This window comes from Balaenoptera musculus, chromosome 5 (assembly GCF_009873245.2).
Source record: "Balaenoptera musculus isolate JJ_BM4_2016_0621 chromosome 5, mBalMus1.pri.v3, whole genome shotgun sequence".
Lineage (NCBI taxonomy): Eukaryota > Metazoa > Chordata > Mammalia > Artiodactyla > Balaenopteridae > Balaenoptera > Balaenoptera musculus.
The window spans coordinates 86,270,869-86,415,047 of record NC_045789.1 but is presented as its reverse complement, the minus strand read 5'-3'; positions in this window follow the sequence as shown (position 1 = coordinate 86,415,047).

The following is a 144,179-nucleotide window of genomic DNA, read 5'->3' as shown; positions in this document are numbered from 1 at the left end:
TTCTAAGAACTAAGTAAGTGAAATCAAGGAATCTTCTGGACACTTATTACTCCTAAATTTCACTAAGGGGATGTCAGTGTGGGCTGATGCCAAATTAATAAGATTGTTCCTTCTGAATACTTGTCTTCATGTGCTACCTATAGGAATTAATCCTTACTCTCCAACTCTCTACCTGATCAGAGCTAGCCACAGTTGTTGGCTTTCCTGAGAGCACCTTTATAATTTATTAAACATGTTTTAATTTCTATTTGTCAATACTCACACAAATTTGTTTAAAATAAAGCATTTAAAATAGCTGCTCTCTATGATTTCTACCAGTTTTTCTGGTGAGGTTTTTATTATCATTGCCATTCTTCAGTACTGCTGTATTTTAATTAATCACTCGTTATTTTCACCTTCTAAGATTTATTCCTTTCTATAATGAGCTAATGCTTTTCTCTACTTCCTATAGTGTTGACAGCAGCAGTGCTTACCCAGTGGTTCTTCAGTGAATGTTTAGTGAATTGAAATGGATGCAAACATTGATTTTCATATATTTTTCATGTATTACCAGTTTGTAATAGTATTGTATGATTTAAATTAAGTTCAGTTGCATATAGTCAAAAGAAAAAAATAAAAGTGAATGCACATCTTTGTTCTCTTTTCTAAAAGATGGCAGGGGAAGGCAGTCCAGGGTTGCTTTGGGAGTATGACAAATGTTTCCAGGTCTTAGGCCATTTTCTTCTTTCTATTCCATTGTTCCTAATATGTGGCTCTTGTTCCTGTGTTTTCTTCTTTTTTCTTTTTTTTTGGCAGTAAATTCTTTTACTTATTTATTTTTTAATAGAAGCATAGTTGATTTACAATGTTGTGCTAATTTCTGCTGTACAGCAAAGTGAATCAGTTATGCACATACATGCATTCTTTTTTTATATTCTTTTCCATTATGGTTTTTCCCAGGAGATTGTGCTATACAGTAGGACCTTGTTTATCTATTCTAAATGTAATAGTTTGCATCTACCAACCCCAAACTCCCAGACCATCCCTCTCCCTCCCCACACCCTCCTTGGCAAGAACAAGTCTTCTCTACATCTCTGAGTCTGCTGTTTTGTAGATAGGTTCATTTGTGCCGTATTTCATATTCCACATATAAGTGATATCATGTGGTATTTGTCTTTCTCTTTCTGACTTGTTCCAGTGTTTTAAGATGGTTGGTGGAATGTCAGCCATCACATCTGCATTCCAGGTACCAACGTGGAGGAAGATACAAAGGAAAAATAGGTAAAGAACTCACACAAACTCTCTTTTGAGGTTGTCCAGAAAAGGCCACACACTTTCTACCTACATCTTCCTAGAATAAGCATATTTACAAAGTAACACCTAATTCCAAGAGAGTTTGGAATATGTAGTGTTATTTTGGAAGGTCAGTGCTGGGTAAAAATGTGGGGTTTTGTAGCTGTGGAAGGAAGTTTTGAACAGATATAAATCTAGGGAACCTTCAATCTTCACCAGAATCAGAAGTGGAAAAGCCAGAATCCTGGAGTAAAGAATGAGGTTCAGAGTAGTCATTTATGATCACTGGCTTGGAAGTCAGGATGATGTAGATTTGAAGTCAGGCTTGACTGGTTTTTAGCTGTGTGGACTTGAATAATTAACTCTTGCTTAAGCTTCAGTTTTCATATATGTATAGTGAGCATATTATTTCTCCTTTAATTTTTTGTGCGTTTGTGAGGTTTTAATGAGATTATTTAAGGTGTAACAGGTTCAACTAAATTTTCTTCTCAGTATCTTTGTTGTTTTCTTATTTTTTCCGGCAATTGCTTTATTTAGTAGAAAAAAAATGGATTTCTAGTTGGAAGACATGGTGAGATTCCAGCATATACCAATCATATAACCTTCCTGAGGATCAGTGTTCTTATCTGTAAAATAGGTCTACCAACCCTGTTATAGCTGTGTTGAGAATTAAATAGAATATTGTATATGAGGTTTTCCTCTACAGGATATGATAGAGAATACAGGCTTAGAAAATGTTGATTCAGTATTTTTCCCTTATTTGAAATAATGTATTTTACCCTTTTATGTAAATATCGATAGATTTAAATAGATTTATTGAATTCTCAAAAACTAGAAATAGATTTATTGACTCCCCAAAACCCAGAATATGCTGAGACATTGGTGATGGCTGCTGATCTGAGTGGCATGCAAATATTTAGAGTATAGATTAGGTCTATCAAAAATATACTGTTCTATTGGGGTTTTCCTATGAAATTCAATAGCATGAGTTTTAGAATAGAGTCTGAGTCACTTCTTATCTTTACTTTGTAATAATTGCTGATTAGAGATCAAGAAATGACCTTTATTGTACTAAATTAATATAAATGTACAAACATATGCAAAGAAAAATGCCTGGTGTGGCACATAGTAGGGACTCGATAAATATTTGATGAGTGAATTAATGAATGCTAGGGTTGGATGAATGCGTATTTTTATGTCCTCTTCCTAGCTTCATTCCATGGGTCTTTTCTACCAAGACATTTTCAAGAACTGATGAGCTGGCCTCTGCATGGCTGCAGTTATGTTTCTTGTGTTTATTAGATTCTAAGTCATACTGGCAGCTCTCCTCTTTACTGTTAGGTTTGGTGAATGTTACAGATTCGACTAAATGAACCATAGCAAATGTAAAATAAATCTTTGCCAAGGGGATGGTATGAATTGAGGCAATTATTTCTTAGCCGCATCAGTTTCTCAGTAAAAACCACATAGCATTGGCGAACAGCATTGCAATAAAAAGGCATGTTTTCCTGAAGACTGTCAAAGTAACTTGGCAATCATTAGATTGTTGGTTAAATTGACTTGAGAAATCTATATCATATTTTTCAGTTCAATGAGTTATTAATGATTTTTCTAACTAAATTCTGCTTCATGATATTAAGTAGACAGACTAACTTCTACGTTCTAGTTTCTCATCTTTAAATGAGAGGAGCATGAGTGTATTATCCAAGGTTTCTTTCATCTCTAACATTCTCTCATTCTGTGATTCTAAAAATTTGCTTGGGTAACCCCACAGGAGCCCCCAAATCCAATCTTCCTCTTCTACAGAGCAGCGCCCCCCCTTTTTAAAGTCTTTGCCAGAGGGCCATGCAGTTTTAGCTTGAGAAATCTCCTGCATTATAGAATGCCTTTTGGGTAAGACAACTCCACTGTCAGATTCTTCTAATTATGAGACAGGTCTTCATTTTGAGACACAGTTTCTTTCTAGGTAATTTCTACCCATTTGTTACTTTTCCTCAAGGAAGCAAAACTTATAATAGCTCTTTGCTCTGACTTTCTATCAAATGTCCACAGCTGTCACGTCTACCCTAGGCTTCTTTGAGCCAAGCTCATTCCATTTCTGTAGTCATAACCTAGCGTGACAAGATTTCCAGTCCTCTGTAACAATCTCTTCTAAATCCAGAATTAATGAGCTTCAATAGATTTACCACAAATCTGTGCCCCCTCAAACAAACAGAATCACTAAAACATGGCTCCATGGCATGGACAATAAAAATGGATTATTTATATATTTAGTCCTTTTATTTTGCCAAGAAAATATATTGTGATTTTGAAGTTAAAAAACTAGCTCTTAATTTCACTTTATAAAATATTGCTTGTAAACTTTTCCAAGTCACTTAAGCTTTCTGAGAATGCTTTCTCAACTGTAAGATCATTGTCATCATCATTATCATTGTCATGTGTATCATATCTGTTATTCTGCTATAATGTAAAATGCTCTGAAAATTTAAAGTGTTATACATCTGCAACTGTATAGCTTTAGCAACCATTTTTGTATTTGTGCATAATATCATTGCCACATAATTTTCTTTTAAAAACACATTTAAAGATAGTAGAAATAGAAAGTATCAGATCAAGGAATGTTCCTAAGAAGAGAGAGAATTTAAGCTGTATATATATACACAAACATAACATACACATATACTTCAAAGTTTTAATAATTATTTTGTTTAGATGTAATTGCTAATCATGTTAAATTACAAACATGAAAATTAAGTGGTCATAAAAACAGCAGTGTTTATATTTACTTTTGAAAATTATAATGATGACTACCTTGAAGCCATTAAAATAAACTCTAGAATATACAATAAATGATTTTTTTTGTGCAAATTGAAAAGTTCAGAAAATTAGGCAGGTGACATTTTAAATACACTGAAGGAAAAGTTTACAAATCCTGTGTGTGTGAATTCTTGTGGAATGCTAAACTGTAGCCTGTATTCTGTGCATAAGCACCATTAAGAGGATTGCACACTATTACTCCTCTCAAGTTTAATTGGCATCTTACTGTTCTTTATATGACTTGGCAGTTCATAGGTCAGGGAGGGAATAAAAAAAAAAAAACTCTTTATTCCAAATTTATCCCTTTTTTCTCTAATAAAATTACATATATAGCTTTTAAAGGAGAGAAATTTAGTCCCTTTAATACCAAATCATCATAGAAAATAACAGATAATGATAAGAATATTGCAATGCATGCAGTAAACACATTTACTGAGATTTCAGCTTTGACTGCAAAATTCTAATGGAATATATTTCATAATAATTATTCTTTGTGCAAATTTGTTTTTAATTTGTTTGTTTTTTGATGTATAAGAAATCATTTAGATAAAAAAGAAAAGTCGTGTCCTGTGTGTTTGTGTGTGTATGTATGTATGTGTGTATATGTGTATATATATAATTGTACTGAAGCCATCACCTGGGCTTTAAATGAGCTGACCAGGTTGCTTTAATGCTCCAAATAAACTCCACCACACATAGTTTTAGAGTAGTTTTGCTGTTTTGCAGTCTGGTCAGTATAAGAGTTTGCTCTACTAAGAGCAACAAAAGAATCCCTCTCTTCCAGGCAAAAAATGAGTAAGTTCTGTGAGAAGAGTTGAAAAGAAAGTTGGGACAGCAACTGATCCATTAATTCAAATAGTTAAGTTTTCCTTCAGAAAATGGGAACTCCATTATCATTTTAAGGCAATCAGCCTTTTTTAAGATCTTAGCAACTGACATTTAGTACATTGTAAATCCATACTCTTGTTCATCTTTTATCAAATGACATCAAGCAATCATCTTCCAGCAAACTTTGGTACCTAACACCATTTCATCTCAACTTCTGGCCACAGAAAGCGTTTTTTCTTTCCTTCTCCCAGGAGTCCACAAGCTGTAGTATGTCTGGCTTGGAGATATCGTCTGACTGTTTTACAGAAGCTTAACAATCCCAGTGCTGTATGGTTTTTCTCTTGGGATAACTGGAGAAAGTTTATGCTGCTGGTCACTGACATTGATGTGTATACCATCTTGCCAGGTGTGAAGGAGGTATGAAAGTGGGTCCATATATTAGGATCCACTGGTCGTATTGCGTAATGCACCATCTAAGAGGTGCCAGTCTGATACGATTTTAGAATGGCCTGTTAAAGCCACTGTAGCAGATCAGAAGAAATATTCTGTGAATAGGATGCAGTATACACACTGAACAGCGACCTTTAAATGATTGTGTTCCCCAAACAGATGACATAGGTCCAGAAGCCAAGAAAGGGACCTAGCAGTAGCCTCCGTCACCATTACTCCAGTGACATTCTTGAGGTCTTCATGCTTCTTGTCCACAGGTCTGGGCTCTGCAGCGGAGCACTGTAGCCAGTTTCCACAGCACAAGGGTCTCATTGTAATGCAAGCTCCTTACTCTCTTTGGTTCTTACTAAATAAGAAACTAACTCTTTCTACCTGAGTTTGTTGTGAAGATTAAAGTAGATCAAGTATGTAAGTGATATAAGATACAGGTAGCTGCTCAATAAATATTGGTTTTTCATATTTTATTTGAAATTATATTTAATAAAAAATCTTTTGGAAACATACTATTGAGACCTTTTGATTTTATTGTAATTAAAATCTATTATTTGGATTGTAACCCAGAAATGTTTACAAGAGAGAAATTTGAACTCATTCTCTTTTGTCTTAATGTTTTACAATGACATCTTGAGTAGAGTATAAAATTTGGGAATTCAGGATTGACTTTTCTAGCCCTGCTGTAAAAAAAATGTCTATTGTATAAAGGTGATTCTTTTCAAGTTACTGAAGACCATAAATAATCCATGTTCTCATATATATGTGTGTGTGTGTGTGTATATATATATATATATATATATATATATATATACACACACACACACACATGACATTTGTATTTAACTGCAAAATGCCACTAAGATATTATGCATATATTAGGTTCTGATTCAGCTTAGAAAAGCTGAATGACTGTGTGTTTATTTCTACTATTTTACTTTATACTGTCTTTTGTCATAATCATAAAAAATAAGAACTTCTTTCTCATTTTTCTGGGGAAAATCATTAGAGCAGGAAAAATGAAAGAAATCTAGAGTTTGAGTGAAAGAGGAGCTATTTAGCATTACTACTAAATTTGCATAACCTTAAACAACCTTTTCTTTCTTCCTGGACACCAATATCTGTAGTAGACATCGGTCCATTCCAGTACAGTGTTTCCTTTGGGGTACTATAACCTCCTCCACTCCCCCTTTTCTTTTGAATTTAGCAAATAATAAATGTGTTGTATGCCTACAAGGACAAAACACTGAAAGCTCTGTATGAGGTTATAAAGATGTGTAGGCGATGAGCCCTGCCTTCAAAGCGTTTACAATCTGAGCAATTGGTCACACGATTAAATTGTGGCATATTGCTTCAGGTGACTTAAGCAGCATTCATTAAAATGTTCACATCCTTTGAGTACTTCTTTTTTCAAATTTATAAAGAATCTTTTCAATAGGAAAGCCTAAGCAGTGGGAAAAAAGACCTTTTATTGGAATAAATTGGTGGCCTTGGCTTTGCTTATGAGCATCTTTCTGTTGCTGTAACTTTCTCTCTTACAACATTTTCAGCATCATTACTAACCAGAACTTTGTTTGGAGAGAATCTCCATGTTTCCTGAGCCTTCACAGGGGTTTCTTGGTTCCTTGTGAATGGCTCAGTTGCACTTTGGTCTTGGAATGAATTGCAGTGATTTTTTCCTTCAACAAATCAATATTTTGATTTTAGTTGATGCTAGAATGATATACTTTGCAATATGTGATTTTTAGGGTGGGAGTGAGATTCAATAGAAAGGAATACAGGGAAGACTTTTTCCTTGTTCTAAGCATTTATTAGTATACTTACACATTATATTCTATAAAGATATAGTGCAAGTTATAAAATTCTCCTTATTTTTAAAGTTAGAGTGTATTCATGTAAAGTGTATGCACAGTAGAAAAAAGAAAATCTTGAAGTACAAAACTCAAAAGAATAATTAGGTATAAATACAAGTGTGTGTGTGTATAGACATATGTATGTATGTAATTTTAAGACTTTATTTTTTTTGTTTGTTTTTAAAATTTATTTATTTATTTTTATTTTTGGCTGTGTTGGGTCTTCGTTTCTGTGCGAGGGCTTTCTCTGGTTGCGGCAAGCGGTGGCCACTCTTCATCGCGGTGCGCGGGCCTCTCACTATCGCGGCCTCTCTTGTTGTGGAGCACAGACTCCAGGTGTGCAGGCTCAGTAGTTGTGGCGCACGGGCCTAGTTGCTCCGCGGCATGTGGGATCTTCCCAGACCAGGGCTCGAACCCGTGTCGCCTGCATTGGCAGGCAGATTCTCAACCACTGCGCCACCAGGGAAGTCCAAGACTTTATTTTTTAGAGCAGTTTTAGGTTCACAGCAAAATTAAGAGACAGGTACGAAGATTTCCCATGTACCCCCTGGTCCCACATATGCATAGCCTCCAAATAGTTCAATCCAATTCAATTAGTATAAGTCCTGATACTTTAACTGGAATAGTAATAAAAAGTACTCCCTCCTTGGGGGTTGTTTAAACAATTAAAATAATACAGTGTACACAGGAAGTTGTCAGATTGGCCACCACTGGAGAAGAAAGTGCCTTAAGTTAAAGAATAGAACATTGCATCATTACATCATCGTGTTCCATCACATCACAGCTAAGATATGGAGAAAAACAGAGTACTGACCATATCATCTGAACACTCGTATCAAATCATGCTTGACACCGTCACTGTATGGGAACATTCTAGTAACAGGGGTCAAAACTACATTCAAATTTAAGCTAGTTTGAGTGGTTGTCTTGGTGATTTGCAACTAAAATTATCCCAAATTCTAGCATGTTTACATGTATAAAAACAAGATTTGGCTATTTCATTGTTAAGTTTCCTTTTCACGCTAAAAGTATACACGTTTCTTTTGCATGGTTGCATGTAGTACATAAAATATATGGGAAGCTACTGAAGTACTTTGAGTCATAAGCTCATTCCCTATGACCAGGCTCATATTTCTCAAGGACATTAAACTTGAAGTAAGAAGACAAATCGCAAAACATAAGGCAGTTTGAAAAAATTATCAGGGACCATATAAATAAATATATGAAATGAGTAGACAATGTGGATATTAAATAAGGCAGAATGGATTATAGACTAAATAGATAAAACACACACACATTTTAATTAAGAGGTTATTTGCAACTAGCCTTTGAGGAGTATCATCACTCAAGCCAGTAGGTAGTTATTGTGCTTTAAAAAGTGTTTTAAAAAGGTTGCATTCCTATATACTAATGATGAAAAATCTGAAAGTGAAATTAAGAAAACACTCCCGTTTACCATTGCAACAAAAAGAATAAAATATCTAGGAATAAACCTACCTAAGGAGACAAAAGACCTGTATGCAGAAAATTATAGGACACTGATGAAAGAAATTAAAGATGATACAAATAGATGGAGAGATATACCATGTTCTTAGATTGGAAGAATCAACATTGTGAAAATGACTCTACTACCCAAAACAATCTACAGATTCAATGCAATCCCTATCAAACTACCAATGGCGTTTTTCATAGAACTAGAACAAAAAATTTCACAATTTGTATGGAGACACAAAAGACCCCGAATAGCCAAAGCAATCTTGAGAATGAAAAATGGAGCTGGAGGAATCAGGTTTCCTGACTTCAGACTATATTACAAAGCTACAGTAATCAAGACAGTTTGGTACTGGCACAAAAACAGAAATATAGATCAATGGAACAGGATAGAAAGCCCAGAGATAAACCCACGCACATATGGTCACCTTATTTTCGATAAAGGAGGCAAGCATATACAGTGGAGAAAAGACAGCCTCTTCAATAAGTGGTGCTGGGAAAATTGGACAGGTACATGTAAAAGTATGAAATTAGAACACTCCCTGACACCATACACAAAAATAAACTCAAAATGGATTAAAGACCTAAGTGTAAAGCCAGACACTATCAAACTCTTAGAGGAAAACATAGGCAGAACACTCTATGACATAAATCACAGCAAGATCCTTTTTGACCCAGCCCCTAGAGAAATGGAAATAAAAACACAAATAAACAAATGGGACCTAATGAAACTTAAAAGCTTTTGCACAGCAAAGAAAACCATAAACAAGACCAAAAGACAACCCTCAGAATGGGAGAAAATATTTGCAAATGAAGCAACTGACAAAGGATTAATCTCCAAGATTTACAAGCAGCGCATGCAGCTCAGTAACAAAAAAACAAACAACCCAATCCAAAAATGGGCAGAAGACCTAAATAGACATTTCTCCAAAGAAGATATACAGATGGTTAACAGACACATGAAAGAATGCTCAACATCATTAATCATTAGAGAAATGCAAATCAAAACTACAATGAGGTATCATCTCACACCGGTCAGAATGGCCATCATCAAAAAATCTAGAAACAATAAATGCTGGAGAGGGTGTGGAGAAAAGGGAACACTCTTGCACTGTTGGTGGGAATGTAAATTGATACAGCCACTATGGAGAACAGTATGGAGGTTCCTTAAAAAACTACAAATAGAACTACCATATGACCCAGCAATCCCGCTACTGGGCATATACCCTGAGAAAACCATAGTTCAAAAAGAGTCATGTACCAAAATGTTCATTGCAGCTCTATTTACAATAGCCAGGACATGGAAGCAACCTAAGTGTCCATCATCGGATGAATGGATAAAGAAGCTGTGGCACATATATACAATGGAATATTACTCAGCCATAAAAAGAAATGAAATGGAGTTATTTGTAATGAGGTGGATGGAGTTAGAGTCTGTCATACAGAGTGAAGTAAGTCAGAAAGAGAAACAAATACAGTATGCTAACACATATATATGGAATCTAAGGAAAAAAGAAAAGGCCATGAAGAACCTAGTGGCAAGATGGGAATAAAGACACAGACCTACTAGAGAATGGACTTGAGGATATGGGGAGGGGGTGGGGTGACATGTGACAGGGTAAGAGAGTGTCATGGACATATATACACTACCAAATGTAAAATAGATAGCTAGTGAGAAGCAGCCGCATAGCACAGGGAGATCAGCTCGGTGCTTTGTGACCACCTGGAGGGGTGAGATAGGGAGGGTGGGAGGGAGGGAGAGGCAAAAGGGAAGAGATATGGGAACATATGTATATGTATAACTGATTCACTTTGTTATAAAGCAGAAACTAACACACCATTGTAAAGCAATTATACTCCAATAAAGATGTTTAAAAAAAAAAAGTGTTTTAAAAAGGACTCATTTCTGTGGGAAAGAAAATATGCAAATGAATGTTTTCTGCACTCAAGCTACTTGGAGTCTAGAAGGGAAAGTAAGATACATAAGGTAACATGGCTTAATAGTTTTTGCCTGCACATATTTGCATTACATGGCTTTGAGTCAGGTTTATTTGCCATTTAATCCTAGTTTGCCAATTCAGTGGGTATGTGTCATTACACCAATTACTTAACCCTCCTCAGCTTGTGCTTTCATTTATAAAAATAGCAATAACATTTTTTCGTTCTTCAAAGTATTTTTGTAGAGATAGAATAATATATACAAAGTGTTGCTTTCCTTTAAATGTTAGTACTCAGGCTGCTATGTCTTGTATCTTAAGAGTTATGTCGGAATTAAATGATGAAACAGTTCTATACGTTGTTGCAAGATAGCAGAAATCTTTAAAAAAAATTTTTTTTTATTGGAGTATAGTTGATTTACAATGTTGTGTTAGTTTCTGCTGTACAGCAAAGTGAGTCAGTTATACATATACATATATCCACTCTGTTTTAGATTCTGTTCCCCTATGGGTCATTACAGAGTTTTGAATAGGGTTCCCTGTACTATTCAGTGGGTTCTTATTAGTTCTCTATTCTATATATATAGTTGTGTGTATATGTCAATACCAATCTCCCAATTTATCCCTCCCTTTCCCTTCCCTTCCCACCCCCCACTGTCTGGTGACCACAAGTTTATTTTCTATATCTGTGACTCACTTCTGTTTTGTAAATAGGTTTATTTGTAGTATTTCTTTTGATTCCACATATAAGCAATATCATATGATATTTGTCTTTCTCTGTCTGACTTACTTCACTCAGTGTGACAATCTCTGGGTCCAACCATGTCACCTCAAATGGCATTATTTTGTTCTTTTTTATGGCTGAGTAATATTCCATTGTATATTTGTACCACATCTTTGTACATTCCTCCATTTAGGTTTAGCAACGTTTAGGTTGCTTCCATGTCCTGGCTATTGTAAATAGTGCAGATCTTTAAGAATGATCATCAGATGAGGGTTTAAGCCAAGGCAAATGAACTCAATTTGCATATGGAATAATATTTGAAAAATTAAGTAACCCTAATATCAGTATGAATAACATAAATATCAATTGAGTAAATAAATTGCAATTTAACCAAATTAATACCAATTAATTAATGCTACAATTGATATATTTGCATGTAAACATATATATGGTATATACAATGATAAAGAAAATCAGATAAATAAGTGAGACATAAAATATATTGTAATTCATGTATTCTTTTTCTTTGGATTACTCATTTTTGTATCTCAGGACCTGGCTGTCAAACACAGCCACAGAATATTTTGAGGATTCTGGGTCAATGATCCTGTTTTCCACATGAATATAAGTCAGAAAATGTAACGTTCTTCCTTATAAAGTTATCATTCTCAACATAGAGCAGGAAAAGGGTGATGGTTGGAGTGAGGAGAGCATAGTCATATATCCTGATAAATATCTAAAACGGCAGAACTATTTTATAAGGTTTGTTAAAATAAGGGCCATCATCTGTTCACGTGTTTCTGATCTCTCGCTTATTAAATAGCTCTTGGGTTCAACAGAGAGTAGCAGCTCCGAGTGCTTTCCTTTAGTCTCTTAAAAATATCCTAGGTTAACTCTGTGTTGGTTCACAACCTCTGGAATTCCTCTATGGAGGGCAAAGAGAGACAGAGAGGCAGCCGCTCCAGATTGGTGGTACCAGATTCAATAAGCAATGGAACTTACATACGAGGCTTGTCATGGGTGGCACAAGATGAGTAGACCTCCATGCCTTCTGGCTAGAATCTTAAAAGTTTATATAGAGGCCTTAATGGGGTTCAGTCACGTATATTGTACAGATGGTCTCAACAACACATTCCTCTTTCAAGGCTGCATCCTTGAAAGAACTCCAGCTGTGGGAACAGTGGACCTCTTGTAAATTCCAAGGACAAGGGAGGGGCGTGAGGAGTCTCCAATTGTCTGGGTCCAGCTCAAGGGTCAACCAGCAAACACGTCCTCTCCGGGACCAAGTCATCATTATTTTGGGTATAATGGTGACAGTATTGTTTTAAATAATTCTTAAAAGAAACAAGAGAATCTTGCTCAAAATCCTGAAGTATTATAGCAAGAAAACACTTTTATTTATATAAACATTTATATTTATATTCATATATTTAGTAAATATATTTATTCTAAGGGATCACTTGGAATTGCTTCATTGAGCTTCTTTTACTGTGCTTAGAATTAGTGGTAATGATTTGCTCAGGTAGGTTCCAGGAGCAATGTAAAGACTATCACCCTCAGTTAGCTATTTTCCAACTCATGTACTTAATGAATTTTTTTTAAAAAGCAGACTCTTTTTTAACTCCCAGTGTGAATAGGAATAGTTTTGTATGGAGAGTGCCAGGGATTAATAAATAAGTATAATTCAATAATCAAATCTTTTATAAAAGAATACCTATGCCTACACGCTGCTTGAAAAATTTGAGTTCCGATTCATTATATAGTTGACGCTTTAACAACATGGTGGTTAGGAGTGCTGACCCTGCGCACGATCCAAAGTCCGCACATAATTTATAGTCTGCCCTACACATCCTCAATTCCTCTGCATCTGTGGATTCCACCAACATGGACCCTGTAGGGCTATAATATTTACTATTGAAAAATATCTGCATATAAGTGTACCTGCATAGTTCAAACCCGTTTATTCAAGGTTCAGCTGTACATAGTAACACTCTTCAAGTCTCCTTTCCTTTCCTCTTTAATTCTCTTGTGGCATAAAATTGTTCCAGGGCACCTCCTTTATCAAGTCTTTTAAATTTTCCCAGTAACTAATTCAGGAAGCTTTTCAACAACTCTTCCTCAGTTCAGATTTCCCATCTCTTTTACTCCTAGCTTTTTATCGTGTAGATAAATCAGTCTTCTCCACCTAAATATGTTCTTCTGTCCTTCACTTGTTCTGCCCTGTCTCTATCTGAGTAAATGCAATTCTAATGAGATGGAAATATGGGGAAGGGATCAGAGCAGGGAAAGACAAAAGTCAGTAGAAAGGAGTACTCAGACATAAATAAATTGTGTCCTGATCAGATGTATTTTAAATAGTTTTAAAACAAGAAATGTTCAAGATGAATAGAAATAATGTCAAGGAAGCTAAATTTTTCCCAATAAAATTGATGTTTTATTTCTTATAAGATGTTCTACACCATCAATATAAAAATGCACTTAAAGCAAAATAAAGATATCCTTGGTGATTTTTTTTTGTATGTAAAAAAAAAATCACAGCAGAATGTCTACGGTAGTTTTGCTTTGAAAATTCAAGAATCAAACCTTAATGAGTGTCAAAATGAGAAGCATCTCTTTGAAGCACCATGAGTCTTTTAATGTCTCTGTTAGACTATTTTTCAGTGGTAATCGGTATCTATAACAAGAAGCTCATTTCAAAGTCTCTGCCTGGGCCAGGTACATTTCACCTCCTCTGCAGGATATGGTTTTTTTGTTTAACATCTTTATTGGAGTATAATTGCTTTACAATGGTGTGTTTGTTTCTCTGCAGGATATTGTTGCACTCAGTTGGTAAAAGGTCAATCTTAAACATAGTAGTTGTATATTTTTCTCCTTTTTTGTCAATTTGAGTTTAATTTATTTGAAATTAGCACACTTTTTCTTTTCTATCAATAAGGGACTTTATAAGGATGATAATCCCAGCAGTGAAGAAAAAATAAAGTCTGAAATATTACAGTATTTATTACATGCTTTTATTTTTCAAGGCAATGATCCCTAGTTGCAGGAGTATGAAATAAATTATCCATTCTTAGCAAGGAGAACTTCTTGAAAATACGTTCCAAATTCCAAAGGACAGATTAGGATGGTTAAAATATCAGGAGGAATAGTGTGTAATAGTCAAAAACTATGTGTTTTGGAGTCAGGAACACATTAGTTTAGTTGGAATTATAGCTCATATAGTAATATTTTTTATTGTACAGTTACTGGGATATACATGGTCCTTTTGTGCATTAAATCATTTAATATGTATATCAATTTTATGAATTTGCTGTTACTGTTTTTCCAAGTATAAAATTGGTGACTGAGTCTTAGAGAGGTAAAGGTTAGTAAACCATAAGTATATACTAAAGGAATGGAAAAGAAAGGGTTCAAGCACAAGTTGAAATTCTGAAGCCCATGCTTCTAATTATTAGAATATACTGCCACTTTATTCTTGTGACTTAAATATCAGCTGCAGGATATAGAATGCTCTCTACTTCATTTAAGCAGAAGAACCATTGGATAAAGTGTATTGGGAAGCTCACAGAATCTCCAGAAGGGACAGAGAGTCAGGCTTGGAGGCTGCTCTTCAAGGACAAGCTAACCACACTGTGGGGAAGTCCAGGGAGGATCCACCACAGTATCTGTCGGGCACAGATACTGAGGGTCACATCCCTCACTTCTTCACTGCCACTGCTGCCACTCCAAGGCATAGATTCTCTGTGTGCTACTTCTTCACATTGTTCTGTCTGATTAAATCCCCACTCAAGTGTCTGAGGGAGTCTAGCTGCAAGGGAGACTGGGAAAGAAAGTTCAGAGTAAACCCTTCCCAAGGCCTCCTCAGTAGCATTCTTTTCCTTTGTCCCCTAGGGTTCTTTGTGTATTTGTAACTGAGCCAGAACCCTGTGGAGCCTTCCTGGGACAGACACCCCCCCACCCTACCCCGACCATGTCCTCCACTTGCCTCTTTTCTGTAAAAAAAACTTTAGCCAAAGATAAATTTAATCAGAGAAGTGAGAAAATGCAGAAACAAAACAGTCAAGCAAGACAAAATAATAAGTTTAGCCATTAAGCAAAGTCAAGGACCTCTAGTTCCTCCTCAAGGGCTATAGATAATATTCTGAGCCATATCCTTTGAGCTGTTTTGCAGATACTGAAACCCCCACCAGGTAGAAGAAGTTAACTACATGATGACCAGACTGTAGCCATGACATAAGCTTCTCCGTCTTACACAATTCTAAGAGCTGGCCTCAAGGAAATGGGAACAAACCAACCCTGCAGTTAAAGATTAACTGTACTTAAAACAATCAAGATGACGCTGATCAGACCACCACATGACCAATTTCAAGATGACTGCTGGTGTTAACTGTGCTGTTCTGCACGTAACTCCCTTCCCCACCTCCTGCCATGCCTATGCACCCCTGAAACTCTGTTTTAAAAGCTCTTTTTCCCCTGATCAGCAGTGGGGAATTGGTTCTTTGGGACATGAGTCCACCTTCTCCTCAGGATCACTGGCATCCTCAATAAAGTTATCTTTCCTTTTATCCAACACTTTTCTCTCAGTACTGGATTTTTGAGTGACAAACAGCCGAACCTGAGTTCAGTAGCATTTTGTGTTCAAAATATTTGCTTTGTATTATACCTAACCTTGTGTGTATTCGCATTTGCCAGTATATTATGAAATCTTTAGTTCAGGACTAGGTCTAACCATCTTTGCCTCTCCCAGGGATCCTAGCACAGTACCTGACATATAATTTATTTATCATCATTTCTTTCAGTGGATTGAACTGAATGCCTCTCCTGTTCCAGAATGCTTTAATCATGCAATACTAAATTATTCTACTTAGATACAGTTTCCTCTACATTCCTATTCATAGGCAGAACTTACCTCTTAAGATTTGTAGCAGTATCCTTCTAATTATGTGGTTAGAGAAATGTGTACATTGTCTTTACTCATAGTCATTGAAAGTAATGATAGGAGAATTTCATTTGATACACTTCAAAAAAATAAAATTATAGGCTCTTCAGGCTAAGGGCTAAAAACCATTTATTATAATGTTTCTTATTTAGAAAATTGGAGAAAAAAAAGAAAGGCTAAGCCAAGAGATTATGAAATGACCTCTGCCTCCAATACTGAATTAAGTTGGGATGCTGTGGGTTCCTATTGTACTTTGTACTTACAGCATAAAAGCCCTTTCTGCTGTCCATTGCATTTATTTATCTGGTTAGTAATTGTAACATGCACTAGACTCAGAATTTAATTAATTAAATCAATTAATTCTGTTTTGAGGGATTTTTTATTTTTATACGATTTTAAATGTTATTTTCTATTTACAGTTATTACAAAATATTGTCTTATATTCCCCATGTTGTATAGTACATCCTTTAGCATACCTTGGGAGGTACAAATTATTGGGTGTAAGATAGTCTCAGGACTTTTTGAGATCAAGGACTGTGTAATGTTTATGGCTAGAGACCCATCACCTAGGATCATTCTTAACTCATAGTAGTTACTTAGTAAATCAACGTTAATTATGGGTGAAAACAAACCTCTTTTATTATGATGTTCTTTAGGGGCTTAGGACAGATACCCATTATCTGTCCCTTATTTGGAAATAATTCAAATCTCATAAGGCACCAAAGTGTAAGAGATTTGATCTTAAAGATAATTTCATAGTCTTAGACATTCTTGCTCTGGATGAAATTACTCAAGCTAAAAGACCTCTCCCAAATCTTATAAGGTAACAGCAGGAAGACCTTTTTGGTTATAGTTATAAATATAAGGGTAATTCAAACCAAGCTCATTGCAGCAGCAGTGGTGAGAAGTTTGGGATTCTGAATATATTCTGAGACTAAAGCTAATTGCATTTCCTGATGAATTGATGAAGATTATGAGAAAAAAAGAGGAATCAAGGATGACTTCAAGGTTTTCGGTCTGAGTCACTAGAAACAAGAACGTGAAAACTTCTTGAGCTGGTGAAAACTGCAGAGGGGATAAGACTTGATGAGAAGATTGGGAGTTCAGCATCAAACATGCTAAGTTTTCTCATGTTAATCTGTCTTTGTCAGTTTCATTTTAGACCCAGCCAGGGACCGTAAGAGGGTAAAGGAAATTGTTTTCCTCCCCTACAACACTGTTTAGTTATGGAAACACTGGTAGGTAGTGGATGTGGGAGCTAACTTGGAAGTTGTGTTAATCTTTGCAGAGAAGTAGGTTTGGAATTTTGAGGAAAGAGAAAAAGATATGATGCAGTTATGTAGGAGAGATGAGTGGGTTAGGAAAATAGTCAGATTCTGAGGAAGAATGAGGATCCAATTGAACTTACGGTTGTGAATTTAGTGAAACCAGTCATGATGGGCATACAGCCATGTTTAGCGGCATGAGAACAGTCCGTTCAGAGGTAGACAAGTGGATTTTACTGCAGTATGATTTTTGCCAAAGAAATACAGTGAAGCTAAAGAGAAGCATGTGTTTGGACAGTTTAGGCAGATGAGTAATTATAATAATAGACAACGTAATTAAACTGCCTAAAGTGGGGGATGAGGCCATTAATGGAGGTGATATACACAATTATTTAATAGAGGTATCCATTCAGGTACAGAATCTGGTGTGGTGGAGTGCTTAGGAATTTTGGTGTTAAATCAAAAGAATATAAAACAAGAGAAATTTGCTACAACTTTTAAAGACTAACTTGGTCCAAAAGCAAGCAAAACACACACACACACACACACACACACACATACACTCTTAACATTATTATAGCATCTTTTTTTCACTCAGTCTCGAGATATTTGTTTGGAAGATTGAAATTGTGGGTAGCCCTACTCATGGAGAATATCTCACATCTGTTTTAATGAGAAAGAATGATGAGACACACTGCTATTACCACATCAAGATGGACTGTGTGGTGGAATATGATTGCCAACAAAGAAAAGGTACAAATAAACAAACATATCCTTGCAAAAAAAAAAAAAGTCCAGAGAATCAAATGTTCAGTGCTGCAGTTGTTACATTCCTTTCATTTATCATTTCAAGCTGCGTTATTTTGATGGCTTTTCAGCTGTGCGACTACTGGTGCTGATGCAGAGATAATGAAATACTGAAAGCCCCAAACACCAGAAATGTCTGTAACTGGTAATGGGCATCCTCCTTCAGTTTATTAACTCCAGCTGTGCTGTTTGACTGTTTTTGTGAAGAGGTACCACATGAGGTGAATATTGGATGGGAAATAAAGGATCGGATGTCAGAAGCAATGGATCACATGAAGCCTGTATTACAAGATAGACAGGTTGAGGAAATTGCCCCTGCCACTCCCCACTTGAAATACAGCTCTATGTTCGTCAAGATAAAATGTGACCAGTGTAAGTTTCTTTCTGCCTCAATGTTCACAATGGCACTTAATAATAAACCTACTGATTATATACCCAGACAGTACTCTGCGTAATATCGCAGAATAGTCAAGGTATCAATGTATGACTGAATATTTTCTCATATCAAGGTCTCCTGATAGAATAAAACTTAAATAATTTCACTTAGAATAAAACTGAGAATGCTTGCTACCTTATTCTTCACCTTTCTCTTTAAATTGATTCTTAACATTCTGATGTCATGGGCCATTTTAATTACATAAAAAGAATAAAAACTAAAAAGCGAGAAGTAACTTAGGGAATGGAAAGAGTGTTACTCTCAAAATTACAATAAAATAACTGAACAAAGAGCAAGTTTACAACTTTTCTTGACCTTTCAGAGAGCTGAGGTTGCAGGATAACCAACTGGCTCAAAATCTAAGGAGAGTAAGGAGCCAGCGGGGAGAGACAAGACATGAACTTGGCTTACCTGGGCAAAATGCAGCAGGATGCTGGTGAGACGAGTTCCACCAAGGTGATTGGCAACTGTTGGGAGGTCGACCAAGTAGACAGTATAGAAAGAGAATCCTGAGAAAATCTCTCTTGGGAAAGGGGGCACCAGCCAGTGCAGGAAGGATTTAAATCTCCCCTGGGACCCTCCTCCCATTAATCTGTGGGAAGAAGTGCTGCAAACACTGTCACCTTCAAGGCACTAGGAGAGGGGAATAGTAAAAAAAATAAATAAATAAAACCACCTCTTTACTCCTGGGACAGAGTCATGAATACATGCTGGGCTCAGACCTAAATGAGGTGGGGAGGGTTGAGAGCATCAAGAACACACCTTGAAACCCAATGACCTGGTGCCCACCTCTGTCTAAGAATTCATCAGAATAACAGATCCTGTCCTCCCTCGCACATGTACACACGCTTCACATGTAATCCCCTGTCAGGCTATGAAGAATTGAGCCATTAGTAATTAGTAAGATAGAATCCCTCTCTGAAGTTTAGCTCAAAGGGAAAACCTAAAGGTAAGTATAGGTCCAAAATAGAACACACAAACACACACACACACACACACACATTTACACAACATAAAAATAAAAAAACAGAAACCTTTGACACACCAGCCTCTCCTCTCTCCCTTAAAAAAGAAAAATATTAAAGAGCATTCTTTAGGCAAAAAGAATATAATACCATTCAGAACCTTGTATCTACATAAAGAAATGAAGACAAAGATAATGGAATAAATGAAGGTAAAATAAAATTATTTTTGTCTTAGTTTTTTATTGATATATAACAAATTACCACAGATTTTGTGGCTTAAAATGTCACCCATTTATTATCGCACAGTTCTGTAGGTCGCAAGTCTGGGAATGACAAGATTGAGTTCTCTGCTTGGGGTCTTCTGAGGCTGGCAATGAGATCTCATCTGAGGCTCAGGATCCTCTTCCAGACTCACCCATTATTGCCCGAATTCAGTGTCCTGAAGTTGAAGCATTTAAGTCCCTGTTTTCTTGCTGGTTGTCAACCAGGGTCTGCTCTCAGCTGTTAGAGGCCAATGTCAGATTCTCATCATGTGGTCCCTCCATGTGTAGTTCACAACATGTCTGTTGCTGCTTGCAGGCCAGTAGGAGGCTCTTGCAGAAACTTCACCCTCTTTCAATAACCTAGTCATTAGGTTACGTCCACCCAGAATAATTCCCTTTTGATTAACACAAAGTCAAATGATTAGGAAAATTATTTACATCTGAAAAATATTTTCTGTTATATAGTATAACACAATCTTGGGAATGACCTCTTCATGTACGTAGGTCTTCCCCAACTCAAGAGGTGTGGATTGTACAGTGCATATATATCAGGGGACTAGATTCTTAGAGGTCATTTTAGAATTCTGCCCACCTTAATTTTTATTCTATTTTTAATTGCTCTAAAAGGTAACTGATTATCTGAAGCAAAAATGGTAGTGATATATTTTGTGTTTGTAGCCTGTAGAAAAATAAGATGAATGACAGTAGCAGCACAAAGGATGGAAAAGAAGAATTGGCATTTCACAAGTTTCTTACATTATACATGGAATAGCGTAATATTATCTGCATGTAAATATGAACACTGAAAACTCTTGGGAACAACTATAAAAGTAAAAAACAAAAATAGGTAGGGCTTCCCTGGTGGCGCAGTGGTTGAGAGTCTGCCTGCCAATGCGGGGGACACGGGTTCGAGCCCTGGTCTGGGAGGAGTTCGAGCCCTGGTCTGGGAGGATCCCACGTGCCGCGGAGCGGCTGGGCCCGTGAGCCACAACTACTGAGCCTGCGCGTCTGGAGCCTGTGCTCCGCAACAGGAGAGGCCGCGATGGTGAGAGGCCCGCGCACCGTGATGAAGAGTGGCCCCCGCTTGCCACAGCTAGAGAAGGCCCTCGCACAGAAACGAAGACCCAACATGGCCAAAAATAAAAAAAAAAAAAAAATAGGTATAAATCATAAGACAATAGAAGAAGTGAGGTGGAAAGGTATAAAAAATGCTCAACTCAAGAGGAGGCAGTAAAACATAACCCAAACAGATGAAAAAAATATAAAACATATAGCAACTTGGTAGATTTTAATTTAAAAGCATCAATAATTATATGTAAATGCTTTAAAATCCCATTTAAAAGACTGAAATTGTAAAGTTGGTTGAAAATGTAAGACATTGCTATATGCTGTCTGCAAGAAACCTGCTTTACATTTAAAGACAGAGAGATGAAAGTTAAGGGATGGTGAAAGATACACCACACAAACACTAAACAAACTACAGCTGGAGTATATACAAAAAATAAGGCAAAGTAGTCTTCAGAATAAGGATTATTACTAGGGGCTAAAAAAGACATTACACAATGAGAAAAAGTTGTTGTTGCTGTTGTTGCTGTTGTTGTTTTTCTCCAAGACATAGCAACCTAAATGTGTATGTATCTAAGAATATTTCTTCAAATATATGTAGGAAAACTGACAAAACTCAAGGAAGAAATAAGGAAATCCAAAAGTTTAGTTAGAGACTTTAACACTCCTCTTTCAGTAATTGATAAAGAAGTAGGTAGTAAATCAGTGAGTATACAGATGACCTGAACAGTACTATGAACCAGCTAGACCTAGTTGATGTAGACTCTTTTACACCAAAACAGTGGAATATACATTCTTCTCAAGGGCATGTAGAAAATTAACAAAGATAACAATATACTGCATCATAAAACAAATAGTAATACATTTAATAAAAGAACACAAATCAAACAAAAATTATTTCTGTGCCATAACAGAACCAAACTGGAAGTCAATAACAAAAAGATATCCAGAAAAATCCTCAAATATTTGGAAGTTTAAAAATATAAATAACCTATGAATAAAAGAGGTCTCAAGAAAAATTTAAAAATATTTTGAACCCAATGAAATTAAAGGATAACATAAATTTGTAAGATGTAGCTAAAGTTGACAAGGAAATTTATAGCAATAAATACTTATAATTTAAAGGAAGAAAGAGTTCAAATTAGTAACCTCAGAGCCCATCCTATGAAACTAAAGAAGGAGAAATTATACTGGAAGCAGCAGAGTGAAGGAAATAATAAAGAGCAGAAGACAATGATACAGAGAGTAGAAAAACAAGAAAATAAATAAAACTAAATTCTGGTTCTTTGAAAAAGAAAATCATTGGAATTAATAAACTATTATTAAATCTGGCCAGAATGAAAGAGAAGGAACAAACCCTAATTAATATCAGAAGTGAGAAACATCACTACAGACCACACAGGCATTAAAGAATAATGAGGGAATACTATAAACAAATTTATGCCCATTACTTGGAAAAAAACAGACCACTTCTTTGAAGTTCACAAACTACTAAAATCAAGGTGAAAAAAAAGAAAATTACTATGTATGTTGAAAAAAATTGAACTTGCAGTTGTAATCTTCCAACAGAGAAAACTTCAAGTCCAGATTTTTTCACTGCCAAATATTTTTTAAAAAATACACATTTTACACAAATTCTTCCAGAAAATAGAAGAGGGGAAACACTTCGCAAATCATTTTATGAGCCTAGCATTTATGCCAGAAATGAAAGGCTGGTTTAATATTTGAAAATCAATCAATGCATTGTAATAACAGATCAAAGAAGGAAACTCACTTGTTCATGTCAATAGATATAGAAAAAGCATTAGAAAAAAATATCCATTTATAAAAACAATTCTCAGTGAATTAGTAATAGAGGGGAACTTCATAATCTGATAAAGAGTATCTATTAGAAGCTTACAACTAACATTAGTTTTAATAATGAAAACCCGAATTTTTTTTGAAGATCAGTAACACATCAAGGAAGCCTTCTTTCACTATTCCTGTTATCATCATATTGAAAATCCCAGTGTTTTATTAGCCTCTTCTTCACACTATTGGTGAGGGAGAGATTCCTATCCTAAAATTTGGGGGATAGCGATATAGAGGACACCAGACTTTGGGCAGATGAAAGAGACTGTATTTATTAGTGATATAAATTACAGCCCAGGGGCAGGAGGACACTGCATGTTATGCAGGGCCCCAGGGGTTGCACTTGGGACATAAATAATTAAACAGAGGTTGTAAGAGGCAGATTTTGTATTAACAAGAGGATGTAGTGACCACTGATTTTTTGTGGAAGAATGTGATTGTTTTGTTTGAATAATATCACAAGCTGGCAGGGAACTAGAACCCATTACTCAAGGATAAGTAGGTGCAATGCCTGATCCCCATGATAAGGAGTGTGGTTTGGCTAGGGGACCTTATCCACAGGAAAAGAGGCAGAGGGGAATTTGTGGTCAGGTTATTTGAGGATCTCCCAATTTTATCAGATATTATGGATTGAATTGTATTCTCCCACAAAAAATATATTGACATCCTAATCACAGTATCTCAGAATGTGAACTTACTTGGAAATAGGGCCGTTTTAGATGTAATTAGTTAAAATAAGTTTGTACTAGAATAGTACTTAATCCAATATGGCTGAAGTCCTAATAAGAAGAGGAGAAAATACACACAGAGATATATAAGGAGAAGATAGTTATTTGACAGGGGAGACAGAGATTGGAGTAATGCATCTATAAGCCAAAGGATGCCAGGGATTTCCAACAAACACCAGAAACTAGAATAGGCAAGGAAAGCTTCTTCCCTAAAAATTTTGTAGGTAGCATGGCTGTGCCAACACCTACATTTTAGGTTTCTAGCCTCCAGAACTGTGAGACAGTAAATTTCTGTTGTTTTAAGCCACCTAGTTGGTAAATACTTTTTTATGGCAGCCCTCAGAGCTAATACATCAGATGACAAGGTAGCACTTAATATTGAATCTTAAATTCAGACCTCACACCACACATAGCCAGTGCAATATAGCAAGAATAAGAAATAAATAAAATACAAATTGGAAAAAATGACATAAAATTGTCTGTATTCACAGATGCTTTTTTTTTTTTTTTTTGGAAATACCAAAAGAGTCTACCAAAAAATATTCTAGAACTAGCAAGTGCATTTAATGAGCTTGCAGGATACAAAGATAAATGTAGAAAATAAACATTCCCTATTAAAATTCCAAAGGTATTTTTCACAGAAATAGAAAAAGAAAACAATCATAAAATCCTTATGGAACCACAAAAGACCCTGAATAGCTAAAACAATCTTGAGCAGGAAGAACAAGGCTGGAGGCATCATACTTCCTGATTTCAAATTATATTACAAAGTTTTAGTAATCAAAACAGTATGGTATGGGCATAAAGACAAACACATAGGCCAATGTAACAGAACAGAGAACCCAGAAATAAACCCACACATATGTAGTCAAATAGTTTTCAACAACATGGATGAACTGGGAGGAAATTAGATTAAGTGAAATAAGCCAGAGAAAGATAAATATTCCATAATCTTTCTTGTATATGAAATCTAAAGAAGTCAAACACATATCAACAGAGAGCAGAATGGTGATTACCAGGGTTTGCGGGAGTAGAGGAAATGGGATGTTAGTTAAAAGGTACAAACTTCCAGGTATAAGGTGGATAATGTACAACATGGTCACTATAGTTAATAATAATGTGTACTTTAAATTTGCTAAGAGATTAGATCTCAAATTTTCACACTACACACACATAGAGAAGTAAAGAGATGAGGTGATGGAAATGTTAATTAGCTTGATTGTGAATAATTTCACAATGTATACATATATCAAAACATGTTGCACATCTTAAATATTTACAATTTCTATTTGTCAATCATACTTCAATGAAGCTGGAAAAATTAAAATAAACCTTATTTCTATATACTAAAGATGAAAAATTGAAACAAAATTTTTCAATAGAACTAAAAATGAAATACTTAGCAATAATACACTCATGTATGTTTAGGATTTCCACCTGTATATTGAAAATTATAAAACACTTTCAAAATAAATCAATGAGCCTAAATGAATGGAGCAAAATACCATGTCCTTGGATTAGAAGACTCAATATTCTTATGAAGTCAGTCTCCCCTCTTTAATCTATAAATTTAATGCAATCCCAATAAAAATCCCAGACTTTCTTTAGATAGCAGCAAGATGATTTTAAAATTTGTATGAAAAAGGCAAAGGAACTGGAATATACAAAACAATTTTAAAAAATAAAAATAAAATGGGAAAGATTCATACTATCTAATATCAAGACTTACTATAAATCTACAAGTTGGTTTGGAATTTTTGCTAGTATAGATAAAAATCAAGTTGGTTTGGAATTTTTGCTAGTATAGATAAAAAGATCAGTGGAATACGATAGAGTCCCCAGAAATATACCCATTCATATACAGATTACTTATAAAAAGGCAATCCCAAATATAACCAGAATTTGAACAGGACAGTTGAATAGTCACTTGGGAGGAACGTAGAACCCAGCTAACACCAGTGAGTAATAATACTCTCCCTACCTGCCACTTTGCAATGTATGTGAGAATTAGTTCAACTATGGAGCTCCTCTGTACTCTGTGAATGGGAGATACCTACTTTAAACCCTCCAAAAACATTACTTGAACAAGAGTCCTGAAGTTTCCTAAATCACCCGCATGCCATTGGAAATTCTCTGAAATGACTGATATATATTTGATCACCACAGTCATTTGAGAGAAAGTATGGAAGATTTTCTGAGGGCTTTCAAGTCATGTCAACATAATTCTTTTTCTGTGCTAGGCTTCTGCCTAGCTTTCTAAGACCCATATTTAATAGAAAAAAAAAAGCTACCTTGGGATTGCAACTGATATCCTTAGCAATATTTACAACTACAGCTACATTTTTTTCTTTACAAGTGTTACTTATCCAGAGTTGTTTTCTGAATGTGGGAGGTGAAAGATAGGGCATATTTTAGTTCCTTTTTCTATGAAGAGGCTTAATAGTTCCATTTTCCATTTTTTATCTCCCCACACTAAAACATATTTTACTTTGCATGTATCTGGAATCTTTTGACTTCATTTTCAGTATATCCAACACTCCACATAAATGTAACTTCCTCCACTAAACCTTTTTGCCACAATGGGCAATTTTATCTTTCAACTGGTGTGTATTCTCTTCTTTGTGTTATAGGTATTTATATACACAAATCATGATTCCGTATTAGATTATAAATTCCTTAGTTGTAATTGTCCATAGTATGTGCAACACAGCACCATATATGATGCCTTGAGTATTGTTATAGGTCAGAAGATTTTTTACTGAAAATAATGAAAGAAATATACCAGATATAGGTCTCTTCATTTTTTATTTTTTTAATTGATTGATTGATTGCTATGTTGGGTCTTCGTTTCTGTGCTAGGGCTTTCTCTAGTTGCAGCAAGCGGAGGCCACTCTTGATCGCGGTGCACGGGCCTCTCACTATTGTGGGCTCTAGTTGCGGAGCACAGGCTCCAGACGCGCAGGCTCAGTAGTTGTGGCTCATGGGCCTAGTTGCTCCACGGCATGTGGGATCTTCCCAGACCAGGCCTTGAACCCGTGTCCCCTGCATTAGCAGGGAGATTCTCAACTACTGCGCCACCAGGGAAGCCCTAGGTCTCTTCTTAATAAAAATCCTTCAATAAAGAGGGGATACCTTGGAGGATCCAAGATGGCGGAGTAGAAGGATGTGCTCTCACTCCCTCTTGTGAGAACACCAGAATCACAACTAGCTGCTGGACAGTCATTGGCAGGAAGACACTGGAACTCACCAAAAAAGATACCCCACATCCAAAGACAAAGGAGAAGCCACAATGAGACAGTAGGAGGGGCGCAATCACATTAAAATCAAATCCCATAACTGCTGGGTGGGTGACTCACAGACTGGAGAACACTTACACCACAGAAGTCCACCCACTGGAGTGAAGGTTCTGAGCCCCATGTCAGGCTTCCCAACGTGGGGGTCTGGCAACGGGAGGAGGAATTCCTAGAGAATCAGACTTTGAAGCCTAGTGGGGTTTGATTGCAGGACTTTGACAGAACTGCGGGAAACAGAGCCTCCACTCTTGGAAGGCACACACAAAGTGGTGTGTGCATCGGGACCCAGGGGAAGGAGCAGTGACCCTAGGGGAGACTGAACCAGACCTACCTGCTAGTGTTGGAGGGCCTCCTGCAGAGGTGGGGGGTGGCTGTGGCTCACCGTGGGGACAAAGACACTGGCAGCAGAAGTCCTGGGAAGTACTCCTTGGCATGAGCCCTCCCAGAGTCTGTCATTAACCCCACCAAAGAGCCCAGGTAGGCTCCAGTGTTAGGTTGCCTGAGGCCAAACAACAAACAGGGAGGGAACCCAGCCCCACCCATCAGCAGTCAAGAGGACTAAAGTTTTACTGAGCTCTCCCCACCAGAGCAACAGTCAGATCTACCCACCACCAGTCCCTCCCGTCAGGAAACTTGCATAAGCCTCTTAGCCTCATCCACCAGAGGGCAGACAGCAGAAGCAAGAAAAACTACAATCCTGCAGCCTGTGGAACAAAAACCACATTCACAGAAAGATAGGCAAGATAAAAAGGCAGAGGGCTATGTACCAGATGAAGATACAAGATAAAACCCCAGAAAAACAACTAAATGAAGTGGAGATAAGCAACATTCCAGAAAAAGAATTCAGAATAATGATAGTAAAGATGATCCAGGACCTCGGAAAAAGAATGGAGGCAAAGATCGAGAAGATGCAAGAAATGTTTAACAAATATCTAGAAGAATTAAAGAACAAACAAACAGAGATGAACAATACAATAACTGAAATGAAAACTACACTAGAAGGAATCAATAGCAGAATAACTGAGGCAGAAGAACGCATAAGTGATCTGGAAGACAGAATGGTGGAATTCACTGCTGCGGAACAGAATAAAGAAAAAAGAATGAAAAGAAATGAAGACAGCCTAAGAGATCTCTGGGACAACATTAAACACAACATTCGCATTATAGGGGTCCCAGAAGGAGAAGAGAGAGAGAAAGGACCCAAGAAAATATTTAAATAGATTATTGTCGAAAAATTCCCTAACATGGGAAGGGAAATAGCCACCCAAGCCCAGGAAGTGCAGCGAGTCCCATACAGGATAAACCCAAGGAGAAGCACGCCGAGACACATAGTAATCAAATTGGCAAAAATTAAAGCCAAAGAAAAATTGTTCAAAGCAGCAAGGGAAAAAAACCAAATAACCTACACGGTAACTCCCATAAGGTTAACAGCTGATTTCCCAGCAGAAACTCTACAAGCCAGAAGGGAGTGGCATGATATACTTAAAGTGATGAAAGAGAAGAACCTACAACCAAGATTACTCTACCCAGCAAGGATCTCATTCAGATTTGATGGAGAAATCAAAAGCTTTACAGACAAACAAAAGCTAAGAGAATTCAGCACCACCAAACCAGCTCTACAACAAATGCTAAAGGAACTTCTCTAAGTGGGAAACGCAAGAGAAGAAAATGACCTACAAAAACAAAAACAAAACAATTAAGAAAATGGTCATAGGAACATACATATCAATAATTACCTTAAACGTGAATGGATTAAATGTTTCAACCAAAAGACACAGGCTTGCTGAATGGATAGAAAAACAAGACCCATATGTATGCTGTCTACAAGAGACCGACTTCAGACTTAGGGACACATACAGACTGAAAGTGAGGGGATGGAAAAAGATATTCCATGCAAAGGGAAATCAGAAGAAAGCTGGAGTAGCAATACTCATATCAGATAAAATAGACTTTAAAATAAAGAATGTTACAAGAGACAAGGAAGGACACTACATAATGATCAAGGGATCAATCCAAGAAGAAGACATAACAATTATAAATATATATGCATCCAACATAGGAGCACCTCAATACATAAGGCAACTGCTAACAGCTATAAAAGAGGAAATTGACAGTAACACAATAATAGTGGGGGACTTTAACACCTCACTTACACCAATGGACAGATCATCCAAAATGAAAACAAATAAGGAAAGAGAAGCTTTAAATGACACAATAGACCAGATAGATTTAATTGACATTTATAGGACATTCCATCCAAAAACAGCAGATTACGCTTTCTTCTCAAGTGCGCACGGAACACTCTCCAGGATAGATCACATCTTGGGTCACAAATCAAGCCTCAGTAAATTTAAGAAAATTGAAATCATATCAAGCATCTTTTCTGACCAACGCTATGAGATTAGAAATGAATTACAGGGAAAAAAACGTAAAAAAGACAAACACATGGAGGCTAAACAATACGTTGCTAAATAACCAAGAGATCACTGAAGAAATCAAAGAGGAAATCAAAAAATACCCAGAGACAAATGACAATGAAAACACAACAACCCAAAACTTATGGGATGCAGCAAAAGCAGTTCTAAGAGGGAAGTTTATAGCTATACAAGCCTACCTCAAGAAACAAGAAAAATCTCAAATAAACAATCTAACCTTACACCTAAAGGAACTAGAGAAAGAAGAACAAGCAAAACCCAAATTTAGCAGAAGGAAAGAAATCATAAAGATCAGAGCAGAAATAAGTAAAATAGAAACAGAGAAAACAATAGCAAAGATCAATAAAACTAAAAGCTGGTTCCTTCAGAAGATAAACAAAATTGATAAGACATTAGCCAGACTCATCAAGAAAAAGAGGGAGAGGACTCAAATCAATAAAATTAGAAATTTTATTGAAATTAGAAATTAGAAAAAGGAGAAGTTACAACAGACACCACAGAAATGTAAAGCATCCTAAGAGACTACTACAAGCAACTGTATGCCAATAAAATGGACAACCTGGAAGAAATGGACAAACTCTTAGAAAGGTATAACCTTCAGAGACTGAACCAGGAAGAAATAGAAAATATGAACAGACCAATCACAAGTAATGAAATTGAAACTGTCATTAAAAATCTTCCAACAAACAAAAGTCCAGGACCATATGGCTTCACAGGTGAATTCTATCAAATATTTAGAGAAGAGCTAACACCCATACTTCTCAAACTCTTCCAAAAAATTGCAGAGGAAGGAACACTGCCAAACTCATTCTGTGAGGCCACCATCACCCTGATACCAAAACCAGACAAAGATACTACAAAAAAAAAATTACAGACCAATATCACTGATGAATATAGATGCAAAAATCCTCAACAAAATAGTAGCAAACAGAATCCAACAACACATTAAAAGGATCACACACCATGATCAAGTGCGATTTATCCCAGGGATGTAAGGATTCTTCAATATATGCAAATTAATCAGTGTGGTACACCATATTAACAAATTGAAGAATAAAAACCATATGATCATCTCAAGAGATGCAGAAAAAGCTTTTGACAAAATTCAACACCCATTTATGATAAAAACTCTCCAGAAAGTGGGCATAGAGGGAACCTACCTCAACATAATAAAGGCCATATACGACAAACCACAGTAAACATCATTCTCAATGGTGAAAAACTGAAAGCATTTCCTCTAAGATCAGGAACAAGACAAGGATGTCCACTCTCACCACTATTATTCAACATAGTTTTGGAAGTCCTAGCCACAGCAATCAGAGAAGAAAAAGAAATAAAAGAAATACAAACTGGAAAAGAAGAAGTAAAACTGTCACTGTTTGCAGATGACATGATACTATACATAGAGAATCCTAAAGATGCCACCAGAAAACTACTAGAGCTATTAAATGAATTTGGTAAAGTTGCTGGATACAAAATTAATGCACAGAAATCTCTTGCATTCCTATACACTAATGATGAAAAATCTGAAAGAGAAATTATGGAAACACTCCCATTTACCATTGCAACAAAAAGAATAAAATACCTAGGAATAAACCTACCTAGGGAGACAAAAGACCTGTATGCAGAAAACTATAAGACAATGATGAAAGAAATTAAAGATGATACCAACAGGTGGAGAGATATACCATGTTCTTGGATTGGAAGAATCAACATTGTGAAAATGACTCTACTACCCAAAGCAATCTACAGATTCAGTGCAATCCCTATCAAATTAACAATGGCATTTTTTACAGAACTAGAACAAAAAATGTTTAAATTTGTATCGAGACACAAAAGACCCTGAATAGCCAAAGCAGTCTTGAGGGAAAAAAACTGAGTGGGAGGAATCAGACTCCCTGACTTCCGACTATACTACAAAGCTGTAGTAATCAAGACAATATGGTACTGGTACAAAAACAAGAACATAGATCAATGGAACAAGTTAGAAAGCCCAGAGATAAACCCACACACCTATGGTCAACTAATCTATGACAAAGGAGGCAAGGATATACAGTGGAGAAAAGACAGTCTCTTCAATAAGTGGTGCTGGGAAAACTGGACAGCTACATGTAAAAGAATGAAATTAGAATACTCCCTAACACCATACACAAAAATAAACTCAAAATGGATTCGAGACCTAAATTTAAGACCGGACACTATAAAACTCTTAGAGGAAAACATAGGAAGAACACTCTTTGACATAAATCACAGCAAGATCTTTTTTGATCCACCTCCTAGAGTAATGGAAATAAAAACAAAAATAAACAAATGGGACCTAATGAAACTTCAAAGATTTTGCACAACAAAGGAAACCATAAACAAGACCAAAAGACAACCCTCAGAATGGCAGAAAATATTTGCCAAGAAATCAACCGACAAAGGATGAATCTCCAAAATATAGAAACAGCTCATGCAGCTCAAAATTATAAAAACAAACAACTCAATCCAAAAATGGTCAGAAGACCTAAATAGACATTTCTCCAAAGAAGACATACAGATTGCCAAGAAGCACGTGAAAAGCTGCTCAACATCACTAATTATTAGAGAAATGCAAATCAAAACTACAATGAGGTATCACCTCACACCAGTTAGAATGGGCATCATCAGAAAATCTACAAACAACAAATGCTGGAGAGGGTGTGGAGAAAAGGGAACCCTCTTGCACTGTTGGTGGGAATGTAAATTGATACAGCTACTATGGAGAACAGTATGGAGGTTCCTTAAAAAACTAAAAATAGAATTGCCATATGATCCAGCAATTCCACTACTGCACATATACCCAGAGAAAACCATAATTCAAAAAGACACATGCACTCCAATGTTCATTGCAACACTATTTACAATAGCCAGGTCATGGAAGCAACCTAAATGCCCATCGACAGACGAATGGATAAAGAAGTTATGGTACATATATATACAATGGAATATTACTCAGCCATAAAAAGGAACGAAATTGGGTCATTTGTTGAGATGTGGATGGATCTAGAGACTGTCATACAGAGTGAAGTAAGTCAGAAAGAGGAAAACAAAAATCGTGTATTAACACATGTATGTTGAACCTAGAAAAATGATACAGATGAACTAGTTTGCAGGGCAGAAGTTGAGACACAGATATAGAGAACAAACGTATGGACACTAAGGGGGGAAAGCCGCGGGGGGGTGGGGATTGTGGTGTGATGAATTGGGCGATTGGGATTGACATGTATACACTGATGTGTATAAAATTGATGACTAATAAGAACCTGCTGTTTAAAAATATAAATAAAATTCAAAAATTAAAAAAAAAAACTATCATGTGTAGAATGGATAAACAACAAAGTCCTACTGTATAGCACAGGGAACTTTATTCAGTATGCTGTGATAAACCATAACGGAAAAGAATACAAAGAAGAATGTGTATATATATATATAACCGAATCACTTTGTTGTACAAATTAACACAACATTGTAAATGAAGTATACTTCAAAAAAGCAACTGTTTTAAAAAAGTAAAAAAAAAAAAAAAAAGAGGGTATACCTTTTTTTCTTTTTCTTTTGGCAATAGTTGCTACAATCTCCCACCCCTTGCTCTATATTTATACCTTTTGCAAATGTGGCCTTACACTTCTCTCACCAAGAGGTAGCCTATATTTTTCTACCCCTGGAATCTGAACTGATCTCGTGATATACTTTAAAGTATAAAATTCAGTGGAGGTGATATTGTTCCAGTTCTTAGACCATAAGAGGACTTGTGCTCCTCCACTTTCTCTCTCTTGGAACCCTTCTGCTACCTTCTGAACAAACCGTGGCTAGCCTGCTGGAGGAGAAGAGACCATGTGCATCAAGAAATGCCAAGCCAGCTGAGGCAATCCTAAACTAGTTAGCACCTACCAACTCCCTGGCTGACTGTAGATGCATGAAGTCAGCCAGCCTAGATCTGCCAAGCCCAGCTGAGGTAACTGGATTTTCCCAATTGGCTAACTGATAAGGAGCAAACACAAATACTGTTGTGTACCACTGAGGTTTGGTGGTTGTTTGTTATATAGCATTATTGTGGTAATAGATAATAAATACAGATATAGAAGCTGTTACTAATTTTAGGTTAAATACTGTATTTCATATTATACCTCCTAATTAGTGGCTTTAATTTAATAGCTGCCTTCCCTCTTAAACACTCTTCTTGTTATAATTCCCCAGTCAGTGAGTCACTACCATATACTAGAACTATCATCATGCCTTACTCAAAATGGAAAACAAATATTTTTAAAAGTTCCCACTTCAAGGTTTGTTTTGGCACCAAAGTTTGCATGTAATACATTCAATTCTCAGAATCCCCCCTTTTTTACTCTGTTTTCTCCAGGGTCCTTAGCTAAATTGTCAATCCCATGTGTTTTTAGCACACCATGGACTAAAAGATGATGATGACACAAATGTAAATTTCTTTACCCAAAGGTCATACCAAAAGTCATGGTAAATGATTAGGTGGCATCTGCTGGCTCAGTGGTACAAGATTGCTTTCATTCATACCCTGCAGGTTTATGTCACCAGCTTTCCCAGCAAGGCACTTCACTGAAAATTCATTTGAGATTCTTCACCTGACTACAGCCTGTCAAGTGGAGTCAGATAACCCTAGCCTAGTTTTAAAGAAGAATAAAAAATCTGACAAAGATGAGGACACAGGGAAATTGCTCGGAAGGAACATTGAGAAAGTATTGCTCATTGTGCCACTTAGAAAGAACTATGTTTGGTTGGAGAGCAAAGCTATTAGGTAGAGATGTACAATATTGAAAGTGATTTAATAAGGTAAATGACAGTTTTCCTTCTGTCTTTTCCCTGTATGGCTGTCAAGATTCAGATAGTGCTATTTCACCTTGTTTTGTCAAGTATCCAGATGATTTAGTAAGATTAGATTATTAATGACTCTAGCCCTAGAACAAGGAGAGAATATTATTCACTAGTCCATCTGTACAGAACTGTTATGTGTATAAAGTATGTGAACAGCCTTATATCAGAGGTTACAAAGGCCTAGGCATTGTTGTAATTTTAAGAAGTGTTGGCATGGACTAACATTTTATAGTTGTCATTTTTTTCCCCAGCACTGTTGTCTTCCTCGGTTCACAGAGAAATCTGATGAGATAGGAGGTCAAGGAATAAGATGAGGGACATAAGATGTGGTTAAATTTGTTGCATGGGTCCCCTCCCATGTCTCTGTCCTCTGAGCATTGCAGTCTGATCAGTGTGAGCTGCTTGACCCACCTGGAGACTGAGGTAAAATGGAACTAGTCCATCAAGACCTGAATCTGTCTTATAGGCATCTAAGTTTTATTAAGGACCTAGTATGCACCAGATAACATATTGGACACTTTCATATTCCATCTTGACAATAACTCTGCAAATTTGGTATTATTAGCAGTATATGAGTAAACAGATTGAAAGTAAACATTTTTAAACAAATTAAATGCTAAGCAATAGATTAATAGTATAGTAACTTTACTTTTCCTATTAAACTCATGAAGATATTGAGAGTACCAAATATTAAATAATTTGGCCAGTGTTAAATTAGTTTTCCCTTGTTTTATGTAGACTGGCCAAAGTCTTTAAGTTACATATTATCTCCCCTTGGAACTAGATGAACTCTAAACGGGACTCTAATATGTAGTGACTGAGATGTGGGCTATATTGTCATTTACCCCATTCTGTATAATTGCTTGATGACTATTTTCAATTAGAGTTGACCAGAAAAAACAAAAACAAAAACAAACTTGTTTGAGTATTTGATACATCAGAACCTTTACCCTTGGAGGAAGCAAGCACACTGACCATGACTCTGTGACTAAAGATACCTACTAGGGGACACCACCAAACATTTCTAAAAACCCACCCCTCTTACTCTGATGTGATGTCCAACATTCAAATCTTCTCCCTTGTTCCTACCTAAATTCCTCTATATTTGTTCCCATTCTAAGTTTTCTATATATTGGTGTCTCAACATATCTCTGAACTTTTGCTTATATTATTTTTTTATTCTTTTAATGCTCTTCAGCCCTACAGCTAGCACACAGCCTCCCTCAAGTACATCAGCTCTTGCCAGGAGCCCATTCTCAGCACTCTGATAGTACTTTCTCATACTTTCGTGGCACCTAGCCATATGCTACCTGGTGCCATTTTTAAAATTTTGTGCCTGATTTGTGTTGACATGTTGTGTCTTGATATAAAAATAAAACTCACATTCATTGAGTCTCTGGCATATAATGAAAACTCTATAAATAGTATTTAACTACTACTGTTGCTAAACATATTATGTATATTATTTCATTTAATCCCAGAAGGTTTAAATTATTCCCAATTTAAATAGGAGAAGCAGAATATCAGAAAGATTAAATGACTTACCCAAGATACCACAGCTGATGGCTAAAGGCTAAATATTAAAAATCAAATTTATTTAATTTCAAACTATCTTTCTAGCTATCTTATTATACTTCCTCAAATGTAGACAGAGTGCCTTATAAGTTTTTGAGTACACACTGGCTGACATAGTAATCCACACTTAATCAGTACTCAATAATTATAAAAAATTTAAATAAGTATTTTGTTTATTCCACTGACAAAAGGAAGTTTTACTATGTTCAATATCTCATTTTCTCAACACCAGAATATTTAAGAAAGAAACATAATATGGTGGGAAAAAATGAGTGAATTAATAGCTGTGTAAGCATACCCAGGAATTTCTCATTTTGTAATCTATTCCAAAAAACCAATCCTAATTAAGAAAAAAAAAATTATAGTGAAAAAAAAAGTGTTCATCATAGCACTATTTAACTTTAAAATCTGAAAATATTCCATTTAATAGATTAGCTTCTAAGTATTAAAATTCCACTTACAAAATGGAGGAAACAACCTGAAAAATAGGATAATTCTGGTGCCTTTACCACTGAGAAAATATATTTTAAAGATTCAGTAGTAAGTTAAAACTAAACCCTTCCAAGTCTGTCACCAACTTCCAATACAAATGTTTTGTCATGAGCCCTAGTACCATTCATGTTTATCTATCGACACTGAGGTTCATCAACTACCAAGGACCCGACTCCTGGGCTTCCCTACATTAGGCTACACATTCACAACCAATGTACTTCCTTCTCTAGACACTAAAAGCTAAGCTATGCTCCTTACTTTGGTAATGCCATTTAGTTGGCAGCATGACATATATTATCTCATTGATCCCTCCCGATGACCCTATAAGGGTCTATGCAAAAGGAACTTCCAATTTCCCTCTGGGCACCCAGGAAATCTGCATTTCTAAGCCTTCTATGCAATTAGGTGGAACAATGTGATTGCATTTTAGCCAATGGAAGGTAGTGAGGAGTGATGTATGTCACTTCTTAATTTGGCAATAAAACACCTTCTGCAGTCTTCTATGCTATCTTTCCTCCAGCCAAGGAGGCTGAAATCAAAGGACTCCAAGAAAGCATAGTCACAAGAGAAAGGAGGGCGAATACCTGGAAGCATCACTTAGAGGAGAGCCACGTAGGAGAGCTGTCCCATGAAGATAGCTGAATCGACTTTTGTGTGAAATGAAGGTAATACTCAAAGTTTTAAAATTTCAAAGTTTACTCTGCCATATCATAGTCTAGCCTTCCATATCCAATGCATGATCATTGCCTACATGCTTCATGTGAAGAAACTAAGGTGTAGAGATGTGAAGAACTTGTGCAAGGACACGTAGCAAAAGTAAAGCTAGAATAAGTACAGAATCAGTGTGACATCAAAGCTTGTGTCTTCCATTATAAAAATCAGTACTGTCACTTTAATTACAAAAATGTACATATTATTATCTATAATAATGACTTGGTAAAAATTAAAAGCTTAGTTAATGGGGTAATGTGGAATGTATATTGTTATAACTAAAAAATAACATTGCAGGAAACTGAAAATCAGGTTTTAAAGAATATTTTGTAAAAATAATGTTCATAGGAAAAAAGGAAAACACAATTACGTATATATATGTGTGTATATATATGTGTGTGTGTGTGCGTGTGCATGTTCTGAGTTCAACTTGAATATATGTGACATAGAAAATGACTTGAAATCAAATCTATTAATGTGTTGATAGGGGTTTTCTCTAAAAAGTAGGAGCATGGAACAATTTTACTTTTTTCCTTTATTATGTATTCTTCAATTTGCCTGAAGTAATTATGCATTGTTTTTTTTTTGGATGACCACAACAAAAGCAACAATGATTGCAATTACCAAACACTAAATATGCATTAATTTTTAATCAAAAAATTATGTATTAGATGGAAGACATAGACAATATATACTCCTTTGACCTCGAGGCAGCACTTTAATCACAGGTCCATTCATAATCCTGTGTGTTTCAGAAACACCTGAGCATGTGAACAAGAGCCCCTTTTGTTGTCCCCAGCAGCCATGTTTGCAGGTGGTGATATTCTTCTGTAAAGAATCCATAATATTTTTTCTGTACTGAGACACCTTTCTAAGTGGTTCGTGATGTGTGTCATGAATATCTTTTATTGCTGTGTCTTCACTGAGCCAAAATGGATTGCTATTAGTTTAATGTAGTCAATATGTACATTTTTTTTTTTTTTTGGCTAAATGATTGTGACTATCAGCATATAAATTATTTGGGTATTTTTGATTTTCAGTACTGTATGGAATGTTATATAACCCTTCTGCAAACTCTTGAGGTGATTTAATTCCTGTATAAAACATGGTGGGCAACTTTAGTGCTGACAAACTATCCCAGCCCAAATCAACAGCAAATCAGTCAAAACTAATCCAAGGTTCATTAATCACTTAATATGCAGAACGAGCATTCCCATTACTGCATTCTACAGAAGACAGTTAAAATGACAGTTCTGCTGTTCTCAGTGCCTGATTCTTGAAACTAAGGAAGAATACAATGTTTCTCAAATCAGTTTGCAGGCAAAAGACAAAACCAAAAAAAATGTTATTTAGAAAGGATTATTCTATTTTCTCTTAATCATATTAATATTCTGATGATCTAAGTTAATTTCTTTTTAATAATACAAAGCTAATCTTTGTTTTTATTTTATTGTCTTCAGAACTTTTTGCTTTTGAAAACAGAGAGGCAGCAGTAAATGTCAAAACTGAAATTTTATCCTCAAAAGATCTCTCTGGAGGCATGGGTGTGTTTATGAATTAAAGTCAACTGAGACCAATTTTAGGACTTTTAGAGAGCATTCGTTAATCCTTTGAGTGAAATGCTGGACACATACTGAAAAATTAGAGACCTAAACCAAAAGTATAGAACCACCATTCTATTCTTCATTCTAATTCTATTAGCATTCTATATCTATTAATTTATTAGTTCTATGTTTGGCAGTTGATGCTTTACGCATAAATTATTTCTTCAACTGATTTTTTTTGTCAGCCTGATATAATTTTTTAAAGTTACTAATCAGACATGTTATTTTCATCTCAGTGAGAATTTTGGAAAAGTATCAAGTTTTGACTTCATTAATTGAATTAGAAATAGGTAGTGTAGAGGAGACAAAAATTTTCTTTTACCCTCTTAGGGTCTTTGAGTGGGTCTGAGAATTAAATTGACATAAGACATTAACAGGAGAAAAACATACACATTTATTTAATATGTTTTACATGACATGGAGCCTTTATAAGGAAATGAATACCTGGAAGAGTAACAAAACCTAAATGTTTCTATATGAGGTAGAACAAAGGAGACAGTTGTGGAAAAGTAACTAAAATATATGAGGAAGCTAAAGGATAAGAGGTATTTTAACTCTGTTTGTACAGAATTCTCTTGGCCTCAAGTCTTCATCTCTGCTATTGAGAACGTTTTTTTTCCTCCTGGAATGTGGAGGGCATCTTACGCATGGGAGTTTTATCTTCTGCTTTCAGGAAGAAAAGGGGAGGTCAAAATGTTCTTCTTGCACCTGCTATTTTTTAAAAGTGCCTTTAGCTCAAAATAACTCCTGTGCCAAAGTGTGATATTTTGAGGTGGCATATTCTGCCACCCTTCAGTAGTGAGCCCAATGCTTTGATACTGTGAGGTTGTCTTTTCTTGTCTCTTTTTTTCTCCCTTAATATATTTTCAAGATTTGCCCTTATTCATAATCTTTGTGTGCTCGCAATTAATTGCTTCTTTACTTTTTACAGGCAGATTCCTTTCCTGTCCATATGTTAAAATCATGTGCATGGAGATAGTTTTTGGTCCCTTTCACTAGAAGCCAGCCTTGTTTTGACTAGTGGAAAACTACTCATAAAATGATGGCCAGCCATGGAACACAAGGGTCTAGGGGTCCAGACTTTAGAATATGAAAAACCATGCTATGTCTTGCCCATAGCATATTATAACAAAAGGGGACCTAGTGGTTTTTTAACTTATCAGTTTCTTTATTTATAAGCTGGGGATGATAAAAATGCCCATGTTATGACATTAGAAATCTTACGAATCACTGACATAAAAAATACAGTAATGCGTAGAAAGTGCTTCTTTGCCACATTTATACTACTCTGATATACACAAACTAATTTTTTAGTGTTTTCTTCTGGTTCTTCCATGAGCATGCCACTTCATACACCATAGCAAACACACCTTTGTCAGTTCCTCCTCTGAATCCTACATTCTTTTGACTATACCAGTAGAACTGCTAGAAATTTGAGAATTCATAAGTGATACCTTGTAGAGTTATCATGACTGTGCATAGTGAATTTGCCAATGTGATATAATTAATAGAGATTTGAGGTTGATGAATTTCAAGTTGACTGGATTTTGCTGCACTAATAATCCTACTAAATTCCATTCCTGAGACCAGGTATGCAGCCCAGGATATATTGTTTCAGACAAAGCATGAGGAGGATTAAATTCAATTAAAAACTTTACCACATGATATCTTAGGTGAATAAAACAGCTTACCTGTCTTCCCTCTGTATTAATTAATCTCTTCTAGGAAGGGGAATACCAGGGTTTCCTCACATTAGCAATAAACAAAAAAGGAAAAAAAATACTAATTCTGCAGGAATAAGTATTTCACCAAATAGAGTACTGTTAAAAAGTAAGTGTGAGACCTGCTGGTTAAAAAAAAAAAAAGTTGATTAGAATTTTGTTTTAACCATAGGGCTGTTCAACATCTTTAATTTATTAAATTGAATCGTGACTTGAATTATGGGTTGATCATTCACCTTTTGCAAATTTCTACTTTATATCTTCCAGGAATAGTGTTTGTGGGAAGCACTTCGCAATATCTGGGTTTATTCAGTCATTGAAAATATGTATTGAAGTCTTTCTGTGTGTAATATGCTGTTTTCAGTGCTGTGATTTCAGTGATGAGCAAGAAAGAGAAGATTTCTGCTCACAAAAACTTACAAACTAGTGAGGAAGAAAGGCAATTAACCTATATTACAACAATCGAACAAAATCAGTCAGAATAGTACTGAGTTCTGGGAAGTAAATGTAATGGTAAAATGGAATCTGAAGTGACTGGAGTCAGGCAGCCTTGCATTGATTGATTAGAGAAGAATGTAATATTTTAGGCTGAACCTAAGTGGGTTCAGTGGGGAAAAAAAGTCTATCATGTTATGATCTACGTGAGAAGTATTCCAGGCAGAAACGTTTAACGAATTCAAAGGTTTTGATGCTTTAGTTTATTATAAGGATATACAAGGTAGCTAGAAAGCATGGGGATTTTTCTTGCTAGCAATACAGCCACTCTCAGCTTATAGTAAAATCACTTATCTTTGGAACTGTTCCTCATTGGTAGGTCCTTATAAAATTATGTACCTTGAGAGCAATTTTTATACTCTTTGGTCCTAGTTGATTATACACGTAATAAACACCTGGCCAAAATGGACTTTTCAAGTATGGATTTTACATTTTATTTCCATTGGAAGACCAAGAACTCTAGGTAGATGGTAGTAGCCCCGTGAACCAAAAGGCTAGGTATGGGCAGCACATGTGGCACCATTTGTCTTCCAGATGACAACCAGCTATTCTTCCAGTTCTTTATGAAGATTAGTGAACACTTAAGGCCTGAAGCACTGAAACTCTTAAGTGAAAGATCTTTAAATTTTCAATTGCAATAGACAGTTGGATCTAATTTAAGAGATCTCAACATAGATACCTAACAAGTTTCACAGAAATCTAGAAATTGAACTGCAACAGTCCTGAAAAACAGAAATTCAACATGAAAAGATGTCTCAAGCTTTCATAAAACATAGGGTTTTCAGCAAATCTCATGTCCTGTAGGAGACATATATGGATGTATATAGTTCTGGTGATCTTGATCAGACCTTCTGACACATAGAATTAGGGATCCATTACTGCCAACTAATCTTTGCCATATTTTCTTTATGCACATGATTTAAAAAAAATTATTGTATAAAGAACACTTAATGAGGGGCTTCCCTGGTGGTGCGGTGGTTGGGAGTCTGCCTGCCAATGCAGGGGACACGGGTTCGGGCCCTGGTCTGGGAGGATCCCACATGCCGCGGAGCGGCTGGGCCCGTGAGCCACGGCTGCTGAGCCTGCGCGTCTGGAGCCTGTGCTCCGCAGCAGGAGGGGCCGCGATGGTGAGAGGCCCACGCACCGCGATGAGGAGTGGCCCCCGCTTGCCGCAACTGGAGAAAGCCCTTGCACAGAAACAAAGACCCAACACAGCCATAAATTAATTAAAAAAAAAAAAAAAAAAAAAAGAACACTTAATGAGATCTGCCCTGTCAACAAATTTTTAAGTGTGTAATGTATTATCATTGACTATAGGTGCAACCACCATTCTACTCTGAGTCAAATTTATAGAATCAAAGAGTGAGATGGTGCTTGCACATGAATTTTATATACCCTTTCTAATATAAAGGGTAGCTCTTGGGTGATACCTTAAGCCGAGTTACACAGAGATGACCTCTCTTATGCCTGTCCTATCCCTATTTGCCTTTTGGCTCATGCACCCATCCCTGGGACAGGAGGTTTTGTTAGCATGTCAAAATCATATTGAAGAAGGCAAAACCTTTTAGGAGGAGGCCTGAGCCCTCCTTTTCAGGAAAGAATGTGAATTTGATAGGCCCTTTATATCTCAGGGATACTTCATTATTGCATACCTCCACAGTGTGATTGGGGAATGTACTAGATATCCAGACAATAGAAACCAAAACTAATTTTCATTAATCATACAGCTTAGACCAAACAGTGCTTTTCCAATTTAGAATATCTAATAAACTAACTCGGTTCTTCACTTTGCCTGGTGTGTATAAGCATTTATCCAATGCCTTATCTTTAAACTTCGAATAAGAACTTCATTGACTTTCTCTCTCAGGATATTTTAAAAATAGATGACAGGATATAAAAATACGTATTTCTTTTTTCTATTTGGACAAGTTTTTACATATTCAAACATAGAGGCATATCTCATCTGGCTGAATAGAAATGTTTCAGCATAGTTGCCTATAAATCAAATTCCTGTGTATTAAAATTGATTTTCTTATTGGCTTTTAGTAAACTTAGATATACCTGGAGAGATACTCCTCTAAAGAATTAAAAATAAACTGGCTTTAATGTAAATGAGTGACATCTAAAACTGCCGCAAAAATGTTAAGACTCAGACATTTAAAAGAAACAATATCACTTTTTAATTTTAATATTATTTAAAATAATAGCCCAAAGAGAAATCTTACTTATTGTATAATTTCTGATATTCCATATCTTAAAAGTTGGAAGGTAAAAATAAGATAAGCTACCTTGGAAAAATATGAAATAAAAAATCCCTTCCATCTTTTGCCAGCCTTCCTCTTCTTTGTTTTATGATCAGAAAGGAAAGTGCAAGCAATTTGATTCCAGAAACTCCGTACAAACTAGTAAAGTTTGTTGAGCTGGAATAAATGGAGACTCAGAAGGAGTCCATTCAAAGTGCAGCAATAAGCGAACAACAGAAACACATTCAGGATGATGCATAATTACTGTCAAATGTTGTTGGACAACTTTTGTCTTGGCAAGAGTGAGGAGCCCACAATGCAAATGCCAGTCACTGCAACTAGTTCCTAATTGTTGGTAAATCAAAGGGATTCCTTCACTGGACCTTGGTATCTTGTCATTGAAGACAGAGTTTGGGGGTTAGGGAAGGAAAATAGGTGGGGGAGGGAGAAGGAGTAACAACTATATGAAAAACAGAGTTAGAAACTTTACAAATTTTATTTCACATAACTCTCACCACAGACCCGTTAGGGAGTTATGATTTCCCCATTTATCGTTGAGAAAACCAAAGCCATCTGGGCAAGATCAAGTAGCCAGGATATAAATTCAATACTGTTAGACTGCATATTCTATATTCTTTCCATAATAGAGAATACTTCCAATATGCAAGTTGCCAGGCTAAGTATTAAGCAGACATGAGGTCCATAGACCTTTACATTGTGAGGAAACTGAGACTAGGGAGGGTAACTAAATGTTTGTATGACAACAAACCTGGATAGTTGAAAAATATCTCTCTGGTGTGCAGTCCTGTGTTAGGTACAGGATTTTTTTTCAACAGCCCCTGTACATTTATTTCAATGCGATAGGCAAAGACTAAAGAGAAATAACCTGTCCTCACCGGAAAGATTGACTTGGCTTCTGATCTTGTATCATGATTGATATGCTAACTTAGTATACATGTTTTATTTCTTTCATCTAAAAATGGAATCCTTGAGGAATTAGATTACATGGCATGGGTTTGTGGAAAAACTAAAGCAACCAAAAACAACAAAACCAAACGTCAAAAAAACCTCAGTATTCCTACTAAGTAAACTGGTCTTTTTTCTGCTACACCTTGGTACCACAGAGGTATTTCTTACTTTACCTTCTATTTCCCTCTTCCTTTTGGGGGAGAAACGTACACTGTCATCATTATACATTTTAGAAGTCTTGAGAAATAGATTATTTGACATCATTTGAGATTATTCTCCTTATTCTAACAACGTACATATTAGAAATGGGAAATGTAAGATTTAAATTTTATGTTATTTCCAAAATAAGTATTTTTCTTTCAGTAGTAATAGTGCAGAATCATACAAGTTTAAGATGGCACAATTAGTTGGAGCACCTTAGTAATAAAACCAAAAATGTATGTGTTACAAGAATAAACAGTTGATACCTTGGCTAAAATGTCAGAGAGACATTTTACCTTGCCCTGTATGTTTTAATAGCATGGTGTGGCAAGGAAACCAGAAGTCCCTCCAGATCAAAACAGCTAATATTCTGAGTAATTAAAAAAGTAATAAAAATGTGTCCCTGAACTGGCATGGAATTCAGAATTAAAGAAAAGGTGAAACTAGACATTTTATGAGATAGCTAGTGCTAAGATGATTTTACCACTGAAAGTGTCTGCCAGATCTTGAGTCAAAGAATGTACACCCTGAATTTAGGATTTGTAAATGAGAGACAAAATCTTTATATGCAACCAATATGAAGAATTTCATAGAAAATTCACAGTCTCCAGCTGTAATGTAAAGGGTGGTAAATAAATAAATCCTGCTGGGAAGAATGCAACACTAAGAGACTTTCCTATCTCGAAGTTGGCACTAGAGGAGGAGGAGAAGTTGTGTATTTTCACTGAGAATTCATAACCATGGGCATCCCATGCCTTTGCAATAAAATTCAAGCTTCTCCTATTTTCAAGAATCCCCAAAAAGGATATTTTAATTTAAAGCAATGCCAATGTGGTGCAGCCCACTGGCAGAATCCAACATACATTTCTCTGAAAAAATTCTTTTTTAATAATGTTTCTCTACTTTCTTATATTTTTGGAGTAATCAAATATTTGTTTTAGACCTTATCTTTTATATTAACTAATTAGTTGTTAGCTTTCTCTATTATTTCAATTAATACCCAGGGCTTTGCTATGCATTATGATAGCCACTAGCTACACAGGTCTGATTAAAATTTAATTTGTCAAAATAAAAAAAAAATTAGGGGCTTCCCTGGTGGCGCAGTGGTTGAGAATCTGCCTGTCAATGCAGGGGACACGGGTTCGAGCCCTAGTCTGGGAAGATCCCACGTGCCGCGGAGCAACTAGGCCCGTGAGCCACAATTACTGAGCCTGCGCGTCTGGAGCCTGTGCTCCACAACAAGAGAGGCCGCGATGAAGAGTGGCCCCCACTTGCCGCAACTAGAAAAAGCCCTCGCACAGAAACGAACACCCAACACAGCCATAAATAAATAAATAAATAAATAAAGATACATGAAATTGCTTAAAAAAAAAAAAAAAGGCTGAAGAAAGTCCTGCTGGAGCGCTCTGCTCTTTAAAAAAAAAAAAAAAATTAAAAATTGACACACAGGCCACATTTTAAGTGCTTACTGAGGCCAGCCAACAGCATTGAATAGTGCCAATATATAACATCAGCATCATCACAAAACGTTATATTGTGGAGTACCACTCTAGAGATTCAGTCATGTATCATTGTCATATTACAAATTATTTCTCTTTGCATTCCTCTGGGCATGACAGAGAATTAGATATATTTAACTCCAGTATGTTTTCTGTATTTTGCATGATTTTTTTCATGCTTTTTAAAATTCTGCATATACTTTAACTGCATAAGTCAACACCAGTACTATTTTGTATAGTGAATATTCATATCTACTCTTTCTCAAACTCTTCTTTCCTTCCTCTATTTCTCTGGTTATATCTGGGATCATTTTCCTTCTGCCTTTGATCTTCTTTGAGGATATGTTGATGAGTAATCTGTTTCTGTTTGTCATCACTATTGAATAGCTGTTAGCTGGGCATGTAAAATAAACTTTACAAGGTAGACACTAAACAAAGCTGGAAGGAATGCATTAATATAAGAAAAAAACCAGAGATTAAAGCAATTATTAGTGAAGATAATACATAACCTAGGACCTACTATTCTATTCCTAAGTATATAAAACATTTCTTATAAGCATTCATAGCAGTACAAATACGTAAAAAATACTAATGTTTATCTGTTAGATAATGGAGTAAAAGCTCTGAGGTTTATTTATATAATGGAATAAATACTTCACCATTTTGAAAATAGATCAGCTATGGCTATGGCTAGCACATCGAGTTGTATGCATTAAAGTGTATTTAAATATAATTATGAAGAAAAGAAAAATGCAGAATACACACAGTGTGATTCAATTTTTATAAATTTTATAACAGGCAAATATAATATATATATATTAGAAGGTGATATAATCAGGTCAGGAGAGTGAGCTGTTCTAGAAGAACTATTCAAAATACTGGGAAAATCTTACTTTATTATTTGAGTGGCATTTCTGTTCTGTTGTCCATTTTATTGCTAATCTGATTTTCTGTATACATGATGTTTTGGTATATTCATTTTAAGATGTATTTCCTGATTAAAATATACAAATATATCAATTGATATGTTTTCTGCCTTTTCCTTAAAAGGCAAGCAAGAATCTTATCTTTCCATCTAAGTAGATAACTCTGAAGGTTTCTCTGAACAGTGCATCAGTACAGTGTTTTCTGGTTTGGATCATTCCCCCTTATAGGATTTGCTTCTCAACAGGAGCTGAGAGTGGGGTCCTGTACAGTAATTGTGTCCAGTAAATGCTGCTTGGGAAATTACATCAATAGTTCTGACTTCATTAAAGTCAAACCTGAGGATGGAAATTGTCTCCAGGGTTTGAGGCTTCAATAGGTGTGTCCTGTGTTTTTCTTATTACATACTTTTTAAGGTTTTTAATTGATAACTAATAATTATTTCCTTTTCAAATTTCTACAAAATTTTATTTAACCTCATATAAGAACATACACTGGAAACTTTTATAACCTTTCTTTTGGAAAAAATAATCTCTCCAAATATTGCTTTAACATCTTCAGTCTCTGCATATGATTGTCTTACCATGTTGTGTACACTTTTGTATGGTTTCATTCAAAATTAGAGTAACAGCTCAATAGGAGAACTGTGGGACAAAAAAATTACATGAATTTAGAATTATACTAATTAGCAGTAAAAAAAAATCAAGATTCAAAAGATCATTTTTATATGACAGACAATATTTTCTGACTAGAATTTAAGCCTGAGATCCAGAACCTTGTCTGTCTTATTTATTGTCATTTTCATGGCATATTACAAGCCATTTGTAGGTGATGTCTAAATCCATATCGATATCTATATATAGGTATATAGCTTATCTATTATTAATGACATTTTTATAATACATTCAACCAGTTTAAAATCCAAACAATAGACAAAGAAACACATAGAAAAGTCTTGTTCTATCTCTGTTTTTATCCATCCCCAGTAATTCTTTTTTATTTTCTTCCATTTTAAATTGATAATATCTCCTAGAAATATTTTTATATCCATGGAAGGATCATCCCAATCCCATTGTATGCCATTGTGTGGGTATACCCATTTATTTAGCCTAGTCACATGTGTTTGTTTTCAGCCTTTCTGATTTTAACCACTACTCCAATGAGCAGCATTATGCACACAATATTTTGTATGTATGCAAGAAGACCAATAGGATAGAGCCCCAGAAATGAAATTGTTGGATCAAAAGTAAATTTATTTGTAATCTTAACAGATATTAGATTGCCCTCCCTAGAAGTTACTACATTTTTGCACTTCCAGGAGCAATGTAAAAGAGGGCCTATTTTCTGATAGCCTCTGTAACAGAAGCATGCAGTGAATTTTAGATTTTGGCTCCTCTGAGCTTATAAAGTGTATCTCAAAGCACTTTAAATTTGTATGCCTCTTATTATGAATGATACTAAATGTTTTGTATATTTGTAATAATTATACTTCTCACATTTAAGAATGTTTGTATTTTTGTTATAGTGGATACCTTTATACAAAACTTCTATGTAATATACTCCATCTTCATTTTTAGACAAATTCTAATGGCTCTCTGACATGAGCAGGAAGGAACACAATAAATAAGTTTGTGTCCTCTTTTCCTAAATTTAGTTAATAGGATTAACTTTCTTAATATTTACCATTTGACATAAACATGGTTAAATATCTTTTGACATGTCTGCTACTGTAATTATCTCTTAGTCTTTGCACCTTTTGTTCTTTCTTCTGAAATGTCTTTTCTCTAACTTGTCGAAATGAAACTCCCTGGGGAGGAAATTACACCCATATATTGACTTTGGTTGTATGAATCTTTCAGAACTTATTTCAGTGTATTGTTATTTGAATTTTTGAACCTGGATGTGGGTATTTGGGTAGGTGTAGTTGAATGATAGTAAAAGGGTTGAACTGCTCCTATTCATTGCTCGCAGTATTATTGTTCAAAGGATAGAATTTGCATCTGTACATTTGGGAAATGATATGTACTCTTTCTACATCATGGCGCCAATGGTAGAATAACATGAGAAAATAAATACATAATCACATCAAAGGTAAGGATAATGCTAACATAATAGAGCGTTTTGATCATGCTGAGCAAGGAGCTAATATGCAGATTGGTATCAAACGTATTTTATAACAGTTTAAAAAATTAGCTATATTAGCTCTAACTGGACAGTGCTTAGGGACAGAATTCTGTTCTAGGCATTTATGACATATTCTATCAGGTCTAAGCCTGACAGGAAAGATCATTTTCAATGCATATTTAATGTGAGTCAGATCTTCTTGGCCAAAAAAGCATTTTTATGAAGCCTAATAATACTTTCTTTGGTGAACAGACTTTTTATCTACAGCATGTGTCATAAACCTGAAAGTTTCTTCACATTAGAAAGAGGCCAATGCATAAGAAAATAGAATCAATCCTAGGGAACATCAAATATTAGCTTTATGAAAAAAATAATATCATAGGAAGAAATTAAGCTATATTAGTTCCAAGGTAGAGCTAAATTCCACTGAACTTTATTTTTTATTATTAATTATAAAGGCCAAATCCATTATTGGGTAATACAAATATCATTAAAACTATATAACAGAAACTCATTACTTCTGCTTTTAAATACACCTGTGCTAATATGGCCTTTTCACCAAGCTTTTCATTTTTCTTCCCCAAATCCAATACATTAAAAGATTTTTCTTTCACATTTTAGAGTGACTCAAATCTATAACTTTTTATCATAATGAATACTCTAATTCTGAGTAAATTTAATTTTGAATAAACTAAGACTATTGGTCTTCTAATTCAAACACGGGGCACACATTCAGCCCTATCTCCAGCCATCCTCCTCTTCCAGAGCATAGTTCTTAACACAGGTATCACTTCAGTTATCACTGTCTTAAAGAGATCAGAGAAATTCTACCTGCCCAACCTGAATTCAGGCTCTATCAGCACAGTTCCCATAGAAGGTGTTTATCCTGTATTTCATCTTTCTTCTCCTATAAATTTGAGAGATATGTTGAGATAGTTTTACAAGTAGTTAAAACTCAAAGCAGAAATATTTTTAGCTAAAAGTGTAGTTGTGGGCTGAAATACAATGCCAGATTGTCACATTAGATGTTGCAACTTAGTTTAAATTAACCATAGCATTGCGAATTAGATCCCAAGATTAGTTGATATGCAAAAGCATTTCCTCCATCTTCATTTTAATCAATAATAATAAAATAAAACATTTTTTCAGGTGGTGTACAGTAGAAGACCTCTCATTCTACTTTATCTGGACTAATAACTAGTTAGTCAAATAGTAACTAAATAAAAGAATCATAAAAATTAATACGTATATACCTTACATATTTTTATTTGAAACATATTAAAATGGAATGAAATCAGTCTTAACTGAAAAAAAATAGACATGAATATCTTAAACACTTTAACTTAAAACATATCATAACGTACAGAATCTCTCTTAACTGATCTCATAATTTACTCACCAGTGTTCTAAGTCCTTTTTCTAAAACATGATGGTACAGTCATCATGGCTACGTAAGATACTGTTGAATATGCCCATGTTTCCACCAGACAAGTTAAATATTTAATGAGTCATTTGTGTTTATTTTCATATCTGTTTTTGAGCACTTGACTTTTATATTGTAATTAGGTAATAAGACTAACTCAGGGCTGCCATGTAGTAAGACTCCAGAGAGATAATCACATTGTGTTGAAGTCCCGAATACTGGTAAAATATGAGAAAAGCAGAGATAATATACTTTGAAAATACCTGATAAAGTCAGGTAGCTTAAGAAATTTTGCCAAATTAAGGTTAGGTGAAAAAATTATAAAAGTTCAGAAACTATTTAGAAGGTAGTATTATCTTTCCGCTTGAAAGAAACTGAAATGAAAGTTCCAGTCCATTGTGAATGCAAGTTTTCTAATAGAATTAACTCCAAACTGGTAATGTGATACATGTAGTTCTACTATTTCTTCAAGAACAGATGGAAATGGAATTATTTTAGATTTAAAGGGGCGTTATTTCTCCAAGTGACTCTCAGAAGTTTCAAAAAATTTATGTGCCTGTGTGTGAATGAGAGAGCGAGAGAGAGAGTGAGAGAGAGAAAAAATGTTGGAGTAATTGGGGCAAAATGGAAAACAGTGTCTTCATGCCATGTGCTCTGCCTAGACATCTTATTCTCTTTGTCTTGCTAACTCCTATGCATTCTGCAGAACCAAGATTAAAAGTTAGCTTCCATTATTGGGACTAACCCCATGGTTTGAGGAAGATCTGTAAATTGATAATTTTTTAAATTATTAGTCTATTATCTTTCTGTTTGCTAGATAGATGGTAAGCTCTATGAAAAGAGAGTTCATGGCTTTTAATTATTTCTCTATCCGTAAAACCTAATGCATTGTCAGTGCATGATGAGTCCTTAACAAATTGGATTAAATAAGTTAATGAAGATGGTCAATAGCTCTTTCTCATTCTTTGTAACATCTCAGGCTCAGGAATTTGATAGGCTATCCTATCAAAGGATAAAATGCCTTCCTTAACCTTCTGTATTCCTCCATCTTAAAACATATATAAACCTGTGTCTCTCCATTAAATATTCAAAAAGTGTTATTAACAAAAGGTGAAGCTGATGGCTAACCCATTTTTTTGGGTTACCCCATGAGCAAAGTTACATGGTCGAGATTGAGCATACCTTCTATGCGGGGCTAGATTGTTGGATGACACAGCTGGGTTTGAGTGTTTTGTTCACAGAGAATGAATATAGTGGAGCCAGGTCTTACTGATGAAGGAATGGAGATGATTGAGAAGAAGGAAAAACAGAAGGCAAGACATATTTTCCTGCTGTGATACAAGACAGAAGTTGAAAATTGTTTGACCGTATAACTGATTTGTTTGGGCTGCTTAGTGATTTAAAAATAATTAGATTTGTTGTCAACGTTTTGTAGTCAAGAAGGTTAACTTAAAAATCACGTACTTTGTCTTTTCTTAAAAAAGCTAATCTAAAATACTGGATTTATGTTTGTGCTCAGTAACAATTAGTAGAGCTAAGGAGCTGCCTCTCATTTTTTAAAAGAATCTACTCTCCGGTTTGCCAGGTTCCCAGCCCTGCTGCTTTTACTCATTTTACTTGCCTGGCCCCTGTTGACATTTGAGTCTGTAAATCCCACTATAAAGGAATTTTAAAGAGCCATGAAAATAGGAATATTTTTTGAAGTTAAATTTAAGTTGATCAACTTAATATTTCACTGTTATAGATTTTGGAAATAGTCTACATTTTTTCATTTTATATATAATTACATTTTAAAAAAATGTGTTTATTTATTTTTGGCTGCGCTGGGTCCTAGTTGCTGCGTGCGGGCCCACTCCAGCTGCAGCAAGCAGCGGGGGCCACTCCTCGCCGCGGCACTCGGGCCTCTCACTGCGGTGGCCTCTTCCGCTGCGGCGCACAGGCTCTAGGCGCATAGGCTTCAGTAGTTGTGATGCACAGCCTCAGTAGTTGTGGCATGCAGGCTCAGCAATTGTGGCACACGGGCTTAGCCGCTCCGAGGCACGTGGATCCTCCCGGACCAGGGCCCGAACCCGGGTTCCCCGCACTGGCAGGCGGACTCCCAACCACTGTGACTCCAGGGAAGCCCGATTTTACATATAATTACATTTTAAAGTAATCATCTATGTTTACTGATCAGTGATACTTGTAATTAAAAACAGCTCCTTTCTTTCTTTCTCTCCTTCTTCCTCTATTCCCTCCCTTCCTTCCTCCCTCTCTCTTTCTCTTTTTCTTTCTTTCTTTCTTTCTTTCTTTCTTTCTTTCTTTCTTTCTTTCTTTCTTTCTTTCTTTCTTTCTTTCTTTCTTTCCTCCCTTCCTCCCTTCCTCCTTTCCTCCTTTCCTCCTTTCCTTCTTTCTTTCTTTTCCTTTCCCTTCCTTCCTCTCTCTTCCTTCCTTCCTCCCTCTCTCTTTCTCTTTCTTTCTTTCTCTCTCTTTCTTTCTTTCTTTCCTTTTTCTTTCTTCCTTCCTTCCTTCCTTCCTTCCTTCCTTCCTTCCTTCCTTTCTTTCTTTCTTTCTTTCTTTCTTTCTTTCTTCCTTCCTTCCTTTCTTTCTTTCTTTCTTTCTTTCTTTCTTTCTTTCTTTCTTTCTTTCTTTCTTTCTTTCTTTCTTTCTTTCTTTCTTTCTTTCCTCCCTTCCTCCCTTCCTCCTTTCCTCTTTTCCTTCTTTCTTTCTTTTCTTTTCCCTTCCTTCCTACAAGCTTTACATCTGTCTTCAGTTTGAAACCTATATAAATATATACATTTAATCCTGATAAAGTATTCTGGGATTTAGAATGTTCACATTTATTCACCTTGCTAAAAATGAACTATTGATTATAGAGTATTACTACAGTTCATTTTGTTTTGTTTGGGGATTCAGGGAAATTTTATATCACCTTGAGAAAAGATGTAATTAAAATTTGGTTGCTGACTGCATTATTAAATAAATTATTGTCTCTTTGGGAAGCACAGTTCTGGAACTATATCAGAAGCAGATATCTATAGGGAAATAGACATTTGAACATTTTAATAACAATCTTTGGTCTTAATTTAAGTTAATTAATAATTCCTTATATTTTAATTGACGTTCATATCTTTCAAAGTGTTTTCAGGTTTATGATAACATTTGATCCTTTCAACACCTTGGGTGTGTTATAAAAGAACTTATTGTTATTATCAATTCACAGGTAGAGAAAGAAGCCCAGCAAAGTTAAACAGTATGTCTCAGGATGCAAGAGAATATATTTGTGGAGCCAAGAATAGAATCCAGTTATGTCTAATACCCTTTTCAACCAAAATGGATCGTCTTTGCCATTTATATGTCTAATACCTTTTTCAACCAAAATGGATCGTCTTTGCCATTTATATGGAGTCAAGCTTTAAAATGTCCAGTAAGAATTACATATAAGCCACATCTCAAAACATTATAAATTTAATAAAACAGGGTACTTGAAAATTAAGAAAACACTAGTAGGAGAAAAACAGATGTATCAGAATGTTTTGATTATCATAAATGAATAATATATTTGGTTTTGATATTCATAACAACCAAGGTAAAAAGAAGAAAAATATAGGTTATATAATTCTTACTTTCATTTAAAAGAAAGAATATAATATCACCCAGAGAGACAATAATTTTTTCTGGAAATTGAACGCTAAATGGAGTTAATGTATGAATGGTCTGTATACTCTGTAATCTGTCTATGTAATGCATAATTTCATACAAAATATAACTTGTATAAACAAAATATAGTTTTGTTTATACAAAATATAAGCATTTCAACGTGTTTAAAATGCTATTAAAATGTTATTCTTTTTTTAGCATCAAATGAAATTGTATGGCAGTTTCTAATAGCAATGTTAGCATTTATTGAATGTTTGCTATCTAGTTTTGTTCAAAGTACTTTACATGCACTAAATCACTTGCTCTTCATTACAATCTGTGATATATGTACTATATTTTATGTTTTACAGAAGGAGAAACTAAAGTGCAAATGTTAAGTAACTTTCCCAAGGTCACAGAAGTAGTGTATTAGTTGTATATAATGCAGTATAACAAACAACTCAAATGTATGAGTGGTTTACATTCACAATGACTTCATGCTCAGGACTGTGTAGTTTGGCTGCAGTTCATGTGAGTTTTGCTCCACTAAACTTAGCCAGCTCTGCACCAAGCTTTGGATTTGGTTCAGATCTGCTCCACATGTTTCTCACTTGGGGACCCAGTGAAAAGGGGCACTGGCTCGAGCGAGCATGCTGTTCTCTTGCTGGAGGGCTGGTCCGCTTAGGATTGATGGTACCAACCTGCCATACCTCTAAAAGCCTCAGCTTATAACTGGCATCTGCATTCCATGGGCAAACTAAGCCACCTGTCCAAGCTCAGTGTCAGAGGAGCAAGTGAGTATGTGCTCCTAAGGTAAGACTATGAAACACTTAGTGAGGAAAAAGTGAATTTTGAACAATATGGCAAAGCAAGGATACAAATCCAGGTAACCTGGTTTCAGAGCCAATACACTTTCCACTGCATTCTGTTGTTTTTCTATTATATTCTACTAATGTTAATAGATTGATTTATATTTAACTATCCCTAAGTTTATGAATTAAATAATAAGTAATATTTTGTATTTTACTTTTAATATATTGCTGAATTCTATGCTAATACTTTCATACTTCTATATTTATATTCATAAGAGAGATTGGCCTATGGTTCTGTTTTCTCTGTTGTTTTAAATTAGATTTTAGTATCATGAGAGTCATGTTTGCTGTGTAGAATAAATTAGATGGCTCCACATCTTTTTTTACTATTCTAGAAAAAACAAAAATTATACGATTGCATGAGAGAGAAAATGTATGTGAAAGTGTTATGTAAATTGTGCATGGCAATAATCATTAAAATAACATTTAATGTGTAAGCGGTTTAAGATTATGTTAGATATGGAATACACTCTCATCGTTTCCTCCTTTCTAACTTAAATAATTCTTCTCTTTTAGTTATCTTCCTTCTTCAATTAATTTATAACTTTATTCTTATAAATTACCTTTTATATTCTAATTCCTGATAAGTTCTCTTAAGGTATCTGTAATTATATTTTGCTTGTTTTCCTTTTCTGTCTATAAAATTGAACAGTTGAGTGATTAAAAATTGAGCATCGTCATAGCCAACATATATACTTCCTTTCAACTTCATCAGTTTTGTATGATGACCAGCCTTCTCAAATATTAATACATAAACTACAGTTAGCTATAATAAGAATATTTTCCTCAAGAGTTTTGGAAAAAGACATTAAGGAAAAAATGATCAAATTCACCGAATATTTTTACTTTTTAAAAAAAGGCAGAATTGGTGTGCTGGAGCTGGGTCATACCAACTATTAAGAGACTCTTCATACATCAGTTCCTAACACTATACCTAGTAACATTCATTGTGTTGGTAGCTTGAAACTGGCCATGGTGGGAGTATTTACGTGATAAAAATTGCAGACACTGTAAGTTGATGGACCTCTTGGCCCTCTTTGAGCTGCACTTCTCTGTGTCTGCATGCATATTTATGTATCTATGAGTTGTGTAGTATTTTCGTACCTCCGTATGGTGTTACCAAATTAGATTATACAATCTCTTAAGGGAGCTCTATTCTGACTGGCTTAGAGATAAATAAATATTTATACTAATTGAATATTACTGAAATTCCCCCAAATTCAGAGAATTAAATTTCTAATACTTTCAGTGTGAAAAATGTATTCCTTTAGAAACTTAAGTGGTTTAAGAATTCAGCTTCACATAATTTGGGGAACTCTTTGGCAAACAAGACTTTTTAAATATTGTTGGTATAATATAAACAGTTGTCTTCTGACTTATCACTGTCAATAAAAAATAAACATACATTTTATTCCACTTAGGTATGTTATTTCTAAACTTATGGAGCTTTACTCCCTGAATAAGCTAGATTTGAAAAATGTAAATTTATGCTTAACCAAATTAAAGCATTCTGCAAATTTCTTTCAACCATCATATTTTTTAGTATGTCAGCTTGAAGATAGTTTCCAAGATCTTTGGGTAATTTAGAATCTCAAACTTAAGCTAATTTAAGTAAATTAATAAGTATTCATTAGCTATCTAGATGATTTGTAAGTAAGAGAAAATACTGAAATATTAAATACCAAGCATAATTTTAAATTTGTATACTTTTGCCTCTTATTTTTAAATCTTACAGAGAGAGACTTTATATACATCTGGGTCTATTAATGAATGTGCTCAGTTTTGCCACCTTGAGAAGTTTCACTGTAAAAGATGTATATGGCTGTAAAAAGATCTGAGATGCATATCCATATGTATGATGGTCTGCTACAAAATGCTGGTATATGACAAACAGTTCACAGTCATGCAACTTTTAGTTTTCTCTATGAAGTAAAAGTTACTGTGGTTAAAATTTATAATCAATACACGTGAGTAAGAGTGTCGTAGGAACAGTAATACAGAGTGGAACAACTTTGTGTGCAAAGTATGAAGGGTGCATTAAGGAAAAAGAAAGTAGTATTGTCCTAAAATAAAATAAACTGTTGTTCTAGAATGACAAAGAAGAAAGTGTAAGATAAAACCTGAATGCCTATAGAAAGTTGTAGAAAGTTTGAGGAAAAGGGATTTTATTTGTCTTTGCCAATACTGACCATGGTTTGATGGCTTTAGCTTTAGTACCAAACATTATACTGATGTTAAACTGAATTTAGTTTTTTCTCTGTTAAAATAACAAAAATTTCTTGGATATTTTTGGCCTGCTCTTAATGAAAGATAGCAAAATATTTTTCTTTATCTTCTGAGTAATCTGTCTATAGGCAAGGGTTCTATATCTTCTCAGAAGAATATCAGATGAGGGCCCTCTGTTCTCTTATCCGCTAGAGATGAGAGAATCGAAAGAGTTAAAATTATTTACAAACATGGTACCTCCTATAAGTTTGCTTTTAAAATATTTTACTTCCACTTTAATTAAATAGGTAGTCAAGTATGTTTTTTCTCAGTAACCCGTGATTCTATTAAATTAAGTGTTCAAACTTCCTGAAAACTTCTGTTATTTTGCCATCCCCAAATCAAATCATAAATGAGGAGAGGGCTTCTGGAAAATCACAAATGATTTGTTTTCATTGTTTGAAGAGACATGGTAAAATAATCAAATTTTTTTGATATATTACTATTAATGATTTGAATTGGAAGCATTATCAAATCAGAAAAAAAATAGCCTTCCCTAGGTTAAAGTTCTGTGGGTAAATGCTATTTTTATATATATATCTCAGAAATGGTTTGAAGTTTTTAGTGAACTGTCATTGCCCTTGCTGCCAATGACATCTTTCTGTTTATGAGTCCTGATAATGCTTTGTGAGAAATTAAACAACAGTATAATGTTATCCTAATTTCAGTTTTTTTTTAATGTTAACTGGATTGCAACTTTGTTTCTTTAATTTGAATCTAGTATATTCTAGGCCAGTGATTTTTGATTGTGGATTCATATCATTTGCCTATAAAGTTTTATTAATATACATATGTTTAGGACCTATTCTATGCTTACTGAATATTTTTAACTGATACTTTTGATATACTCTTGGTACATTCTAACTATGTGCTGGGTATATTCATAGTATATAATGCCTCAAGTCAGACAAGCACCAAAGCCAGATCTCTTTCTCCAATATCAAATGAGTTTCATTCCGCTCCCCAAATCTCATGGGTTCAAATATATTGTAACCATAGTCCACATGTTTTCAGGGTGGCTAGAAGCTTTTCCTTGAAAACAGTCTATTGCCACCACTATAACTAAGATTCACTACTTAGGGCATTCCTTTTTTTTTCTTCTCTTACAATACAGGCATTCACTTCACTGGTAAGGTTATTCAGGATATTCAACAAGTATTTCCATTTTCACAAAAACTAGTGTCCTTACCACAATCATTTGTTTTTTTTTGAAAAATAGAATGGGCCAATAGCACTCTTAAAGTCAAAACTACCCAAAATGTCTGAGGCATTTAACCTTTGTTGGCCCAAAGTCTTGCCTTTAGCTCTGATTACCCTTTGATTCCCTGATCCCCTCCACTCCGGACTATGCAGATAATCCCTTATAAAATATTACAAAAAGGCCCTCTTGGACCTTCGGAGATCTAATCTTATCCAATTGGATATCCTTGAATAATGCCAAGGTTTTATTAAATACCCTCACTCTTAATATGCCAATTATACCTTTTCTCCATATATCCCACATAGCCCTTACATGATCTTCAGTTTGGAGATCTAGTTTTCTGACACCACAGAAAGACCAGTCTTAAGTCCAAGTGGAAGGGACCTAATGCTGTCTCCTAACCTTCAATAATTCTGCAAAACTACAAGGGTTGCAACTTTGGGTTCATGCTTCACGTTCAAAACATACAAGTCTAACTCTGGAAGTTCTCCACAACAGGAAACTTTAAACAAAGGTCCTTTTGAGATTCCCTGGAACCAGAAGACAATGTGAAATAGACTGTTTTTCTAAGACCCATAAAACAAGCAGATGGTACCATGGAGTTATCAGCTTCCACCCCAGAAGCTGGAACAAGATTCCCCCGGACTCCCCTACTCCTTTACTGCCATCTTCCCTCTTTGTCTACTCTTTGTCACATTTCTTCTTTTTCATCAACCTCTAACCCAGACCGCCCCTTATTATACAGTATCCCAAGATGATTTTTTCCCTCACTGTCTCTTTACCTCCCCACCAAACAGGAAACAAAACTCCCTCATTGAACTTTCGCAAACCATTGCTCCCACTCTCAATCTCACTGATATGTCACCCCAGCATGACCCCCAGGAACAACGTTTAGTGGCCTTCCTCTCAGCACATGCCAGAGAGATTTTCCTTTTGATGGTCCATATCAGTATATAAACTACCCCCATATCTTCAACCTTAACTTCTTGCCAGGTAATAGCTAGACCTTAACTCTTCACATAAAGGATGCTTCTCTCGAAATCTCCAAACTCCACATCTCTTCTTCCCCAGGATCAGGTACTGAAAAAAAACCATAGAGGTACTTTCATTTCTGAATGAAATTTTTTTCTTCACCACTTTTCAATCAGACTTACAGCCTTTGTTCAGTTCTATGCAAAGACTCTGGCCTCCTGAGGTTAATCTCAAACATTATAAATGATACCTATACACCAATCATTGCCTGTGGCCCCCTAGGATACTTCTTTTTTTGGGGTCAACAAACATATATCTGCCTTTTCCTACACCATTCTTTCCTGTGTCTTTGGAATCCTTGTTCAGTATTTCCAAATATTCAACCACCATACCTATTGACCTATTAATAGGTTTATTAATAAACCTATTAATAAACGTGTCCCTCTGGAGACTTAACTGATCACTTCAAAAGGAAACAACAATAGGGTAATTGGGAGAAATCCCTGAGGGGAATCACTGACTCTCTTTTTATGTGCACCTTAAGAGCCATTATACCATTATGAAAATTACGTTACTGAACCAAAGTTGGGTCCGCTTGCCCACACTCAGTAAAGCCAATCTACTGACATCAGGTTGTGGTGAAGGAAAGTTCAGTGTTTATTGCAGGGCACCAAGCAAGGAGTCCAGGGCAGCTAGTGTTTAAAAGAACCAAACTCCTCGAAGGTTTTCAGAGAAAGGTTTTTAAAGACCGGGTGAAGGAGGTGGGTTGTGGAGTACGTGGTCAGCTCATGGACATTCTCCTGATTGGTTGGTGGTGAGGCAGTTGGGAGTCAACAACATCAACCTTCTGGTTCCAACAGGTCTGGGGTCTAGGTGCTTATGGGCAGCATACAATTAACTTCTTCCACCTGGTGGGGATTCCAGTATTTGCAAAACAGCTCAAAGGACATGGCTCAGAATATTATCTATAGTCCTTGAGGAGGAACTAAAGGTTCTTGACTGTGTTTAATGGCTAAACTATTATTATTTTGTCTTGCTTGACTGTTTTCCTTTCTTCTGCATTTTCTCACTTTTCTGATTAAATTTATTCTTTGACTAAAGTTTTTCTACAGACAAAAGGCAAGGCAGAGGACATGGGGCAGGGAGTCCTGTTCTGGGAAGGCCCCATAGGGTCCTGCCCAGTTACAATTAGATGATTAGAAAATGTGGTTAAAAACCTCCTTACCTGTTTGGTTTGAGCCTTTGACTCTGCCAAAGTATGGTGATACTTTGTCTTCCCATTAAAGAATTGAACCTGACCCAGGAATGAAGCTTTTATCATACTTTATTAATAAACGAATAAAAACAAATACTTTACTCAGATCAAATCAAATTACTCTGTTAGAATAGTACTCTGGGGCAATATTTCTTTCGGAAGAAACGGGATCCACTTTCTGGATGTCCAAATACAAGGTTTTTTGGACAAGTAAGAGTATCTCACAAGAGTATGACCTTCTGAGAGCAGTTTTCATACCGTTTAGGATTAATTTTATTATTAATATTCAGTTGTCCTAAATTACAGCAGTTTGAATGTAAAGCTTATCTCTAAAATTTCATTATTGTAATTGGATACTGCTTTTTCAGAAGTGAAATTGGGCTTGCTGACCCAAGATGAAAACTACTCATGACAACATTTCTTGAATTTTATTAAGCAAACATCTGCTTGATAAAGAATAGAATTATTTCTTTATTTCTGTTTTGTATAACAAGTGTATATTAAATTTATGTTTATAAACATGGCACAGAGAACATCTTCAACAAACAATAAAACCTTGAGAAGCAGCATTATATAGTTTTGAGGACCTTAGTCACAATAGACAGTGCTTAATCTGGTTTCTTTCCATTTTTGAGAGTTTACCTGCTTATAGTTCAGCAGAGGTTAGAACATTTTTTCGGTATTTCTATATATGTTGTAAAACCTTAACCCATTTACCCTTTAATGTAGATGTTTATAAAATCTTTCAAGCAGAATTGAAGTACCTATAACATCAACTTCCTTTCTTCTACTATTTAGGAACAGTGGGAATTCAAGGGAAGCCAGTTTTGTTTTAACACACAACTGAGGGCTTGAAATTTAATATCCATTTGTAAATTGAAACAGAGAACTTAAGGATATTTTTTATCAAGCATCTTTGTGAATCCTGTGCAACTAGTCAAGTTATAAGCGTTTTGCACACTGAGAAACTTGAAGCTTTATAAGAATGTGTAGACTCTGTTTTCCAGCACCTGCCACCCCCTCTTCATCGTCCTATGGTCTTTCTCATTCTCTCTCTCTCTGCCACACACTCACACCCACACACTTGTAAATTTCTGTTCTCTTTTTCTCTTTTTTCTTCCTTCTTTAACTTCTTTCTCTCTTTTTCAATAGTTTCTACTCAGGTTTTTATTGATATATTAGATAAAATTTTCTTTTAGGAAAATAAAAGCATTCAACATATTATCATGATTGATGGAACAATGTGACATAAAAATTAAGAACAAAGCAAAATAACTTATTTTTACCAGTTACAGCTTCCAGATTTCTACCGTCATATGACCACCTGCACCAAAATCTATGTACTAAGGGCAGTACATTTGGGGCCTATTTGTTCGTTAGCTTCTAGTGTAAGTTCAAGTCTTCCCAATATATACACATCCATGCTCACCTGCTGGATAAGGGGAGATACAGGCTCAGGCAGCATCATTGCCCCAGCCAATAGTCAGCCATCTAGCCGTTGATTCAGCATTTGACCCAGGATATATTAGTAAGCTCAGCTCAGACCAACTGAGCATACCAGAGCAGCTGAACTTCCCAGTTGACCCATAGACTCACAATTAATAAGACATGTTTGTTGTTTTAAGCAGCTAAGTGTTGAGGTGGGTTTAATTCTGCAATAAATTACTGATATAATATGGTAAAAATTAATTAGTATTATTTATCAACATTTTGTTTTGTGCCTTGCACAATTTGTTTATTTTGAAAAAAAAAATTTGTTTTGCTATCTCAATAAAATGTCATAAAGCATTTATGTTTTCTAAAAGTTTTGTCATGTGCCTTTCTCATATAAGGTTTAAATTAACTGGAATTGATTATTCATGTAAGATGTGACGTAGGTCACCAGTTTAATTTTTCTAATATGGAGAGTTAATTGTCCCAGGAAAATTTATTGAGGATTTCTTTGCTCATGTATATCGCTACCTCTTTTATATATTAAATCTCTGTGTAAGTTTTGGGCTTTTTTGGCCTCTTCATTATGTTCTATTTATCCTTTATTTTCCTGTCCCTGTGCCAATAGCACCACCCACCACCACCCTATTGTTCTTGCCTATTTTGAGCCATTTTAATTTATACATAAATATAGAATTTATCAAGTTCTTCAAACAATCCTGGTGTCATTTTAATTGAAAATGAGTCACACTGAATATGAATCACACTGAATATCAATATGTTGATATTGTTCCAACTACTCTTTAGCTTATAGAAACATAATATATGTTTGATATTTGTTTCTGGATCAATTTTTAAAAATTTTTTTCTTATCTGTATTTCATGTGTGCTTAAAATAAATTATATACAAAACACTTTTTTATTTACCACTCATCTTACTGATCCTGACTTTTTCTTTTTATTTATTTATTTATTTACGGCTGTGTTAGGTCTTCGTTCCTGTGCGAGGGCTTTCTCTAGTTGCGGCAAGTGGGGGCCACTCTTCATCACGGTGCGTGGGCCTCTCACTATCGCGGCCTCTCTTGTTGTGGAGCACAGGCTCCAGATGCGCAGGCTCAGTAATTGTGGCTCACAGGCCTAGCCGCTCCGCGGCATGTGGGATCTTCCCAGACCAGGGCTCAAACCCGTGTCCCCTGCATTGGCAGGCAGATTCTCAACCACTGCCCCACCAGGGAAGCCCCTGACTTTTTCTTAAAAATACAATTCATCACATATTTCAAGAAGCGTTTTTGGTCATCTACTTTATTATTTCCATATCCTCTACTTAAAGCTCCTGACACTAGAAATTTGCCTGCTTCTTTTCGTATTCATTCTTAATTTCTCCATGCCTCTCATCTGCACTTTAGAGAACGACATTTCAAAGGATAAATTTAGTTGGCTTCCAAGAAGGTCAAGCCAATGAGAAGAGAAAGAAGCAGGATATATTTTTCTTCTCTTCTTCTATCTCAGCTGTTTCATCTCTACTTCTGATGTGGGCTCTCACTCTTGCCTCTGTAACTCTAGTTATCTTTCTCCAGTCTCTCAAATCCCATCAGGTCACTCTCTCTCTCCCCAAATGTGGTCTAGATCTTCCCTGTTGGACCTGGTTTCTGGGATCTAGTAACACCATCTCCCTCCATTATCTTTTTAGCCCTCTTATGGATGTGGCTTTGTGATGCTTTTAATAACAAGGCTATCTTACTGAAACTCTTGGTTAATCAATGTAGTAACCAACTGATTGTATTAAAATCTCTCCGTTTGAAAGACGTAAAGATTTCTGTTTTTTCTGACCTCTCATCGCACTTTGGGTATACCTCTCACATCTTTTTCTAATAAATGGCTCACAATTTTTTCCTCTCACTAGACTATCTCTGCTTAATAGAAAGAACCTCATCTTGATAATTTTTTGAAAACAATACTTAGCAAAAATATTTTGCTGTTCAAAATTACTGTGTAAATTAGAGGAATATTCGAAATTACTTACACAGTCTGCAAATTTCATTTAAAGTGTATCACACGTTACTTTCGAGGCTCTGTTCCTTACCCCCTCAAATCTACTCAAAACTTATAATCCAGTTATGCCACCTTCTTTCTGTTTTCCCGAATAACTCTTCATGCTCTAGTTCTCCTGAACCTTTGTTCCCATTTTTCCTTCCGAGTGGACTTTTTCCTTTATCGACTGATTACATTTCATCCTCAATTAGTGATACCCTTTGTCCTTAATTAGACTTCTCACCTGGGAGTCTATACTAATAATTATGTAGCCAGTCCAATGGTGTTCTTATAATATTTGCCAAGAAGTTATTTTCTCTCTTACTTTCAGTTATTCTGTGTACTAATAGTTTAGTTTTTCTTTTGAAAATAACATTTGGCTAGATTTTATTAAATTTTAATAACATGCAAACTTACCCCTTACTTTTTGCTATTTACCATGCATTTTCTTTACTCTTGTATGATTTCTATTGTATTCATCAAGGTGTCTTTATTTTCTAATCACCATAAGGAAATTATGCATTTTATTTTTATTATTGTTGAAAGTTTTCTTGATATTTAACCTATACACATGACTTTTAGTATATGATAGTTAACTTTATCTCTCTTTTTATGCTTGAAGCATATATATGTAAATGTGCTGATGAATCACTTTCTCTGCAAATACTTGCCTAATATTCAGTTGGCAGGTAAGTGTTGATATAAAACCAGTGCCTGAAAATATCTGACCTGTAAATAATTAAAACCTAATCCTGAGCTTACTATGATTAGCAATAATTTGCATAACAGAGCTTATCTGCCATATTACTAAATAATTTTTTTCTTCTTCTTCAAAGGCCACGTTTCCTTAGGTAGCATAAGTTCCATTACTTTTATGCACAGAGATTAGCTCTTTAATGTGTGTGGTTTCCTGGATAGCCATCTTCTATAAAAAAGGCCTTATTATGGGTTAAAAAAAGGAGGAAGAACAGTATAATGTAAAGCAATAAAGAACAAATGATATTTCATGCTGTTTTCTCTGAAGAATAACTTTGTTGATTGTTTTAAAGACAGTGTTTAAACCACAGGGTTTAAATGATCTGAGATTTTAAATATTATAGTAAAAGTGCTTCTGACAAGGCACCACGCATTTTGATCATTTATCATGACTATTGATTTGTTAGCTTGATGCATCATTCAGATATTTGCAGCAGGCTGAGAAATTATTTAGTCTTTCATCAGCCAAGAGTAAATTCATGGGAGCCTCTCCATTCAGTGCAAAAACCTTGCAATAGTACACCCATCAAATATTTTTTCATAGTAACCAAATGAATTTGTTGTTCATAGTAACCTTTGAATTTGTTGTAAAGAGAGCCTGGTCTACCTCAGTGCCATCATATAGCACCCTTGACTTCTAACTAAGATTGTAATGTCTCAGGAGTTTTGTAATTGTGTAGAAAGCTATGCTAAGAACTGGAATGTTAATTGAAAAAAACTAAATGTAGACAATAGTAAATTGTTTTTGAATACCATGGTTGTAAAGTGTTTGAGTAAAGCATCAAGGACTGAATCTTATTATTTTAGTGGGCCTGTGTTCCTGGGCTCTGCCTTTAACAAGTATTCTTAGCTGCTTTTTTTGATGAGGCTACCACCACAAGGGTAAAGAAACAAAGGATTTTGTGGTGGTTCAGAAGCTTGAAATGTAGCAGCTAGTAGGGGCAGCTGGAACCCCACAGGGAGGTGGAGTTGAATGTAGCTGGTAGCGTACAGGCTACCTGAGTCTTCAGAGGATGGGAAATCATCTTGAAAAGAATCAGACTATCTATGTAAGGAGAACAAAACTGGGGGACCTCAGTAATTGATTTGAAGACAAAGATGCCCAAGAACACTACACTTTCAGCTCTGACTATACCATGTCTTTCGTTGGTTCCCTGTTAATTTATCATTCCTTTCAACCTTAATGCTTCATAGACTTTCAGTCTCAGTCATCTTCTTGTCTCCCTCTACACACTATATTGACATCTCACTTGCTCCCATTGTTTTCACTACTTCCAAATGCTAATAACTCCCCCAAATTGTGCCTTGACTTAAAATCCCATTGTCAAATCTTGGATGTCCTGCAAGAACCTCAAAATTAATATGTTCAAAACTGAGGTCTTATGTTTTTATCTTAACCTGATATTCCTCTCAAACTCAATTACATCCCTCTTCTGTATGTCCATTCTCTTTTCTCACTGCTTTTGCTGAGGTTTGAGGCACATTATTTTCCCTTTAGGTTAGTCTTCTAGTCTCCTAACCTCCATTTTGTTGACCTTGAAAGCTATCTTTCGTTTTGTTTGACTAATCTTTCTATATCCTCATTCTGATTAGGCTGCTCTATTAGATACCATGTTTTTGTGACTTTTCGTTGTGCCAGTAAGGCTGCAGCTTTACTGATGCCTTATCTTTAGATTTTCATCAGTACTCTTATCACCAACCATATTAAAATATTTAAATTTCTCTGAGAACAATTGTTTTTATATATCCATATTTTTGTACATGTTCTGTCATCAGTCACATTTTTTTTTCCCTTGTCATTTACCTAATTGCAGCTTGTCCAGGAAGATACATTTTAATCACATCTTCAAGGAAGGGTTTTCGATCTGTATGTTATTATTTACATATCCACTACTTTATGCCCCTGGTGCTGGTTATTTTCCTGCAGACTTTCATTTTATAAGTGTTGTTTTTTATTTTTCCCTGGCTCTGATTAGTATTCTGGGAGACCACGTATCTCTCCCTATTGTCTGTCATCGAGATATCTCTGGCATTGATTTCCTTGGTAGCTCTGATTCCAGCTAAATTATTCCACCTTCAATGGTTTCAAATTCCATAATTCCACCTCCCACTTTGGTACTGACTCCCACCAGATGGTCCTGGAGTCTGGGCTCTGAAATCACCATGGCTTCCCCTTATCCCTTCAGCTGTATTTTGGTAGTGGCTTCTGTGCTTTAATATCTGTTTGGCTTCTTAGCACTTTATTCACTGGCATAAGCAATTACTCATATTAAACTCCCCCTATTTCAATGACATAAATTGTGTTCTGTTTTTCTAAATGCTTGCATAGACCTTTAGATATACCTCTCACATTCTGTACTACAATAGCTTGTTCACTAGTTTGTCTTCCTCTCTAGGCTGTCAGCTTTATGATGGAGAGGATTCATTTTTCTATCTCAAGTCTAGCTAATCCACCATGCCTACCAAAACTTTTGATTTTAAAAATTCTATAGGTATTATCTAAGGTTTTACTCATGGACAAGTTCTAAATTTTTAAATTATTTTTTTCAAACTACAGCACCAGTCAAATTTGTACACACAATTTCCTATCTCTACTACTCCCTATCCCCACTTCCCATAAAAGTTTATGGCTCCGCCATGCTACTTTATTCCATTATTCTAGCTCACACTTTGTAGTCCAGTACCTGTGACCTTTGCTCCTGATGATTCATCTAGAATTTCTCTTTTTTTTTAGGCTGATGAAATTCTCCTCCCTTCACCCAAATAAGATGTCACATTTTCTCTAAAACTTCCCTAGAATAAGTTTGTTCCTCCTTCTGTGTTGAGGTACCATTGTATAATTATAGAACTAATCAGAATATGTGACTATCAGTCATATACCTAAGTCACTATAGAACATCAACAAGACAATACACTTTGTTCATGAACAAGTAATTTTGAAAATTATAAATATAAGTTGGTTTTGGCATTTTCACGTTCTGTTTCTTATGAGATTCTATTCTCTTAAATGTAAGGATCACCTATTGTCCTTCATTAGATTTGTCCACAGTGTTTAGCAGTATTTTGCTATCCTTATTTGTTTAATAAATATTTATTGATATATTTGACCACCTATTGGATAAGTGCACTGGGCTAAATACAGGTCAAAAAATGCTAAGTGGTAAATGAATTATATCTTTAAGAACCTGAGCATATATCTGGCAAGGCAATATTTTATAATATCATAATGATACATTCTTATACATGCAACATGTTCTGCAAATGTAACACAATTTAAAACAAGAAATTTATATGTGAAAGAGAGCACCCATGACTCTAACGGTCTTTTGGTGTGAAGAAGTGATGTGCAGCCCTCATGATGGCAAAAGATGACTTCAAGTTAAAAGAGAGAAGGAATTTTTCCATCATTTACTCATCTATTTACTCATTCAACAACACTAAACGCTCCTTGTATGTCAAGGATTTATGTAGGCAATTATTAAAATAAGCAAAATAAGGAGTAAAGAGAACCTAAATTAAGGATGACCCTTAAAGAATTGTTATGCTTTAAGAATTACTTATGTTCAAATTATGATCCATGTGGCATGTATAAAGCATGTCTAAATACAACTCATACTTATTAACAAGAAAGACAATTTGTTTATTTTCTTCAGTACTTTTTTTTGCCCAAAGTTACCTTTTTTTTTTTAAAGTATTTATGCTGCTGCTCTCATTATGCCATGAATTTTGTCAGTAATGTTCATTCATGTATTAAGAGACAAATTTCACCAGTGTTGGTCATTTTAAAAGCACCAGCCCATTCCAGGGCATGTTTTATGTTTTATTATTGTTCCTTGTGGAGCTCTGGAAAGCACTTTGCCTTCAGCCTTAGTGAGATTGGGCCCATTGTATTGTAATACGCACCCTGAAGGGAATTATATTGCAGTTAACTCTTGACCTTCTTTAGCACATAGAATAGGCTAGCATATAAAAATGAGGGAACCAAGGAGCTTACCACAGGAACTTAAACTTTGTATTCTAAGTGGTGTACATTTGACTCCAAAGCTATGCATTCAATCACTGGAACTGATTCAATTCAGATTTCTGCCATCTTAACCTAATTACCCAACCATTCCATAGCCAGATAATTTCTTCAAATTGATTGTGATTAAAAATTAATCAATTTCAAAATGATTGTATTATCTGAAGGAAACAAGAATTTCTTGCTATCAGAAGAAGCTATGGCTAAATTATTTAGCTGAATTTTGGATCTTTTAATACAACTTCTGAAAAGCTATGTAGCATCAGAGAAAGTATGTCGAGCCAAGAGGAAAGAAATAGTAGCTTGGCTTTTGGAAAGGTGCCTGAGAGTAGATATACATAATAAGATTCCAAAGGAGTTTCAATCGATAAAGCAGACTGATATGCTCTTCTAATGTTCCACAGTTAGCTTGACATTTTTCTCTAGTCTTTTATTGGAGTGACATAGTTTGGGCAAGGGAGAAGTCCTCCATATTTAAAATGTACCTACAATCTCTTCCCTTCCTTCCTTCTCTCTTTCACTTATTGAAAGATAATTTATTGAAATATTAGGATATGAAATCAAATAAAATAACATTTTCGTTGATAAGCCTACAATGTAGAATAGGAGAAATGCATAATGAAATGAGTGTAATTGTAGAAGTAAGTACAGGATGCCATGAAGCTCACTGCTCAGTATAAAGGCTGAAAATGCCAGACATCTACTTTCCCAGCCTTCTCTGGTTTTATGGCATAGTCATATTAACCACGCTGGCCAATGGTACTGGAGGAAATGGCTATTGAGGGACTATTGAAAATATTTTTCTCTCAAACAAGCAAAAAACAAAACAAAACATAATAACTTATGTAATGTTATAAACCAATGTTAGCTCAATATATAAGTCAATAAATAACAAAACAGCAAATGCTCCTCTTCTTTGCCCAGATATTGTACAATCTATGTAAAATACCAGAAGCTGTGACAACCATCATATATCCTGATGGATCACATCTAAGAACTAAGGCAAAATACTACTAAGTATAGTTGAAGGATAAGATGGAAAGAGCCAGGTCATTAATTACAGTTACTGAGTGCTTGAACCAACCCAGGGAAACCTGCCCTAGGGTTCTTATTGTGTGATAAAATGCATTTTAGCCATTTCAAGTCAATTTTAGTTGGGTAACTGATTATTGCAGGTAAAACCATCTGAACTGGTGCATTTTCCCTGTCTTCATGAAGTTCCAAATTCCTATCATCTATGGTGTGTTTCCTCTTAATATGTAACTGTTTATAGAAGGAACCTTAAGATATAAATTACAATGTAACAATATGATTTTTCCTTAAATTCCTTAAATTTTAAATTCTTTAAATTTCCATAAATTCTTTAAATGTCCTTAAATTTTAAAATATTAGAGATTGAAAATGATTCTGTTCTATTTACACACTAAATTGTCCTTTTACTATACACTGAGAAAATCATGTGCTTTCATGTTATAACTATTAACTTAAAATTTAATTTTCACTAATAGGCCTGAAGCAGATAGAGCACAAAATTAAGTTCCTGATTTCCTTTCAGATTCTATAGCTCATTGAATATTGCAGTAAATGCTATTATATTTATTGTATTGGATGGAAATTAGTCTTGTTCTTATGGGATGAAGCACACAGGGTTCTGGTCCCAATTTTTATTACTAATTATCCCCTTATTTATGATGATAAATTTCAAGAAGTTTGTACTATGAGTCTGAGTCCCAGTTAATCCACTTCTAAATATTTTTAAATATTCTAGTTTTTTTAATTGATGTGGTTGACAACCTATGAGCCTGATTTATCTGAATTTTAGTCACAGGCTTCATGTTAATTTAATGTGTGGCTCTGAGTAGGCTTCTAGATGTCTTCATTTTCATCTGTAAGTTTAAGCAATAAAAGCACCTACAGAGAATGAGGTACTTGTTATCCTAAATACTTGGCCTATAAAAATGTAGAAGATATAGTCCCTTCCCTCACATAATTTACCACATTGGCTATAGATCATCAAGGAACCAAAATATGATGAATTAAAATACAGTGTGGTAAGTTAATTTGATGAAGCACATGAGAAAAAAAATCATTCCTTCTGGAGTAATTGAAGGGTTAAAAGGTAGTATATATTTGAGCTCATCCTTGAAGAGTAAATGATTTTGCTGGGCATAGCAGTTATAGCTAGAGAAACAGTATATGTAGATGCATATGTAAGTGACAGGACTGAGCATTTTAAGAAAAAATATGATTTTATTATGATAGAGTTTAGGGTACTTGAGAAAATATTGGAAAGATAAATTCAGGACACATTAAGGAGAACTGGCCTGTCAAGGAGTTTGATCTTCATTCTGAAAGCAATCAGGACCATTTAGAAAAATGATTCTTTAGAGTTGGGGAGAGGGTTTCGGTGATGATTATATCTATATTTTAGAAAACAAGTTAGGCAAAGTATCCAAATGTGATCCACTGACATATTCCAAGCAGGAGAAAATAAGGGATTTAATTGCAGCAGGATTGTTTCATTGGATGAAACAAAACAGGAGATTCAAAACTAAGATTGTAATAGTGAAAAATTTTTAAAGTCTTATTCCAGACCAATCAAGGGGCTAAAATTGGCAAGATATATTAAAGAAACTTAGGTGTTGCGTTATTCAGGCAAAGTTTAAGCTGCTGTAACAAAGAGACTCCAAAATATAGTGGAGTAAATAAGTTTATTTCACAGACCTGTTATATTCAGGCTAGACCATGTTAGCAGAATGGCTTTGTTCTATGGAGTCTGGTGGACTCAGGTTTCTTCCATCTTGTTGTTCCATTATTCTCTATAGGTAATTGTCATCATTTGCATATTTGATGCTGAGTTGCTCACATGTCTGCATTCTACCCTGTAGGAAGGGTAAAGAAAAAATGTATAAGGCAGCACAACTTTATGAAAGTGAGGCAGATATCACTGTATCTATCACTGATATTATACATATCACTTACTGCTCAAATTCCAGTGGTTAGAACTTTGTCCCCTGGGCAGTGACTAGTTGCAAAGAAGGCTGAGAAGCCTTCTCCAGCTGGGTGGTCAGAATTTTAGCTATAACTGTAATACTCTGAAAGGGCGAGAGAACAGATTTTAGGGGCAACTATCTGTCTGCAACATATGAGTCAAGCATGTATTCTAGGTTTATGATCTGGGAAGTTGAGTAGATGGGGATGTCATTCCTCGAGACTGAAATATTTTAGGGGAAGTAGATATGGCAGTTGTGAGGAGTCATGAAAGTTAAAGATGAAAGGTAATATTTTGAACTCATTGAATTAGAAGAAACTGTGGGGCCTCCAGGTTAAGATATCCAGAATAAATTTCTGATATATAGATATAGATATCAATATATTTGAATTATCAGTGAATCCAGGAGAGTTAAAGCCATGGGAATAGATGCATTGATTGCAGGAGTGTGGATAGGGTTTGAAGAGAAAAGAATTGAGTATGTAATTCAAGTCTCTGTGACTGAGAAAGCTCTGTCCAAGAGGTTAATGTGACTACATGAGGAGGGAAAGCGATTACTGTAGTGTAATGACATAAGCTTTGTAGGACGATGGGTTTGTATGCAAGGTGAATGAATATTGGTCTTGGTGAAGCACTAGGGAATCAAGGAGAATGTCAGCTGTATCTTGCATTTCTCTGATTAAAGAGTATTGAATATTGCTGTACCTCTAGTTAGGATGGGTGCAGAGAAAGAGAACGCTCCAGTGTGAGCTACTCTTTTTAGTTAAAGTGAGCAAATAGACGATGTGTTCCTTAATTAGTTGGAGTGTGTCTTTCAAAGAGGGATACGGAAAGGAAGAGGAAAGCTGCAAGCAGACGGTTAGGCCAAGAAGCAGGTCCTAAGACTATGTGAAAAGGAATACAGGAAAAAAAAAGATAACCAGAGGGAATTATTTTTTTTGTGGAAAAGCCTGAATGGTGAAGGCATAATATAATGGGCATGATACCATTCCTCAGCAGGTGAAGATAGCTTCAAATACTTTGTGTCACAAATCTAGTTAATAGTAATTTGAAGACTGGGGTCCAAGTCCTCTGACTCTATATCTGGAGCTTTTAATATATTTACAGCTTCTAATAAAAACTACTCTTCACATGTGTAGGCTATGGATAATTTGTCCCCATTAAAATCAAATCTGGAGACCCAGAAATGATACTGCTCAGGAGAGTTTAAAGATGTTTGAATAGAGTTGCCTCAGTTCTGAGCTGCCTGTCACTTCAGATATGGTCATATGACCATAGGACCAGATCCCTGAAGGATATGAAGGCCGTAAAGGATCTCTGATCCATGATTAGGCCCAAGCCATAATATGCTCTTTGCCTTTCTCCTTTACTCCTCCTGTCTGGGTACTTTCAAACTTAATTTTTTCCCTCCCTCCCCCCTTCCTTCCCTCCCTCCCCTCTTCTTCCCTCCTTCCTTCCTTTTAAGCAGATAGGTTTTGCTGAGTGCACATTAGGAAGGAATCTATTTCATAAGAGTATGGAGGCTGGAGAACTAGCTGTTGCAGGGAGGAGCATATTTGCAAACAGAGGAGGAAAGTGAGTGTGTGTTAGATGTTTTTAAGAGAGTATTTCTCTTGTGCTTGCATTAAATATGCACATACAATAAATAATCTCGCATATGTTTTTTAATAATATATTGTGATAATTAAGTAAAATTATAGTTACAGAGACATTCATCTTCTCACTGGATGTTGACACTAGAAATGGCCCTACCTCAGAGACATTTCCAGGAAACCATGAATTGTGACCAGTGTAGCTTTCAGTTTCTGGAAGATGACCCTCCTGCTAAGATACTATCCTTGACTTTTCCCATCTTCAACATTTGGAGCATTCTCTGTCTCCACCCACTGCCTTCACGTCTCATGACATTTTGTTCTTCCTGATTTATAGCTAAATTTAGCAATTCTTATTTATTATGCTCTACTCCTCTGCCTAACATTTTTATCTTTTCATTGGACTCAGTTGTTTGACAGATTCATTTGTTTGCATTTACAGGTCTAGTATCTCTTTACAGAGCAGCGAAAATACTTTAGAATTAAGAAAAATTTGTTATAAACAAAGTGATCTGACTTTAAACATATAGTCATGTGTCTATTTTGATCTCCATTTACTCCAATCCCACTGACATTGTGATAATAATTTACTCTAAGAAAAGTTGACTATAGGCAAAGAAGGGCAAATATCTGACCAGCATTCTGGTGCTTCCTACTTCAGAACTTAAGCAGGCCTAGCAAATTTATCATTGTCCTACTTTCTTTGGGGCTCTAAGTGAAGCCTAAAATGAATTTTAGTATACCTCCAGTGGAACAATTGATTGAAATTGTTGGTGAGCTATAATCTCTTTGATATCTTTTGTATCTAAGTTCTGCTTTTATGTAAAAGTTATCAATAACCTATTTTATGACTTGTATATTACAAACCAGCTAATTTTGTCTGTATTGATATATGATATCTCAAACGATCTCTGTCTTTCTATTCCAGTGTCCTAAAACATTTGTGGTTTTTTTTTTTAACTTATTTATTTATTTATGGCTGTGTTGGGTCTTCGTTTCTGTGCGAGGGCTTTCTCTAGTTGTGACAAGCGGGGGCCACTCTTCATCGCGGTGCGCGGGCCTCTCACTATCGTGGCCTCTCTTGCTGCGGAGCACAGGCTCCAGACGCGCAGGCTCAGTAATTGTGGCTCACGGGCCCAGCTGCTCCGCGGCACGTGGGATCCTCCCAAACCAGGGCTTGAACCCGTGTCCCCTGCATTGGCAGGCAGATTCTCAACCACTGCGCCACCAGGGAAGCCCTGTGTTTTTTATATTTGTGCAAAAATGCTAATTCCATTGACTTGTGTGTGGTTTGATAGGTTTTTGTCAGCATTTAGTCTGAGACTGAGAGTGCATTCGGTGTCTTTTCTAGTTTTTTTACTGTATGGGCTAATATTTTCCTTATAGCCGTGTACATACACCTTTCATGCTCTGTCCTCTTGTTCTTCCAACAGTGTCAGTGCAGAATTTAGCTTGTACAAAGGTAGTTTAGGATCCTTTCAAGTATACACAAGTTTGAAATCAAAACCTAATTTTTAATTACAACTGGTCATTTCAAAACTTCAGATTTTTTTTTTTTTAAGAAATTCACGTTCTTTTATTTATTTATTTATTTATTTATTTATTTATTTATTTATGACTGTGTTGGGTCTTCGTTTCTGTGTGAGGGCTTTCTCCAGTTGCGGCAAGTGGGGACCACTCTTCATCGCGGTGCGCGGGCCTCTCACTAAAGCGGCCTCTCTTGTTGCGGAGCACAGGCTCCAGACGCGCAGGCTCAGTAATTGTGGCTCACGGGCCCAGTTGCTCCGCGGCATGTGGGATCTTCCCAGACCAGGGCCCGAACCCGTGTCCCCTGCATTGGCAGGCAGACTCTCAACCACTGCGCCACCAGGGAAGCCCCAGAGTTTTTTGAATAAGCTTCATTTCCTTTCTTTTGAGGCAGAGAATTATAAATAGTCTTACATTATTGAATTAATGGGTGAATTGAAGTGAGTGAGAAATTGGATATAAAGTCTAGATTAGAGAAATACTGATTACTGATAAATACAGGCAAAAGAAAATAGACTCCTCTTAGTGCCAATATTCCTACACAGATAAGAAAAAAAACACATTTAGAACCATGCTAAACTATATATAAGTTATAAGTTATGCTGCATTTTCTTAATCAATAGGCAAACACTTAACAAATATTGTACCCAACACACACACATTAGGTGAATATGAATTCACCTAATGAAATGGCCAGTGATTTGATGAAATTGGTGTCCCAGTTATTGCATTATAAACTTAGGTACAATAAACTGTATTTATCAAGCCAGTTGGATGATAAAACCTTTTTCAGATTAGTAATCTTTCTGGAATTAAATACCACAACTTCAAAAGAAGACAATATTTAGAGTTTTCACACGTGAATATTTTGAGTAATGTAAACCACAAGTTATAGTAAAATTAAACAGTTTGAAAGTGCGTATGTCTTACCTTTTAGGTAAAGCTGCACACCTTTAAGGATGGTTATCATTTAAAAAAATGGAAAATAACTAGTGTTGGCCAGGATGTGGAGAAATTGGAAATCTTGTGCATTATTGGTGGGAATGTAGAATAGTGCAGCTGCTGAGAAAAACAGTTTGTTTGTTACTCAAAAAATTAAAAATAGAATTACCATACAATCCAGTAATTCTGTTTTTATCTGTATATTTGCAAAATAATTGAAAGTAGAGACTCAAACAGATACTTGTACACCAGTGTTTATAGCAGCATTATTCACACTAGTCAAAAGGTGAAAATAACCCAAATGTCCATCAACAGATGGGTGGATAAACAAGATGTGGTGTATACATACAAGAGGATATCATTCAGCCTTATCAAGGAATGGTATTCTGACTCATGCTACAACATGGCTGAACGTTGAAAACATACTAAGTGAAATAAGCCAATTACAAAAGGACAAATATTATATGATTCAATTTGCAAGAGGTACCTAGAATAGGCAAATTCATAGACCCAGAAAGTATAATGAAATTTACCAGGGACTGCAGGAAAGCGAAATGAGGAGTTATTTTGTAATGGCAACAGAGTTTCCATTTGGGATGATTAAAAAAAAATATCTGAAAATGGATAGTAGTGATGGTTGTACAACATTGTGAATGTGCATAACACCACTGAATTGTACACCTAAAAATACTTAAAATGAAAAGTCATATGTATATTTTGCCATAATAAAAAATAAACAGTGCATATATCATATATCTCTTTAAAAGGGATATTTACTATAAGATGCAAATAAAATGAAGAATACAGTAATCTGTCATCATTATAAATCAGTTAAAATATCTGAATGGTACCTGTCATAAAGTTACTTAAAATTCTCCATATTTAATGATAAAACACATTTATACATTTTATTTATTGGTCCTTGCACTAAAAATTAGGGTTTAAATGCATACTCATTTTCTTAGAACTGTCCAAATATGAAATTTACCTATGGTATTCTTCAAGAAATATTTATTGATTTTGATGAGACAAAAACATTTTTTCAAGATATTTTAATACTTTGTTATACTTATTTTCAAATTTTGCTCATGGCCTTTAGTGTTTCCTTCTCAGTATTAATTATTTTAGTTTACTGAAATGTTGAAGATTTTAACATTATGAAATAGCTTCCAGTAGAGTCCTTGTGAAACATTTTTGTGATTTGCATCATGTTGTCCATTCTGGGTTACATCATCAACTGGTCATCCAGTGCCTGGAAGAATACATCATCACCACAATTGTATTATCTGGATGGTTCTGGGGATTGCTGTGCCAAATAAACCATTTTCTGCTTTTGAGTGCTGTCCTCATAAAGGGTGGTAATCACAGGGAGGAACAAACATGATGAAGTACTCTAACTGAAGGGCTTTTGGAGGGGAGTCCTGAGGTGGTTTGTTATCAGGATCATTTAGAGTAATAAGTGATGTACAAAACTAGAGCAGAAAAACTATTGGCGAAGAAATGTCATAAGGCAGAAAAATGTACCAATCAGGACACCTGACTAGAAATCTGTAGCAGGAAGAAATCAGAGCTGTCAGAAGTGGTCATCAGTCAATTGTCAGTACACATTTAGTAGCAGTGATAATGATGTGAGGATAGATCAAGTGATGGTTTACCTCTCTTCTCAAGACCAGGTCAGTGATAGATCCTCTTTTGACCTATTAAGTTCACTCTGCTGGTGGTAGAGCCAGATTCAGCCACTACAGAGAGCAATATGGCTACAAATAGCAAGAGTCATACATTTAGGTCTAGGGATACTATGCTAGGGAATTTATTCTGGGAAAATAATATGAGACAGGGAAAATCAAATCTTTGTTTAAAATTATGTTCATGTCAGAATCATTAATAAGAGGGCAGAAAAATGAAAAACAAGAAAATATTTTAGTAAATTTTGGAACTTCAACAAAATTGGGATATTATTTTGGAAATAAAGGCATCATTATGGAAACCATGTAGAAACACAGAAAATTTTTGAGGTCATATTAAGTGAATAAAAGTGTATGAAAATGACATTTTTTGTCATTTAACACATATACTGGTATGTTGCTAAGAACTGGATTTTATTATATGAAACTAAAAAATTAAAAGGTATCTGGAAGTGGTGGGATATCTTTACAAATATCTTTGATGACTCTGAATATATGTGTGCATATATGTGTATAAGTATGTGTGTGTGTGTATAATCACCAAAATTATTTTGTTATAAAGTTCACACTCACAAGTACAATGGAAACCTTTTTATGTGATTTAGAATTAGGATACCTTACTTTTAAAATTTCCATACCTACCATAAACAATCAACCTAATTAATTGCAATGAAAAGGAATTTGTTAAAAATAGATGAGTAGTTTTCAGCAATTATTGCTGAAATGGTACAGATGGAACAGACCATGTTATGGCCTTGGATCAAACAATAGGAGAATAGATTCCTCTCGGTTATAGCCAGGCCCTATCTAATATGTTCTAGACAATTTTTCCTCCCTATGACTGGGAGCATCTGAGGAACAAAGACATCTCCAGTATTTAGTGATCAGACTTCCAAAGAGCTTCTCAAGTAAAATAGAAAGTGTGCAGCTAAGTTGCTAACATCACCAGGAAATGTCACTTTTAATTGGATAGGAATTAAGCAGCCAGGTGTGACAAGGAGGAAGGGGTTTTCACGAGCTAATAATTGACAGAAATGCGGCCTCGTGCTTCTAATCCCTCCAGAGTGTTATCTCATGATTACCCAATACCCTGCTTAGATATGCCTTATTAGTTTCTCCTTTGGATATCTTCATTCTTAGGAAAACCATACTTCTGTGTGCCAGAATATGATGATGTTAGCGGTTTAAAATATGAGCAGCTGTTTCAGCTGAACTGGTGGTTCACAAAAATTAATCTACCCTTTACATTAATCTGTGCACCAATCAGAATGCTTCTTTAATCCAAGGAGCTTTATAATGCAGTCTAAATCACTCTGGTCCAGGTGCCTTGTACTGCTTAAAGTAACGAGAAAATTTAATCTGAAGATTATTAAGTATTTTAGGCTAGTGCTGGCTGGTATCACCTAGCAACTATAGAATGTACTGAGCAAATCTAACAAATAACAACTGATCCTTTCTGTCACCACAGATCAAATAATTAGGAGAGAGTTAAGTATGCTTGCTGATGGCAATAAGGAAGATCATGATAAGACCCAAGAATTTTAAGAAGACAAAAAGTGGTTTGAGATAATAGCTTGTGGCCACTGCCATTATTAAGATGATGATTAGCTGAGTAGCATTCATGAAATCAGTTCATAAGGTGACTTGGAGGTTTTACAGGTACACAGTTACAGAAACTGAAGGAACAAGGCATAGGCCAGAAACAAATGAACTCAGTTAATCTATTGGCAAGGAATTGTTATTAGTCATGTTTACAGAGAAAAAAATCAAAGGGGTTAAAATTTCACCAGCTAGAATGTGGACCAGAAGTGTTTCTGCTTCCTGCTATTTTTTCCCTTATGGGTTTATGTTTATTATTTCTCTGATTTATTTTGTTCAGATTTCAGGTTGAAGTGGAATTAACTATGAGGGTTCAGTCTGCCAATTGTAACCAAAGGCTCCAACCACTCCTCCTTTTTTTATTGAAGTATAGTTGATTTACAATGTTATGTTAGTTTCTCGTGTACAGCAGAGTGATTATATATATATATTGTTTTTCATATTCTTTTCCATTATGGTTTATTACAGGATATTGAATTCCATTATGGTTTATTACAGGATATTGAATACTGTGCTCTACAGTACGACCTTGTTGTTTATCTATTTTATATGTAGTAGTTTTTACCTGCTAATCCCAAACTCCTAATTTCTCCCTCCCCAACTCCCTTTCCCCTTTGGTAACCATAAGTTTGTTTTCTATGTCTGTGAGTCTGTTTTTTAAATAAGTTCATTTTTGTCACATTTTATACTCCATGCATGAGTGATATCAAATATATTTGTCTTTCTCTTTCTGACTTACTTCACTTAGTATGATAATCTCTAGTTTCATCCATATTGCTGCAAATGGCATTATTTCATTCTTTTTTATGGCTGAGCAGTATTCCATTGTGAATATATACCATATCTTCTTTATCCATTAATCTGTCAATGGACATTTAGGTTGTTTCTATGTCTTGGCTATTGTAAATAATGATGCCGTGAACATTGGGGTGCATATATCTTTTCAACGGAGAGTTTTCTTCAGATATATGCCCAGGAATGGGATTGCTGGATCATATGTCAACTATAATTTTAGTTTTTTAAGGGATCTCCATACTGTTCTCCATAGTGGCTGCACCAATTTACGTTCCTACCAACAGTGTCACTTTGGTGGGACACACACTCTCCAGCACTTGTCATTTGTAGACTTTTTAATGATGGCCATTATGACAGGCTTGAGGTGATACCTCATTGTAGTTTTGATTTGCATTTGTCTAATAATTAGAGATTCCAACCACTCTTCTTTGTCATCACCACCTAAACTGCTTGATTAGGACATTGTGAACTATCCAGCGGAAAGCAAGCCTGTTCCAGTGTAAAGCTACAGAGGATTCTGACACCCTTTTTTATCTTTTCTGCGTTTTAAACTAAATATTAAATGTCTATTAATAGCTTAGGCATTCAGATTTTTCACACTACTCGAGATTTCACCAGTCATAAAGGAAAGCAGCATGAACTGTTATAAGAAGATGCCAGTATTAATTTAATTTTGCATACTTTCATCTAGAAAACATGTTTGAAGCACCACATATGCAGGTCGTATTGTGTTCAATTCTTAGAACACTAAGCATAGCAATAATAATGATGATGATTATAATAATAATGACAGTAACAACAACAACTATAAAAAAGACATGTTCACGGCCCATACAAAATGTAGCCTAGTAAGGGATATGGAAATAAAAGCTATTTCAAGTCAATATAGCATGAGCTATTATAAACAGCTGATCTAGGGAGTAGATTTACCTGCGATAATCATATAAGGCCTCATATTGAGGGATAAATAGAGTTTTGACACTCAGAACATGAAGGGTGCTCCTGCCAAAAGACAAATAATATGCATACAAAGAATCAAGTTAGTCTCAAAGAATTAGGACATAAAGTTCCACCGCTGTTCAGCTGTGTGACATCTGGTAAGTTATTTTGCTTCTTCAAGCTCTATTTTTTCATCTGTCAGATGAAGATAATATTAATACTTTCTTCATAGATTTACTCCAATGATTATTTGAAATGATGCACTTGACATTTAACAATTTCTGGCACATAGTAAATGCTCAGCAAAATGTAATAGTAACGTTATTATAAATATCCATTTCTTTGTAAAGAGGGAGTAATGTTTTAGCCAAAAGAATAAATCTATGATAATATTTCAAACACAGTGCTAGCTGTTGATAAGAAATATTTTGGAAAGGAATGACCTTCTAATCATCCTTCAAATTACAGGATATAGACAATTAATTACTTTTCCCCAACAGCTATGAATGGGTCTGATAAAGGATGATTCAAAACTGGACTTTCTTGGTTTAGAATCAGGATCACCTGAATTCATGTTCATCCAAATTATTTTCACAATTTTCTTAAAATTCAAAATCTAGCTACTTACAATTTATATCTATTTTTCCTAGACAATCTTATCTAGCAATTTGGGTAGCTTTACCTGAAGGATATATAGATCAATATATTTTCCCTAGCTGCTACTACAACTGATGTTTTCTTTCATTTTGCTTGGTTTTTATTCTGAGAGGAAAACACTTAGCAATATCATACAGAATTGGTTGTTAAAGAAACATTGCAACATTTATTGATCTAAGTAGATCTAGATTAAAAAATTATGTGACATAATTTGGTACACTGTTGATTTAAATTTTTTCATATTCGATCACATTACCCTTTTACAAAAACAGACATTGTGACTGGAGATCTGGCATATTTCTAGAGTTTAGATTAGTGTGTTGTTTTGAACTATGATATTCCAAGTTAATAAAGACAGCGAGTGGTTCTATTTTGGTCTCTTTAATACTCTATTGGAAGCATGCACAAGTGATTTTTCAGGACCTACAGAAGCAATCAGCAGGCTTGCATGATTGGAGTGTTTCTATTTTTTCACTTTGGGTGTCCATTTCTTATATAAGCTCAAATTACGCTTCATAGTATAACCCTTGACCTAAACATTTGTAGAAATTTTTTAAAGAGTCCCTTCTGTAAGGTATTAGAATTGCACAGTTAGATAATTTCCTTTGCAGAATTCTTGTGACAAATGCTTTTCTAAGCTTCTTAATCTCTCTGAACATGGCAGAGCATTTTATCCATATTTAAGAAGAAATCGCTTTCCATTTTCTATAAGAGAAATTTTAAGCCAATGGAAAGTCTCCAAACCGAGCAGATATTTCAAGAGACTTAGTGTCAGTCATTGGAATGGAAACCATTGAAGGAAAATGTTCTTTTGGCTTCTGTAAATGTCATATTGGGAACAGACTCTGGGGCAAAGCCTGTAGGGGCTACAGCATCACCAGCCTTTGAGGATAAAAAGGACCAGGGTTGCACAGGACAGGGGCTGAGGAAACAGACTTAGTTTCAGAGGCTGGTTCTTATGAGAGCAGCTTAGAAGCCTAAAGCAGGGGGCTGATGAGCTTGGCAAGCTCATGCCCCAGCAGCGTACTCAAGGGAAAGAGGTCACATCCATTTGGCGTTTACGACATGGCCTCAAGGAAGTCTGCATGGTGATTGAAACAGTATAAAGTCATAGATTTGTTTAAAATATTCACTTTCTTTAGACTCATATTACCTCAGGAGGCTCTGTATTTGCTTAGTGTTGGGAAAATTGGTCTTGCTAATTCAAGGTAGCTTAGTTCAATGCAGCAGGTTTTTGGGTTTTTTTTTCATTTAATTTGTGATTTATATTCAGCTCTAGTCCAATTTAAATTTTCATCAACAAGCTTCCTCCACCCTTGGGTGGACTCTGTTGCAATAAAAAGCACTTGACAAACTCATGCATGGCAGTATATTCAAGGGAAAGAGGTCATGTACATTCATTACTTATGACAGCCTCAAGGAAGTCCCTTAGGTGACTCCACTGCAACAAAAGGTTTCTCAGGTATTGCAGAGCCACTGGGTTAGTGTGTGTATGTGTGTGTGTGTGTGTGTGTGTGTATGCTGAGGGTATTGTTGACCTTGATCTCATTAGATTATCAATTCTGAAACAATACAAAAAGCAAGCGACTTCCAAATAATTGGCTCTTTCAGCCTTGGCAGTTCTTGATGGTGCTCCCCAAATTGTCTCCCGTCCATATCCATGGCACTGGAGACCCCAATAGCTATCAGTCTCTCACTCAAAAAAATGGATGTTGGGACTTCCCTGGTGGTTCCGTGGTTAAGACTCTGCACTTCCAATGCAGGGGGCACGGGTTCGATCCCTGGTCAGGGAACTAAGATCCCACATGCCACGCAGTGTGGCCAAAAAAAAAATGGATGCCACCCACATTCCTCTATTGCTATGTTCTTCATCCGCCAGTCAGTCCTGGTGTGGCCTGGTGACTGTACTGTGTCACCTTTGTTATACTTAGAACTGCATCAACCAGAATTCCCTTCCCTGTAAGTTACCAAATTAGAATGGGCCATGAGAGAAATGTACGCAAGATTTGGAAGATAAAAGTGAGTCAGTAACTATTGCTTCTGAAGGTGTTTTTGCAACCAGATGCAGTAAAAGAGACTCAGCGGTAACAGGTGGATTTCAATTTGTTTTCACTCTCCTCTGTTATATATGCAGTTTTTCTTCCCAGCTGCTGGCTCAGCTGGCAAAGAGCATTGTCAGCCCCACCACTGCACACCCTCAACTGTGGACCCGCAGAGGTTGGTCTGCACCAAGAGAACACGTTCCTTTAGAGAACACGTCCCTATAGAGAACACGTTCCTTTGCACAAGCTGCCCCTTCCTCGTCCAACTTCTGGCTCTGGAAATGCTTGGCTTTTCAGGTTAACTAATTAATTACTCTTTCCCTCATCTTCCAACCCCTGCCACTTCTTCACACTTTTAGGCTTTCACTTCCCACCTCTTCCCCGAATTGGTCTAATTCCTATAATAATTCTATATCCCACAGCATCAATAGTGATTCTGCTTGAGACAGATCAAACCCTGATTGAGACGGGTGAAAACATTTGCTCTTCTCTTTGTTAAAATGGTGTGGCTTTACCTGAGTCCAAGGGAAACACGGATTTTTCTACATCATTCTTTGCTTCCTCACCTTCACATTTGGAAGCAGAAATCACCCTAAGATTGCCAACTCCTGGATTTCTGGATGGGTCAGATGTGGGTGAGGGTTCAGACCATTATCCTTCCCAGCACCACCTCAAACATCCAGAGGATGTCACTGCACATCCTACCATTCTCATGGTTATTGGGGGTGGGGGATTCAGGAAGCAGAAACACTACTTGTCCACATTCTACATTTCATCTCAACTCTATAGCAGTTCATAATATCTGTGCTATTTTTCCTTTTGTATTCCCATTGCTCTTGTATTATACCTGTGTGGTGTCTTTTGAATTCCAAGATAAGATTTAGCATTTTTGTTCTGGCTGTCCTTATGAAGACTTCAGGAAAATAAAATAAAAATTAACCCTAATGTGACATCTTCATGCTTTTAATGTTTAATCAGCTACAATTAGCTGTTTACCTGCTTTAAAGCAGGTGAGGAGCATTGCTGAGTATGGGCTCTAGCTTGTGACTTCACTCCCTTCGGGACTGCAATAGCTTTCTCGGGGAGGTGAAGCAGATTCCAAGGAGACAGTAGAAAATTGGCAAGATATCAGGATACCAGATTAATATTCTGGGTTTCAGGTTCAACTTTGAATTTTTTTGAGGAGCAGAAATGTGTTGATGCAATCAGATCAACACCATTTCTGTTGTAAAAGCCTGGGTGATAAGGAATCTTAAGGAAATCTTAAGTGTCTGAGAGTCCAGGACTGCCCAGGATTTATCCACAATAAGCTGGACATCAGGTGTGTGGGGAACAGCTTCGGGTTGTAGCATTGCATGGAGTTGTAGCTCGTGCTATTCTCGCCCTACAGAAGACACCAACTTAGGAAATGGAGTGAACCTTAGGCTGCAGGGTCCTTCCTGAGCAGGTAGGAAGCCAGGAAGCTGAGAAATGTGACAGAGGTGGTCCCTTTCCACTGGCCTGCTTTTGCTTTAGTTGATGAGGAAAAGGTATTGTGAGCAGAAAGTAGGCCTTGGAGGCAAAGGACTTCGATCTCTAAAGATTTCTGTTAACTGTGGGCTGCTGTCTGAATTTTGACATTTAAACTGTCTGTTTATAAATTTGTCAATCATCAATAATGAATAGCAAATGCCAGAATGTTCTGCTTTTTGTTCTTCAGATTGAATCTCCCTAAAATACCTTTCCTATTTGCATTTTGCTATCCTAATCATTTGCAACTACTTAGGTATTGATTTCGCTTCTTAATCTTTTACATATAAGTGTATTCATTTTTGCATAATGTTTCACGTGTTTGAAATGGTCATCATGTTACAGAAACAAACTTGGGTCCTCTTGCCCATGTGCAGTAAAGCCGATCTACTGACACTGGGTTGTGGTGAAGGAGAGCACAACATTTATTGCAAGGCATCCAACACAGGACCAAGCAAGGAGAACGGGCAGCCCATGCTCAAAAGACCCTAACTCCCTGATGGCTTTCAGGGAAGTGTTTTTAAAGGCAAAGTGAAGGGAGAGGGTCACGGGGTGCATGCTCAGCATATGGACATCCTTCTGATTGATTAGTGGTGAGGTAACTGGGTGGTATTTTGGAAATCTCAATCATCAACCTTCTGGTTCCAACTGGTCTGGGGTCAACCTGCAGATGGGCAGCATGCAGTTAACTTCTTCAACCGAGTGGAAGTTTTCATATCTGCAAAGCAACTCAAGAATATGGCTCAGGATATAATCTATAGCCCTTGAGTAGGAACTAAGGGTCCTTGACTTTGTTTTACAGCTAAACTATTATTATTTTGTCTTGCTTGACTATTTTCCTTTGTTTCTCCATTTTCTCATTTCTCTGATTAAATTTGGAACAAAGGGAAGGACTGGGAGGCTAAAGTTTTTCTACAAACGAGAGAGGCAGGGGGCATGGGGTTGGGGGGTGGGGGTTCTGTCCCGAGGAAGACCCCACAGGATCCTGCTTGGTTTCAGTCATAAGAGTTCCTTTTACGGTGGTCCAGAAATAGTTCAAACTTATCTGGTATCCCATCTCTATCTGACTCCTAAGCCAATAACTGAAGTAAAAACCCTCCCTCAACCCTACCCAAAAGCATATGAAAAGAACAGTCTGTATGGATTTCTTCCATCTGTTCTTCAAGAAGCTTTATTTGCCTGGACAGCCAAGGAGAGAAGTTTGTAACTTGGCATTTTCCAGGAGTCATAGTCATAGTCTCTGTCTCTGATGCTTCCATGCTCACTTGGTCTATGATAAACTTTTAACACTGTAAGAAAAAAGTGGCTACTGAATTCCCTTGGTTGGGTTATTCCAAATTCGGCCATACTGCCTGGAATACTCAAACCAAAGAAAACAGAGTGATGGCATCATGAGCAAGCCTGTCTGTTCTTCAATCTAAGATGTGAGTTTCTACTCCCTAGTGAAAACAAATGTGTAAGGATGTTCTACGAAATAAAAAAGGTTAACAATAATTGTCAGGCACTTTACATACATTGTTTTATTGAAGTGATCTGAAATATGCAAAGTACACCTATGAGGAAATTTACTATGCGTGAGATTAACTAACACACGAATTGTTAGGTAACTGTTTCAAGCCCAATCCAGCATGGGACCCTTAAGCTATATGACTCCAGAGCCTGTCTCCTAACTCTATATTCTACTGCATTGCTCAGAGCATTTATTTTTGCCAAATCCCACCTAGATAACTCACTACTGATTTGCCAAGGCAAGTACTCTCTAGAAGCCATTGGATAATGACAGTCTCCCCAGACTTCTTTTTGCTAGTAGATCTTTGGACTGCAACACCCACATGCCAACTCTCTGGGGGTGTCCCAGCGTTGTAATAAACCTGTTCATGGCCTCTACCCCAGTAAGAATGCAGCAAATGCCACTATTTGAAGATAACGATAAGGTCAGTGAACATGTATAACATGGGTCAGAAACAATTGATTTTTAAAAAACCTTTCATTTTGTATTTCTACTAAATTTCTCATTTAGGATAAAGAGAAGTGGATACCCTATGATATAAGAAAATCATTACTTAGTAGACCATGAACAAAGACATGGGAAATACCACTTCTAATTCTCTCCCATCCTGTGATATCAGTCTCCATCAAAAGCAGCTCATGCCCTTCCTGTGCTATAAAACCTTCTGTGACATTATCAGACCAAAGCAGTTACTTTAATTTTAAACGTAATAAGAGGGTTACTTACCCCACTCAATCAGGTACATAATACATGCTGGGAGGATCAGCTGAGCTTTGCAGCACTATGTGAGCTGTAGTGTTTTGGTGATATCTGTTTGTTGTAGACTATTGATTTCTACAAATCATACAATTTCTAAAAGGAGAAGAAATATGTGAGAAAATCCTTTAAAATGAAAATAAGTCCAGTGATGAGAAGGTATTTGATGAAGTGGATTTCTCTTTCATCCTGGGGGTTTCTAAGAGATCCAGTCTGTTCATTCAAATAATGGTAATGATACAAATGTTAACGACATCTGAAAATTTGTTTTTCAGATTTATGTTATTAATGTTCTGAGTGCTTTACATATATTATCATATTTATTCTAATAATCTCACGAGGCAGATATTAGTACATTTCCCATTTTACATATAGGGAAAACATGCTTCAGAGTTGTTTACTAAATGCCCAATATCACAGCACTATTAAGTAAGTCTACTAACATTTGAAATCATATCTGCCTGATCCCAGACACTACACTCTTAAATACTGTTTCTGCACTACAAACTGCAAACAGGTGAAAGTTGCACTCTGGGCATTGGCTATTGTCTCTGAATTTATTTGGACTAATACCTGCCCAATTCCCTTCCATTACTCTTTTCTATTGTCTTGGCTGGTTTTTTAGCACCCTGCATGTGTGATGATTAATTTTGTGTGTCAACTTGACCGGGCCATAGGGTGCCCAGATATTGAGTCAACATTATTTTGGGTGTGTCTGTGAGAGTTCTTTGGATGAGATTAACATTTAAATCATAGACTGAATAAAGCAAATTGCCCTGTTTAAAGTAGGTGGCCTTCAATCAGTCAGGTGAAAACCTGAATAGAACAAAAAGTGTGACCTTCCCCCAAGTAAGAGAATTCTTCCTGTCTGATTGCCTTTGAACTAGGGCATTGGATTTTTTTCTTTCCTTTGGACTCAAATTGAAGCATTTTCTCTTCTTGAGTCTCAAGCTGCTGCCCTTTAGACTGGTACTACACCATTTCTCAGGCCTTTGTTGAACTCAAACTTGAATCATCAGTTCTCCTGGGTGTCCAGCTTGCTGATTCATCTTACAGATCTCGAGAGTTTCAAGCTTCCATATTCACATTAGCTAATTTCTTATAATAAATCTGTGTGTGTGTGTGTGCATTTTTCTCCTGTTGATCTTATTTCTCTGGAGAACCATGATTTATACACCAGTTGATCTAGAACCTCAATCACAGTAACATTGCCAACGCTTCTATCTTATTTGGACGCATCATTATGGCTCCATGTTGGTACTCAAATACAAAGGAATTCTGAGCATCTTTTCATGTGCTTATTGGCCATCTGTATATCTTCTTTGGAAAAATGCCTATTCAGTTCCTCTGTCCATTATTTTAAATCAGGTTGTTTGTTTTACTGATACTGAGTTGTGTAAGTTCTTTTTATTTTGGCTATTAAACATTAACAGTAATGTCATTTACAAATATTTTCTCCCACTCAGTAGGTTGTATTTTCATTTTGTTGATGGTTTCCTTCAATGTGCAAAAACTTTTAAGTTTTACTAGGTACAATTTTTTTCATTTTTGCTCTTGTTTTCTTTGCTTGGGGAGATGGAGCCAAAAAAATATTGCTGAGACCTATGTCAAAGGGTGTACTGTTTTGTTTTTTTATAGGAATTTAATTGTTAAAGGTCTTATATTTAGGTCTTTAATCAATTTGAGTTTGTTTTTGTATATGGTGTGAGAAAATGTTCTAATTTCATACTTTTACATGCAGCTGTTCAGTTTTCCCAATGCCACTTATTGAAGAGTCTATCTTTTCCCCATTGTGTATACTTGCCTCCTTTGTTGCAGATCAATTGACCATATGTGTGTGGGTTTATTTCTGGACTAACTATTTTGTTCCATTGATCTATGTGTCTGTTTTTGTGCCATTACATTACTGTTTTTTTTTTTTTAACTTCTTCATTGGAGTATAATTGCTTTACTATGGTGTGTTAGTTTCTGCTTTATAAGAAAGTGAATCAGCTATACATATACATATATCCCCGTCTCTCCTCCCTCTTGCATCTCTCTCCCACCCTCCCTATCCCACCCCTCTAGGTGGTCACAAAACACCAAGATGTTTTGATCACTGTAGCTTTGTAGTTTAGTCTGAAGTCCAGGAGCATGATATTTGCAGCTTTATTCTTTTTTTCTCAAGATTACTTTGTCTATTCAGGGTCTTTTGTGGCTCCATAAATAATCATCAGGGATATGCAAATCAAAACCACAATGAGATATAACCTCACAACTGTCAGAATGGCCATCCTCAAAAAGACAAGAAATAACAAGTGTTGGCAAGGATGTGGAGAAAAAGAACATTAGTACACTGTTGGCAGGAATGGAAACTGGTACAACCACTATGGAAAAAAAGTGTGGAGATTCCTCAAAAAATTAAAAATAGAACTACCATATGATACAGCGATTCCACTCCTAGGTATATGTCCAAAGAAAATGAAAACAGTAATTTGAGAAAATATGTGCAGCCCAATGTTCATAGCAGCATTATTTACAATAGCCAAGATACTGAAGCAACCTAAATGTCCATCAACAGATGAATGGATAAAGAAGATGTGGAATACATATACAACAGAATATTACTCAGCCATAAAAAAGAATGAAAATTTTGCCATTTGCAACAACATGGATGGACCTGGAGGGTATTACACTTAGTGAAATAAGTCAAACAGGGAAAGATAAATGCTGTATGTTATCACTTATATTTGGAATCTAAAATATAAAACAAAGGAATGACTATAACAAAACAGAAACAGACTCACAAATAGAGAAAACAAACTAGTGGTTACCAGTGCAGAGAGGGTTTGGAGCAAGGGCAAGATAGATGAACGAATGTTAAAAGATACAAACTACTAGGTACAAAGTAAACAAGATACAAGGATATAATGTAGGGAGTATAGCCAATATTTTTAATAACTTTATATGGAGTATAATCTTCAAAAATATTCAATCACTGTGTTGTACACTTGGAACTAATATAATATTGTAAGTCAGCTATAGTTCAATAAACATATGTATGTGTTATATATACAATATATAACATATATATTACATTATAAATTTAAAAATACAAAGGAATTTTTCAATCACTTTATGGATTTGAAGTAAATAAGGAGAGGGTGAAATAATGTCTGTGTTCTGGATGCAAAATGTCATGTTCAGGAATTCAGAGACAATCACAGAAAGCAAGACCACAATAACAGAGTAAAACACAGGCAAGGTTAGTCCATGGTAAAATCTTAAGATCAGGCATCTTTTCTTGGGAGTCTCATCATTTTATTTCTTAGTCCATTCTATATTACCATATAGGAAGGTAGTCTTAACTTTAAAGAGGTTGAGAGTCCTAGTCCAGTGTTTCAGGGAATATCTCTATGACCTATTGATTTAATTTGCATCCCGACCTTTATTCTCTAGTTTCTGTTTTACTGCCTAATTCTTACATTTCAATTTGCTTAACCTCTTTGAATTAATGCATTTTATAAATTGCTCAATCTTCCATTAAAGGTTCTGTCACATGCCCCCTTACTTCATACAATGCATCCGTTCTGAACTTCTCTATACCCACATTCACTCTAGACTTCCAAATCTGCAACTAGAATACCAAGTCCATTTGTCTAGAACAAGAGCTCAGACCATGCCTCCTTCAAGACTGTCCTCATGATTCTACCTTGAAAGTTACGGAATTTCCACCAAGAAAGAAAAACAAAAGCTTAAGTGTATACCCTATTAAACCTCTCAGTTTATCTTTGCATATTCCAGGAGAAGAAGGAATAGAGATAATCAGTGAGTATTTAGAAGACTTGAACCCGAAAGAAAAAGCCATAGTATTACAAAGTTTGGAAATCTTAACAGCCATACGTGTGAATCCCATCTCGTTGTTCCACTAACTGAAGATATGTTAGTACTCAGGAATCCAACGAAGAGTCCCAATAGTCTCTCCCATATGTGATTTAATTCAGTACCATGTCACAAAAGTATCTTTAGGAAGAATACTAGCGCATTTATTTTTATTGCCCTAATCTCTATACTAAATTCAAAATATTTAAACTTGCAGTACACATCTCAAAGTTAATACATCTAAATTTTTCACTTAAATTCTTCCCTCTGTTGTCTTAGATTCAGAATATAGTTCCCTCATTCCCCCAAATGTTTCATTCCAAAGTATAGTCTCGATGTCTCTGTTTTTCCTCACCAAACTCCATTTCCTCAATAAGTGTTGAGTTGTAGTTCAAAAATCTGTCTGAAGTTTTTTTCTTGTTTTTTCTCCAGTGCTTCTACCCCATTATGTCTGCATTATCTTACATGTGGTCTACTGCAGTAGCCTCCTAATTGTCCTTCCTACTTTTGCATCCTTATAATTTATTTTTCAAGGAGCAGTCAGAATGACATGTTAACACTTAAATGAAATTAAGCTTCTCCTTGACTTAAAATTTTCCATTGGCTTTATATTAGCTTCGTATTGCTTCTGTAATGAAATCGGTGATTTAAAGTAACACAAATTTATTATCTTATAGTTCTGGAGCTCAGAAGTTTAAAATGAGTCTCACTGTGCTAAAATCCATGTGTCAGCCAACTGTATCCTTTCTGGAAACTCTAGGGGAGAATCTGTTTCCTTGCTTTTTCCAGCTTCTAGAGGTTGCCTGCATTACTTGGGTCTTGGACTCTTTCCATCTTCAAAGTCAGCAATGGAATATCAAGTCTTTGTCAAATGCCATCACTCTGACACTGACTCTTCTGCCTTCTACTTCTACTTTTAAAGCCCCTCATGATTACTTGAGCCCACCTATGTAATGCAGGTTAAACTCCCTATTTCAAGGTCAGCTGATTAGTAACCTTAATTCCCCTTTGTCCTGTAAAAGTAACACATTCACAGGTGCAAGGGATTAAGCCATAGCCATCCTTGGGCCATTATTCTGCCTACCACATGTTAATAAAAAAATTTTTAAAAACGTGGAAACCACTTTTCAAATTCTAAATTCCCCTATTGCTTGGCCTCTGCTCCACTCTCAGTCTCCACTTCAGACAGCTGTCTCCTTTGCTCACTGGACTCTGTCACACTGGCCTTGAGTGGACTTCTGATCTAACCAAATGTCACCTGCCTTAGGACCTTTGCACTTGCTGTTCCTTTGTGAGAAAGGTTCTGTCTCCAGATGTTCATGGGCTCATTCTTGTCATTCTTAGACCATTTCCCCAGAGAGGCTTTTCTGACCGCTCCATACAAAATAGTTCCAAATGTTACACTCTTAATTTATTTCCTTTATAGAACTTACCACCAGCTTAAATTGCCTTATTCATTTGTTTTCCTGTGTAATGTCTTTTTACCATCCAGAAAGAAAAATACATGTGAACAGGAGTCTTGTCTATTGTTCTAAAAACTTTACCTCCAGAATTTGCAACAGTGCCTTGCTTGTAAGTTCTCAATATATATTTGTTGAATAAATGATTGAATAATTCCATGAATAAATTTTAAATGAATGTCACCAAATCAGTCATGCACTTATATTTCTTTTCTTCCAGCAGGAAAATGATTTGTCAGTCTTTTTCAGTCTCCACAGAGCTAGCCATTATTTCAAAAGGAAGAAACCTTCAATTCCTTGCTCCTTCTTGGGTACCATGCATCATTCCTCTGAGGGCATTTTTAGCTCACAACAAAGTTGTCTTTATTCTGTAGTTCCTTAATCCCCTTTTCATCTGATGCTCTGGGAAACAAAAAAGTAGCTGCTCTCAGAGGAATGGACTAGAGAATTACATTAATTTAGAAAACAAGAGAATTTGCCATGAGGTTCTATAATCTAAATGGAATGTGAAGGTCACTCTGTGCCTCTCCATGCCTCTCCTTAAATTACATAATGTGCTTCTCCCATTCTTACTTGTATTTCATGCAAACTCTTGTGTTCTTTAGCTACAAATTTGGAAACGCAGTCAATCAAATACTGCTCCAGATAAATCTGAGACAAAAGCTATTGCGTTAGCTCTAATAGAGCATCTTTGCAAGCTTGACCTAACCCTTTCAGGATCTGTTCTGATTAAATTTTAAATTCTTTTATGTCTCTTGTCATACATTTCTCTCGTGTGACCTTTAAAGTTTAGGAGAACTTGCTCATTCCTTCCAAGATCCTGGTGGACTCATTCCTATTATATGTACACCCTTTAAGGTGCTCAGGTTATGAGGAAAAAAAACCTATTCTCATTTCCCATTTGACTACATGTGTTACATGGTTTAAGAATTCAGTGTGGGCAGAGGCCATCTATTTCTTGTTTAGCAGGGCATGCTTAGTAAATAACAGAAACCTCTACTCAGTTGATATTAGCTTAATTAATTAATCGATGTCTTAAATATATAGCATCTTGTGAGACTTCAGAATAGATAAAATTGATTAATTTTTGTTTTTTTAAAAGGAGACAACTCACTTGGACTGGTTACTAGTCACATTATTTTACTCCAAACTGTACGTAAAGAACCATATTTTAATTTTGCTCATTCTATTAAAAATGGATATACTAGTGACCTAATGTCATAAGACAAACTAACCAAAGGCACTGCTATTCCCTTCTGCTTGTAAAAACAGTGTGGATATGAAAGCCATGTTTTATTGGTGCAGGTAGAACCTAGGTATGACACACTACAAACTTTCCAATAGCACTTATTTTTCATTAATCTCAATTTCATTGAGACAGATTCCATTATGTGCGTAAGTCCCTGAAGAATTTGAAGTCTGGGGCAATTCTTTTCTATAGAATTGAGTACAGTATATGATACTTATATAGACCTACCTTCCAGGGAGCTCAAAGCACTTGATAAATATCATCCCACTGATCCTATCCACTTTTCTGAACAGTAAATGGCAAGAACTGGTATCACCATTTAGCAGTGAGAGAAAACTCTGGAAATGAAAATGAAAAAAGACTGGTAAGAGGGATGAAAGTATCTTGCTCATGGGTTTAAGTAAAAGCTCTCCTGAGTCCCTAAAGTTTATCTTTCCTCTAAATATATAATTTTTTTTAGCTCTAATAATTAAAGAAACAGTTATTTTTACCTTATCTGCTTTGATTTTTTTTTAAAACATAAACCTTGATTTTAAGTCATCTTGTTGATTACAAGTCTGGGAAATATGTAATTCTTCCTCTTGCTACACAGTTTGTCTCTGAAATCCATCTAATTCTGCCCTTCTTTCTTATGTTTAAGAATTACAGTTAAGTAACTTGAAATAACTGGAGAAGTCATTGCCCCAACTCCTAATGTTACCATTCCAAAAAGACAAGTCTAAAGTAAGAAAAAGATTTGCCTGCAGTCACATTGTTTGAGAAGAGCAAAGGAGATACTGGAATCAAGGCTTTCTGACTTGAGTGATTTTTGTTATTACTATACGATAATTCAGAACCAGGAAAGAATTATATTTAAAGGCCATTAGTGTAACCACATGGCAGGGGAAAGATATCTCAGAATGCCTCCTATTTAGGCAGGTTTCATTGTCATTGCTGTTGTGTTCTTTTTCCACAATTGTATCCCTATTACTTAGCATAAATCTTGGATGACTGAATAACACATTGTTCTTATGACAGTGGATGCTAAGGTAGATGTACGGCATCACTATCTTAGATGGCTTGATGGCATTTGATATCCTAAAATGGACATGATAATGCTGTGGTTTAGATAAGCCAGAGCCATTTCAGTTCTGATAGAGTTTTGTTGAAATGTGCTCATTTTTCCTTGACTTCTCAAGATTATCTTGAGCAATTCCAAGTTGGAAAGCGGGAAATACTTAGGACACTTTAGCAGGGCAAATAATTCTTCAACTATCTCATCAACATATTTTAATACAGATGAAAGGAGATTACAGAATACACTTGTAGTGTCTGAAAAATTTAAAAAAATAATAAAAACACATGGACCAGTGACTACATTCTTTGTGTCCACATATATGGTGAGGTAGGCCCTTTGCTTTTTTTTTTTTTGATTTTGTTTTATTTATTTTTTAATTTTTGGCTGCATTGGGTCTTCGGTGCTGTGCGCAGGCTCTCTAGTTGTGGCGAGCGGGGACTACTCTTTGTTGCGGTGCGCGGGCTTCTCATTGAGGTGGCTTCTCTTTGTTGTCAAGCACGGGCTCTAGAGCACAGGCTAAGTAGTTGTGGCGCACGGGCTTAATTGCTCTGCGGCATGTGGGATCTTCCTGAACCAGGGATCAAACCCATGTCCCCTGCATTGGCAGGCGGATTCTTAGACTTCCTCCCTAGAAGTGCCACTAGGGAAGTCCCTATAGGCCCTCTGCTTTTAATCAGTTCCTACCTGAGGGACAGAAGATTCAGAACCAAACAACTTTTCCTGTGTGTTGTCATTGAAACCAACAATAAAGATGATTGACTCACCATAAACATTGCCAAATTCCTCTTGGTGGATGGGACCTGATGTTAAAACAATGACATAAACTGTCTCTACTAGAAGGTAAGCTTCGTGAAGGAAGTTTTTTCTCTCTCTCTCTCTCTTTAATATTTATTGATGGATTTCCAGCACCACAATGAGTGCTCTCTAGTCAGAACCCTAATTCTACCTATTCTATTGTTATCTCTCAGTCCAAGTATCATCTAAAACAGTCCCTTTAGCTCATCTGTGCTCTAGAGGAATCTCATGCCCATAAGGCTCTATTCTAAGAAGCATAGGAAATCCCAGAGGGCAAAACTATACTATGTAAAGTTTATCACATCACCTGGTTCTCAGAATGCTCTTAATAAATCTCTGTGTTATTATTTCCCCAAATCCTTATTTTACTTCCACTCTGAGTCAAGCACCTTAATGCAGGGCTTATTATGTACTTTAATTGCTGCACTAGCACACTTTGCTATAGATAGAAGATAGAGATACGTAGATATACAACATTCTTCTTTATCAGCATGTGAGATTCTGGAGCATAAAGCCTATCTTGCAGTAACCTCTATGACACTAGGACATAACTCAAGTGCTTGGCACCTAACAGGAGCCCAGGAAATGGTTATTAAATAAGCCAAATTAATAAATATTGGGTAAGTCAAATTAGTATATATGACAGAATTTCATAACTATGGTAATTTCAGGACATTTCTAGACATGGTAATAAAGGTTTAATGCCATTTTAATATTAAATCTAAACAAATGCAAAGTTCACAATTCACAGTGAATAAGAAATGCCTTCACATTGGGTTCCTACAGCTTCTGCCTCTGAGTGATCCTTTATTAGTGACAGATTATGCAAATCTCAAATGAGGCTTTGCCCTGGGTCCTAGAGGAATTAGGTACTTTGTAGAGTATGCCATAAGTACCTAACTTCAATTTATGTTTCCAGAATGTATCAGTTAGTTGCCCTTAAGAAAAGAAAATCTTTGGAACTGGATTGTATTCAAACACGAGAGGTGGAAAAACCAACTTTCTCTTATTACTATTTTTGTCAGTATCAATAGGTTTTCTAACTACTGTCGCATATTCTAATTTAAAACTGCGTGTCCTCCCAAAAATGAGAACTGAGAATGAAAGGCAAGCTTTAAATGTAGAATGCTTTACTCTTAGAATTACTGCTGAGTACATAGAAAATGAAAATGCTATTTAAAAGTTCAGGAAGTGTCTGATAAGAAATAAAGAGGTCAGAAAATAGTTTCTCCTGATAAGCCTACATTTCAAATATATTTTACAGAGCAGTAAATTGCCTGGATATTCAAAAAAATAACTAAAATACATTACTCAAAATTTGTTTCCCATAATTATTGGCTTTGCAAAATTTAACTGATTGATTTCCCTGTCCCTGAACAAGATTAGCAAATTCCCTAAAATAAGAATAGCAAAAAGAAATAAAGACAGTGATTTTCCCTCCTCTTCTCTCTTCGTACATACGTGTGAGTGTGTGTGTGTGTGTGTGTGTGTGTTATCAGTATCTTTAAAAAATGCACTGGAATAAAAGGTAGCTCACAAAATGTAGACTATTCTAATTTTGTCTTTGCTTCAGTTTGATAAAAGTTGAGGGAAGATACATGGGTATGTTTACAAGCTTGCTAAGAAAATATGAATTTGGGGTTTGTTAATTCACGTCTTTCTCTTTCAAAGTGACTTATTTGGGAAGAAATCCAAGCCTAAGAGATGATGGCTCAGGTCATCTTTTTGCAAAGGATAAAATCGAGGTTGCATCATACATACATCTTCCCGGCTCCTATATTTTCACATATTATTTCAAAACATTTATTGAGTCATTTCTGTGGACCATACACCATTGAAACAAGGATGAATAAAAATCAGACCCACTCGCAAAAACCTCTCAGTTTATTGGGGAAGAGAGCAGGTACTTTATACACTGTTAGTAGTACAGTGAAGATTTGAACTTGTTCATATGGAAACATAGGGAAAAGGTACTTAAGGAATGCTCTTATATGCTGCTCTCATGGGAATGAGCAGGAAAGTGATGGTTGATGCTTGATGCAAACTACTCAAGCAGGGGAAAGCCATTGTAGAAGGAGTCAGTGTAATATCGAAAGACATGGAGTAGAGAAATATTTGCTTGTTCACGAAATCCTTTTCAGTTTGAAATCACAGAAGAATCTAGTATCTGTAGGACTATGGTAGAAGACAGAGATAGAATGGAAACCAGTTAGGTAAAGAATGTTATTTAGATAGACAGTGTGGTAGGCACTGGGGTTAGTGGTGGATGAAGCCGTCCTAAGGCAGAGGTCTCCTCGTGGGAGGCTTTGTATGCCATGACAACTTATTTCAGATTATCCTGTAAATGAAGACAGTCATGAAAGCATAATTAAGCTAAAGAATGGCATGATCAGGTTTATATTTTATATCATTCAAATAACAATATGGGGATTGAATTTAACAGAGAGCACAATACCAGGGTCAGGGAAACTAAATTTGGAAGCGATTGCACTGGTCCTGGCAGGAGAATGCTAGGACTTGAGAGTGACAATGACAAAAAAAGAGTAATTTGTCATGCATGTAGTGATGATTGTACACAGAAATTCGTGTGTGTGTGTGTGTGTGTGTGTGTGTGTAGATGAAGAGGAAAGATTTGCAGATATATTTTTCTTGGTTTGTGAATTTATCAACTTGGTAGCAGTTAGGGTAACAAACATAGTATGAATAGTGAATTTAAGAGAAGTATACATGTTTTCATTTATTCATTTATAAATACTTTCAGTATTTTCCTTTGAGGGTCTATAAAACCGTTATTCAGGTTAGAGTGCTGTCTTTTAGTATGTACTGAGGAGGTATGAGTATATTCATTAAAACCACAGAAGCACTAAAATATCCCAGAAGAGGATTTAGAGCACTGTTTGTTAATTTTGTTATTACAGATAACAGCTTTGAGAATCAGAGTAAATCTATAGCTCCTACATCTCAAGTTTGGCATTCATCATCAGGGGATTCATTTTCCTCTAACAGCATTCATTGGCCCTAGGTTAAGAACCTCTTGAGTTACATGAAGAAAGAGGAGGAATAGTAATAAAACCCTCAGGGAAACTACTAAGTAAACCATTAAAAACATTGACTTTAGTTTTGACTGAAAATGTTTTCCCTGTTGAGCTCATCTCTGTTGGATATTTCTCTTAAAGAATAAATCAACCACTGACTCCATGTATTAATGAATTAGGTCATACATCCTGATCTTGCAATCTAGAAAATATAATTTTAAGAGAAAACAGTGAAAAATTATTTTCCAAGTCAGGAGACTGTTTTTATTTTGTCGTAAATTCTAAGATCTTCAAGAAAATTCATAGTGTTGCTTGCCTGAAGCCTGACTACATTTTTAAAGTTTATATAAATAATATTGCTCTTTGATGCTTAATTAAGACTTTTGGCATGACTACCACCACTGAGCTGCCTGCCAATATAAAACAATTTACTCCCTAGCTAAGAATAGCTCTAGCTAAATTGAAATTGACAGACAATGAACCAGTGGTTGAGAATGTTTATTGAATACCATGCCCCAATTTTGTTAATGAAGGTGTACATCATTCTCCAGTTGGTACATTATTTATGAAGCCAGGAGTTATTCCAGTTTCTATAGCTTGTGCCAGTATCTATAATTTAGTCAGTAAAGAGAAGACACATGGTGCAGACATGTGCCGTCATAACAGTGGAGAACCCTGAGCCCTGGGATAGAACTGGTCCAGGATGAATGTCTACCAGTTTCTATTGGGTTGGCCAAAAAAGTTCCTTCGTTTTTTCTTAAGATGGCTCTGATAGAGCTTAGTTGTCTTTAACTTCATTCAAAACAATTTTGTAAGATTGTATTGTGACAGCTGTCATATCAGCATGCATTTAAAAAAGACATCACAATTGGTGAATTTTTGTGTAGCCATTTTAATATTGAAGATGGAAGAAAAAAGCAACATTTTCAGCATATTATGCTTTATTAATTCAAGAAAGGTAAAAACACAACTGAAACGCAAAAAAAAAAAGATTTGTGCAGTGTATGGAGAAGGTGCTATGACTGATCGAACATGTCAAAAGTGGTTTGCGAAGTTTCGTGCTGGAGATTTCTCACTGGACGATGCTCCATGGTTAGGTAGAGGAGTTGAAGTTGATAATGATCAACTCGAGACATTGAGAACAATCAACGTTATACCACGGGGGAGAGAGTCACCATACTCAAAATACTCAAATCAAGCACTGGAAATCATTTGCACCAGCTTGGTTACGTTAATTGCTTTGATGTTTGGGTTCCACATAAGTTAAGCGAAAAAAATCTTCTTGACTATATTTCCGCATGCGTTTCTCTACGTAAACGTAATGAAATCGTTCCGGTTTTTAAATAAGTTGTGACGGGCAATAAAAAGTGGATGCTGTACAATAATGTGGAACAGAAGAGATTGTGGGGCAAGCGAAATGAACCACCACCAACCACACCAAAGGCCAAAGAATGTGATGTTGTGTATATGGTGGGATTGGAAGGGAGTCCTCTATTTATGAGCTCCTTCCAAAAAACCAGATGATTGACTAATTCCAACAAGTACTGCTCCCAATTAGACCAACTGAAAGCAGCACTCGAAGAAAAGCTTCTGGAATTAGTCAACAAAACGCATAATCTTCCATCAGGATAATGCAAGACCACATGTTTCTTTGATGACCAGGCAAAAACTGTTACAGCTTGGCTGGGAAGTTCTGATTCATCCACTATATTCACCAGACATTGCACCTTTGATTTCCATTTATTTTGGTCTTTACAAAATTCTCTTAATGGAAAAAATTTCAATTCCTTGGAAGACTGTAAAAGGCTCCTGGAACAGTTCTTTGCTCAAAAGATAAAAAATTGGGGGACGATGGAATTATGAATTTGCCTGAAAAAATGGCAGAAGGTAGTGGAACAAAATGGTGAATATGTTGTTCAATAAAGTTATTGGTGAAAATGAAAAATGTGACCTTTATTTTTACTTAAAAACCGATGGAACTTTTTGGCCAACCCAATAGATTGCCCCACCTCACAACCTCCTACCCCTTAAATTCTAATTTTTTAAATTAAAATAACATTTTCCAAATAGCACGTGTCAGACATGACACTAAGTGAAGAAGAAGGTAGAAAAGTTGGAAGTAGCAATCTTCACATGACATTCTCACTACGATTTTGTTCATTTAACACATGGAGATCACCTTCCTCCCCACAAATGCATCAAAAATACATCTACATGTGGAAAAACTCCTACAGAACACCTACTGAACACTGGCAGAAGACCTCAGCCTTCCCAAAAGGCAAGAAAATCCCCATGTACCTGGGTAGGGCAAAAGAAAAAAGAAAAAACAGAGACAAAAGAATAGGGACAGGACCTGCACCTCTGGGAGGGAGCTGTGAAGGAGGAAAAGTTTCCACACACTAGGAAGACCCTTCACTGGTAGAGACAGGGGGTGATTGGGGTGGTGGAAGCTTCAGAACCACAGAGGAGCGCTCACCAACAGAGGTGCAGATGGCAAAGAGGAGAGATTCCTAAACAAAGGATTGGTGCCAACCAGCACTCACCAGCCTGAGAGGTTTGTCTGCTCACCCACCTGGGCGGGTGGGGGCTGGGAGCTGAGACTCGGGCTTCAGAGGTCAGATCCCAGGGAGAGGACAGGGGCTGGCGGCATGAACACAGCCTGAAGGGGGCTAGTGCGCCACAGCTAACAGGGAGGGAGTCTGGGAAAAAGTCTGGAGCTGCCTAAGAGTCAAGAGACCATTGTTTCAGGGTGCACGAGGAAAGGGAATTCCTTCCCTGTCTGCCCACAGAAGGCAGAGCACCGCCTAAATGAGCTCCAGAGACAGGTGTGAACTGCGGCTATCAGCTTGGACCCCAGAGACGGGCATGAAACGCTAAGGCTGCTGCTTCAGCCACCAAGAATCCTGTGTGCAAGCACAGGTCACTATCCACACCCCCACCCCCTGGAGCCTGTGCAGCCCACCACTTCCACGGTCCCGTGATCCAGGGACAACTTCCCCGGGAGAACACACGGCGTGCCTCAGGCTGTTGCAACATCACTTTGGCCTCTGCCGCCACAGACTTGCCCTACATTCCAATTATAACTACAGTATCTCTCCCTCCCCTGGCATGAGTGAGCCAGAGCCCCCTAATCAGCCACTGCTTTAACCCAGTCCTGTCTGGCGAGGAACAGAAGCCTGAGGACAATCTACACACAGAGATGGGGCCAAAACCAAAGCTGAACCCCAGGAGCTGTGCAAACAAAGAAGAGAAAGGGCAATTTCTCTTTGCAGCCTCAGGAGCAGCGGATTAAATCCCCACAATCAATTTGAGGTACCCTGCATCTGTGGAATACCTGAATAGACAATGAATCAACCCAAAATTAAGGCGGTGGACTTTGGGAGCAACTGTAGACTTGGGGTTTGCTGTCTTCGATGGAATTGTTTCTGATATTTATGTTTATCTTAGTATAGTTTTTAGAACTTGTTATCATTGGTGGATTTGTTTATTGGTTTGGTTGCTTTCTTCTTTACTGTATTTTTCTTTTTTTATTACTTTTTTATTTCTTATTTTAATAAAATTTTTTTATATTTTAATTATTTTATTTTATAATTATATTTTTAAATTGTATTCTTTCTTTTTTCCTCCCTTTTCTTCTGAGCTGTGTGGCTGACAGGGTCTTGGTGCTCCAGCCTGGTGTCAGGCCTGAGCCTCTGAGGTGGGAGAGCAAAGTTCAGGACATTGGACCACCAGAGACCTCCCGGCCCCACATAATATCAATCGGCAATGGCTTTCCCAGTGTTGTCCGTCTGAACGCTAAGACCCAGCTCCACCCAACAGCCAGCAAGCTCCAGTGCTGGAAGCCCCATGCCAAACAACTAGCAAGACAGGAACACAACCCCACCCATTAGCAGAGAAGTGCCTAAAATCATAATAAGTTCACAGACACCCCAAAACACACAACTGGATGCAGCCCATCCCACCAGAAAGACAAGGTCCAGCACCACCCACCAGAACACAGGCTCCAGACCCCTCCACTAGGAAGCCTACACAAGCCACTGAACCACCCTTACCCACTGGGGCAGACACCAAAAACAACAGGAACTATGAACCTGCAGCCTGCGAAAAGGAGACCCCAAACACAGTAAGTTAAGCAAAATTAGAAGAGAGAGAAACACAGAATATGAAGGGGCAAGGTAAAAACTGGCCAGACCAAGCAAATGAAGAGGAAATAGTCTACATGAAAAAGAATTCAGAGTAATGACAGTAAAGATGATCCAAAATCTTGGAAATAGAATGGAGAAAATATAAGAAACGTTTAACAGGGACCTAGAAGAACTAAAGGGCAAATAAACAATGATGAACAACACAATAAGTGAAATTAAAAATTCTCTAGAAGGAATCAATACAGTGTGGCAGAAGAATGGATAAGTGACCTGGGAATTAGAATAGTGGAAATAACTATCGCAGAGCAGAATAAAGAAAAAAGACTGAAAAGAATTTAGGACAGTCTCAGAGACCTCGGGGACCATGTTAAGTACACCAACATTCGAATTATAGGGGTCCCAGAAGAAGAGAAAAAGAAAGGGTCTGAGAAAATATTTGAAGAGATTAAATTTGAAAACTTCCCTAACATGGGAAAGGAAATAGTCAATCAAGTCCAGGAAGCTCAGAGAGTCCCATACAGGAAAAATCCAAGGAGAAACATGCCAAGACACATATTAATCAAACCATGAAAAATTAAGTACAAAGAAAAAATATAAAAGCACCAAGGGAAAAGCAACAAATAACTTACTAGGGAATCCCCATAAGGTTAACAGTTGATCTTTCAGCAGAAACTCTTCAAGCCAGAAGGGAGTGGCAGGACATATTTAAAGTGATGAGAGTAAAAAACCTACCAGCAAGATTACTCTACCCAGCAAGGATCTCGTTCAGATTCGACAGAGAAATTAAAACCTTTACAGACAAGGAAAAGCTAAGAGAATTCAGCACCACCAAACCTGCTTTACAACAAATGCTAAAGGAACGTCTCTAGGCAGGAAACACAAGAGAAGGAAAAGACCTACAGAAACAAACCCAGAGCAATTAAGGAAATGTTAATAGGAACATACATATCGATAATTACCTTAAATGTAAACGGATTAAATGCTCCAACCAAAAGACATAGACTGGCTGAACGGATACAAAAACAAGACCCGTACATATGCTGCCTACAAGAGACCCACGTCAGACCTAGGGACATGTACAAACTGAAAATGAGGGGATGGAAAAAGATATTCCATGCAAATGGAAATCAAAAGAAAGCTGGAGTAGCAATTCTCATATCAGACAAAATAGACTTTAAAACAAAGATAATTACAAGAGACAAAGAAGGACACTACATAATGATCAAGGGATCAATCCAAGAAGAGGATATAACAATTGTAAATATTTATGCACCCGACATAGGAGCAACTCAATACATAAGGCAAATGCTAACAGCCATAAAAGGGGGAAATCGACAGCAACACAATAGTAGTAGGGGACTTTAACACCCACTTTCAACAATGGACAGATCATTCAAAATAAAAATAAATAAGGAAACACAAGCTTTAAATGACACATTAAATAAGATGGACATAGTTGATATTTATAGGACATTCCATTCAAAAACAACAGAATAACCTTTCTTCTCAAGTGATCATGGAATATTCTCCACGATAGACCATATCTTGGGTCACAAATCAAACCTTGGTAAATTTAAGAAAATTGAAATATTATCAGGTATCTTTTCTGATCACAACACTATGAGACTAGATATCAATTACCGGAAAAAAACTGTAAAAATACAAACACAAGGAGGCGAAACTGTGCTACTAAATAACCAAGATATCACTGAAGAAATCAAAGAGGAAATAAAAAAATACCTGGAAACAATGACAGTGAAAACATGACAACCCAAAACCTAGGGGATGCAGCAAAAGCAGTTCTAAGAGGGAAGTTGATAGCAATAAAATCCTACCTATATCTCAAATAAACAACCTAACCTTACATCTAAAGCAGTTAGTAAAAGAAGAACAGAAAAACCCCCAAAGTTAGCAGAAGGAAAGAAATGAAGATCAGATCAGAAATAAATGAAAAAGGAATAAAGGAAACAATAGCAAAGATCAATAAAACTAAAAGCTGGATCTTTGAGAAGATAAACAAAATTGATAAACCATTAGCCAGACCCATCAAGAAAAAAAGGGAGAATACTTAAATCAATAGAAATGAAAAAGGAGAAGTAACAACTGACACTGTAGCAATACAAAGAATCATGGGAGATTACTACAAGCAACTATATGCCAATAAAATGGACAACCTGGAAGAAATGACAAATTCTTAGAAAAGCACAACTTTCCGAGACTGAACCAGGAAGAAATAGAAAATAGAAGCAGACCAATCACAAGCACTGAAATGGAAACTGTGATTAAAAATCTTCCAACAAACAAAAGCCCAGGACCAAATAGCTTCACAGGCAAATTCTACCAAACATTTAGAGAAGAGCTAACACTTATCTTTCTCAAACTCTTCCAAAATATAGAAGAGGGAGGAACACTCCCAAATTCTTTGTGCGAGGCCACCATCACCCTGATACCAAAACCAGACAAAGAGGTCACAAAAAAAGAAAACGACAGGCCAATATCACTGATGAACATAGATGCAAAAATCCTCAAACATAATAACAAACAGAATCCAACAGCACATTAAAAGGATCATACACCATGATCAAGTGTGGTTTATCCCAGGAATGCAAGAATTCTTCAATATACTCAAATCAATCAATGTGATACACCATATTAACAAACAGAAGGATAAAAACCCTAGGATAATCTCAATAGATGCAGAAAAAGCTTTTGACAAAATTCAACACCCATTTATTATAAAAAACTCTCCGGAAAGTAGGCATAGGGGGAACTTACCTCAACATAATAAAGGCCATAAATGACAAACCCACAGCCAACAGTGTTCTCAAAGGTGAAAAACTGAAACCGTTTCCACTAAAATCAGAATCAAGACAAGGATGCCCACTCTCACCAGTATTATTCAACATAGTTTTGGAAGTTTTAGCCACAACAGTCAGAGTAGAAAAAGAAATAAAAGGAATCCAAATTGGAAAAGAAGAAGTAAAACTGTCACTGTTTGCAGATGACATGATATTATACATAGAGAATCATAAAGGTGCTACCAGAAAACTACTAGAGCTAATCAATGAATTTGGTAAAGTAGCAAGATACAAAATCAATGCACAGAAATGTCTTGCTTGCATTCCTATATAATGAAGAAAAATCTGAAAGAGAAATTAAGGAAACACTCCTATTTACCATGCAACAAAAAGAATAAAATACCTAGGAATAAACCTACCTAAGGAGACAAAAGACCTGTATGCAGAAAAGTATAAGACACTGATGAAGGAAATTAAAGACGATACAAACAGATGGAAAAATATACCATGTTCTTGGATTGGAAGAATCAACATTGTGAAAATGACTGTACTACCAAAAGCAATCTACAGATTCAGTGCAATCCCTATCAAACTACCAATGGCATTCTTAACAGAACTAGAACAAAAAATTTCACAATTTTTATGGAAACACAAAAGGCCCTGAATAGCCAGAGCAATCTTGAGAAAGTAAAGTGGAGCTGGAGGAATCAGACTCCCTGACTTCAGACTGTACTACAAAGCTACAGCATCAAAATAGTATGGTACTGGCACAAAAACACAAATATAGATCAGTGGAACAGGATAGAGGGCCCAGATAAACCCACTCACATATGGTCACCTTATCTTTGATAAAGGAGACAAGAATATATAATGGAGAAAAGACAGTCTCTTCAATAAGTGGTGCTGGGAAAACTGGACAGCTACATGTAAAAGAATGAAACTAGAACACTTCCTAACATCATACAGAAAAATAAACTCAAAATGGATTAAAGACCTAAATGTAAGGCTAGACACTATAAAACTCTTAGAGGAAAACATAGAACACTATGACATAAATCACAGCAATATCTTTTTTGACCCACCTCCTAGAGAAAAGGAAATAAAAACAAAAATAAACAAATGGGACCTAATGAAACTTAAAAGCTTTTGCACAGCAAAGGAAACCATAAACAAGATGAAAGACAACCCTCAGAATGGGGGAAAATATTTGCAAAGGAAGCAACTGATAAAGGATGAATCTCCAAAATATACAAGCAGCTCATGCAGCTCAATATCAAAAAAACAAACAACCCAATCCAAAAATGAGCAGAAGACCTAAATAGACATTTCTCCAAAGAAAATATACAGATTGCCGACAAACACATGAAAGTATGCTCAACATCACTAATATTAGAGAAATGCAAATCAAAACTACAATGAGGTATCACCTCACACCAGTCAGAATGGCCATCATCAAGAAATCTGCAAACAATAAATCCTGGAGAGGGTGTGGAGAAAAGGGATCCCTCTTGCACTGTTGGTGGGAATGTAAATTGATACAGCCACTATGGAGAACATTATGGAGGTTCTTTTAAAATCTAAAAATAGAACTACCATATGACCCAGGAGTCCCACTACTGGGCATATACCCTGAGAAAACCATAATTCAAAAAGAGTCATGTACCACAACGTGTATCGCAGCACTATTTACAATAGCCAGGACAGGGAAGCAACCTTGGTGTCCACCAACAGTTGAATGGATAAAGAAGATGTGGCACATGTATACAATGGAATATTACTCAACCATAAAAATAAATGAAATTGAGGTATTTGTAGTGAGGTGGATGGACCTAGAGTCTGTCATACAGGGTGAAGTAAGAAAGAGAAAAACAAATACCGTATGCTAACACATATATATGGAATCTAAAAAAAGAATTGTTCTGATGAACCTAGGGGCAGGACAGGAATAAAGACGCAGAGGTAGAGAATGGACTTGAGGTCATGGGGATGGGGAAGGGTAAGCTGGGACAAATTGGGAGAGTAGCACTGACATATATACAGTATCAAATGTAAAATAGATAGCTAGTGGGAAGCAGCTACACAGCACAGGGAGATTAGCTCGGTACTTTGTGACCACATAGAGGGGTGGGATAGGGAGGATGGGAGGGAGACGCAAGAGGGAGGGGATATGGGGATATATGTATATATATAGCTCATTCACTATGTATACATATTGTTTCTGGTTCACAGCAGAAACTAACACAACATTGTAAAGCAATTATACTCAATAAAGATGTTTAAAATATATATATATGTATCTAAAAAATTAAAAAATAAAAAATAAAAGGAGACACCATTGTCTCAACCTCTAAATATTCATATGAATTAAAAGAACACTATAAACAAACTTTAATTAAATTAAAATTAATATATATACATACAATTGTTTATAGCATTTATTGCTGTGATAAATTTTAAGCTGATTCAAACATCCAGTCATGTAATGCAGTACTCACTGAAGCAATCGTTTATAGATCTACATAATTTTTCAATTGAGCATTTATTGAATAAATAGAGAATATTCCAATATATAGAAAAGAAACCCTTATTTCTCATTGAGTGAAACCAAACAGTATATGCTAATTCAAGCTAACAAACAGTGGGGCATATAACTTCATAGTACATACTTACTCTGAAAATAAGTAGTGTGTACTTAAGAAAGATTGCATTGCTTTTTTGTCTAGGATTTTTAGTGAGAATATTTATACTTTGTCTACCATCTGTATTCAAGGACCTTTATCGGTATTATGCTCAGCCATAATATTATATCACTTAATGTAAATATTCATTTATTGTCTGTGATAAAAACCTGTAATTTCTGAATGAAATATTCCATGCACAGTACTAAGCAGTACTTACATTTTAGCAAGTTCATCTAATGGTGGTTACTGTAAACATTGACTGTGACTCTCATATCATACTGCTGCACACGAAAGAGTAAATCTTGCCAGTCAATTTCTCTGGAGACAAGAGGAACTGATACAAATTTTGTATTGCTGAGGAAATATCCAGTATAGTGTGTTCAATCCAGAAGAGAGCAATGATCATGAATTTAAGGTCTAGAGTCAAGTAGCTCTGAACTGTACTTGTTATTTGAACTGGAGGAAATGACTTAATTTTTCTGTGCCACAGCTTCCTCTTCAGACAATTGGGAGTAAATCCTCATTATTCTTTTAGTAAGAATTAAAGGAGGTAATAACCATGATTTGCATAGCACAGAACCTGGTACTGAGTAGGGCCAAGGTAACTTTTAGCCATTGCTCGTTAGCTCATTAACTGTATCATTTGGTCACTGGCATTAAGAAGACCTTGATATTTTACATTAATTCTTAATATTTTTATTGCGCTATAATTAACATATAACATTGTAATAGCGTCAGGTTTACAACATAATGATTTAGTGTAGGTATATATTGCGAGATGACCACCAAAATAAGTCTGGTTAATAGCCATACTACACATAGTTGCAAATTTTGTTTTTCCTTGTGATGAGAACTTTTAAGATCTACTTTCTTAGCAACTTTCAAATATGTAATACTGTATTGTTAACTATAATCACTATGATATATATTACTTCCCAGGACTTTTTTATAACTGAAAGTTTTAGCCACCTTCACCCATTTCTTTTAGAATCCTAGTTTCAATGTGTAAAAAAAAAAAAAAAAAAAAAGGCAAATAATAATTCCTGCTTTTTCCACTCCACAGGTTAACTTTGAAAAGCAAACACAATAATGGATGCTTGAGGCATTGTTGAGTAGTAATGAAAAGAGCTAGAGCTAGACAGACCTGCCCTCAAATCCTGTTCCTGATGTCCTTGTCTTTGCCAGAAATTTCCTTACCTTGAGGATTTTAAATTAGCTAGTTTCTCTACCAGGATTGTTTTTCCCCCATATAGTTCATCTTTCTGACTTCTACTTATATTCAAGATCTCTTCTTAACTGTCACTTTCTAAGTTATACCTTCTTTAATCCCCTAACTTGAATACCGTTTTGATTTCTCATGACACTATTTATTTTGCTTTATAATATATCACAATATGTAATTATATATTGCTTGAATGAATATTTGTCTCTTCTGCTCCCTCCATGAAGGCAAAGGTTATGTCCATATATGTCACAGCTGTATCACCAGTTTCTAGTGTACAATAGGCTCTCAATATAGAATATAGAAAGAATTAACATAATTCCTTGAAACTTATAGTCCTCACTGGAAAAGATGGATGTTAATAATACTTACCTTGCAAGATTGTTTTTATCCTGAAAGTGACGTGTTTGCAATACCTTTCCTATAGTAGCTGTCAAAAAATGTAACTGTCATTATTAATGATATTAATGATAAGTAATTATTATTATTAATGATAAGTCATAGTATAAAGTACAGTGCATTTTAAAATAGTAAGTTATTTTTGTTCTGTTGAAATGGGTAGGGTCATACAAAGGGAACACAAACATAAATAAGATTGGTCTTCTATAGTACAGATTTAAAATATGTTTTATTTGGGGGGAAATTTACAAGGAGAGATGTAACAGAATGCAGTAGATCCCCTGAACTGTTATTGTCTTGAAGAGGAGTGCTCAGGCTGAATTGGACACACCATGGGGAAGGTGTTAGTGGAAAACTCTCTACATACCATGGGAGGTCAGGAATAATTTAGACAACTATACAACAAACGACGCTTCTTAGCCTAGCAAGCACCCTTGTTAGAAATAGGGAGCCTTCAGAGCCCATTATTTGTTTTCAATCTTTTCTTCCATTGAATTAACTCAATCCTGACTCTACAAAATTAAAAAAAGGTGAGGAGAAAATTAGCCATCAATGCCTATGCCAGTTATTCTTTCGTAAGTGGGAAAATATTTCAGAATTCTCAGTGGGGAAGGTTCTGGATTATTATTCATGGTGTCTGACTTACTTTAGTTCTTTCCTTTTATCTCCCCAACTTGGTCATCCGGAGTTCTTTCTCCAAATAACTGTCTTAATATATTTTTTAATCATTGACAACACTAAATACCATATTTACTATCACAGAAATGCTCAATGCATGTTTCCTGAATGCAGTAAGTGTGGATCATTCAGGGAGGCAAAGTGTAATGGTTCCACTTTGGAGTGGAACAGGCCAGAGTGTGAGCACCAGTTTCTGTTTTCCAGCTTCTTGACCATGGAAAATTAAGCTTCTATTTCTTCATTTATTTATTGATTTATTGATTTATTTTAACATCTTTATTGGAGTATAATTGCTTTACATGGTCTGTTAGTTTCTGCTGTATCACAAAGTGAATCAGCTATACATATACATATATCCCCATATCCCCTCCCTCTTGCGTCTCCCTCCCACACTCCGTATCCCACCCCTCTAGGTGGTCACAAAGCACCGAGCTGATCTCTCTGTGCTATGAGGCTGCTTCCCACTAGCTATCTATTTTACATTTGGTAGTGTATATATGTCAATGCCACTCTCTCACTTTGTCCCAGCTTACCCTTCCCCATCTCCGTGTCCTCAAGTCCATTCTCTATGTCTGTGTCTTTATTACTGTCCTGCCCCTAGGTTTTTCAGAACCTTTTTTTTTTTTTTTTTTTTTTTAGATTCCATATATGTGTTAGTATACGGGATTTGTTTTTCTCTTTCTGACTTACTTCACTCTGTATGACAGACTCTAGGTCCATCAAGCTACCACAAATAATTCAGTTTTCATTTCTTTTTATGGCTGAGTAATATTCCATTGTACATATGTGCCACATCTTTGTTACCCATTCGTCTATCGATGGACAGTTAGGTTGTTTCCATGTCCTGGCTGTTGTAAATAGTGCTGCAGTGAACATTGGGGTACATGTCTGTTGTTGAATTATGGTTTTCTCAGGTGTATGCCCAGTAGTGGTAATGCTAGGTCATATGGTAGTTCTATTTTTAGTTTTTTCAGGAACCTCCATAATGTTCTCCATAGTGGCTGTATAAATTTACATTCCCACCAACATTGCAAGAGGGTTCCCTTTTCTCCACACCCTCTCCAGCATTTATTATTTGCAGATTTCTTGATGATGGCCATTCTGACTGGTGTGAGGTGATACCTCATTGTAGTTTTGATTTGCATTAATCTAATATTAGTGATGTTGAGCATCCTTTCATGTGTTTGTTGGCAATCTATGTATCTTCTTTGGTGAAATGTGTATTTAGATCTTCTGCCCATTTTTGTATTGGGTTGTTGTTTTGATATTGAGCTGCATGAGCTGCTTGTATATTTTGGAGATTCATTCTTTGTTAGTTGCTTCGTTTGCAAATATTTTCTCCCATTCTGACAGTTGTCTTTTCGTCCTGTTTATGGTTTCCTTTGCTGTGCAAAAGCTTTTAAGTTTCGTTAGGTCCCATTTGTTTATTTTTGTTTTTATTTCCCTTTCTCTAGGAGGTGGGTCAAAAAGGATCTTGCTGTGATTTATGTCATAGAGTGTTCTGCCTATGTTTTCCTCTTAAGAGTTTTATAGTGTCTAGACTTACATTTAGGTCTTTAATCCATTTTAAGTGTATTTTTGTGTATGGTGTTAGGGAGTGTTCTAATTTCATTCTTTTACATGGAGCTGTCCAATTTTCCCAGCAACACTTATTGAAGAGGCTGTCTTTTCTCCATTGTATATTCTTGCCTCCTTTATCAAAGATAAGGTGACCATATGTTTGTGGGTTTATCTCTGGGCTTTCTACCCTGTTCCATTGATCTATATTTCTGTTTTTGTGCCAGTACCACACTGTCTTGATTACTGTAGCTTTGTAGTATAGCTGGAAGTCAGGGAGCCTGATTCCTCCAACTCCCTTTTTGTTTCTCAAGATTGCTTTGGCTATTTGGAGTCTTTTGTGTTTCCATACAAATTGGGAAATTTTTTGTTCTAGTTCTGTGGAAAATGCTATTGGTAGTTTGATAGGGATTGCATTGAAGCTGTAGATTGCTTTGGGGAGTATAGTCATTTTCACAATGTTGATTCTTCCAATCCAAGAACATGGTATATTTCTCCATCTGTTTGTATCATCTTTAATTTCTTTAATCAGCGTCTTATACTTTTCTGCATACAGGTCTTTTGTCTCCTTAGGTAGGTTTATTCCTAGATATTTTATCCTTTTTGTTGCAATGGTAAATGGGAGTGTTTCTTTAATTTCTCTTTCAGATTTTTCATCATTAGTGTATAGGAATGCAAGAGATTTCTGTGCATTAATTTTGTATACTGCTACTTTACCAAATTCATTGATTAGCTCTAGTAGTTTTCTGGTAGCATCTTTAGGATTCTCTATGTAGAGTATCATGTCATCTGCAAACAGTGACAGTTTTACTTCTTCTTTTCCGATTTGTATTCCTTTATTTCTTTTTCTTCTCTGATTGCTGTGGCTAAAACTTCCAAAACTATGTTGAATAATAGTGGTGAGAGTGGGCAACCTTGTCTTGTTCTTGATCTTAGTGTAAATGGTTTCAGTTTTTCAGCATTGAGAATGATATTGGCTGTGGGTTTGTCGTATATGGCCTTTATTATGTTGAGGTAAGTTCCCTCTGTGCCTACTTTCTGGAGGGTTTTTATCATAAATGGGTGTTGAATTTTGTCAAAAGCTTTTTCTGCATCTATTGAGATGACCATATGGTTTTTCTCCTTCAATTTGTTGATGTGGTTTATCACATTGTTTGATTTACATATATTGAAGAATTCTTGCATTACTGGGATAAACCCCACTTGATCATGGTGTATGATCCTTTTAATGTGCTGCTGAATTCTGTTTGCTAGTATTTTGTTGAGGATTTTTGCATCTATGTTCATCAGTGATATTGGCCTGTCGTTTTTTTTGTGTGTGTGTGTGACATCTTTTTCAGGTTTTGGTATCAGGGTGATGGTGGCCTCGCAGAATGAGTTTGGGAGTTTCCTCCCTCTGCTCTAATTTAGAAGAGTTTGAGAAGGATAGATGTTAGGTCTTCTCTAAATATTTGATTGAATTCTCCTGTGAAGCCATCTGGTCCTGGGCTTTTGTTTGTTGGAAGATTTTTAAATACAGTTTCATCTTCAGTGCTTGTGTTTGTTCTCTTTAAATTTTCTATTTCTTCTTGGTTCAGTCTCGGAAGTTTGTGCTCTTCTAAGTATTTGTCCATTTCTTCCAGGTTGTCCATTTCATTGGCATATAGTTGCTTTTAGTAATCTCTCGTGATCCTTTGTATTTCTGCAGTGTCAGTTGTTATTTCTCCTTTTTCATTTCTGCTTCTATTGATCTGAGTCTTCTCCCTTTTTTTTCTTGATGACGCTGGCTAATGGTTTATCAATTTTGTTTATCTTCTCAAAGAACCAGCTTTTAGTTTTATTGAACTTTGCTATCATTTCCTTCATTTCTTTATCATTTATTTCTGATGTGATCTTTATGATTTCTTTCTTTCTGCTAACTTTGGGGTTTTTCTGTTCTACTTTCTCTAATTGCTTTAGGTGTAAGTTTAGGTTGTTTATTTGAGATGTTGCTTATTTCTTGAGGTCAGGTTATATTGCTATAAACTTTCCTCTTAGAACTGCTTTTGCTGCATCCCATAGGTTTTGGGTCGTTGTGTTTTCATTGTCATTTGTTTCTAGGTATTTCTTGATATCCTCTTTTATTTCTTCAGTGATCTCTTGGTTATTTAGTATTGTATTGTTTAGCCTCCACATGTTTGTATTTTTTACATTTTTTTCGTTCAGTTGATATCTAGTCTTATAGCGCTGAGGTTGGAAAGATTCTTGATACAATTTCCATTTTCTTTAATTTAACAAGGCTTGATTTGTGACCCAAGATAGGATCTATCCTGGAGAATGTTCCATGAGTACTTGAGAATAAATTGTATCCTGTTGTGTTTGGATGGAATGTCGTATAAATATCAATTAAGTCCATCTTGTTTAATGTGTCATTTAAACCTTGTGTTTCCTTATTTATTTTCATTTTGGATGATCTGTCCATTGGTGAAAGTGGGGTGTTAAAGTCCCCTACTATGATTGTGTTGCTGTCGATTTCCCCTTTTATGGCTGTTAGTATTTGCCTTATGTATTGAGGTGCTCCTATGTTGGGTGCATAAATATTTACAATTGTATAACTTCTTCTTGGATTGATCCCTTGATCATTATGCAGTGTCCTTCTTTGTCTCTTGTAATAGTCTTTATTTTGACCTCTGTTCTCTCTGGTATCAGAATTGCTACTCCAGCTTTCTTTTGATTTCTATTTGTTTGGAATATCCTTTTCCATCCCCTCACTTTCAGTCTGTATGTTTCCCTAGGTCTGGAGTAGGTCTCCTGTAGGCAGCATATGTATGGGTCTTGTTTTTTAATCCATTCAGCCAGTCTATGTCTTTTGGTTGGAACATTTAATCCATTTACATTTAAGGTAATTATCAATATGTATGTTTCTACTACCATTTTCTTAATTGTTTTGGGTTTGTTATTGTAGGTCTTTTCCTTCTGTTGTGTTTCCTGCCTAGAGAAGTTTCTTTAGCATTTGCTGTAAAGCTGGTTTGGTGGTGGTGAATTCTCTTAGCTTTTGCTTGTCTGTAAAGGTTTTAATTTCTCTTTCAAAACTGAATGAGATCCTTGCTGGGTAGAGTAATCTTGCTTGTAGGTTTTTCCCTTTCATCACTTTAAATATGTCCTGCCACTCCCTTCTGGCTTGCAAAGTTTCTGCTGGAATTCCAGCTGTTAACCTTATGGGGATTCCCTTGCATGTTATTTGTTGCTTTTCCCTTGCTGCTTTTAATATTTTTTCTTTGTATTTAATTTTTGATAGTTTGATTAATATGTGTCTTGGCATGTTTCTCCTTGGATTTTTCCTGTATGGGGCTCTCTGCATTTCCTGGACTTGATTGACTATTTTCTTTCCCAGTTTAGGGAAGTTTTCAACTATAATCTCTTCAAATATTTTCTCAGACCCTTTCTTTTTCTCTTCTTCTTCTGGGACCCTTATAATTTGATTGTTGCTGCTTTTAATGTTGTCCCAGAGGTCTCTGAGACTGTCTTCAATTCTTTTCATTCTTTTATCTTTATTCTGCTCTGCCATAGTTATTTCCACTATGTTGTCTTCCAGGTCACTTATCCTTCCTTCTGCCTCAACTATTATGCTATTGACTCCTTCTAGAGAATTTTAAATTTCATTTATTGTGTTGTTCATCATTGTTTGTTTGCTCTTTAGTTCTTCTAGGTCCTTTTTAAACGTTTTTGTATTTTCTCCATTCTATTTCCAAGATTTGGGATCATCTTTACTATTATTACTCTGAATTCTTTTTTAGGTGGACTGCCTATTTCCTGTTCATTAATTTGGTCTGGTTGGTTTTTACCTTGCTGCTTCATCTGCTGTGTGTTTCTCTGTCTTCTCATTTTTCTTAACTTACTGTGTTTGGGGTCTCCTTTTCACAGGCTGTGGGCTCGTAGCTCCTGTTGTTTTTGGTGTCTGCCCCCAGTGCCTAAGGTTGGTTCAGTGGGTTGTGTAGGCTTCCTGGTGGAGGAGAGTAGTGCCTGTGTTCTGGTGGATGTGGCTGGATCTTGTCTTTCTGGTGGTCTGGTGGTGTGTTTTAGTGTTTCTGTGAATTTATTATGATTTTAGGCAGCCTCTCTGCTAATGGGTGAGGTTGTGTTACTTTCTTGCTTAGTTGTTTGGCATGGGGTGTCCAGCACTGGAGCTTGCTGGTCATTGAGTGGAGCTGGGTCTTAGCCTTGATATGGAGATCTCTGGGCGAGCTCTCACCGATTGATATTATGAGGGGCCGAGAGGTCTCTGGTGGACCAATGTCCTGAACTCGGCTCTTCCACCTCAGAGGCTCAGGCCTGACACCTGACCGGAGCACCAAAACCCTGTCAGGCACATGGCAGTCTCCCACTGAATCTCAAGTCTTCTTTTAGAGTGATCTCCTTACAGGATCTCCCAACTCCAGAACTCCACACTCCAGAGGCCCTTCTTTCGACGTGCTGCCTCTCCCCTCTGCGTATTTCTTCATTTATAATGATGACAATAATACCCAATTCTTAGGATTAAATGCAAATTAAAATAGAGAAAGTATGTTTTAATGCTTAATAATGTAAATGGCATATGATAAGTAAAAATAAATGGAGGCAGTCACTATTAGTTTTCACTCTGCTATTATCAGTTTTTAGATATTAGTATAACTCAGGAATCTGAGTGTAGGATTTGAAAGATGAATTTCCGTGAGGAAGGGGAGTGTATTGGAAAGGAAAAGTGAAGCGAGAGAACCCAGACAGATTGGTAACAAGAGCAGGAGGTTTGGAATCGATTTAGTAATTGGGACATAGTGTGGAGTTTGTGGACTCTAAAAATATGTAGCTAAACAGATGTACTTTAATAAGGCAGAAATGTCTCTTCTCAACTATTAATGCCAAGTTACCCTTGTGGAACGATTGTGAAATTGAATGATGACCTTTAGGTCAATTTTTTGTTAGCTTCAGACACTAATCATGATTATATTTCTCAGATTATTTTACCAATTTTTTCTGTCCCAGATGTAGGCGAAGAAAATTTTAACTATTATTATGTTAAATTCACTCAAAAAGAAAAGGCATCCTCACTCATTTGTGTTCTCAAGCACTGTTTTACTTTGGATGAAGTAATTCAAGCAGGTCTGCAGTTTTCCAGCTTCATGTTGTTTTAGCTTCAACAGTTAACACCTCAGAGCGATAATGAATATAATAGGGGCTGTTATATAATGAAAAAGAATCTCTTTGTGTCATTAATTTTTGTATTATGATGGTTAAAATTGTGATTTCTAGAATTAGTGTCCTTATTTTCCATTAAGCAAATTACTTGACATATCTAACCATCACTTCACTCATTAGTAAATAGAAATGATAAAAACATTGTTGTGTTGGTTTTTAGTGACAATCAAATTAAGAAATGTATGTAAAGTGCCTGGCATTTAGCACATAAATAAATTTTTGGCCATATTACCTACAAGATTCTTTCACATTGATCATTAATTAAGGTAATACATTGAAGCAAACATAACTCATATCCTTATTTATAGAAAAGGAAACTGAGGTTTAGAAATTTTATCTTATTATTGGTCTTATTTATAGGAGGTGGCCAAAACAAGAATTGACTCAGGTATAAAAAAATCAAGATCCCATGATTTTTCTACTTTAGTACCAACTTGTGTGTGTGTGTGCGTGTGTGTTTTGCTTTCTTTGTGTACTTGAAACAGTGAATCAATAGTCGACAAGTCAGTTAGTGGGAAGAGTAAACGAGGGGAATATATTAATAATTTAGTTCACTTCAAATTTTATTGCATACCTAGTATAAGGAATGGAATAAATATCTGAATCACATAACATCCTTGACCAAAAAAATCCCGTAGTCCATTGTGGGAAATAGACATTTATAGCATAGAATAATAAGCACAATATGTGTGCCTGGAACAGAGTTGCCAAATGGAAACAAGAGGTTCACTCTGTCAGGGGAGGCATAGTTGGAAGGATGGAGCATGTGTCTTCTGAGAAGAGTCACGGGGAAGGTGAGCTAAAGCGATATTTAAAGGAGGGACAGAGTTTCCCACATGAAGGTTCATCCCAGATGGTGGGAAAAATTGCCAAGAAATAGAGGAACACAGTGATTTTGAAAATAAGAAGAAGTTCAACATCATCAGAATTGAAACTTTGAAATTTGGCAGAAATGGTAAAAAGGAGTAAGACTCAGGCCAACAGGGGACAGAACTTAAAAGATCCTTTACAGAAATACAAGTAAGATCCACTGAGAGAATGGATACTCCTAGTGGAGAAAAGGGTAAATTTTCTTTCTCTCTGCCTCAGAAATTTTCAAGCAAGAAAGGAGTCCTAATCATGGACTCAGGCTGCTCTGTCGCTGATGTTGGAAAATTTCAGGAGTATAAAGTTAGAGTTCGTTGTGCCTCATGACAAGAAAGTCTGTCTCTTTGATTTACCACCTGAGATTAAGCTACCTTGTTTTACCTCTTGAGCATCATTCGGGGAATTAATGGTGCAATGCTGGGCATATGGATGCTGATGACAGAGAAATATCCCACCTGTGAGAGAGCTCTCACAAGATAGAGTTAAATGGAATTTATATGGTCTCAATTCTAACTAGCATAATCTTGGGAGGTTGTGAAATCCCTTTTAGAGCACCAATTTAATAGAAGTCATCTAATTACAAACCCACTAAATAATACTTGTTTTAGCTATTTCCTTAGCTTAATTGAATGTATGCCATTTACTTTTCAAGGACTTTTAACTACTGTCCCAGCTGAGCCTTTAAAAAACAGCTGTTATTGTGACACAAGCTGGTAAGAGATCAGACATATTTCAGTTTACTGAGTAAATTAAACATGTAGGGCATTTAAAAATAAAAGCTTTTAACTGTACTGAAACTATCTATCATACAATATTTCATAGCAGCACTTGAAACTGAGCAAAGTTGAGACAAGAGACTCTGTCACTGGGGATGTTGCATCTGATAGAGTCCCATTTGGAACATGAAAATTCAAGCTCTGCGTCTCCAAGGGCTTCAGGCATACATCTGCTCCTTCACACCACTTAATGAATGTATCTGACTTCATCAGTAGGTGCTTCTGAGACAAAGCATTCCTTTCCCAGCAAACAGTGCTGCAGCTACATTCGTTCATATAATTCTTTATGTTTGTACAGAGATTACTGGCATGACAACAAGGCTCATTATTTTCAGAAGTGTGTGGGTGGGTTTGTGGGGAGAGAGTTAAATTTGAACGTCTTGATGTGTGATAAAGAAACGTGCAGGCTTTTTAGAGATTATGTACCAACAAAAGACAAAGATCAGATGAGCCCATCCTTCATGAAGCAACAAATCTGATCTCTGAATACAATTGATGGATTACTGTCTACAAGGAATGATACCAATACCTATGGTAAAAATTCTAACTAAATTAACTAAAAGACAGTCTTAGTGTGTATTTTTCACTATATCAAATATATAAGATTATTCAGAAGCACACAATATGAAATTGTATTAATGAAGAACTGGATGTGCTCTAAGATTAGTTTTGTTTTATGCCAAGTTTGTAGAAAATTGGTTGAGACTAAAATCATACTGTTCATTTGACTGAGTTGAAAATCTTCTCTAAATATAACAGGTCATTTAATGAAAAATAGTTATACACATGCAAGAACATATTTTGTGAGTTTTACATCTCATGCATCTCGGTTATTTTCTTAGCTCATCTTCAAACCACTCTTGTACCAGACTGAACTGTTAGGCTAAGTTGTATTGATGGCCAGTTGGTGCATTACAGAAACACAATAGATGTAAACACTGCTTTTAGGCTAAGTTGTATTGATGGCCAGTTGGTGTATTACAGAAACACAATAAATGTAAACACATAGATGTAAACCCATATGATGACATGGGTTAAGGCATTTAAAATGCTTTAAAGAAATGTTCATCTCCTGTCCGAGATTTCAGCTTATGTCCCTAGGTCTTCATTCAGCTTACCTATCTGGATCCCTGCTTTAGTTTTTGGACTCTGAAAAATTTCTCTCTCTTTCTATTTTGTTCTTGTCATGTATTTTTAAAATGTGCCATAAATATATCCAGCATCCTTATGTATTTTGTAGTTTCTTTTGCAGTAATAAGATTTTTACATGGTAGTAGTCTTCATGCTTTCACAAATTGAATGACCACCTATTTTCAACATATGAATGATTTTTTAGGTCTCAAAATGTAATAGGACATCATGTGTTATTACAGAATGGTTTTCCAACATATATATTCAAATACTATATGCTCATATATAAGCTGCTAGTTTTAAAAGTAAACACTGTATCTCACTAAAATATAACAAATATCATAATGTAACATATCGGTTGTATGTGACCTACTGAATTTATAATTTTCAGAAGAAATGTCTTAAAAAGTCTGTGAAGAATTGAAAAATCTCTTTAGTGAAATGAACAGAGCACTTCCATTATAAACACATAATAAAAGGCATTGTGTCTGTGGGTGGATTTAAGAATAGAAAGCTGGGAATGCAGAAAAGAAAGTCTACTTGGACCTTATGTTATTTACTGATGTTTCTTAAATATTTAGGTTTTTTTTTTAAAGATATTAGAATTCTTTCCTCAAAAGTTACTGTACTACCAATCAAAGTAGTACACTTAGTAGCAGTTTATTTTTTAATCATGTGACTATTTCAACAGACATTTTTAATAAACTTCAGTAATCATTCACGATGAAAATTTTGTAGCAAATTGAGGTTAGAAAGAAACTTCTTATTCTAATAAATATATATATATATATTAAAACTACAACCAACCTCCCACTCAAGTTTTAAATATTGAAAGGTTTTCTTTAAATTCACCAACAAGAAAAAGTTGTCCCGTATCTCTACTTCTATTTCTCTTTGTACTGGAAGCCCTGACCTTCTCAGTAAGGCAACAAAAGCAAATAAATTTATAAGGACTGATAAAGAAGAATCAAAGTTGCTGTAATTTTCACATATTGTGTATAGAAAATTCAAAAAAATCAACACATATTACAAATGTTACAAGAACTTTGAAAGCTTGCTAAATACAAAATAATACAGAATAATCAATCGACTTTATATACGTCAGCCAAAAAACCTAGTAAAAATTTTTTTTAAGAAATATTAATATATTGTAAAATATATATGGTAATAAATACATAATGGGTAAGAACTCCTAGAAAATTGTTATACTTAAAGGAGATGCGTTAGAGAATTAAATAAACCTATTGATATACCACATATGCATAGGAAGACTCAATATTTAAATATGTCAAGTCTCTTGAAATTGATTTATAATTTTAATGTAATCCCAACCCATTTGCAACACTTATTTTAGGAAAAACTTGATTCTCAAATTTATGTGAAATCAACTGCAAAGGGTCAATACTTGCCAAGATAGTCTTGAAGGGGAAAAAAATGGATGGAGGACTTGTTCTACAAATTATCATTATATAGTATAAAGCTATGTAGATTCTGCAGAGTCGTATTGGTGCTGGGATAGACCATAGAGAGCCCCGAAATAGATCACACGTATACAGATGCTTGGTATTTGGCAAGGGTCACTGAAGAGCAGCTAGGAAAACAGCGTGTTTTCGAAATTGGTGCTACAATAGTTGGGCATCCAGTGGGAAACAAATGTCTTAGGGAAACACAAGACATTTGATTCCCACTCAAATTCATCCCAGGTAAACTAACTACCTAATTAAGAAAGGCAATACAAAAAGCATTAGAAGATAATATATGAGAGTATCTTTGAGACCTCAAGCTAGGAAAGTTTTCTTAAAACACAAAATATGCTACCAATTAATAAAACCAACTACATTAAAATTGAGGGTATCTGTTTGTTAAAAGACTCCATATGCTTGTTTATTAAGGGCAACTGTCTTGAAGAGCTTATGTGTAAAACATATTAGATACAAAGATACAACAAATTAATAGGGGATAGCCAAAAAAAAACAAACAAAAATATTGGGCAAACTAAACAGTTACCTCACATAGGTAGATATCCAAATTATTAATTTATGCCTAGAAAAATGTTGAACTCATTGCTAATTGGGGAAATGCACATTAAAATGACAACAATGTACCACTTTAAGCATCCAACAGGTTGGAGAAACAAATACTGTATTTGAAAGTACTGTGTGTTGGCAAATGTGGAGATATGGAAACCCTCCACTCTCCCATCCTTTCCTGATGAGAAGGAAATTAATTCAAGCACTTTGGGAAAGAGGTGAGCATTGCCTAGTGAAATTGAAGACATATATACTCTATTAAACATAGGTCAGGCTCCTGGGTACACACTCAAGAGAAAACTGTTTATGTACAAGAATGGTACAAAACAGTCAATAGAAGTTTTAAAAAAAGAAACAATCGAATATAAACTGATAGGGGAATAGAAAAATAGATTATCATGATTTACACAGTTGAATACTATCCATCATTGAAAATGAATGAAGTATATCTGTCAATATATATCAATGTTAATTAATCTCTAAAACATTTTGAGAAAAATGGCAACACAGAAGGATACGTAAATTTATAGTCCATTTACATACAGTTTAGAGACATAACTTACAAAGACTTTATTTTCGTGGATACATATTTTTTGGTGAAAATTAAAAAAGAAGTGAATTCACTGCTGAGATTCACAAGATGTTTCAAATATTGGTAACATTTTTCTTAAGTTACATGTGAATATTTTAATATATTTTATTGATATGTTATATAATATGCATTTGTTTTATGATTGAAAATTCAAAACTGTTTTAAAAAGTATGTTGGAAAAATAAGCTCACAAAATTGTATTAGGTTCAATAGGAACATTAAAACTATTATTAAATCTACTAGTGCTAATATTTCAGTAAAATCTGAATAACAATCTCCTTTAGTTATTTTAAAAGGCTGGAAACTGAAGCTGTTGTTTGGTCATTGTAGTTTTGTAGTTTTGTTTTGTTTTTCTTTACTGCCTATTTTCAGAAAAAGAGGTAAAGTATTGTAGCTTTATGTTTTCCAAAGCAATTTTCCACTGCATTTTTAAAAAGTTGTGATAGGCCATTAGAAGGATGGTTCTTGCCTTTTCCTTTGTGAATGACCACATCATGCTTTCTTATTTCATCATGAACACAGTTATTTGGGGCTACCAGACTTTTACTTCAACAAAATTTCTCAACTCATCTTTTTTTGATTATGTTTACAATATTGAGAATGCACTTGCTACAGTCTAACAGTTAGGTTTCATATTTTCATACTGAATTCAGCCAAAGACCTCTCCCAAAATACTTTTGGTTCTTAAAAAGGTCTGCACTCTTCATTTACCTTCTTTCCCTTTTTTGTTCAAAAGGAGAATACTTAATTAAATGGAGGGGGGCCTTGGTGACCCTAAATTGGTCACCAAGTTTCTGGTCAGAGGCTGCGTCAGTCTGCTTTTTATCTTCCTGACCATTTTCTGTACCTTCTAAAGAGTGCTTAGAGCCTGATTTTGCAGCCCTACATTTTCTGCCTCTTAATCTCCTTCTATTACTGGGTTGTTGTTAGATAACCAGAAATGGAATTATTTTGCTAAATAGACTTTTTTCTGTTAATACTAATTTTATTTATAACTAAAAGTTCTGAATAGAATTACTGGTGCTAGCAAGTTTGGAACACTTGTTCAAAGATGGAAATTTTGAAGTGTTATTTTGTTACTCCATATCAGGGACCCATAAATTTCTCAGATATTCTTGAAAATAAATTGTTCCCTGAAGACAGACATGAATTGAAGTTGAGAGGGGGTGGAGACAGGTTTGCACTTCCTCTTTCTTATAATTTAGAGGCTTGTGTTTTATAATCCAGAAAGTTGTGGCCATTATGTAGACAGAAAAGACTAAATCCAACCTTTTAATGTTGGGAGAGAGCAATCTATATCAGCTGACCTTAAACTGGGGTCTGAGGAGTCCTGGAGGTCTCTGAGACACTTTCAAACAATCTGCAAGGTCAAAACTATTTTCATAATAATATGATGTCATTTTCATTTTTCATCCCCATTCTCTTACGAGTGTAAAGTAGAATTTTTCAGAGGTTAATGGCATGTGATAGCAGAACAAATCAAATGTAGAAGCAGATATGAAAATCAGCTTTCTCCTATTAAGTCAGACATTAAAGAGATTTATAAAAACAGAAAACAATGCCATATTCTTACTATTTTTGTTTTAGAAAATATACTTATTTTCATAAAAAGGAACCTGTAAAGTAATAGATACTTTATTTGCTCATTTTAAATGAAGTAATAAAGAGATATATTAACTCATTTCACGTTTTTAATTTAGCATAGAGTAAATAATAACCTATAATTCACTTAAACTAAAACTCTTTAGGCTCCTTAGGCTATTTTTAGAGAGCAAATGGGTGCTGAAACCAAAAAGTTTGAGAATTATTTGTCTTGAGTTACTTTTTTTGTTTCTTGAGATTATATTGTTATACAATTATCTAGTCCAATAACAGAGCTTGTAGTTTTTCTAAGGTTATGTGAACTCTCTTATTTTCTAGTTTCCCTGAGAATGCAAGAAGTTAAGGGTAATGGCGATAGACTCTTTAAAAATTTGAACACAAAAGAATGGATACTTTTTTCCATAGTATACTCTCATTGATTTGTGGTATTTGGTTAAATTAGATTTTTGGTCCCAGAAAGAACTTGAATTAGGTAATTGATTTTAATATTTTCAATTCTTTGCAGTATTCTTTTTAATGTTAATTTTTTTAAAGAGAAAATTGATTTTTAACATAATATACAAATTTATATCTTTTAATTAGAAGCAGAATTTATATCCACAAGAATACAAACTTGATAAGATCAACAACAGTGATTTTTTTTCCTTCAAATTACACAGGTATTTTCTCTATCAAAATATTTATATTTATGCTAAAGGAAAAAAAAAGTATACTAATTTTATAGTTTTAGGGCTTCCCTGGTGGTGCAGTGGTTGAGAATCTGCCTGCCAATGCAGGGGACACGGGTTCGAGCCCTGGTCTGGGAGGATCCCACATGCCGCGGAGCAACTGGGCCCGTGAGCCACAACTACTGAGCCTGTGCGTCTGGAGCCTGTGCTCCGCAACAAGAGAGGCCGCGATAGTGAGAGGCCCGCGCACCACGATGAAGAGTGGCCCCCGCTTGCCGCAACTAGAGAAAGCCCTCACACAGAAACGAAGACCCAACGCAGCCAAAAATAAATAAATAAATTAATTAATTAAAAAAAAAAATTTATAGTTTTAAATCTCAATAAATCTTACATATGTGTATGCCCATATAACCAGCACTCAGATCAAGTTATTTAATATTTCCAAATATACCACATTTGACAATTCTTAAGCAACGCATCTTCCCAGAGATAACTTTTACTTTAAAAATATAGATAAGTTTTGCCTATTCTTAAATTTCACAGAATTGGAATGCAGCATTATATGCTCTTTTGTATGGAATTTCTTTTGCTCAATATTATGTCAGTGATGCTTATCCTTATTGTTGAGAGTAGTAGTCTTTCTCTTTTTATTGTGACATATTTTTACATTGTATGAGTATAGTACAGTGTACTTACCCATTCTAGTGTTGGGCTTTGGGTCATCTCAAATTTTAAGCTATTCTGAATAAAGCTGCTATGAACTCTTGTATAATTTGGTGGAAAAATGCGCTCATTTTTCTTGGAATAAAATTTGGGAATGTAATTCCTTGATCAGGTGATAGTTTTAGCAGACACTGGCAAACTCTTTTTGAAAGTGATTTAACTAATTTATATTACCATCAGCAATCTAGTTGTTCTACATCTTTGGCCACCCTTGGCATTGTCTAGCTTTTAAATTTTAGTCATCCTGTTGTGTGTGTGTCATGGTACCTTGTAGTTATTTTAATTTGCATTTTTATAATGACAAATGCTCTTTAGCACCTCTTCATATGAATATTGACCATTTGACTATTTTGTGAAATGTTCCTTCAAGCATTTTACTCATCTGTTTATGAATTGTACTCTCTATATTATATGTAGACGTTATTTGTAGTCTCTCTATATTACAGATTTCCTTTCCTGGTCTCTGCCTTTGCTTTTCACTCTCTTAATATTGCCTTCCTTAAACAGGATTTTTTAGTTTCATTACTAATATTTACTTTGACGATTAGTGATTTTTGTGTCCTTTAGGAAATCTTTGACTACTCAAAATAATAAATACATTATACTAAGTTTTCTTGTAGAAACACCATTGCTTTATATTTTACATTAGTTCTATAATCAATCTCAAATAAATTATCTTGTATTTTGTAAGTAAGGAAATGAGACTCATTTATGTTTTTCCATACTGATATGCCGTTGACATGGTATCATTTATTTTAAAGACCACTGTCTCCAGAGTGGCCCCCATAGGTAAATCAGGTGGCCATAATACATGGTTTTGTTTCTGAACTCTGTTCTGCTTCTTTGATACTCCTGTTTTTTAAGAATTCTCAGAAATTCTGCCTTTGAATTGCAGTTTAAAAAATTTACATTTAAATGTACATAATGAACATATCAATTGGGTTTAAATCTACCAGTTTCTTATTCCTCTCAGTTCTTTTCCCCTTTTATATTTTCAATGTTCTTTTGAATTAAGTGAGAATTTTTCAAAATTTGATTTTATCTCCACTGTTGGCTTATTAGACATACTTGATTGTTTAAATAAATTGGTTGCTCTAGGGTTTACAGATGCATATTTATCACAAATAACATTGTAACATATTATATACATTTAATGTAAGAATCTTACAGTATTCTCTCTGTCTTTGTGGTATTGCCATATATTTGGACTCTAAATAATTATATCTAATTTAAATTTTAAAACAAGATAAACAGCTTTATATATTTACTTACATAGTTTTCATTTATGGTATTCTTTATTCTCTGGCAAATATCTAAGATTCTGTCAACTTGAAGAACTTTTTCACACATTCTTATAGGAAAAATAAGCTAGCACCAGATTCTCTCAGATTTTACTTCTCTTCAAGTCTTTATTTGGCCTTAATTTTTGAAACATATTTTTTGGATATAAAAATCTGAATTATCTCAGTTTCCTACAGGATCGTTTACTCCCTTTCATTTTCTTGTCCTCTCTCCTTTTTAGAAAATGTCTGGTAATCCTTGGTTCTCTCTTCGTATCTGAGTGTGAGATAAGTAATTAATCTGCCATGTTGGGCTAAGAACCTCAGTAATATAATGTATAATCTTTCTTAATTTGCTACACACAGGTATAATTGTACTGTATCATGTTTTGATTTTCATTTTTGGTTATCATAAAGGTAAACATTTAATATCTTATTAAAGTGATATGCTGTATGAAAAAATTTAGGACAGTATTAATTATTGAAATTCAGCTTAATAAATTATCATTGAATATGAGTATACTTTATATAATCTGTAACATGTACCCCTCAAAATTATTACAGAAAATTTAATAGACTACTATATACAATGTTAGGGAAATATATTTTTCACTTATCTTCCTTGTTTAGTTCTTAAAAATATTTATTGTTTAATTTGCCAAGGAATGATACCAAATAGCTTATTGAATTTATACTAATGCCATCAGCCAACACATGCAATAAATATTGAAGCTTTGTAGAAGTAAATCAATTCAATGAACAATAATACATGCTATTATTACATATTGATGAGAATTTTATTCTTTTGTTGAGTATACATATATATATATAACCATTATTAATATTAGTAAAACTTACATACAGTGAAAGCATATACCCATAAGGAAAAAATTCAAATAAAACTACCCCTTATGTTTTTTTTCTATTTACGAGTATTTGAAATTATATCACTAAGGGAATAAATACTAGCCAAATAACTTTATAATTGATACAAAAATGTGAATAGTGGGGGATAAATAAAGCCTGTTTTTCTGATCAACTTTCACTATTTAGATTTTTTATTTTCAAGTTCACAATTTATGGTAAAACTCCTTATAAGCTGATTTACATGTCTAATTTAATTATGTATTATCCATGTTTCTTCTTGCTAATTAGGTTGAGTTTTATTATAAAATGTAAAATGTTGCCGTGTGAATAATAGTGGCTCTGAGTGGCAACTAGTAACTAATAAATTTAAATAATAAATTTAAATAAATTTAAATTTAAATTGAGCACATCACTTTAAATATCTGGGATTCAGTTTGCTCATTGACAAATGAGAGGTTTGAATATGATAATCTGTTGGATATTCCAGCTTTCACTCTCCTGGATTCCAATTGATAAGAACCAGACTTAGACATGGATTTGCCCTGCCTCTTCCATGGAGTAGAACTGCTCTCGTGGTTTTCAAGTGTTTTTACCAACCTTTCAGAGCTTTTCTCATTGCAGCTACTGGCAGCTAAAGTGCCATTTCTGACTTCTATATGGCTGAGGTGGATAGGGTGGTCCAGAGAGGCACATGTTGAGCTGAGTAAAAATATAGATATTTTAATGCAATGTAATTCTCTCCTCCTTCTATTTATTAATAGACACCCACCATATGCATGCATATCCATCTCATAAAAACATACGTGTTGTGCAGTTCTTTAGAGTGATATTAGTAGAAATAATCAAATTGCAGTTTAAATACGTCAATAAATGAATAAGTCAAAAAAGCTAGAGAAAATCCACCTAGAAGATAAATGTGTAAGATCTTTTGTTTATATTTACCCTGAGCTATCCTGTCCCCTCAGTTCCAATAATATGGTTCTTAAGTACATTATCTCCTTTGTTACACACCACTGTACATGGATGAAAACTGTCTACCTTACTTTTACTACTGGAATGGAAAGGGAGGTATAAAGAAAATCTTTATTTAAAATCATGTACATTTTGATGCTCTGCTCCAAGAATTATGTAATAAAAAAAGAAAAGGTTCCTTGACTGGAAATATTCAAAATATGGAAAAAATAAGAGGATAGAATAGTAAAGAAAGAAATATCAACTCTGTCATGTTATGCAATCAATAAAACATTAATTATGGAAACAGTATAAAAAGCTACAAGATGACATTTTTAAAATGTTGAATGAAATAAATGAACTACAAAATTGTATGTTCTATGAATGTTATTAGATAAATATATGAGAATTTTAATAAAATTTAATAAATTTTAATTAATTTAATGAAAGAGCAGAGTAAAATAACAGCAGTTGATTCTTGAAAGAATGGCATTGTGAGTGAAGTGTTTCTCTGTTAAATTTTTAAAATTATTTTATACTGTAGTGAGAAATAAAAATTATAAAGTATGAGCCAATGTATAAAATTTTTAATGAAAAAAATAAGACAGGATGACAATTTTCCTAAGACTATATATATCCAGGAGAGTTTCAGAGATAAGATTCAAACTAAATATTGCCTAATGCACATGCATGCACACTGCCTGTTACACTAAAATACCCTTTATTATTTTAATTTCCCCTACAACAACCCATGATAAGAGAGTTTAAAAAATCATAACATACTCATCCTACATTCTGATCTTTAACATTGGCTTCACACTTAATATGTTGCAGCTTATATTATAAATAATTGACATTGTAATTATTAAAATCAATAATTATATTTTATTCCATAATCACCATAAAATCCATATAAATGCTACAAAGATAGAGATGGCATGTTAACCACATAGGAAGATACCATAAATTTGGAAAAATATATAAATTAGGAAAATATAAAATTAGAATTTAAAATTTTCTGGCCAGGCAGAAACTTGAGATAATTTTTAACAGTAAAATTTAATGGAAATAATTATCTATTTGGAATAGGCAATATTCCTGAAATAAAGGTACATAGCAACCTCACTTTACATGCAAAAAATATTCCAGATTATTATATGGACATTAAAATAAATGGCAAACTAAAACATAATTAGTAAAACTACAGTAGTCTAACACAGTGCTTCTCTGCTAGGATTTGTAGCCCAGATCTACTTTTGGGGGCCTATGTCAGAAGCACTGCTCTTCCCTTGGAAATTGTAATTCACGACCTAGGAATTCACATCTTCCTTGCTGAGATTCATTTAATTTTCTTACTGAACCATTGTTATTGACAAAAGCAAGTAATTTCCCTCAGTTTAATGAAAACAAAAACAACAAAAACACTTTGTTTAAAGTATAGTTCCTACATTATAGAATATAGTTACTATATTTAGACAGTCCATAGACTATTATGTTCAACTTACATTGATACAAATTCAAAAGATGCATTTTAAAATTGAAGTTAAGACAAAAACAATCAGAAGTTGGTAAATCATGCCATAAAATTTTTCTTTGAAAAATATCAAAGAAAATTGGTCTCCTTAGCTTGGAAAATACATGAGAGGTGAGTTCAAGGATGCAATATTATAATTTGGAAGAGAAAATGGATGTATTCTTTGCCTTTGCAGAAGAAGAGTAAGGACTAGTAAAAACTTTCCTGCATATAAGAAAGAATCTTACAATAAAATGGAAGTGGAAAGTCTTTAAAAGTATCAATTCTCTACCACTGGGTGCGTTCATGGTGAAGCCTTCCTGGCCACCTATCAGGAAATGTGATTTCTAAGGGCAGACTCTCTCATGAATTTTCTGCCTGAGATCTATATATCTCTCTGAACCATTGGCAAACAACTACACAATTTCGTGTGCTTATCTGTTAGGGTGGATTAGGAGGTGGTCCAGGTTTGAAAATACACAAATATGATGATTGGACTTATTTGGAAATTGTTTTACTTTGTCAGGTAAACAGTACAAAGACTTTTGAAAAAGTGGTGCTCATAGGGAGCATGACTCCTCACTTCGTCTTGTATCTCTCAGAGGCAGTTCTGATATTTAGAGATTTGGAGTAGTCTCAGGTGGAGTTAGATGCACACTAGGTTAGCAGAAACCTAAGTGCAGATGTCTTGCACTACTAAAACACTAAAAACAAAACCAAAGTGAACCAAACTAAATTAAGCTAACACTATCTTAAAAGTCAATCATCATAATCTAATAAGTATGTCATACGCCTGAATTCAGAGATTTGAAAGTCTTGTTCTGTTAATGCTGAGGAAACCTCCATCACACTCCAATTCTTTGAACTTTTGCTTTTTTGTTCATTTAATGGCCTACCACCAAATGTGTTTGAATACATGCATTTTCTTGAAGAGAGAATTATAAAGGGATCTCTGATTAAAAAATTAAACCATGAGACACACAGTCACACAAACACTCAAAAAAATCTTGGTCAACTGAATAATAGTAAAATTGGTTAATTAATAATTAGTTAATGAGTATGTCTTAATCAGCTTGGCCTGCTGTAACAAACTACAATAGGCTGGGTGGCTTAAACAGCAAATACTTATTTTTCATCATTCTGGAGGCTGGGAAATACAAGATCAAAGTGCCAGCAGATCCCGGTGTGTAGTGAGAGCCCACTTCCTGGTATGTAGCTGGCCTTCCTCTTCATTGTATCCCCACATGACAGAGAGCAGAGATGTTAAGCAAATTCTCTAGTTTCTTCTTTTTATTTTTTTTTGAAATGTAAGATCATTTTATTTCTTCACATTTATGCTCTTATAAGAGTCATCTAAAGTGAGTATTTCTACAAGTCTCCGTTCTGACCAGGGCATGTATTCTGGATAATGTCTCTATACATATATCCACTATATGGTTGTATAACTTACTATTGATTTAGCATTTATTTAAATGTAAGCAATAAAGTACTTTAAATTGTTATAGACAAAAGAAAATCAATAAGTAATCACCGAAGAAGAATATCCGTTCTACTCCCTGAAACAATATATTATCTATAAAATGTATTTATGTTAGAAATCGAAAACTTGAGATCCTCTGTCTCTTCAAAGCTTACTTATATTTCCCAGCACATGTGCATGCTCACATACAGATGCACATACAACATACAGATGCACATACAAACATTCAATAAGTAAAGGGAAAAATCACCTAAATAATCACATAAGAAATATCTTTTTAAAGCCTTCAGAATGTGTACTATCACTATACAGGTTTGTGATTTGTTAAAAATAGATCTAGATTCACCAAGTAAGCAAGATAACTTCATGATCAGTCTTCAGAATAGTTCTTAGAATTTAAAAATTTCCTATAAATAAAATGACTTACAGATCTCTTTGTTACTCACATCACTCTGTTATTGGTCAAATCAGTCATACAGTCAACTGGGTCATTCCATCATTGGATGACTTGAATTATATATATATATATATATATATATATATATATATATATATATATATTTTATACAGCAGGTCCTTAATAGTCATCCATTTTATACACATCAGCCACCCCCACCCCCCACTGCTTTCCCCCATTGGTGTCCATACGTTTGTTCTCTACATCTGTGTGTCTATTTCTGCCCTGCAAACCAGTTCATCTGTACCATTTTTCTAGGCTCCACATATATGCGTTAATATACAATATTTGTTTTCCTCTTTCTGACTTACTTCACTTTGTATGACAGTCTCTAGATCCATCCACGTCTCAACAAATGACCCAATTTCGTTCCATTTTATGGCTGAGTAATATTCCATTATATATATGTACCAAAACTTCTTTATCCATTTGTCTGTCTATGGGCGTTTAGGTTGCTTCCATGACCTGGCTATTGTAAATAGTGCTGCAGTGAATATTGGGGTGCGTGTGTCTTTTTGAATTATGGTATTCTCTGGGTATATGCCCAGTGGTGGGATTGCTACATCATATGGTAATTCTATTTTTAGATTTTTAAGGAACCTACATACTGTTCTCCATAGTGGCTGTATCAATTTACATTCCCATCAACAGTGCAAGAGGGTTCCCTTTTCTCCACACCCTCTCCAGCATTTGTTGTCTGTAGATTTTCTGATGATGCCCATTCTAACTGGTGTGAAGTGATACCTCATTGTAGTTTTGATTTGCATTTCTCTAATAATTAGTGATGTTGAGCAGCTTTTCATGTGCTTCTTGGCCATCTGTATATCTTCTTTGGAAAAATGTCTGTTTAAGTCTTCTGCCGATTTTTGGATTGGGTTGTTTGTTTTTTTAATATTGAGCTGCATGAGCTGTTTATATATTTTGGAGATTAATCCTTTGTCCGTTGATTCGTTGGCAAATGTTTTCTCCCATTCTGAGGGTTGTCTTTTTGTCTTGTTTATGGTTTCCTTTGCTGTGCAAAATCTTTGAAGTTTCATTAGGTCCCATTTGTTTATTTTTGCTTTCATTTCCATTGCTCTAGGAGGTGGATCAAAAAAGATCTTGCTGTGATTTGTGTCATAGAGTGTTCTTCCTATGTTTTCCTCTAAGAGTTTTATAGTGTCCGGTCTTATATTTAGTTCTCTAATCCATTTTGAGTTTATTTTTGTGTATGGTGTCAGGGAGTGTTCTAATTTCATTCTTTTACATGTAGCTGTCCAGTTTTCCCAGCACCACTTATTGAAGACACTGTCTTTTCTCCATTGTATATCCTTGCCTCCTTTGTCATAGATTAGTTGACCACGGGTGTGTGGGTTTATCTCTGGGCTTTCTATCTTGTTCCATTGATCTGTGTTTCTGTTTTTGTGCCAGTATCATATTGTCTTGATTACTGTAGCTTTATACTATAGTCTGAAGTCAGGGAGTCTGATTCCTCCAGCTCCGTTTTATTTTCCCCTCAAGACTGCTTTGGCTATTTGGGGTCTTTTGTGTCTCCATACAAATTTTAAGATTTTTTGTTCTAGTTCTGTAAAAAATGCCATTGGTAATTTGATAGGGATTGCATTGAATCTGTAGATTGCTTTGGGTAGTATAGTCATTTTCACAATATTGATTCTTCCAATCCAAGAACATGGTATATCTCTCCATCTGTTGGTGTCATCTTTAATTTCTTTCATCAGTGTCTTATAGTTTTCTGCATACAGGTCTTTTGTCTCCCTAGGTAGGTTTATTCCTAGGTATTTTATTCTTTTTGTTGCAGTGGTAAATGGGAGTGTTTCCTTAATTTCTCTTTCAGATTTTTCATCATTAGTGTATAGGAATGCAAGAGATTTCTGTGCATTAATTTTGTATCCTACAACTTTACCGAATTCATTGATTAGCTCTAGTCATTTTCTGATGGCATCTTTAGGATTCTCTATGTATAGTATCATGTCATCTGCAAACAGTGACAGTTTTACTTCTTCTTTTCCAATTTGTATTCCTTTTATTTTTCTTCTCTGATTGCTGTGGTTAGGACTTCCAAAACTATGTTGAATAATGGTGGCAAGAGTGGATATCCGTGTCTTGTTCCTGATCTTAGAGGAAATGCTTTCAGTTTTTCACTGTTGAGAATGATGTTTGCTGTGGGTCTGTCAATTATGGCCTTTATTATGTTGAGGTAGCTTCCCTCTATGCCCACTTTCTGGAGAGTTTTTATCATAAATGGGTGTGTTGAATTTTGTCAAAGCTTTTTTCTGCATCTATTGAGATGATCATATGGTTTTTATTCTTCAGTTTGTTAATATGGTGTACCACATTGATTGATTTGCATATATTGAAGAATCCTTGCATCCCTGGATAAATCCCACTGATCGTGGTGTATGATTCTTTTAATTGTGTTGTTGGATTCTGTTTGCTAGTATTTTGTTGGGGATTTTTGCATCTATATTCATCAGTGATATTGGTCTGTAATTTTCTTTTTTTTGTAGTATCTTTGTCTGGTTTTAGTATCAGGGTGATGGCGGCCTCATAGAATGAGTTTGGGGGTGTTCCTTCCTCTGCAATTTTTTGGAAGAGTTTGAGAAGGATAGGTGTTAGCTCTTCTCTAAATGTTTGATAGAATTCACCTGTGAGGCCATCTGGTCCTGGACTTTTGTTTTTTGGAAGATTTTAAATCACAGTTTCAATTTCATTGCTTCTGATTGGTCTGTTCATATTTTCTATGTCTTCCTGATTCAGTCTTGGAAGGTTATACCATTCTAAGAATTTGTCCATTTCTTCCAGGCTGATCATTTTATTGGCATACAGTTGCTTGTTGTATTCTCTTAGGATGCTTTGTATTTCTGTGGTGTCTGTTGTAACTTCTCCTTTTTCATTTCTGATTTTATTGATTTGAGTCCTCTCCCTCTTTTTCTTTATGAGTCTGGCTAACCGTTTATCAAGTTTGTTTATCTTCTCAAAGAACCAGCTTTTAGTTTATTGATCTTTGCTATTGTTTTCTTTGTTTCTATTTCATTTATTTCTGCTCTGATCTTTATGATTTCTTTCATTCTGCTAACTTCGGGTTTTGTTTGTTCTTCTTTCTCTAGTTCCTTTAGGTGTAAGGTTAGATTGTTTACTTGAGATTTTTCTTGTTTCTTGAGATAGGCTTCTATAGCTATAAACTTCCCTCTTAGAACTGCTTTTGCTGCATCCCATAGGCTTTGGATCATTGTATTTTCATTGTCGTTTGTCTCTAGGTATTTTTTGATTTCCTCTTTGATTTCTTCAGTGATCTCTTGGTTATTTAGTAACATATTGTTTAGCCTCCATGTGTTTGTGTTTTTTATGGTTTTTTCCCTGTTATTCATTTCTAATCTCATAGTGTTGTGGTCAGAAAAGATGCTTGATATGATTCAATTTTCTTAAATTTACTGAGGCTTGATTTGTGACCCACGATGTGATCTATCCTGGAGAATGTTCCGTGCACACTTGAGAAGAAAGTGTAATCCGCTGTTTTTGGATGGAATGTCCTGTAAATGTCAATTAAATCTATCTGGTCTATTGTGTCATTTAAAGCTTCTGTTTCCTTATTTATTTTCATTTTGGATGATCTGTCCATTGGTGTAAGTGAGGTGTTAAAGTCCCCCACTATTATTGTGTTACTGTCGATTTCCTCTTTTATAGCTGTTAGCAGTTGCCTTATATATTGAGGTGCTCCTATGTTGGTTGCATATATATTTATAATTGTTATATCTTCTTGGATTGATCCCCTGATCATTGTGTAGTGTCCTTCCTTGTCTCTTGTAACCTTCTTTATTTTAAAGTCTATTTTATCTGATATGAGTATTGCTACTCCAGCTTTCTTTTGATTTCCCTTTGCATGGAATACCTTTTTCCATCCCCTCACTTTCAGTCTCTATGTGTCCCTAGGTCTGAAGTGGGTCTCTTGTAGACAGCATATATATGTGTCTTGTTTTTCTATCCATTCAGCAAGCCTGTGTCTTTTGGTTGGAGCATTTAATGCATTCACGTTTAGGGTAATTATCGATACGTATGTTTCTGTGACCATTTTCTTAATTGTTTTGGGTTTGTTTTTGTAGGTCCTTTTTTTCTCTTGTGTTTCCCACTTAAAGAAGTTCCTTTAGCATTTGTTGTAGAGCTGGTTTGGTGGTGCTGAATTCTCATAGCTTTTGCTTGTCTGTAAAGCTTTTGATTTCTCCATCAAATCTGAATGAGATCCTTGCTCGGTAGAGTAATCTTGGTTGTAGGTTCTTCCCTTTCATCACTTTAAGTATATCATGCCACTCCCTTCTAGCTTGTAGAGTTTCTGCTGAGAAATCAGCTGTTAACCTTATGGGAGTTCCCTTGTATGTTATTTGTCGTTTCTCCCTTATTGCTTTTAATAATTTTTCTTTGTCTTTAATTTTTGCCAATTTGATTACTATGTGTCTCTGCGTGTTTCTCCTTGGGTTTATCCTGTATGGGACTCTCTGTGCTTCCTGGACTTGGGTGGCTCTCTCCTTTCCCATGTTAAGGAAGTTTTTTACTATAATCTCTTCATATATTTTCTCGGGTCCTTTCTCTCTCTCTTCTCCTTCTGGGACCCTTATAATGCGAATGTTGTTGCGTTTAATGTTGTCCCAGAGGTCTCTTAGGCTGTCTTCATTTCTTTTCATTCTTTTTTCTTTAGTCTGTTCCGCAGCAGTGAATTCCACCATTCTGTCTTCCAGGTCGCTTATCCGTTCTGCCTCAGTTATTCTGCTATTGAGTCCTTCAAGTGTAGTTTTCATTTCAGTTATTGTATTGTTCATCTCTGTTTGTTTGTTCTTTAATTCTTCTAGATCTTTGTTAAACATTTCTTGCATCTTCTCGATCTTTGCCTCCATTCTTTTTCCGAGGTCCTGGATCATCTTCACTATCATTATTCTGAATTCTTTTTCTGGAAGGTTGCTTATCTCCACTTCATTTAGTTGTTTTTCTGGGGTTTTATCTTGTTCCTTCATCTGGTACATAGCCCTCTGCCTTTTCATCTTGTCTACCTTTCTGTGAATGTGGTTTTTGTTCCACAGGCTGCAGGATTGTAGTTCTTCTTGCTTCTGCTGTCTGCCCTCTGGTGGATGAGGCTTTCTAAGTGGCTTGTGCAAGTTTCCTGATGGCAGGGACTGGTGGTGGGTAGAGCTGACTGTTGCTCTGGTGGGCAGAGCTCAGTAAAACTTTAATCCTCTTGACTGCTGATGCGTGGGGCTGGGTTTCCTCCCTGTTGGTTGTTTGGCCTGAGGCAACCCAACACTGGAGCCTACCTGGGGTCTTTGGTGGGGCTAATGGTGGACTTTGGGAGGGCTCATGCCAAGGAGTACTTCCCAGAACTTCTGCTGCCAGTGTCCTTGTCCCCAAGGTGAGCCACAGCCACCCCCCGCCTCTGTAGGAGACCCTCCAACACTAGCAGGTAGACCTGGTTCAGTCTCCCCTGGGGTCACTGCTCCTTCCCCTGGGTCCCGATGCGCACACCACTTTGTGTGTGCCTTCCAAGAGTGGAGGCTCTGTTTCCCGCAGTTCTGTCAAAGTCCTGCAATCAAATCCCACTAGGCTTCAAAGTCTGATTCTCTAGGAATTCCTCCTCCCGTTGCCAGACCCCCACGTTGGAAGCCTGACATGTGGCTCAGAACCTTCACTCCAGTGGGTGAACTTCTGTGGCATAAGTGTTCTCCAGTTTGTGAGTCCCCCACCTAGCAGTTATGGGACTAGATTTTACTGTGATTGCACCCCTCCTACCGTCTCATTGTGGCTTCTCCTTTGTCCTTGGATGTGGGGTATCTTTTTTGGTGAGTTCCAGTGTCTTCCTGTCGATGATTGTCCAGCAGCTAGTTGTGATCCTGGTGCTCTCGCAAGAGGGAGGGAGAGCATGTCCTTCTACTCTGCCATCTTGGTGCCAATCCTCTCTAGTTTCTTCTTATAATGGCACTGATCCCACCATGAGGACTCTACATTCCTGACCTAATTACCTCCCAAAGGCCCCATCTCCAAATACCATCTCGTTAAGGATTAAGGTTTCAAAATACGAATTTTGAGGGAACATATATTCAGTCTGTGGCAGAGTACTTATCCATTAAGTGGTCCCTGAGTTAAAGACTGATAAGAACTTTGACATAGAGCATCTCAGAAAGACTCATGAGTTTTAGTTCCCTTGTCTTTTAAATGAGATACTAATGCCAAACTAATTGATAGTTGTGAAGATTAACTTATTTGCTGAAATTCACAAGGCCAGAAGGTGGCAAAATTAAGACTTAATTTTATAAAATCTGAATACAAATATCATAGGTGTCCCCTAATACCAAAGAAACTTTTCCTAAAATTAAGCATTCACACATGAAATGATGTGCATGCATAGAATATCTTAAGGGATAGGGATACTACAGTACTTGCTAGGAGTAAAGACAGGGAGCATTCAGAAACAGGCTTTAAAAATAGTTACTATTTTGACAGCACATTTTCAGAGATATAGTCTATCAAGTAGAATAGTTAAGTTCTGCATTGAATGTTTTTTGTCATAGTTAGTGAATCAGCTCTGCATGATAGATTTACTTTGAGCTATAATATAATGGAGAACAGGCAGAATTCAGCATAGAATCAATCCATCGGGCAGGACAGACAGTAGAAGAATTAATAAGTTGGAGGCAATGTCAGAAGAGGGTTCAGTTTGGAGTGTTAATAAGATCTTGAGCAGGGAAACAGTGAACAACTGAATGACCAAGGTTAACTGTCTGTAAAGTAGAATAGCTGGACACAACAAAACATGAGAGAAGCCAAGAGCACTCTTCACACTGCCTGGAGTTTGGCATCAGTGAGATTCATTAAAAGTGAAATAAGAGCTCCACCCACTCCCCACCAACTGTCCAAATGAGTTGAGAGTCAAATCAAGTTTGCTGTCTTGGAGTGGTTTGGAAGTCTTGTCAGGGTCATGAGTGGAATTTTTAAACTAAGACAGTGGAATTTTTAGACTAAGACAGAAAAAAATGGATAGGAAGGGGATGAGATGCTTAAAGTGTAGCAGAATTTACTGGGACCATCCCAAAGGCCACAGGCCCCTGGAACTTACTAGCCAGTTAGGAGTTTCCTATAGTGATACAAAGTTCCAATATTATAATTGGCCCTCCAACCATATTCAAGATCCCACTGAATTAAGGTGCTACAGCAATACCTGAATTTGTGCAAGAACTTAATTGCACTAAGACTATTGATAAAGAGCCTGAGTGTCTAACTTTGAGGAACTGGATGTGGCATTGAGTTGGCCAGAGAAAAAGGGTATGGGATGCAGAAGATTTAAGGTTTCTATCTAACTCATATTCTATGCCTATGTGATTTTAACTGTCTAGGAGCCTCCTTAGATTTTGATATATCTGTCACATGAGTTAAGTGTAAGCTAAACTTCCTTCCAGGGTGAATATTAAAAATATATGGAAAAATCAATCTTAATTTTATTTTCAATCTTTTGATTAGTGTTTCAAAACTTTTAATTATTATTGCTTTTTGGTGCAAATGCATAGTATTTTAGGTATATTTTGGGATAGCCTGGGAACTTACCAATAATAGTGCTGCTTATCTGATAAAAATTTATTCAGAATTTCAAAATGTGCAATTTAAAAATTACCTTGGAGGCACTACTTTTATTTATTTTTTTATTTGTGGGTTCCCTGTAAGCAATATTACACATTTCAGATTTATACTCTGAATTTTTGCTAAGATATTGCCACTAGCATTCTGTATGTTTCAGAGGACACTGGAGTAAACCCTAGAAAAAGCAAAATGAGAATGGAACAAGGTAGTAGTAACTGAACATGTTAGCAGAGAGCAATGTCATAAAAATGGAAGGCATAAATCATGTTTCATGAAAGTTGGCAGTTTTGCAGGGATTGTCTGTCTCTTAGCTCACCATAGTGTGCTCTTTTACTTGTATAAGTATGAGAGCATGCTGTCAAGTCATAGTCAAGTGGATGAACTAAAAGTAGTTTGGATTAGGCCAGGATTGTGGTTTGAGAATTAACTGTTAAGTGATTTTTAAGAATGGCAGAAGAAAGTTAACAGGTGGAAGAAGTAAAGAAAAATCAACTAGTGATACTTTTACATTTGTCAGTCTACTTTCTTACATTTTCCTCTTAAGATTGTGGAGTCAAGAGGATCTCAATTTTTTTTTTTTTTTTTTTTGCTAAAATACAAGATTATATATCAGGAAGTGTTAAAATAAGTTTAAATCAACAAGGTTTTAAAAATCAAATTGACTCATTTTTAAAGTGAGTTAAAATCAAAACAAGTTACCATCAAAGGGAGGCTGAATTGGGTCATGTTAGTAAAATGGAAAAAGTGTGAACAACTTGATGAAGCTTGGCAGTTTCATGATCACAGACATTCCCTGCTGAGATAATGAACTTGACAATAACTCTTCTTATTCTTAAGATATGATAGCAAGAGTCATTGTACAAAATCTCAGAATGAGGGCAATTCATGCTGACTACAGAATCATTCCATAGTGACTAAGAGAGTCTGTGATTGATGCATTATTATAGAGTGAGCTCCTGCATTTTTATACAGGAAAGACAAGAATAAGAATGACATTATTTTTCTTATATGGGTGATGCAGCCAGAGGTCTCAAGTAATGGTGGATGATTTGCAGAAGTTGATTATTTGAATTAATTTACTGAAGTGTTGAAAATGACAATGAAAATTCCAACAGGAAAGATTTGTTTCAAAATGACTGGTTCAACAAGACCACATTTATCCAACTTCTAAGCAGCACTCAGGTTCATCCAATATTTTTGATGCATAAATTATTTTGTATCACCTCCATCACCTCCATCTCCCATCACCAGCTCAAGAAGATGTTCCAGCAGATAAATATGTTAGATGGAATCTCCTGAGTTAGTTTATAACCTAAACCATTTCTTCATCTGCTTTTTTTAATGGTAAGAAAAGGCCCAAGTCTATCAAGAATATCTATATTTTAAATACATAAAATAAATCATGATAATCTCAAAGAGAGTTAAGTCTGTGTTATCCAACCTCCTAAAAGAAATATTAGTTATCATTGGTCAAATATTCTGGTTGTCAGAGTTAACTATCAGATTTTATTTAAACCCAAATATTTGGGGCTCTTTAGGGACTTTAGGGGACATGACAGGATCCCAAAGGATCCATCTACCTTTGAAAATAGGCCCGGTTGGAGAGTCATGGCTAATGATCCCAGTTATAGGCTTATGCTTCTCAGTGATCTTGTACAGTTACAAGAGATGGACTGAAAGGAATGGGAAATCCATATAAGATATGATTAATTGCCCTAGTATATAACTGTGGTTGAGAGATAGCTATGTTATGCACTCTGCTTAACAAGGGTGCAGAGCAAGACTAAAACTGGCAATTTTCTCCTGCTATGCCCCTTGGGAGTACTACTTTGATAAAATGTAGCTTCCAGGGATTTTTTTGTGGGTTTTTTTGTTTGTTTTTTGTTTTTTCTTTCTTTGTTTTTAGCTTCCAGGTTTGAAGTACCCTACAATAGTTTGACAGACTACTACAGTCTCCCAAAAGACAAATCATATCATCTGTGAGTTAGTATTTCTCACGTAGAAAGAAAGTAGGAACTAGAAACCTTCCAGTGGGTGCTGTGCTAAATTCCAAAATGGATATGGAGAAAAATGTCTGTATCCTCAGTTCTTTACCTGATTTTTCCCTTTCTCCTTTCCCAAATTTGTACCCTCCTTCCAGCATTCCTTCTGTTGTTTCAGAATGTTGCAAGTAGACTGGGCTACTGCAGAAGACAATTAATTGAGAGGGGAAGTAGGGGTACCAAATACATCCCTTGCTTGAATTCCCAAACCGTACCACTTAACACAGTCCTCTAAGGAAAAGGATACTATTTTCTGATCCACAAAACATATAATAGGCAAGGACAGGCCCTACTAGTAGATGCAAGTTATTTATTTTCCTTTAACGGTGAGAAAAGCAGCTTCTGAGAAATGTTTTTCAGTGTTTAGTGGAGGATTCCAATCTCTGGTCCATATCTTCCTGATCACAGGGCCGGGCCTGTGATACAAGACGATCCTAATGTGATGTCTGTTCTCTCAGCCATATATGTTGCTCCAGGAAAATCATAGGATCTAAGCTAGGCTGAACCAAGTCTTTCCTGGAATTTAAAAAAATTTCGGTGGACATGATCCTTATATGACTTCAGAATCAATGATGGTTATCCCTGCCCAACCATGACCTCCATCATCTCCTCAACCCTCTATTTCAATAACTGATCCCATAAGTGATTCCATTGCATATATAGGTACTGGTGTATAATGTTTAAATATGGACACTGGCATTTGAAAAGTCTGCATTTAAATACCAGTAACACTCTTGTTATGGGGTTAGTCACTTTAGGTGAGCTATATCACTTACCAGTCTAGGGTATGATATGTATGGAAATAACATTTTTATCGTCAGAGGCATGCCATGTTGTTGTGATTATACCATTCCTGGACTACTGTATGTATTTGATACAGATTATAAAATTTTATTATTTATGAGTTTTATAAGGTATTATAAATGTGTATTCAGTTGAAGGACACAATTCCTCTTTGCCCTTGTTTCTTTGAACCCTGAATCAAGATATGCATTATTGTTAATGTCATTTTGTTGTTTTCAACTTGCTGGAACAGATACATTTTTAACTTCAAAATGACTGGTATAATGCAGGCATTTAAAAAATAGCATTAATAGTTACTTACCTGCCATTATTGAAAAAACTATTTCTACTCTGTTTTCTATGCCATTTATATACATCATACCATTTTAAGCTTACCGAAAAGGTGTGCTATGTGTTTTTTATTATCCCCACAGAGAGACTAAATAAATTGCGTAAAGTAACACATATTGCGCTAGACTAGCACTTTATTTATTTACTTATTTATTTCCACATTACAGTGAAATTTTATTCTTACGTATAAAAATATATATCATAAAGACATGGAAAACTTCAAGAAAAAAATAAAGTAGAGTTAATAGTGGTTTGAGGGACTATGGGTGAATTATATTTCCTTCTTTTCAATTAATTGTACTTTCTTATTTCTACAATAAACATGTTTTCCTTTTTAAGGAAAAGTTTTCTTCTGTTGATTAGTAACTTTAATAATATCTGCAAAGTCTTTCCACTTTAACTCAAGCTTTTTAAATCCAGAAGTCATATTCTCCAGCACCATGGTCTATTGCTATTATTACCAATATCTATATACTCCCTGAATTAAATACCCCTCTTCTGCATCAACCCTATTCTCTTAAATAAGTTAAACTATTTTCCAAGTTTTGTTTAGGCATAGTTTAATTATGGTAAGAAAAATTAAATTAACTAATATTATTCAGATTTTTTTTTCTTAATGTAATTAAATCTTCTTGAAGTGGGTAGAGTTTTCCCAGGATGGATGGAGCACTATAAAGGAACTCCCAATTTGGATATCAGCCCAAATGCAAACACTGGTTTAAATAGACATTAAATATTAGTGTTAAACATTAGAAACACACAGAGACCAGCAATAAAATCTCATAGGAAACCTAGCTTTGCGTTATAATCAGATACAAACTCTTCAAATACATAATTAAAAGTCTGATAGATTGTGGGTTTTTTTGTATTAAATAAGGTGATGGCAGACAAGTACATTACTTTAGTGTGGTCATTAAAGTGATGGCATGGATATTACATTTCCTAAATTATTTTAAGTGTAATTGCATATATAATTACAGATATTTAAGAAAACAACAATAGGCAAATCAGTTTGCTAAAGCCAGACGTTCTTTAAAAACATAGCTACCTGAACCTATTTTGCCTATTTCTTCTTTTTCAAGAGGAGATTTTTAACTGGTA